Source organism: Trichomycterus rosablanca, chromosome 2 (assembly GCF_030014385.1).
Source record: "Trichomycterus rosablanca isolate fTriRos1 chromosome 2, fTriRos1.hap1, whole genome shotgun sequence".
Classification (NCBI taxonomy): domain Eukaryota; kingdom Metazoa; phylum Chordata; class Actinopteri; order Siluriformes; family Trichomycteridae; genus Trichomycterus; species Trichomycterus rosablanca.
The window spans coordinates 47315381-47459559 of NC_085989.1; the positions used below are offsets into that span (position 1 = coordinate 47315381).

The 144179-nt window shown below is 41.8% G+C and overlaps 6 protein-coding genes across 6 annotated transcripts in view; all 6 read right to left on the minus strand.

The window, feature by feature from the left end:
• Window positions 1–17346: 17346 nt before the first annotated feature.
• cbx2 (chromobox homolog 2 (Drosophila Pc class)) lies at window positions 17347–41187 on the minus strand. Its single transcript, XM_063016728.1, has 5 exons — window positions 41116–41187; window positions 40976–41019; window positions 28422–28487; window positions 21708–21777; window positions 17347–18821 (listed from the first exon to the last, which is right to left on the minus strand). The coding sequence occupies exons 1-5, from the start codon at window positions 41185–41187 to the stop codon at window positions 17469–17471; spliced, it is 1605 nt and encodes a 534-aa protein (XP_062872798.1). The 3' UTR covers window positions 17347–17468.
• Window positions 41188–49317: 8130 nt separating this feature from the next.
• On the minus strand, window positions 49318–59584 carry LOC134301852 (serine/threonine-protein kinase pim-1-like). Its single transcript, XM_062986755.1, has 13 exons — window positions 59536–59584; window positions 59115–59195; window positions 58721–58815; window positions 57577–57697; window positions 57393–57443; window positions 56972–57052; window positions 56578–56672; window positions 55896–55946; window positions 55428–55803; window positions 55156–55332; window positions 54284–54396; window positions 50586–50860; window positions 49318–49484 (listed from the first exon to the last, which is right to left on the minus strand). Exons 1-12 carry the CDS (start codon window positions 59582–59584, stop codon window positions 50789–50791), a joined length of 1362 nt encoding a protein of 453 aa, XP_062842825.1. The 3' UTR covers window positions 49318–49484; window positions 50586–50788.
• Window positions 59585–60687: 1103 nt separating this feature from the next.
• LOC134301861 (arf-GAP with coiled-coil, ANK repeat and PH domain-containing protein 2-like) lies at window positions 60688–65500 on the minus strand. Its single transcript, XM_062986767.1, has 9 exons — window positions 65316–65500; window positions 64726–64777; window positions 63623–63723; window positions 62662–62758; window positions 61949–62069; window positions 61761–61814; window positions 61345–61425; window positions 60851–60945; window positions 60688–60759 (listed from the first exon to the last, which is right to left on the minus strand). Exons 1-9 carry the CDS (start codon window positions 65498–65500, stop codon window positions 60688–60690), a joined length of 858 nt encoding a protein of 285 aa, XP_062842837.1.
• Window positions 65501–71019: 5519 nt separating this feature from the next.
• Window positions 71020–83867, minus strand: LOC134301869 (ectonucleotide pyrophosphatase/phosphodiesterase family member 7-like). Its single transcript, XM_062986780.1, has 7 exons — window positions 83749–83867; window positions 81330–81457; window positions 77571–77716; window positions 76193–76825; window positions 75835–76069; window positions 72827–72947; window positions 71020–71068 (listed from the first exon to the last, which is right to left on the minus strand). The coding sequence occupies exons 1-7, from the start codon at window positions 83865–83867 to the stop codon at window positions 71020–71022; spliced, it is 1431 nt and encodes a 476-aa protein (XP_062842850.1).
• A 13195-nt stretch (window positions 83868–97062) lies between these two features.
• LOC134334444 (NACHT, LRR and PYD domains-containing protein 3-like) lies at window positions 97063–105588 on the minus strand. Its single transcript, XM_063016759.1, has 5 exons — window positions 105537–105588; window positions 104473–104772; window positions 104068–104337; window positions 103891–103974; window positions 97063–97495 (listed from the first exon to the last, which is right to left on the minus strand). The coding sequence occupies exons 2-5, from the start codon at window positions 104757–104759 to the stop codon at window positions 97429–97431; spliced, it is 708 nt and encodes a 235-aa protein (XP_062872829.1). The 5' UTR covers window positions 104760–104772; window positions 105537–105588; the 3' UTR covers window positions 97063–97428.
• Window positions 105589–133939: 28351 nt separating this feature from the next.
• LOC134301876 (nucleotide-binding oligomerization domain-containing protein 2-like) overlaps window positions 133940–144179 on the minus strand; it is a 14174-nt gene continuing 3934 nt past the window's right edge. The window contains exon 3 of the mRNA XM_062986793.1: window positions 133940–134366. Within this exon, the coding sequence (XP_062842863.1) occupies window positions 133940–134366 (427 nt within the window). The remainder of the gene's footprint in view (window positions 134367–144179) is intronic.

The window sequence follows — 144179 nt, forward strand, 5'->3', positions numbered from 1 at the left end:
TCTGTGTAGACTCCCGGCCAGCCGATAGTACAGAGATTTGAACCCTGATATGCTGGATCTGACCAGGGTTACTGCTCACACATCCATCCATATAAACTCAATAAAAAGCATCATAATAACTTTAGGGTAAAGGTATCAGTCCTGACCCAGGACAGTGGGTTTATGTAGACAGTTGTATCAGTAGTGACCCGGAAACCTGACCTGGAAACACTGGACGCAGGTCTGTACGGAGCACCGGTCCACTGTAGGGCACACTTTCAGTCAGTCACTCGCTCACGCTTAATGGCAAATCTGTGTGTTAGGGCAGTTGTAGCCTAGCGGTTAAAGTAGTAAGCATAAGATTGCTGGTTCAAACCCCACTACTGCCAGGTTGTCCTTGTTGGGCCCTGATTCTCCTCTTTGTGCTTGCTGTACCATACGTTTTTAATAGAAGGCAGATCTGGACTGCAGGCAGGCCAGTTAAGCACACACACCCTGCGTCTATAAAACACCCTAAGTCTTGTTTTCGTAGCTTGCACAGTACGAGGCTCGGCAACGTCTTGCTGAATTCATCATGGACTCCAGCTCAATGGGAAATACACACATCCACATCAGAGGTATCTACACCCATGCCGTGGGCACTGATACATTTGTATACCAAGACAGTTGTTGGGAATTGCTCAGTTTACTGATAAAAGTCCTTTTCGTCTTTGGCACAGAGATCTCGATGTCTGTTGCTGTCAAATACAAGCTTAATCATGGACTTATCTGACTATCGGTTTATCTGAGATGAGCTTCGGCCTATCTGAGATAAGCTCAGAGTTTAAGTTTGTATTTTTTGATGCAGCGGCAGACTGTTTTCATTGACAACAGTTTTCTGAAGTACTCCTGAGCCCATGTGGATATATTTATCGCAGTATCATGATGTTTTCTCAAAGGTCACACAGATTTAACAGTGGTTTACAATCTTGCCCTGCTTGGACTGAGATTTATCTAGATTCTATAAATCTTTTCACAATATTATGTACGGTAGATGGTGAAATATCCAAATTATTTGCAATCTTGCTTTTTAGAACTAATTGGCTATTCTCTCTAAGTTTGGAACACAGTGGTGAGCCATGACCCATCATTGCTTGTACTGACTGATCCTTTGCCTGGAATATCTTGGGAACACTGGGTCCAGGGCAGAAATACACCAGCTATTACAAATCAACCCACTCACATTGATTCGCTTATCTAATTACTCACTTAATCTCACCTTAGGTGCAATTTATAGCAGCCAATCCATCTTCTGCATGATTTAGAAGGTGAAAGACAGTTGGAATACCCGTAGGAAACTCACAAAGACATGGGGAGAAAGTAGACCAAAGACTGAAGATGATCAAACCCAGACCCGGCTTTAATTCTCACCTTTGGTTTGCTTCTACCTTCCAAAAACATGCAGTAGGTGCATTGACAGCTTCTTATTGCCTAAATGTGTGAATAACTGATGGTATGTGATGGACTGCATTCTGTCCAGGCTGTGCTTATGCCTTGTGCCCGTTGTGTTCAGCTGGTACTGGAAGCTGACCAGGATGAAGTGGTTAGCAGAAAGAAATAATAGCATAAATGAATGAATGCTTAAGTAGGGCTCTGAACCGGGTTGCCTAATGATTGCCTGCGTTGAATTGCACTCTGGGAATGTGAAGTAAAACAGTAGCTCTGTCGTAGGTCAGTACGTCATGTCGGAGTCGGAGCTGATAAAGCACAGCAGTGTGTATTTAGTCTCCCTGCTGGCTCAGTATCAAATCTCTGATCTACAAACTCAGTCCTTTAGTCTCACTGTGTGTGAGTGTGTGTGTGTGCATGTGTGTGTGCGCGTGTGTGTATGCATATGTGAGAGTGTGTCTCTGTGTGCCTGTAAATGTGTAAATGCGTATGTGTTTAATTATGTGCATGTGTGTAAAAGTGTTGTGCAAGTGTGTGTATGTGTATGTGCAAGTGTGTAGGTGTATATGTATGCATGTGTGTGTGTGTATGTCTGTATAGATATGTGTGTGTGTGTGTGTGTGTGTGTGTAGGTGTGTAGGTGTATATATGTCTGTGTGCATGTGTGTGTGCAAGTGTGTGTAGATGTACAGTATGTGTATGTATGTATATGTAATTCTGTGCATGTGTGTATGCATGTGTATGTGTGTAAGTGTTTATATGTGTGTATGTCTGTGTAGGTTGTATAAGTGTATGTGTGTGTGTGTGTGTGTGTGTGTGTGCGCAAGTGTGTGTAGGTGTATAGAAGTGTCTGTGTGAATGTCTGTATAGATATATGTGTGTGTGTGTACTCGTGTGTAAGTGTATATGTGTGTGTGCGAGTCTGTGTAGGTGTATAGATATGAGGATGAATGTCTGTATAGATGTGTGTGTGTGTGTGTGTGTACATGTGTGTGTGTACATGTGTGTAGGTGTGTATGTGTGTGCATATGTGTGTGTGTATATGTGGTGTGCCAGTTTGTGCAGGTGTATGTGTGTGTGTGTATGTGTGTGTAATCTGTGCATATTTGTGTATGTACTGTATGTGTTGTGCAAGACTGTATATGTGTGTGTGTGTATGTATAATTCTATGCACATGTGTATATGTGTGTATGCGTTGTGCAAGACTGCATAAGTGTATATACGTATGTGTGTGTGTGAGTGTGTATGTGTAATTCTTTGAATGCATGTATGTGTGTGTGAGTGTGTATGTGATGTGCAAGTTGGTGTATGTGTAATTATATGCATATGTGTATATGAATGTGTATGTGTTGTACAAGTATGTGTTGTGCAGACTATAAGTGTATATATATGTGTGAGTGTGTATGTGTAATTCTGTGTATATGTGTGTGTGTGTGTAGGTGTATATGTGTGTATGTGTTGTACAAGTGTGTGTAGGTGTACATGTATGTGTGTAAGGGTTGTGCAAGTTGTATAAGTGTATATATACAGTATCTCACAAAAGTGAGTACACCGCTCACATTGTTGCAAATATTTTATTATATCTTTTCATGGGACATGAAACTGAAATATAACTTAGTCAGTGTACAACTTGTATAGCAGTGTAGATTTACTGTCTTCTGAAAATAACTCAACACACAGCCATTAATGTCTAAATGGCTGGCAACATAAGTGAGTACACCCCACAGTGAACATGTCCAAATTGTGCCCAAATGTGTCATTATTTTGTGTGACCACCATTATTATCCAGCACTGCCTTAACCCTCCTGGGCATGGAATTCACCAGAGCTGCACAGTTTGCTACTGGAATCCTCTTCTACTCCTCCATGATGACATCACGGAGCTGGTGGATGTTAGACACCTTGAACTCCTCCACCTTTCACTTGAGGATGCGCCACAGGTGCTCAATTGGTTTTCGTCCATCACCTTTACCTTCAGCTTCCTCAGCAAGGCAGTTGTCATCTCGGAGGTTGTGTTTGGGCTTGGTAACCTGTTGGAAAACTGCCTTGCGGCCCAGTTTCTGAATGGAGGGGATCATGCTCTGTTTCAGAATGTCACAGTACATGTTGGAATTCATGTTTCCCTCAACGAACCGCAGCTCCCCAGTGCCAGCAACACTCATGCAGCCCCAGACCATGATGCTACCACCACCATGCTTGACTGTAGGCAAGAGACAGTTGTCTTGGTACTCCTCACCAGGGCGCCGCCACACATGCTGGACACCATCTGAGCCAACAAGTTTATCTTGGTCTCGTCAGACCACAGGGCATTCCAGTAATCCATGTTCTTGGACTGCTTGTCTTCAGCAAACTGTTTGCTGGCTTTCTTGTGCGTCAACTTCCTTCTGGGATGACGACCATGCAGACCGAGTTGATGCAGTGTGCGGCGTATGGTCTGAGCACTGACAGGCCCACTGACCTCCCACTTCTTTAACCTCTGCAGCAATGCTGGCAGCACTCATGTGTCTATTTTTTAAAGCCAACCTCTGGATATGACGCCGAACACGTGGACTCAACTTCTTTGGTCGACCCTGGCCACCATGCTGTAGCTCAGTTTCAGGGTGTTGGCAATCTTCTAATAGCCTAGGCCATCTTTGTGGAGAGCAACAATTCTATTTCTCACATCCTCAGAGAGTTCTTTGCCATGAGGTGCCATGTTGAATATCCAGTGCCCAGTTTGAGAGAACTGTACCCAAAACACCAAATTTAACAGCCCTGCTCCCCATTTACACCTGGGACCTTGACACATGACACCAGGGAGGGACAACGACACATTTGGGCACAATTTGGACATGTTCACTGTGGGGTGTACTCACTTGTGTTGCCAGCTATTCAGACATTAATGGTTGTGTGTTGAGTTGTTTTCAGAAGACAGTAAATCTACACTGCTATACAAGCTGTACACTGACTACTCTAAGTTATATCCAAGTTTCATGTCTATAGTGTTGTCCCATGAAAAGATATAATCAAATATTTGCAGAAATGTGAGGGGTGTACTCACTTGTATGTGTGAGTGTGTATGTGTAATTCTATGCATATGTGTGTGTAGGTGTATTTGTATGTATGTGTTATACAAGTGTGTGTAGGTGTACATGTATGTGTGTATGTGTTGTGCAAGGCTGCATAAGTGTATATACAGTACCAGTCAAAAGTTTGGACACACCAGTCAAAAGTTTGGACACACCTTCTCTTCAATGTTTTTTCTTGATTATTTTTATTTTCTACATTGTATATAATACTGAAGACATCTAAACTATGAATAATTATGTAGTGAACCAAAAAGTGTTAAAGAAACCAGAATATGTTTTATATTTTACCAACTCTACCTCTGCACAACCCAACTGATGGTCTCAAACACATTAAAAAAGCAACAAATTCCAGAAATTCACTCTAGACAAGGCACAAACATTCATTGAAAACCATTCCAGGTGGAAACCTAATAAAGCTGGTTGAGAAAATTTCAAAGAGTGTGCAAATCTGTCATTAAAGCAAAATATGCTACTTTGAAGAATCTAAAATATAAAACATATTCTGGTTTGTTTAACACTTTTTTGTTTACTACATAATTCCATATGTGTTCCTTCATAGTTTGGATGTCTTTAGTATTAATCTACAATGTAGAAAATTAAAAAAAAAAAAAAAAACACAGGAATGAGAAAGTGTGTCCAAACTTTTGACTGGTACTGTATATATATATATATAGTGTGTGTGTGAGTGTATGTACAGTATTTGCATGTAATCCTGTAATCCTAGGTTTGTGTATGTGCACATATCTGCATGTGTCAGTAAATGTGTGTGTGTGTGTGTGTTTGTGTGTGTAAGTATATGACAACTTATTTGAATGTTTTAGTGTTGGTGAATGTATGTGTGTTTGTGCACATACGTGCTGGGTGAGTGTGTATGTGTGTAAACGTACAGTATATACATACGTTCAAGTATGTCTAAGTGTGTGTGTGTGTAATGTATGCTATCAAAGTACCAGTGTAATTATGACATCACTAGCAATGCAAACTGGCTCCTTGTGGAATTTCTCTCTTTCTCTCAGTCTTTGTCTCTTGCCCCTGTCTCTATATCTGTCTCTGTATCTGTCTCTCTGTCTGTGTGTGTGTGTGTGTGTGGGTGTGTGTGTGCGTGTGAGTGTGTGTTATCAGTCATGGCTGTGTTTGGCAGGGCAGCAGGTCAGATGCTACACTCAGGTCACTTACAAAGAGGAGCATGCAGACACTCTCCAAAACAGACACACTTTCTTTTATCCAGTCGAACAGACCAGCCCATGATAAACACATCCGTCTCACTGGTGACTGGAACGAGGACAACACACGCCGGACAGGGACACACGCCCACTCCCATCTCCACTCTAGGGACAATTTAGAATAGTCAATCTAACTCCTGCATGGTGGAATAGGAAGAACTTCTCAATGTCCTTAAATACACTGATTACAAGACCCATGATGCTGTCTGGCACCCACTAGGTCTGAAATGACCTGGTGCCGTGTCCGATGCTGACTCCCAAGACTTCTGGGATAATATTCTGTCGACTGATGAGTCAAAGTCTGATAACCAGCTAATCCAGAGTCAAGTACCTCCTGCTTGGTGGTGGTAGTGTGATGGTCTGGGGCTGCTTTGCCTCCACAGGATCTAGACGACTCATCTTAATGGATGGAACCATGAATACTGCTCTCTACCAGAAAATTCTGAGGGAGAACGTCCACCCGTCAGTTTGTGAGCTAAAGCTCAAGCGCAGTTGGGTTGTGCAGCAGGACGATGATCTGAGGCGCACAAGCAAGTCAATCACTGAATGGCTCAAAAGAAACAAAATGAAGGTTCTGGAGTGACCGTCCTGACCTGGTCCTGACTTGAAGCACATTGAGATGCTGCAGTAAGACCTTTAACAGGCTGTTCATGCTAAAGAACCCTCCAATGTAGCCGCAAAGAAGAACGGAACAAAAATCATCCACGGTGATGTAAAAGACTCTGGCTAAGCCTTGCAATAGATTGGCATGAATTCCTGCCAGGCTTCCAGTGATTCCTGATGGAACCTGGACCATGACCAGGATAAAGCAGCTGATAAAAATGAAATAAAATGAGAAATGTATGCTCACCTTTAGGGTCAGTATGCACTCATTTTAATAGAATACAAGAGAACAAAACGCTATAGAATAACATTACAATAGAACAGTAAAGAATATAATAAATACTATAGACATAGTAGTATTTCCCCTGAATCACTGGGTGAAACGCAGTAACAGGACAGGACGCCACTCCATCACAGGGGCCTCGACCATAAACACATGAAATGCAATGTGTAACACATTTACAAATACATAAAATAGAATAAAAAACCTAAACATTATATTATTATAACAGAGTAGAAGGCGAAAGCTGCAGTTTGTTTGCTATTGACAGAACCCATGCTTATATCTCAGCCCAGTTTTAGTACAACAGCACCATCTTCTGGTAGCTCTGTGTACGTGCAGGAAAAAGAGCAAGAGTACGTTTCAATTATACTTGATCGTTTAAGTTGAACCTGTTTTTGTTGTTTTAAGTAGAGCAACCAATAATAATAATAATAATAATAATAATAATATTAATAAAATTAATAATAATAGTAATAGTAGTAGTAGTATAATGTAATAATAATAATAATAGTAGTAGTATAATGTAATAGTAATAAAAATAATAACAATAATAATAGTAGTATAATGTAATAATAATAATAATAACAATAATAGTATAATGTAATAATAATAAAAAGAATAACAATAATAATAGTAGTATAATGTAATAATAATAAAAATAGTAATAATAATAATAATAATATAATGTAATAGTAATAATAATAATAATAATAAAAGTAGTAGTAGCAGTATAATGTAATAATAATAATAATAATAATATTAATAATAATAGTATAATGTAATAATAATAATAATAATAATAATAATAATAAAAGTAGTAGTAGCAGTATAATGTAATAATAATAATATAATGTAATAATAATAAAAATAATAATAATAACAATAATAATAGTAGTATAATGTAATAATAATAACAATAATAAAAATAATAATAGTAGCAGTATAATGTAATAATAATAATAGTAGTAGTATAATGTAATAATAATAATAGTAGTAGTAGTATAATGTAATAACAATAATAATAGTATAATGTAATAATAATAATAATAATAGTAGTAGTAGTATAATGTAATAATAATAATAATAATAATAGTATAATATAATAATAATAATAATAATAATAGTAGTAGTAGTATAATGTAACAATAATAATAGTAGTAGTATAATGTAATAATAATAATAATAATAGTAGTAGTAGTATAATGTAATATTAATAATAATAATAGTAGTAGTAGTAGTATAATGTAATAATAATAATAGTAGTAGTATAATGTAATAATAATAATAATAATAATAATAGTAGTAGTAGTAGTAGTATAATGTAATAATAATAATAGTAGTAGTATAATGTAATAATAATAATAATAATAGTATAATGTAATAATAATAACAATAGTAGTAGTAGTATAATGTAATAATAATAATAATAATAATAATAATATTATACAACAGGTAGTTCCGACCTTACAATCTGATTGGTTGAGAAGCGTTCTAATAATACCCACTCTGTAATGGTCCTGGGAGAGTCCTGACCATTGAAGAATAGCATGAAAGGGGGCTAACAAAGCATGGAGAGAAACAGATGGACTACAGTCAGTAATTGTAGAACTACAAAGTGCTTCTATATGGTAAGTGGAACTGATAACATGGACAATGTGTGTAAAAACAAGGAGGTGGTTTTAATGTTATGGCTGATCGGTGTACAAACATGATTGGTTGGATGGATGAATGGACGGATGAACGGACAAACGGATGGAAGGATGGATGACTAGATGGATGGATGGACATACAAACATATGATTGGATGGATGAATGGATGATTGCGTAAATGGATGGATGGATAAATGGATGGATGGATAAATGGATGGATGGATAAATGGATGGATGGATGGACACACTGACCATTGATTGGTTTGGATGGATGGATGATTGCTTAGATGGATGGAATATGCTGAAATAGGCTATAAAAACTGATCAGAACATAAACTGACAGTAAGATTACTAGACATTCAAACCAGATGCATTAACATGAATTTCGACAGTCCACATTGATTTGTGATTATAATGAGGCTTCTTCTACAGGTTCTGTTAAACATCCATCATCTGACACAAGTCTATCCAGCAAACTCATTTTCTCAATGTATCGAGTCTCAGAAATAATGTGCTAAAGGTATTTGGAGGACCTCAGGCATTTTATCTGCCAGCCTTATCTTCATGATACTTTGGTTAACAGCCCTCGCTTATCAGAGCACATGCTGAACCTCGGCTGTCAGAACTTTCTCAGAACAAAGTGCATTCCAGGAAAAAATGGTCACAGATGATGGTATACAAGACATCCTGCAGACGTAGCCTCAGTTTATGATGTTCATGTCATGCCTGGTATCTTAAAAATGTTAATAAAATATAAAACGTTTAGGCAAGTTCTACATAATTCAGGTGGTTGTTGGTGCAATACTCGAGAAAAACAATCTTCCAGTTCTTCGGGGTTCTGTGCTTCAGAGCTTTGTACACCGATAAGGCATAACATTATGACCACCTTCCTAATATTGTGTTGGTCCCCCTTTTGCTGCCAAAACAGCCCTGATCCGTCAAGACATGGACTCCACTAGATGCCTAAAGGTGTGCTGTGGTATCTGGCACCAAGATGTCAGCAGCAGATCCTTTAACTCCTGTAAGTTGTGAGGTGGGGCCTCCAAGGAGGACTTGTTTGTCCAGCACATCCCACAGATGCTCGATTGGATCGAGATCTGGGGAATTTGGAGGCCAAGTCAACACCTCAAACTTGTTGTTGTGCTCCTCACAGCCCATCAGTGAGCCTTGGCTGCCCATGACCCTGTCGCCGGTTTACCACTGTTCCCTCCTTGGACCACTTTGATAGATACTGACCACTGCAGACCAGGAACACCCCACAAGAGCTGCAGTTTTGGAAATGCTCTGACCCAGTCGTCTAGCCGTCACAATTTGGCCCTCGTCAGACCCACCCAGATCCTCACGCTTGTTCATTTTTCCTGCTTCTAACATCAAATTTGAGGATAAAATGTTCACTTGCTGCCTAATATAGGCATAACATTATGACCACCTCCTTGTTTCTACACTCACTGTCCATTTTATCAGCTCCACTTACCATATAGAAGAACTTTGTAGTTCTACAATAACTGACTGTAGTCCATCTGTTTCTCTACATACTGTTTTAGCCTGGTTTCACCCTGTTCTTCAATGGTCAGGACCCCCACAGGACCATGACAGAGCAGGTATTATTTGGGTGGTGGATCATTCTCAGAACTGCAGTGACACTGACATGGTGGTGGTGTGTTAGTGTGTGTTGTGCTGATATGAGTGGATCAGACACAGCAGCGCTGATGGAGTTTTGAAACACCGCACTGTCACTGCTGGACTGAGAATAATCCACTAACCAAAAATATCCAGCCAACAGTGCCCCATGGGAAGCGTCCTGTGATCACTGATGAAGGTCTAGAAGATGACCGACTCAAACAGCAGCAATAGATGAGCGATCGTCTCTGACTTTACATCTACAAGGTGGACCAACTAGGTAGGAGTGTCTAATAGAGTGGACAGTGAGTGGACACGATATTTAAAAACTCCAGCAGCGCTGCTGTGTCTGATCCACACATACCAGCACAACACACACTAACACACCACCACCATGTCAGTGTCACTGCAGTGCTGAGAATCATCCAGCACCTAAATAATACCTGCTCTGTAGTGGTCCTGACCAAAGTATGTAGAGAAACATATGGACTACAGTCAGTAATTGTAGAACTACAAAGTGCTTCTATATGGTAAGTGGAGCTGATAAAATGGACAATGAGTGTAAAACCACAGAGGTGGTTTTAATGTTATGGCTGATCGGTGTATATCCCACCCACTAACAGGTGCCATGATGAGATAATCAGTGTTATTCACTTCACCTGTCAGTGCTCATAATGTTATGCCTGGTCAGTGTATTAGTTGTTATATTTGTTATATGACCATCCAGAACAGTTGGGCCTAATGATTTGCATTAGATACTGCATGTACTGTGTTTATCACATGTCCGAGTACTTTTGGCCATAGTGTATCTAACACAAACGTTTTTACTGTTTGACTGTAAAGTGACCATACAGTAAATCACAATGAGTATCACAGCTGCATGTGATTTTTGGTATTGTGGTTGTAAAGTCATCATAAAATGCCCTGATCATGCAACCCACGTTAGCATGTACAGCCTGTGGAGTTCATCTCATTCATTTCACAGTGAGATATAATATATGGCCAAAAGTATGTGGACAATCCTCCTAATTATTGAGTTCGAGTGTTTCAGCCACACCCATTGCTTAGAAGAGTAAGATAAATTACATACTTCTACATTCTTGGCAACAGTTTGTTACAGCAAGTAAGGCCCTTAATGACATGCCTCAAGACTAGAAGAGTCCAGCGCCTGCACGGAGCACACTAGCTCATGATGAAGTGTCCACACGTAGTAGATTTAGTAAGTATTCAGACCTCTTGACATTTTGCACTCTTTATAGTGTTGAGAATTTGATTTTGAATGGATGTTATTGCAATTTATATCCATCACTGATACTCTTTATTCAATACTGTTGTTGATGACCCTTTGGAAGCAATTACAGCTGCAAGTCTTCTTGGAATTGTATTTACAACATTTATATTTTTGGCATTTAGCAGATGCTTGCTCAAGAGCCCAGCAGTGGCAACCTGGCAGTCGTGGGGTTTGAACCAGCGACCTTCTGCTTACTAGTCTAGTCCCTTAACCGCTAGGCCACAGTACAGCTGCCCTACATACTTTCTTAGCATTCTTAATAGCAGGTCCTGGCAAACAGTGTCAGATTGTATGACAAGTGCCTGTGAGCTGCCATCTTCAGGTCTCTCCACAGATGTTCAATAGGGTTTTAGTCAAGCCTTCATCTTGGCCATTGAATAACATTCAGAGACTTGCTCACAAGCCACTTTTGTATTGTTTTGCCTGTTGCATGATGCTGCCACCGCCATGTTTCACATAAGAGATGGTATTAGTCAGGTTTGTTTGTTTATTAGGATTTTAACATCATATTTTACACTGTGGTTACATTTATGACAGGAACGGTAGTTACTCATTACACAAGATTCATCATCTGTTGATGCATGCTCAATAATCCAGGTACACAAGTACACAATGTCCAGATGAACTGATTCAACTTTGTGGACAAGATTCATCAGTTCACAAGGTTATATCAAACACAGTCATGGACAATTTAGTGTCTTCAATTCACCTCACTTGCATTTAAATTTTTTTACATTTAGCAGATGCCTTTATCCAAAGCGACTTACATTACAGTTACAGTCTACAGTCTGAGCAACTGAGGGTTAAGAGCCGTGCTCAAGGGCCCAACAGCAGCAGCAACCTAGCAGTGGTGGGGCTTGAACCAGCAACCTTTGGATTACTAGTCCTATGCCTTAACCACTAGGCTATGGCTTGCCTGTTTTTGGACTGTGGGAGGAAACCGGAGCACCTGGAGGAAACCCACGTGGACACGGGGAGAACATGCCGGACCCCCGGACTGCCCCACCTGGGGATTAAACCCAGGACCTTCTTGCTGTGAGGCGACAGTGCTACCCACTTAGCCACCATGCCACCCTGAAATTGTATTTACAAGCATTGCACACTGGGATTTGGGCAGTTTGTAACATTCTTAATAGCAGGTCCTGGCAAACAGTGTCAGATTGTATGACAAGTGCCTGTGAGCTGCCATCTTCAGGTCTCTACACAGATGTTCAATAGGGTTTTAGTCTAGGCTTCATCTGGGCCATTGAATAACATTCAGAGACTTGCTCACAAGCCACTCGTGTTGCTTTGCCTGTTGCGTGATTCTGCCACCGCCATGTTTCACAAAAGAGATACAGCAGTGGTCCCCAACCACTGGGCCGTGGACTGGTACCAATCTGTAGGTAATTTATTACCGGTCTGCACAGCAATGAAAACACTACTTTTTTCACCCCTAGGTGGGAGCAGAGTCTTGTTGCAGCAAAAAAAGCTCCTTTGTGAGTAGTATAGTTATTCTATTTTAAATCCCCCCGCCTCTGCCAGTCCATGAAATTATGTCTTATATGAAACCGGTCCGTGGTGCAAAAAAGATTGGGGAGTTTAAGGGTACAAATTTCTTGACACGGGGATTAAGCCGGATATGGGTCTCTCTCATAACTAATGCAACTACGACCTCTGCTGGCTGATTGCTGGCACCTGCACAGAGATGGTAAAAGAGTGCTCTCAGGTGTGTCTCTCCATACACAGTGCTGAGCTGCACCGCACTCGTCAAAGTGTAGGTGACGAGATGCATTCGGCTGCTGCCAAAGTTTCGGAGGGGGCGCGGGTTAGCTTCGCTCTCCTCAATCAGAGCAGGGATCGCATTGGTGGAGAGGAAGCATAACGCAATGACAATTGGACGCGCTAAAAAAGACTTTGCGTTTAGGGGACGTTGAGTTACAAGGTACTGTATCTCTGTACTGTAATGAAGTTGTGTTGTGTAAATCATTTTCCCTAAATAGATTTGTTTAGGCTTGAAATTGTATAATTTTTGTTTATATTTCCCCCACACACACACACCATATATAGTAGGTGTCGCAAAGACGCCAGTTAACGTTCACTTCACATATCACAGGATCCTGGACGACTCCCACACTGGTTCTGATAAACACTGGATATGAATTTAAGGTCAAGAAAGACAAAAACACAAAGGCTACAAAAGTGTTTGTTACAAAACAGAGTGTTTATTTGTTGCATATAATCAGAAATAAAAAAATACAGTAGGAAACAATAAATAAAGATTAAAATATTGGATTCTATCAGACAGAAGGCCACGTTATGCTAAAATAAGACAATACTAAACTGTAGCTCGTAGTCCTATTAGGTTCACAGCTCTAAAACTAGCCTTGTTAAATAAACCAGACCTGTTCAACATAAAACTAACAAAATCAGCTTTGAATCGGAGCTTTGCTTTTCTGTAAACAACACTGTTTGAGAACTGTACAACTTCAATGTACTTCAATGTCCACTGTTTGGATTTAAATGTTTTCAACACTTTCACATATCAAGCCAAATAAAATCAGCTCTGATTTCAAATAAAATAAACATGTAGAAACAGTTTGACTTCTTAGTTTTGATTCTAAAACCCGGGAAAAGTACAAAACCCGTTTACGGACAAGTTGGGACATTTTGTAAAATGCTATAAGAACAGAATTGTAGTCAAAGGGACAAAGAAAAGATTCTCCATTGTTTTCACTGATCAGCTTCATTGTATTTTGTAAATATAAACTAATTTGATGTCTGCAACACACAAATAAGTTGGGACAAGGCAAAATAAAAGTTTTCCAGTATTGCAGTGATTAAAACGTTCCACAATAAGCAGGTGAACTGGTAACAGGTCAGGGAATCTTGATTGGGTATAAAAGGAGGATCCACCCAAGTGGCTCACCACTTTGAGGCAAACACTGTGAGAGAATTGTAGCAACTACTTTAGGTCTTTCACCATCTACCATACATAATATTGTGAAAAGATTCAGGCAGAAAAAAGATCCATGTAGAGCAAGGATAGAAACCACCGTATGAGTACACAGTCCACCACTGCACCAATTGAACCTCTGTTATGCAAAGAGAAAGCTACTTGTTTCTAAAATTCTATAAAGAAGTTGTTGTGTCCTCCAAATGGTTACCCAACCATTTAAATGTGTCAGCAGGAACTGAAGGAACACCGCGATAATAATGGCTCTGTCCCAACTTTTTTGGAGTGCGTTTGTTTGTTTGTTTATTAGGATTCTAACGTCATGATTTACACCCTTCGGTTACATCCATGACAAGATTCATCAGTTCACAAGTTTATATCGAACACAGTCATGGATAATTTAGTGTCTGTAATTCACCTCACTTGTACGTCTTTGGACTGTGGGAGGAAACCGGAGCACCCGGAGTAAATCCGTGCAAATTCCACACAGATAGGACCCGGACCACCCCACCTGGGGATCGAAACAAGGACCTTCTTGCTATGAGTGCTACCCACTGAGCCACCGTGCCACCAAGGTGGATTGGTAACAGGTCAGGAAATCTTGATTGGGTATAAGAGGAGGATCCACCAAGGTGGCTCACCACAACGTTGTGAGAGAATTGTCAATCAGTTCAAAAAGAAAATTTCTCAACAAGATAGCAACAAAAGTCTTTTGCCATCTACCTTACATAATATTGTGAAAAGATCCATGCAGGGCAAGGATAGAAACCACTGCTGAATTAGTATGAGTACATTAGTACAATGTCACGTAACAGTCCACAGTGCAACTCTGTAACGCAAAGAGAAAGCTACTTGTCAATTCTATAAAGGAACACAGATAAGTTGTTGTTTTTGTCCTCCAAATGGTTACCCAACCATGTAAATATGTCAGCAGGAACTGAAGGAACACAGTGGTAATAATGGCTCTGTCCCGACTTTTTTGGAGTGTGTTGCAGGCATCACATTTGAAATTGATAGTTGATCAGTAAAAAACATTAGAAATCTGTTCTTTTTACTTTTATCAGTTAAATGAACATTTTAAAAGAATAAACAATAGGCCGCTCGGGTGGCGCAGCGGTAAAACACGCTAGCACACCAGAGCTGACATTTCAAACTCGTTGGTTCGAAACTCAGCTCTGCCATCCGGCTGGACTTGGCGGCTATATGAAAACTATTGGCTTGTTGTTCGTACAGGGTGGAAGCCAGAGACAAATCTATCATAACTGATGCAATTATGACCTCTGCTGGCCGATCGATGGTTCTGATCAGGGTGCGTCTCTCCGTACACAAAGCTGATCCACATATGAACTCGCCTCGTTCAGGTGAGAAGATGCAGTCGGCTACTGCACACGTGTCGGAGGGGGCGTGTGTCAGTTCGCTGTCCTCAGTCTTGGTGAGGGTCAGCACCAGTACAGAGGAAACGTAATGCAATTGGGTAAAAACTGGACGAGCTAAAGATTGTGAGAAAAAGAGGAAAACGCATTTAAAAAGTCACTTCTGTTTATTGCATTTTATAAAAGGTCCCAATTTTGTGGAAATGCGGTCTGTAAAAAAAGGAGAAGATACCGGACCAACTCTGTACTTACTAAAACGCAGTGTTAAAGGGTAACAAAACCCCACACGATACTGTAATTGACACTAAGCACCATTTCCCTGACAATAAACTACGGAAATCCTGATCCGATTTAAAATATTGGGATTAGGGCCAATCCCTGATCATTCTATTGACTAATATTGGTTATATATACCTGATTTATATATAAAGCTTATAGTGTTTAACCCTGTGTTACAGACATGAATTTTCTCCGGTGGCATAGTACAGACAGGGGCTTATGCTGGTGAAGTAAGACAAGGTTCTGATTACACAGATATTGTCGCACGGATGGCTTTTATATATTTTTTTGCATTGTTCCTAATTTTCCTCCCAATCTAGTCATATCCAATTACCTGATTGCATCTCCGCCCTGGTTAAATAGACCCGAGACTGACACACGCCCCCTCCGACACGAGCAGTAGCCGACTGCATCTTTTCACCTGCACAAGGAGAGTTGATATGTGGATCAGCTTTGTGTACAGAGAGACACAGAGTCCACATTATCTCTCGATCTGTGCAGGCGCCATCAGCCAGCAGAGGTCGTAAATGCATCAGGCAGCTGTAGCCTAGTGGTTAAGGTACCGGACTAGTAATCAGAGGGTTGCCAGTTCAAGCCTCACCTCTGCCAGGCTGCAACTGTTGGGACCTTGAGCAAGGCCCTTAACCCTCAATTGCTTAGACTGTATACTGTCACAACTGTAAGTCGCTTTGGATAAAAGCGTCCGCTAAATGCTGAAAAATGTAAATGCATCGGTCCCGGACTGTGGGAGGAAACCGAAGGAAACCCACGCGGACACGGGGAGAACATGCAAACTCCACACAGAAAGGACCCATACCGCCCCACCTGGGGATTGAATCCAGGACCTTCTTGCTGTGAGGCGACAGTGCTACCCACTCTATATAAACAGCAGCCAATCGTCGTTCGTGTGGGAGCCGAGTTTCGAACCGACTAGTTTGAAATGTCAGCTCTGGTGTGCTAGTGTGTCTTACCGCTGCGCCGCCTGAACGCCTGTAGCCTGGATGTCTGATTACTCTGGTAGTGTATTACAGACACCCGTTACATAATAACATAGATGTACAGCCCTGATGTATCACAAACACCCGTTTCTGCTTGGAACGTAGATCAGAAATCTGTTTAAGCTGGTGACGCACTGGTACGCTGGTTACATATTAGACAGACAGACATGACGAACACCTGATCAGCCGGTGACATGGTAGAAACATGTTTATGATGCTGATGTACTAAAAATGCCTAGTGACGACGTACATGACAGTAACACAATACAGACATCTACTCATGTCTGTGATAGAGCGGACATCTGTTTATGCTGGTGATGTATCGAGTACGTCCAATTACAGACGCCTGTTTATGCTGGTGAACGAATATGGACATTCATTTGTTTTCTGGCGTGCAATATGAACTTCTGTTCTTATAGTACAGCCTACTGTTTGCACCAGTGATGTACTACAGACATCCATTTCTTCATGAGATGTACAGATCATGCATTCCTAAAATCAATTTCCAGTCAAAGATCAGAAAAAATAAACATTTTCAATCTGAATAAAGAACTAAATATTTCTGAAGCACCATATTGTCCTGCTACACCCATCGGTCCTTCAAGGAATCTTTGCTTATTCATGGGTACTGGAGAAGACACCACGGTTGGTAGATAAAGATGATCTACATTGTGTTTGCAGACATAGCTGCGATACCTGACATGATAGTGTAAACAAAAATCCTTCTCAGACTCTTTCCTCAGTAATTTCGGAGGCTGAAGAAGCCCACGCTGGTGGGAGACTCCTTCACAGTTACGGTGACCAGGTTGGCAGTGACGTCTGTGACGAAAACGTGTTCGATCAGGCTTCGCGGTGGCCTCCAGTCCTTGCACTCTGCCTGCACTTCCATCGTCAGTTCCTGACCTTCGTTGGTAAACGGTGACTCCTGCTCCGACTCCGAGCTGCTCCCTTCCTCCCCGGTACTCATCTCGCTTAGTGTTTTTGTCGATTTGGTGCCATCTCTGGGAGCGGGGAAGCTCAGGGCTTTACGTTGCCTTGCCTGATTCGGTTTCGCCGTTCTTTCCGCTGTATCACTCGGCCCTTCCAATTTCACCTTCTCTGATGCAACCGGAGCGCTGATTTCACGACATCCTGGACGACCCATAATACCCCCAAGTGGTGGCTTTGGCGTAGTGTTTTTTTCTTGCGTTGGACCTTTTTTTACTGTGCTACCAGGTCCTCGAACGTTGGTGCTCGCGAGACTGGCGTCCTTTATAGACGCGTCACCGCCCTGTTGTGTTTTGCTCATACTGGATGGGCCAGAGATCTGACCGCTTGGACTTTTCATAGCAGAAAGCTGGGAATGAGATGATTTGGCGTTTGGTGTTCGCTGCAGATGACTCGGAGATGAGGTTTCCTGTTTTTTAGTCCAGTTCGGAGCTGCCCCTGCTGCCTGTCCATTGGTATTGCTAGCTACCTTGGAATCGTGTAAACTGAGCGATGCCACTCCAGGAGACTTAGAAGTCGAGGTTTTTAAATCCAGCCCTCCCGTTCCGCTTGTCGCACTGCTCAGGTCGGAGACGGAAAGTTTAAAATCCACTGAGGTTTTGCCGTGAGGCTGACCGGAGCCCAGAGAGCTCTTCGAGGATTCACTGTGGGTAAAAGATCCTCGATTCTGCACCGCCACGGGCTCCCGGTTGGCAGCTCGATTCATGCCTGTGTAGGTAAAACTGGCAGGCATCAGAGGTTTCTTGATGTTGCTTCGCAGGTCTGAGAAGGAGTCTTTCAGTGCTGGCTTCAGAATTTTGCGTGCCGTTTTGGCCTGATTCTGCCTCATGGCCCTCACCTCGGGAGTCAGGGGCTTCCTGCCTCGCTTTTTCTTCTTCTGAGGCTCGGGTTTGGCCAACACAATCTGAGCCTTCTTCTGAGGGACGGGGTGCAACTCGCGCACCACCCTAGGGCTCGGCTTAAGCTTACTCTCGTCATCATCGTTGTCGTCGTCATCGTCATCAGAGGAGGAAGATGAAGATGAGGAGGAAGAAGACGAGGAGTCAGATGAAGACGAAGATGATGAAGAGGAGCTGCTTGATTTTGAGACTTGTGGAACAGGTTCCTGCCAAGATGACATGAACAAAAAGCACACTGGTCAACCTATTTGTAGACAACCTTGAAGTCTCGAGTGTGACAACCTGTTGTTCATCTGTTTACTTTCCAGAATGGCCTTTTACACCGATCAGGGATAACATTATGACCACCTCCTTGTTTCTACACACATTGTCTATTTTATCAGCTTCACTGTCCATATAGAAGCGCTTTGTAGTTCTACAATTACTGACTGTAGTCCATCTGTTTCTCTACATACTTTGTCAGGACCCCCACAGGACCACCACAGGGCAGGTATTATTTAGGTGGTGGGTCATTCTCAGCACTGCAGTGACACTGACATGGTGGTGGTGTGTTAGTGTGTGTTGTGCTGGTATGAGTGGATCAGACACAGCGGCGCTGCTGGAGTTTTTAAACACCTCACTGTCACTGCTGGACTGAGAATAGTCCACCAACCAAAAATATATCCAGCCAACAGCGCCCCGTGGGCAGCGTCCTGTGACCACTGATGAAGGTCTAGAAGACGACCGACTCAAACAGCAGCAATAGATGAGCGATCGTCTCTGACTTCACATCTACAAGGTGGACCAACTAGGTAGGAGTGTCTAATAGAGTGGAGAGTGAGTGGACACGGTATTTAAAAACTCCAGCAGCCTTGCTGTGTCTGATCCACTCATAACAGCCACAACACACACTAACACACCACCACCATGTCAGTGTCACTGCAGTGCTGAGAATGATCCACCACCTAAATAATACCTGCTCTGTGGTGGTCCTGAGCATTGAAGAACAGGGTGAAAGCAGGTTAAAAAAGTATGTAGAGAAACAGTAATAGTAGAACTACAAAGTGCTTCTATATGGTAAGCGGAGCTGATAAAATGGACAGTGAGTGTAGAAACAAGGAGATGGTCATAATGTTATGGCTGATCAGCGTAAAACTGTATCAACATGTGCATTCATTTCATATATTTATTAGCAATGCTCAGATTGTCACTCCAAACCCACGTCTGACTTTGTTATGAAATCTTTGTATGATGTTTGTTCAGTGTTTATTCATCCAATACATGCAGATCTAATGCCAAGAAACCTGTTCTGCAGTCTCCAGTACATTCACAACAAGAAGGTACAGTGTATCACAAAAGTGAGTACACCCCTCACATTTCTGCAGATATTTAAGTATATCTATTCATGGGACAACACTGACAAAATGACACTTTGACACAATGAAAAGTAGTCTGTGTGCAGCTTATATAACAGTGTAAATTTATTCTTCCCTCAAAATAACTCAATATACAGCCATTAATGTCTAAACCACCGGCAACAAAAGTGAGTACACCCCTAAGAGACTACACCCCTAAATGTCCAAATTGAGCACTGCTTGTCATTTTCCCTCCAAAATGTCATGTGATTTGTTAGTGTTACTAGGTCTCAGGTGTGCATAGGGAGCAGGTGTGTTTAATTTAGTAGTACAGCTCTCACACTCTCTCATACTGGTCACTGAAAGTTCCAACATGGCACCTCATGGCAAAGAACTCTCTGAGGATCTTAAAAGACGAATTGTTGCGCTACATGAAGATGGCCAAGGCTACAAGAAGATTGCCAACACCCTGAAACTGAGCTGCAGCACAGTGGCCAAGATCATCCAGCGTTTTAAAAGAGCAGGGTCCACTCAGAACAGACCTCGCGTTGGTCGTCCAAAGAAGCTGAGTGCACGTGCTCAGCGTCACATCCAACTGCTGTCTTTGAAAGATAGGCGCAGGAGTGCTGTCAGCATTGCTGCAGAGATTGAAAAGGTGGGGGGTCAGCCTGTCAGTGCTCAGACCATACGCCGCACACTACATCAAATTGGTCTGCATGGCTGTCACCCCAGAAGGAAGCCTCTTCTGAAATCTCTACACAAGAAAGCCCGCTAACAGTTTGCTGAAGACATGTCAACAAAGGACATGGATTACTGCAACCATGTCCTATGGTCTGATGAGACCAAGATTAATTTGTTTGGTTCAGATGGTCTCAAGCATGTGTGGCGGCAATCAGGTGAGGAGTACAAAGATAAGTGTGTCATGCCTACAGTCAAGCATGGTGGTGGGAATGCCATGGTCTGGGGCTGCATGAGTGCAGCAGGTGTTGGGGAGTTACATTTCATTGAGGGACACATGAACTCCAATATGTACTGTGAAATACTGAAGCAGAGCATGATCCCCTCCCTCCAGAAACTTGGTCGCAGGGCAGTGTTCCAGCATGATAATGACCCCAAACACACCTCTAAGATGACCACTGCTTTATTGAAGAGGCTGAGGGTAAAGGTGATGGACTGGCCAAGCATGTCTCCAGACCTAAACCCAATAGAACATCTTTGGGGCATCCTCAAGCGGAAGGTGGAGGAGCGCAAAGTCTCGAATATCCGCCAGCTCCGTGATGTCGTCATGGAGGAGTGGAAAAGCATTCCAGTGGCAACCTGTGAAGCTCTGGTAAACTCCATGCCCAGGAGAGTTAAGGCAGTTCTGGGAAATAATGGTGGCCACACAAAATATTGACACTTCAGGAACTTTCACTAAGGGGTGTACTCACTTTTGTTGCCGGTGGTTTAGACATTAATGGCTGTATATTGAGTTATTTTGAGGAATGAATAAATTTACACTGTTATATAAGCTGCACACAGACTACTTTTCATTGTGTCAAAGTGTCATTTTGTCAGTGTTGTCCCATGAAAAGATATACTTAAATATCTGCAGAAATGTGAGGGGTGTACTCACTTTTGTGATACACTGTATAATCAGAACTTTTTTCCTAATAAACAAGCTCTAATTAATTTAACAGCCAAGTTGTTTATTTCTTGCTGTTGGAAGTTAGTTGGAAGAAAAATGTTTCAATATATCTAATATAATGAGGTTCTTACCACAATCTTTCGAGGTCTTCCACGGGGCCGCTTTCCTCGCTTCCGGATCAACAGTTCTCGTTCTTGTTCCCTGAACACACCGAAAAACACAGATTTTGAAATTACTACTGATATGAACCCACCAGTCGACGCCACTAATAAGCAAATAACTACAGTCAAGTCAGAAAGTCTACACACCCCTATCACCTGCTGCACGTTTTATTACATTACAGACTCATTCTATAGTAGACTGAGTTCATGTTTTGTCACAAAATTCTACACAAACCAGCCCACAATGATAAAGTGAAAGCAGGTTTTTAGACGTGTGCTAATTTATTACAAATTAAAATTTAAAATATCATATGTACACAAGTGTGCATTTTGTTTTCACTGATACTGCTTGAGATGTTTCTACAATTTAATTGGAGTCCACCTGTGGTAAATTCATTTGATTGGACATGATTGGGGTTTGCCAACACCTGCCTATATAGGGTCCCACAGTGGACAGTGCATATCAGAGCAAACTCCAGAAGATCAGAAGATCAACCATCCAGGCAGCACTCCACAAACCAGGCCTTTATGGTACATTGTTTAACATTATCTGGGTTAAAAACACACGGTACTGCATTTTAATTAGAGAATAAAGAAAATGTAATTTAATAAAGAATAGTTTTCGAATAAAAACATTACAAAAAAAAAGTAATAAAACATCAATAAATTGTCATAGTTCGTTTCTTTTCATTGTTCTGGTCAACTTGTGGTGAATCTGGTTTTCCCAGAACTACTGGCCACAATGCAGTTTGTTTGTTTATTTTTTTGGCTTAACACCATAATAACAAATTGGTTACATTACTGGCAGGATCACAGATATATATATTTTTTTAATAGATCAAGTCCAAAGCTGCGCCCGAAATCGCATACTTCCATACTCAATAGTACACGAAATGAGTACGCGAGAACGGTTAGTATGTCCGAATACACAGTATACACAAAGAGGTACGCGAGAAGTACCCAGATGACCTACTTCTTGGGCAGCCATGTTTGAGTATGCAAGCGATGCACACTTGTGGTCTGCTAATGTATCCCATAATGCAACTGGAGCTGCGTAGGCGTTCGAAGCGGAATAAGAAACAAGAAAGATAGCGGAAAACGGAGAGTCCTCTGTTTACAAGTGTAAGTAAATTTAAATTTTTTTTTAAGACGAATAAATAACAAAAAGACGATACATTTTGGCGAGTGGGGTTTGTAATGAGTCTGTAACTATGGTGATATTACGTCGTCACATCCTCACTTGACGTTGGTAAGATGGCGGATGTAGTACGTAGCGGTGTTGTGTGCATACTGCACACTTCTCTACTGAAAGTATGTACCTCCAATCTAGTACGTACTCTGTAAGTATGCGATTTCGGACGCAGATATAGTCTTTCGTTTTGTCTATCTTTATATGTGAGTCCTCAATTTTATATTCGTGAATGATTGTGTGTAGACATGCCGTTAAACCCCGCAATCAACCAATCATGGCCGAGAGGTGTTTTGGTAAACTTTTGATGTATTCTGTTTGAAATTTTATTATTTTTTATAGTGTTTAGGGTTAAAAGTAGGGGTGTGCTATATTGTATCGTTCACGATAATACCGGTATAATTTTTAAAACGATAAAAAAATCCCATATCGTGATAATAGCGGTATTCTGAGTTCTTTACGTGATGACGTCACGCAGCTATGCATATGGCATACGTGGGTCATTTGGGCACAGCAACAAGTATGGCAGAAAGCGGCTCTGCTGTGGAGGAGCTCGAGCCAAAAAGAGGAGCGAGTTTAGTAGTGTGGAGGTGGTTTGGTTACAAAATATCAGATGCACAACAAACCACGGTAATATGTAAAGTATGTAAAAAGCATGTAACGACAAAAGGGGGAAAAACAAGTAATCTGTTTCACCACCTCCGGCAGACGCACGCAGTTCAGTACGACCAATGTGAGTAACGCTAACCCAAGCAGACAGCCTACGCTGACTCAGCACAGCATCGCCGCGTCTTTGGAAAGCTGCACTCCGTATGAATGGCAATTCAAACTGTTGAGAAGCAAGGCTTTATCCAGCTTATTAAAAAGCTAGACCGGAGATACATAATAATAATAGGCAATAATAGGCAGTCTAGTTTGTGTTAGTTTTTCTGTTTACTGTGAATCTTTTGGAGTATTTTTGTATAATTGTTACTGTTAAAATGTAAAAACATGCACTAAATTTTCAGCACTTTGTTTTTTGAAGGATTTTTTGATACATTATTTTTATTGGAAAGACAAAATACAGAAAAGTGTGCGTAATTCTTACATACTTCTTACATTTTTCTACGAAGTGTTTGAAACTTATATTAATTCTAAATAAAACTTGAACATTATTTTTTTGCAATAGTGTTTTCTTGAAATGAATAAAAATATCGTTATCGCAAAAATACCCTGAAATATTGGGATATTATATTAGGGCCATATCACCCACCCCTAGCTAAAAAGTAGGGATGCATCGATACCATATTTTCCCAACCGACATGTATTTTTGTACTCGCCGATACCGATACCTATTTAGAATGATGCAATCTGGAGCATTATGGAATAGTGTAGTTTTTAGTGTAAAATAGTGCAGTGGAACAGTTGCTTGGGTTGCCATCACTAATTGTAAAAAAAAAAAAAACACCGCACAGACATCATTGAGAAAGCTTCTGACAAGCTAACGTTAACGTTCATTAATAAACGCACGTAATTACCGTTGTGCACATCATACATGCGATGCGATTCTGCTGATATATTTACTACTGAAATATTTACTTTAAAAGGATAATACAGTCCGATCCCATCTGAGTCGATTCTATCAGCACATACATTCGTGGTTCACCTCGGTAAATCGTAAACGACTCTGAGTCGGCTCCCGCTCTGCTATAAAGCCTGAGCTTTATAATGTAAGCGAGTCACACAAAATGTTCTGTAGTATTTGGTGTTTATTTACAACCGCAACATTTATTATAACAGTAAACACGGAGAGATGACTGAGAAAAGAAGCTTAAAATGAGTCGACTCCTGAATCACTTGTATCGACACTGTGAACAGAGTATTGAACACACACACGTCCTATAACGGCGGTCGCTGCTTTTGTAACCGGTTATCTTCGCTGTTAGCTCTATTTTGAAGGTTTTTTTTTTTTTTTTCAAACGGAACTAAATAACATTAAACGTGTGTGAGCGTGGTCAGTGAGAATAATTCAATCTGTCTGTGGGTGAAAAATGAATTGCTTTAGTTTTAGAAGTAAAAAAAATCTCGTAATGCCACGCCCCCCGGTCAGGCACTCGCGCCCCTCCCCCCCCCAGACAAGCACTGCCGCCCCACAGGTTGAAAATCCCTGCGTTAACGCAGCAACGTGCACTAGGCACAAGGTATCGGATATTTAGTATCGGAGCCTCGTTTGCGAGTACGAGTTAATGAGCGCGGTATCGGGCTAATACCCGATACTAGTATCGGTACTCACGCATCTCTACTAAAAAGCTTCTATTATATTACTTGGGATTCCTAATTGATTCCTTTTTGTATTGTATTGTATTGGTGAAATTCAATAATGATGTGTTTTATTGTCATGATGGTATGGCATATTTCACATGTTGGTGGGGGTCCCCCTCTCAATAGGCGTGAATGAGTCAGTTGGGTGTGTCCGATGCGGCATCTAGTCCATATAGATTGCTCCATTCTGTTAGTTGGCATAGATTTGTGGTGTGTGCTGATATTGGGGTATATTTTATGTGGTTAATTATTGTGTTGTGATTCCCATTCAAGTTGCCATTTGTTTCTAATGTTTTTCCGCAAACCTTTGTGAGACCTCGACCATAGAACACCGTCAACTCAGGTCTGTATGCAGATGCCGACCAGCTGATAGCACCACTGGGAATTCAAACCCTGGATCCCAGTGGTAGTGGACTACCATAATTTTATAATGCAGCACCACCCGAAAGCTGTTATTAATTGTATTTAAATCTTTGACCAAGCAGATGTCCATGTGTCCTGGCACTTTTTACTGCCGTAACTTTACTGCCGTCCTTATTACAAAAAAAAAGTTCATGTACCCATGTGACATTTTAACGAAGTGATGTTAGGTGGTGCTCATGCATAAACTGTTTTTTTTAGTTTAGGATTTTGCAAAATTGGGGAACACAAAGAAAGTGCCCAGTTTCACTGTGCCACAAATGAAAAACAATGCAGTGACAAGCAGTTCCGGTTGTGAAACCAAGTTCCTTTTTTCTTCTCTATGTTTGTTTAAGTTAAAAATGTCGCCTTCACACTTCCTGCCATTACTACATTTTTAGAGAATGGCTTTTTTCTCCTTCTATTTCCTTCAAACCAAACCTGAGGTGGCAGCATACGTACATTTACGGGACTATCCAGAGCGACTTACAGAAGAGCTTTCATAATAGTCGCTTTGGATAAGAGCATCCGCTAAATGATGAATGATGATGAAGCTTAAGTTCTTAGTAAAAAGGTGATGAGGGTTTTTAATCGTCTTTTGAAGACAGCCAGAGACTTCGGAAAGACGAGAGAAGTTCGTCCCACCACTTGGGTGCAAGTACAGAAAACAGCATTGATGCTCGTCTCCCATGAGTTCTGGGTGGAGGATCAAGTCGATCAAGACTAGTAGCACAGAGGTTGCACGGAACAGAGTGGGGTTTGAGTAGACCATGGAGGTACAGGGGTTGGGGCAAAATAACTGAAACACCTGTCATTTTAGTGTGGGAGGTTTCATGGCTAAATTGGACCAGTCTGGTGGCCAATCTTCATTAATTGCACATTGCACCAGTAAGAGCAGAGTGTGAAGGTTCAATTAGCAGGGTAAGAGCACAGTTTTGCTCAAAATATTGCAATGCACACAACATTATGGGTGACATACCAGAGTTCAAAAGAGGACAAATTGTTGGTGCACGTCTTGCTGGCGCATCTGTGACCAAGACAGCAAGTCTTTGTGATGTATCAAGAGCCACGGTATCCAGGGTAATGTCAGCATACCACCAAGAAGGACAAACCACATCCAACAGGATTAACTGTGGACGCAAGAGGAAGCTGTCTGAAAGGGATGTTCGGGTGCTAACCCGGATTGTATTCAAAAAACATAAAACCACGGCTGCCCAAATCACGGCAGAATTAAATGTGCACCTCAACTCTCCTGTTTCCACCAGAACTGTCAGTCGGGAGCTCCACAGGGTCAATATACACGGCCGGGCTGCTATAGCCAAACCTTTGGTCACTCGTGCCAATGCCAAACGTCGGTTTCAATGGTGCAAGGAGCGCAAATCTTGAGCTGTGGACAATGTGAAACATGTATTGTTCTCTGATGAGTCCAGCTTTACTGTTTTCCCCACATCCGGGAGAGTTACGGTGTGGAGAAGCGTACCACCCAGACTGTTGCATGCCCAGAGTGAAGCATGGGGGTGGATCAGTGATGGTTTGGGCTGCCATATCATGGCATTCCCTTGGCCCAATACTTGTGCTAGATGGGCGTGTCACTGCCAAGGACTACCGAACCATTCTGGAGGACCATGTGCATCCAATGGCGGTGCCGTGTATCAGGATGACAATGCACCAATACACACAGCAAGACTGGTGAAAGATTGGTTTGATGAACATGAAAGTGAAGTTGAACATCTCCCATGGCCTGCACAGTCGCCAGATCTAAATATTATTGAGCCACTTTGGGGTGTTTTGGAGAAGCGAGTCAGGAAACGTTTTCCTCCACCAGCATCACGTAGTGATCTGGCCACTATCCTGCAAGAAGAATGGCTTAAAATCCCTCTGACCACTGTGCAGGACTTGTATATGTCATTTCCAAGACGAATTGACGCTGTATTGGCCGCAAAAGGAGGCCCTACACCATACTAATAAATTATTGTGGTCTAAAACCAGGTGTTTCAGTTATTTTGTAGCTCGGGGCTGATCCATTTTTGGCTTTGTAGGCGAGCATCAGTGTTTTAAACTGGATGTGTGCAGCTACAGGAAGCCAGTGAAGAGAATGCAGCAGTGGGGTGATGTGGCAGTGTTTAGGTTGGTTAAAAATCAGACGGGCAGCTGCATTTTGAATGAGCTGCAAGGGTTTAATATTGGACATTGAAGCACCTGCCAGCAGGGAGTCCAGCCATGAGATTACAAAGTGACTGGACAAGAATCTGAGTAGCTTTCATGGAGAGACATGACTGAATCTTTCTGATGTTGTAGAGGAGGAACCAGCACGATCTAGTCATGTTGGCTACCATTTGCACTAAAATGTACTATTTTCATAATCTATCAGTCATTAATGAGCTGGAAAGTAATCACTGTAAATAAGAAAATCTATAATGCGATATTAGTGCCAAAAATATAGTACATGAAAAGGGGAAAAGTAAATGCACACTCGATGAATAATCTGTTCATCCTTGTGACCAGTATTTTTATTAGGCACTATATAATCCTATTGGCTCTGGGCTTTGCTCCTCACACCTCTGTCATTGATCTAAATCTTGTTTTGTTTTTAAGTGGGGGGAAGCTACCAGACTGGGAGCTGAGCTATTTATTTGACCGAGCCTGATGGCGGCTCTAAAAGCCATATATGCATGTCCATCGAGGTGAAAGGCAACGAATGGTGCTCCACTGATGCCCGGCTAAGCGTTTCAGTCCCTATTATTTGCATTCAGACGAGCAGAAACGTTTCCTCTGGAGTCCCGACCCCCCCTCACCTCTTGTTAAATGCGGCCAGCAGTCTCGGGTCGAGGAGGTTCTCCTGTGGCTCCCAGCTATTGTGCCTGCAAACACAAAAAACACACATTAGTGCTTTGAGCCAAGCCCATCTGCACATGCAAAACCCTGAATGACCTGGGGATCAGCATTTGGACAGGATTTCTGGGCTTTTGTATATACAGTAACAAAACAAGTACCAATAGAGGAGCTAAACCAGAGTTTGGCATGTTATGCACCATACAATTCCAATATCATTATACCCCTAATAAATATTAATGCATAATACATTTATTCATTAATAAATTACTATCCTTTTAAAAACCACATTTAATTTTGTATTATCACACATATTAGATTTATACAACAATAACTAACAAATTACTATATTCCTTTTTCAAATACTGAATTAAAGCAAGTATCATTCCAACCAGGCACCATGAGGTGGATAAAGTGCTGAGCAGCATGGCAAGTTGAATTGTACATGTACTGGCACTGGTCTAGAGAGATGTTTACCCCATGTCCGCCACCTTTGAAAATCTAGCAACGATAAACTGGATGCTCGAAATTGCCCTAGTTGTAAATGTGACAGTGAGTAGGTGAAGTGGCTAAACAAAAGTATTGAACGATGAAGATCCCATTAGGATTAGACTAACGATTATATTAGTATTGGTACATTTTTGGTAAATGTGCTGCATTTTTAATATGAACAATAAAAAAAATGTTTTAATGTGTTTATACCATTTAAATCATGAACAACTGAATCATTAGTATTAAAATACGTAACAGTTTGGAAGCAGAAAGGGTTTTCAGATGGTAATGTCTGCTCATATTTACATTTTTGGCATTTAGCAGACGCTTTTATCCAGAGAGACTTACAGTACTGCAACAGTGACCTGTCTAAGCAGTTGAGGATTAAGGGCCTCGCTCAAGGGCCCAACAGTAACAACCTGGCAGCGGTGGGGCTTGAATCAGCTACCTTTTTATTACTAGTCTTTCAACACTAGGCTACAACTGCGTGAATGTGTGTGCTATGTTATTGTTATAATGTTTTTAAATAATATACGGATGTTTTTAGTCATGTTAATGTATAATGGTAGAAATCTGTTAATTATCTAATAACAACCATGGCAATGAATGAATGTCTATTCATTATGATTAGCAGGTTAGCTCGTCTTTGTATAAACTACGTACTGGATGCAGAATGCAGAACTGGTTCCGCTCATGATGTTTATGTTCATCTTCGTTCTAATTTGCTGCCATGTTTACCACACTGTTTTATTCAGTAAAGAATACAAACTTGTAGCCACGAAGCTCCGTGATCTGTTAAATATTTAATTGGGACGCTATTAGCTTGTCGCTTATCGGTTAAACAAAATTGGCAAAATGTTCCACCCTTAACTTCTCCACATTGTCTGCTTTTAAGTCATGATTTAATAACAGCAAAATTTAATCCAAATTGTTCCCGATACTCAGAGAATCGAACAGTAAACATATCATTTTACTGTTAATGTAACAATGTAAACACATCAAACACAAAACAACCACCGTCTGTGCTCAGCAATTAAGGTACTGTTGGGCCCCTGAGCAAGACCCTTAACCCTCAGTTCCTTAAATTCTATCTAGGCAAGTAGCAGCTCAGTGGTTTAGGTACTAGTATAGTGATTAGAAGGTTGCTGGTTTAAGCCCCACCACCACCAGGTTGCCACTGCTGTAACTAAATGTAACTAGGTGGAAAAAAAGAAAATAGGAGAAACTTTCCAGTATGTTCATTCAACCCAGTGTGTAACAAACCACAGAGAGAGAAAGAGAGAGAGAAAAAAATAAGTTAATCTCAAAGGCCTCCAGAGGAATTCAGACGTTTTACATTACACCCTTCAAATAGACTGGGTATGTCCCATGTGAACATAGACAGAGATAGATAAACACATACTTTACTGATCCCGAAGGACGTTTAGGCTACCAGTAGCTTAAAAATGATGATGATCTTTACAGTGTGCACCAACAGTACAAAAACAAAAGTAAAAGTACCTGTACTATACTGTTAATCTAGTATCACAAAATGTCCAGTGTGATAAAGAATGCACAAAGACGTACAACGGCAGTAGATAATAAGTGGTCACAAAAAAAGTGACCCGGGCTAATATGTTTGGCCCATACAGCAATATGGCTTTTTGCTGCCAAAACAGCCCTGCAACTGTGACACACTGTATTTTCCGACACCTTTCTATCAGAACCAGCATGAACTTCTTCAGCAGTTTGAGCTACAGTAGCTCGTGTGTTGGATCGGACCACACGGACCAGCCTTCGCTCCCCACGTGCATCAATAAGCCTTAGCCATGACCCTGTCGCTGGTTTACCACTGTTCCTTCCTTGGACCACTTTTGATAGATACTGACCACTGCAGACCGGGAACACCCCACAAGAGCTGCAGTTTTGGAGATGCTCTGACCCAGTCGTCTAGCCATCACAATTTGGTCCTCGTCAAACTCGCTCTAATCCTCACGCTTGTTCACTTGCTGCCTAATTTATCCCACCCACTAACAGGTGCCGAGATAAAGAGATAATCAGTGTTATTCACTTCACCTGTCACTGGTTATAATGTTATGCCTGGTCAGTGTACATTGTGTAAAGAAATACTATTCCTATTTACATGTTCCATTTATTATTTAACTTATTACAGGCATTGCTTGCTGTTTGAAAGTGTCTTTAGTCACTTCACAGTTTGATAATACTATTACTAGTATAGTAAACAGTTCCATACAACTCCTTTACTTAAGAGGCGAATCATTTGTAAATCACACGTTACTGGTTTCCACACAAGTGCAGATGTAGAAATGTACAGGGTTTAAATAATGTCAATTTTGCTGCCTTAATTCAATCTGAAGAGACTCGATTATCTCTGCTGTTTACAAAAGCACTGAAATAAGATCATTACTGTGAGGAAGATAAAAACAGCTGATTAAAATAATCAATAGCTACTGAGTGCCTGGTACCAGATGGAGGGGTAGGAATGGATGGGGGGGGGTGATTGACATGAGTAGGATTAACACTCACAATGCTGCAGAAGAGAGAGGAAAAACTAGGAAAAAGATTTTTAATTAAAAGAGAGACAGGGTTTTATTTAAAAAACAGAGTCTTCTCAGTCCTTCTCAGAAATAAATACTAATAAATACAGGGGAAAAAATGAGAAGGGTGTGATAAATTAGTGAAAATAAAATATATTAAAAAGAAACAGATTCTTAAATGGAATATCCATTTTCTTCTAAATTGGAAATCTCATTTTGCCCCGTGTTTTAAAAGATGGCTATCAGAAATGACTCATATGGCCCTGATAGAGTGATTGAAATGTTGAAAAATAAAGCTCAGGGGCCTTTTCATGGGATGTGGGGCAGGTTTTTGAACAGATTAGAGGGACCTTAACTAAATGTTTTTTTTATTTACTTTATTTATGTATTATTATTTTTTTCTCTTCTTCTGAATTTGCTCATTTTATCATTTTCGTTATTATCATTGCTGTGTTGAATTGTCTGTGGGTGGGGAGTAAATAGGGTTGTGTGTTTTTTTCACATTTGTTTTATTGCTCTGTTCCATGTTTAAATCTGATAAAACTATAAATAAAATATATATTAAAAAAGGAACAGTATCAAAAAAAAATAAAGGAAAACTTAAAAAAAAAAAAAAAAAAACAACAATGTAAATAGACAAGACATAAAAAAAATACAAATGACTGCAGAGATGTTGGAAAAAATTGTAATGCTAACTTTGTATAAGGAGAAAAGGAAACTTTTTTTATAAAAAAGAATAAAAAACAAAGATACAGAGACAGAATTGAGGCAATATAATAGAAACAAATCGCTTTACAAAGTATAAGATACATTTAGAGAAAAGAATATAAATATATAAAAGACACCAAAAGGCTTTTCTTTTCTTAACCCTTAAAAAGGGAAAGGAGAAAAGAAGCAGAAGAGAGGGATTATTGAGTATTTGGGAGGGGGTGGGGTGGCTGATTTCAAGAGGGGCAGCTGCAGTTCATTCTGAAAGACGGCACACAGCCAAAAACGGTTGAAAGAAAAACAAACCAAGTAAAAAAAAAAAAAAAAAAGAGGAAAATCTTGATGAGGTAAAATAACCGACATTGGTGTTTACATATAACGGTGGATTTACAACAGAGTTATAGTCAGTACGTGACTTTACATTCACACTTTCTGCAAAGCACTTTAGATTCTAAGAATACATGGAAACGTAAATCATCCAGGTTCAACAGTTACACTCAGCTCCAGGAATAGTGGCACCCTTGGTCAAATGTAATCAAAAATACAGGCTTTTAACTACCGGGACCTTAAGAAATCTAGTTTCCACTTTTCAGTTTATTTTAGTGAACACACAAATGAAGTGAGAAAATTGAGTTGATTTTCATCTCAAATCTACACACAATTTGTTTTAACTTCATGATGTTGTAAACTGATGTTTGTTTATCAGGATTTTAACGTCATGTTTTACACTATGGTTACATTCACGATAGTTACTCATTACACAAGATTCATCAGTTCACAAGGTTATATCAAACACAGTCATGGACAATTTAGTCTCCAATTCACCTCACTTGCATTTGGACTCGCTTGTCTTTGGACTGTGGGAGGAAAACGGAGCACCCGGAGGAAACCCACGTGGACACGGGGAGAACATGCAAACTCCACACAGAGAGGATCCGGACTGACCCTACCTGGGGCTCGAACCCAGGACCTTCTTGCTGTGAGGCGACAGTGCTACCCACTGAGCCACCGTGCCAGCCTGTGAACTGATGAACCTTGTGTAACGAGTAAATACCAATCCTGTCATGAATGTAGCCAAAGAAATGACGTCAAAGTCCTAATAAACAAACTAACTTCTTGATGCAAATATTCGAGGGATCTTCAAAAAGTTTCCACACTTTTATATTTTGGAACATGTAGCTTTGTCTCAGAAGTGTCTTTTTGTTATTACATTATGGGATGAAAAAATATCGAGATATATATCATATATCGCAGTTCAGCTAAAAATATCGAGATATTATTTTTGATCCATATCGCCCAGCCCTACTATAGACTATTTTTATCGATTAGTCGATAAATCTAACGATTAGTTTTCCTTCAAAAAATTTTATTCAGAAGCTCATTTACGCTTCTTTTATTTTATAAACAAACTGTACGGCATAATAATATGTAAACAGGGTTTATGTCCACATTATTAAATTCTCCAGAGCTCCATACTAAACAAAGTGCAACACGTGTTTATGGCATTCCGTACACAAAGCAAAGCGCTTAAACTTTTAGCAGAAATAAAATAGTTCGAGGTGAGTACGTCTCATTAAGTCCAACTTACAGTAACGACAGAATGAGTCCAGATTCTAACCTACACGTTCACTCAAAACTTACTTCACATTCTAAGCCATGTAAACACAGTGGTAAGCCTTAAGACGCAGTCATATGAGCTTTTTGCGCTTTGATCGCCACGGCAATCGCAAAAATCGCGAACCCAACGGAGCAAGTGTGTGGCGCGTGTGAATGCTCCCTAACTGATCTCGCTAAGAAATACGGTATTCCAAGATCTCCGCGATTAAGACGCTTAATGAATATAGAGTAAAATATCAATATAGAAGTAAAAATGCGCCCTAACTGAACTTCTTAATCACGGCGATCCTAGAATACCGTATTCCATAGCGAGTTCAATGAAACAATATGGACGTGCAACATGGCGCTAGTGCTGCTGTGGTACCATCAAAGCAGTGTACAAACCACCTTTTTGTTTTGTGTCAGTTTTAAGTATTCCCAAACTTTTGATGATTTGGGTCTTGGAAAACTTTTAGCTTTTCTTTGAAAGCTCTCTACAATCGGCTTCTGACTGCTACAGACGGCATTTTTTAAGACGGCGCTAAATGCAGGCAACCAGTGACTGGACCAAATACAACTTAGGTCATGCACGCAGCAAGTAGCGCTGACGGAATCATATGAATGGTTATAAGAATGGAAAATGATCTATTATAAACATAGTTTTGAAAATGATGCATCGACTTAAAATATTGACGTTGACGCATTTTTAGCGACCAATCACGACAGCTCTAATGATAACCACAGCAAACCACACTCCAGCTAGTCGAATTATTTACAAGAAGAAAGTTCATGGAACTACAAATCATCTCCAAAAACATGAAACACAAAAAATTGCAGTGTGCTCTCTGACTAATCTTCATCAGTCACTTTGAAAAAGTGACAGGAGGACATGAAAGCAGCAAGAACAACAGTTAAGCAAACTCCTTTGCCCTAAGAAGGGTCACAAAAACACCAAACCCATCGTTATGTGTGAACGTAGGAGCGTCATGATATGAAGTATCATGCAAAAAGCATCGTACATTATTGAAGAAAAAAAACAAACAAACAGAGTGGCAGTTGCAGCCCAGTGGTTAAGGTACTATACTAGTAATCGAAAGGTCGCTGGTTCAAGCCCCACCACACAACAGGTTATTAAAAATAAATAATAATCTGTTGAATTTATATAGCGCCTTTCATAGTCCCAAAAACGCTTTACATACATGAAGAGCGGAAAGAGAAAAAAAAACCTTTAAGAAGAGTAATGTGAACTGAACAAAAACGTTTTTAGTTGAGTTTTGATGAAAGAAAGTGATAGTGGGAGAAAATTCCAGAGTTTAAGGGGCAGCAGCACTGAATGATCTGCCGCCCACAGATGACGGTTTAAATTTTAGTTTAGACAGAAGTCCAATGCCAGATGATAAGAGGGTGCGGGAGGGACGGTACAAACAAAGCAGCTCACTGAGGTAAAAAGGAGCAAGCTTTAAACCTTAGAAGAAGGATTTTATATTTAATCCGGCAGATAACTGGTAACCAATGAAGGTTGCCACTGTTGGGCCTTTGAACAAGGCCCTTAACCCTCAATTGCTCTTTGTTTCTACACTCACTGTCCATTTTATTAGCTCTGCTTACCATATAGAAGCACTTTGTAGTCCATCTGTTCCTCTACATACCTTTTTTACCCTGCTTTCACACTGTTCTTCAATAGTCAGGACCACGTATAATTTAGGTGGTGGATCATTCTCAGCACTGCAGTGACATTGACATGGTGGTGGTGTGTTAGTGTGTGTTGTGCTGGTATGAGTGGATCAGACACAGCAGCGCTGCTGGAGTTTTTATTATACCGTGTCCACTCACTGTCCACTCTATTAGACACTCCTACCTAGTTGGTCCACCTTGTAGATGTAAAGTCAGAGACGATCGCTCATCTATTGCTGCTGTTTGAGTTGGTCATCTTCTAGACCTTCATCAGTGGTCAAAAAACGCTGCCCACGGGGCGCTGTTGGCTGGATGTTTTTGGTTGGTGGACTATTCTCAGTCCAGCAGTGACAGTGAGGTGTTTCAAAACTCCAGCAGCATTGCTGTGTCTGATCCACTCATACCAGCACAACACACACTAACACACCACCACCATGTCAGTGTCACTGCAGTGCTGAGAATGATCCACCACCTAAATAATACCTGCTCTGTGGTGGTCCTGACCACTGAAGAACAGGGTGAAAGCATATTAAAACAGTATGTAGAGCAACAGATGGACTACAGTCAGTAATTGTAGAACTACAAAGTGCTTCTATATGGTAAGTGGAGCTGATAAAATGAACAGTGAGTGTAGAAACAAGGAGGTGGTTTTAATGTTATGGCTAATAGGTGTATACTGAAAGTATATTAAATAACAAAAATGAGAGACTGAATACTCTGAATATTCAGTTCCACTTCACAGTGGTTGCATTTTGGTGGCAGGAACTTTCCAAATGAACAGCTGTCACCACCTCCATACCAACAATCTCACAACAAACAAAGGCACCTGTAGTTCGATAGACTTTAATCACAATCATGATCAACTGAACCCAAAACAGACCATTACAGCAACACCGACTGATTACCATACTTAACAGTAATTCTTTTCTGTATAACTGTTCTTCTTTTTACACCAAATCTGTAAAGAATGTGTGTTGTTTTGGACTTATGGTCCTGGGAACCTTGTTAGGACATTCAACTTTGTGAACCACTAGTATTGAAACAGCCTGCCAGCCTCTGACCTTGGAGACAACTGTTCCCAGCTCAGAAGTTTACACAACTCTACACAAAGAAGTCACCAGCTGCTGCCAATCCTAACAACTAACAAGGAACTACGAGGCCATGGGACAAATTAAATGACTATATGGTAGTTCTAAAGTATTAGATTTTCAATTAAGCAGATTAAACACAACACAATAGACAAAAAAATAGACTAAAACTAAAACTAGTTAAAGAATGTGTCCCAAAAACTAAAATACCTACAAATGACTGTGTGTAATTTGCTAATATCAGCTATTAAACTTACAGAAACTGTTCATTATCCAAGTGATTGGCGGCACGGTGGCTAAGTGGGCAGCACGGTCGCCTCGCAGCAAGAAGGTCCTGGGTTCGATCCCCAGGTGGAGCGGCACAACTGATTGACTCGCAAATGACTCCTCATTACAGATTCACAACTGAGTTACAGACAGCACTATAATTTCAGGTGAAATACCTTAAAATGTGCAGATTTTTGGAAAATTATCAAAATGGATTTGTGGTTTTTATTCAATTTTATACCTTAAGGCAGCAGTTCCCAACCTTTTTTGCACCACAGACCGGTTTTATGTAAGACATAATTTCACGGACCGACGGGGGTATTAAAAATAGAAAAGTACGAGATGGAAAATCAGTGTGAATCCTAAACTTTTCACTGCAACGAGACACTGCTCCCACCTAGTAGTGATTGGGGACAATAACACCCGAAGAGTATCCGAAATTTAATTGCTCTTGTAGCGATCTCTAATTATTTATTCTTTCTGTGCGGCCAAGTAATAAATGACCCATTCATTTTGTTGTTTGTTTTGTTAATAAAATGAGGATAAATTGTATCGTGAACTAGGGATGCACCGATCCGATATTAAGATCGAATATCGGTCCCGATATTACCAAAATGAGATGGATCAGATATCGGATAATTAAACCGATCCATGGGGCCGATATACGTGCACTTTAATTCGTTTGCGACGCGTGCTAAGCCCATACAGGACGTGCTGCTGACGTATGGCGTATAACACAAACAAAAACAGCAACATGAAGCGAGCCAAAGAGTCAGCTGCATGGAGGTATTTCACGCTTGCTATGCTAACAAGTTCGATGGCAACATGTTTATTACTCATGTTTAGCTGCTATATTTTATTTTGAATTACTGTTTGCACTAAATATTTACGGATAAGTTTTGGGTGTGTTCGAAAACCTAGTGAGCTGCCTTGCTGTCTACATAAGCGGCTGCCTCAGTAGAGAGGATTCTAATAAGTCATCAACTCATAAGTCAGGTTATTCGAACGCGCTACTTACACAGCGATTCCATCGGGTTTAGCATTTAGCATCTTGCCATTAAAAACAATGAACAGAGGTAGCACAGCGCTAACGCTAACGTCAATATAACATTTCCCTTCATGTACCGATAACGGTTACATTTCCTGACAAGCTCGAACTTGCAAATAAAAACACTCGGTATAAGTTTATACAAGTTAAAAATCAGTAATATTTTATTTACATTTGATAATAACTCCATTCGTTTTTCCGCCCCTTTCAGCTATGTTTATTTTTCTGCAATGAATGCTGGGATTGATTTGGTCACCAAGGCAGCTTCGGATGCTTACTCGTTGAGTGAAAATAACACTGAAATATTAAGATGCCTGTTTATTATTTTATTGACAAATAAATAGCAGTTCAGTACATTTATATCTGTGTTAATTATATATTGTTTTGCAAACTTAGTAATGTTTAAGTCAATCCTGATGCCTTAAGTCTTTCCCACATAATAAAGTATACGGTTTATTAATTCAACAATGGTATCGGATCGGTATCGGCCGATATGCAAAGTATATGTATCGGATCGGTATCGGAACTGAAAAAGTTGGATCGGTGCATCCCTATCGTGAACCCAGTATCGTAAATCGTATCGCATCGTGGGTGGTACTTGATGCATCATGCTACCATCTATCTATCTATCTATCCATCCATCCATCCATCCATCCAAAGCAGTTACTGTGACATTGGTACCAAGTTTTCAATCACTAGAGGGTAAAAGTAGATGTAGAAAGAGGTGTATGCAAATGTTATACATCCCTGGTCAAATTCCACATTCATTTGGTGTTTTAGATATAACTAAGTTTACATACCACCCAGAGGTAACAAGTCTAAATATGATCTGCCTGTTTTATTGTGCAAAATGAATAAGATGTGATTCAGACTCTGCATTGCTGAGATAATGGGGGGGGGTTCTGCCGGGGAGTGGGTACTCGGCACAACACAGGCACTGACAAGAATCTACCAATCTAAACAAACAAGCTGCTCTAGCAAATAAAGTAGTTAAAAGGAACCGCTTATGTAAGCATGCTGAAGGTGTGTCACTATACCGTAAACACTACATGTACAGGTGGGTAGTGTGTATTTGATGTATCATGCTTCTATCTATCTATCTATCTATCTATCTATCTTTCTATCTTTCTATCTATCTTTCTATCTATCTATCTATCTATCTATCTATCTATCTATCTATCTATCTATCTATCTATCTATCTATCGCAGTTACTGTGACATTGTTACCAAGTTTTCAATCACTAGAGGGTAAAAGTAGATGTAGAAAGAGGTGTATGCAAATGCTTTACACCCCTGGTCAAATTCCACATTCATTTGACGTTTTAGATTAAACTAAGTTTACATACCACCCAGAGGAATCAAGTCTAAATATGATTTGCCTGTTTTATTGTGCAAAGCTTATGTGTTTGCTGATTCATGTTTCTCATATTATGATTAATTATTTATTGTTGTCCACCTATGATTAAAAAAAAAACAATATCTATGAAATGCCTATATCCACGACAACACAGCAAGAGCAAACAGAATTCCACACCATGCAGGTGTTGTGCCGAATTCCCACTCCCCGGCAATGGCCAAACAGACATTCACTGCTTTTGTAGTTAAGACAAATCTAGAAATGAGGGTACACTGTACTTCATAAAGAAAGCTGGCTTTAATTAAACATGGTACTAACAACAATTGTAGTAATGATAGTTATAATTATTATATATAATTAAAACTATCAGATTAATATGGGTGAATGGGTATTTTAAACCTGTCAAAATTACACCCCTCTCAGCTCTAGGGTGCAACTAACTACAGTAGACCCTCGAGTTACGAACGGTTTACCATACGAGTTACGAACGATCTTTTTCAACTTGACGTATGAACAAATTTTGGATTACGAACCGAAATTTGCGAAACGTGACGTCATGAACAAGTTGACTCAGACCGTCTCTCTCTCTCTCTCCATCTATCTATATTGCTATATAAATATATATATATTTTTTCCGGTATTTTCTTTATATTTTGTGAAATTCTATATTAAAATGACTAAAAAAAGCTTCAGAGAAAGCGTTGCTGTGTTGTATAATTACTCCTGCCAGTAGGTGTTACGGTGTATCAGACAGAGGGGACAGAGAGAGAAGAAGGAAGTCGCTGAGTAAAGTATTCTTTCTTTCATTACACCTACAAAATACAACACTATTGAAATAAAGAAGGAAATAATAGAGAAATGTGAGTTATTGTTGTTTCTGGTAGATACATTTTCTATAAAAAAAAGAAGGAAATGTATTATGGTATGGTATGGTACAGCACACGTACTATACTGAAATGTGATGTGTTTTATGTTCAGTACAGTACTACTGTGTATTGTTGTTTATTATTATTATTTACAGTAATGTCCGTTTTATAATTTAGGATTTACGGGAAAATATACTTGTATTTATAACAAAAAAGAGCATTTAAGACATTAGAAAGGTTAGGTAAGAGGGTGGTTTGGGAGGTCTGGCACAGGTATTCGGCACAGACAAGAATCTACCTATCTAAACAAACAAGCTGCTCTAGCAAATAAAGTAGTTAAAAGGAAACACTTATGTAAGCATGCTGAATGTGTCACTAGACCAATGTGTGAACACTACATGTGATATAGGTGAAAATAAGTTTATAAATCATCCACAAATCTGAGTATAATATTTGTGAGAGTTTTAGGACACAATTCTCATGAAGTAGGTGCATTAAACTAAGCACACACAATACATGTGCTATAACTTTTGTGTTCAATTTGGTGCACAAACAGTAACAGTATTTAGACAGAAATTTGTATGTGCATTTATCGTTTGATTTAAGCTGTCCAAACTTTTACATGAGCTTGTAAATAAGGCCAAACTAACACGCTGCGTGGATTCAGCTCAGCGCCAAAACTTCCCAGACAAAAGAACAGGAGAGAAATAAAACACAAACGCACAAGAAAGAACTGAAAGCAAAGCACAATATAGGTGCAGTATGGATTAATAATAGTAGATAATAATGGATGTGATTGTTTACTGTGAATCGCTTGAATGTTGCGCACTGAAGCAACAAGCGACACGTTGTTGCCGCTGCTGTTGTTTTCATTGTTCACTTACTTGGACGACCATCCTCTCCACTTCACCAGGTACTCCAACTTTCCCTGTCCAAAACCAAACACAGACACGTGAAAACCCGCACACACCTCGAGCACAACCAGATCAGTCCCAAACACACACATCCAGCCGGACAAACTCACCTTCCGCAGCCTTTTATTCAGAATACATTCAGCATCGAAGACCTGCTCTCCTACCGCGCTCAACTCCTCCATGACTGAGTGCAAACAACGCCAGCTTTCCCCCTCCTACCAGCAGCACACTCCTCCTCCTTCCACTCCTCCAGTCCCGAACCAACAGTGCACCAGTCCGGCTTCTCCTGTACCAACCCAGTACCACACCAGTCCGGCTTCTCCTCTACCAACACGACACACCAGCCCTTCTCCAAGTCATCCAGTATAAACTAGAGCTGGGCGGTTCCTGAATCACCCGGGGTAATGATTCGAATCTTTGTACTGAATCAGGAATCAACGAGTCCGAAATATCAATTAACCCGGATCCCATGAGTCCTCTGACTGGCTGCTGTTAATGCGAAGTTCACACTACACGACTTTCTGATTTGTCGGGTCGCTGTACAGTTCACACTACACGACTGAATCTCCTGCACTCAGGAGTCTTTTAGTCGGTGTGTATTTCACACTACACGACTGATCGGCGATCAGGGGTTTCACACTACACGATCCATCACCAACTGGAATCTCAGACGAGCTTCTCTGGTCTCCCTTTTTAAAAAAAAGAAATGATACCACGTCCAAAAATGCACGTCAACAAGTAGCGAGAGATCAAAGTGTTTGTGCGCCGATGTGCTGCGTGAAATCAAGGGGGGAAATATATGAATGAATCTGAGTGGATCTGGCAACACGAACACCCAGATAGCAAAATTATTCTGGCCCAGATCTGGCCCACTTGCCACATGGATGGACGGCGATTGGGCGGACCGCTCCCGGTTGCGAGATTTGGGCCACATGTGCACCAGATTAGGGCCACACGTCAGCCCAAAGTGAAGCACACAACTGGGCCAAATCTGGACCAGAAGCTGACCACAAGATGTGGGCCATATCTGGAACGGATCTGCACCAGACTCATTTCAGACAGTAAAATGATTCTGGCCCAGATCTGGCCCACATTCCCCGTTTTCATCCGGCTCACTTGCCGCATGGATTGACGGCACTTGGGCGGACCGCTCCCGGCCGCAGACTTGGTCATATAGACACCATTTCATAGCACTTTTTACACTCTTAAGACATGTACTTATTTTTACAGCATGTTAAGTCTACTTAAATACATGTATGCCAAACATCTAAAATATGAAATTCTTGCATAATGATAAACTCACTAGTGTTGCTAAATAAATGAGTCCTGAACACATTTTTCTGCAATGAGCTGTTGGGAAAAACCATGCAGTGTTTTAGCAATTAATAAGCAGTATATTCTGCAATTTCACTTTTGTTGCAGTCTTTACAGGCCTTCACACAGGGTACTGGAATGAAAGATTTTTTGAACTCAGGATACTTAACCTTGATTTCTATCCAAGACACAGGTGAAATTGCATCATATATAGCATATATACGTACTATATACCATCTCAATGCCATCTGAAAGCAAAAAATGGATGCAAACACTGGAATAGTGCAAAACAATTTAATTTATCTAACATTCAAACTACTGTCCTGCTTTCTGTTTCCATTGCCCTGTCCAGTATACATTTAAAATAAACACTGAAATCATAGTGCACACAATACTTGTATTTCTTTAAAACCAAAAATAACTGAAGTTACAAAAAAAGAGGATGCTGCCGTAACTTCCTCTCTTCTACTCTGTCCAATACAACGGTCAGAATGAAACTCAGGAACAAGTGAATATTTGCAAACAGCACCAACATCTTTAACAATCAAATAGTCCAAAGTTAACAAAGAGAAATTCTCTCCTTCTGTCCGTTGCATAGACAGCATCCAAGTAGGACCAGAGAGCTACAAATGATAAGAAGAGGGGGGGACCTTACAAGACAGACCGTCTCTCCTGCCATAACCTCCTCCCTCCTTCTCTGTCTATTGCTAAATGTAGCCATCTTTTTATGTAGAACTCAATTTATTGATTTGTTGCCAGTCTGGTGAGCCGATTTCTTCTAACAGCTCCTTTATGGAAAAAACAAACAAACAACAACAACAACAACAAAAAAACAGAGGTTATAATGCTTAGTAAAGCAAGTGTGATTATAGAATTTTATCAATACATTTCAAATGAAATTGGAAATGTGACTCATAAATGCACTACTGAGCTCAAAATTTTAATTTAAATCCATCTGCCGTTTTAACAAAATGTTTAAAATAGCTGTTGCCTTTTATCCTTTTTAAAATGAAAAATGTTAACCATGCGAAATTAACCTTTTCACACTCATGCTGAATTTAACACTTCCTTTATCACAGCTGACATTTTCTTTTAATCTCATTCTGATTTACTGACAACTTCTCATAACTTTTCAAATGGGTCAACATCTTAACAAATCCACATCATTTTACCTCACACACCAAACAATGCATTTCGATATAAAATCTACTCTTTCGCTTAAACCCTTAATTTCTATTTTTTCATTCCTTAAGTTGTAGTGGAACAAAAGTGGGCAAGAAGTACACTATTTGTATCACACAGAAACATTGTGGCTTTAAAGCATTAAGTCAATTTCAAAGAAATCAGAGTTTATGGTAACCAAACAAGTCAGTAGTACAATACAGCACTTACCAGCAATCACATCTTTTAGTAACAAGCTGTTGAATGCCGTTTTCCCATTTATGCCCCGCCAGTTCAACTTCTTGGCCAGACAGTTAGCCACAGTTCGCTTCATAATTCGCCACACGGTATCCTTCAGGTCCACCCCTCCATTAAGCCCCAAAGCATTGATCTGCAAACAATTATGCACTAACTGTGTGTCCAAGATACAGACCTTTCATCAAGAAAAGTCAGAAAGACGTTTTTGCTCTTTTTGATAGGGAGGTCATCATCACTTTCACTGTCAAGAAGTCTTCTGTTGGGTCTTGTGAGGGGAATACATAGAAAACTAAATTATTTTAAATGACAAGAATTACAATATAGGAAAATAACTTTTAACTAATTTACATTTTTTTTCTCTTGGATTTTTTTGCCATTGTGTCATCTTGATCTTCTTCCGCTGTGTGGATGTCGGTCATGGCTTCTGCCTCAGGGAGTTTCAAACGTGCACTGTTATAGTTGTCTGAAGTGAAACAAAGGAAAAAAGGGCAAATTTTGTTAAATGAGTTGCAAGTACAGTTTGAACTCCTTGTAGACAGAAGAAACCATTTCCACAACGCAAAAAACTTTCTACAATGTACATTAATTTGAAGGTACGTCTCCACAAGTATTAACCAGAGTTAAACTCCATCAATCTGCAAATAAATCCTTTATGTACATACCAGTTGTATATAAAATCTTTATACTGAATGACTCCCAATGGTCTCCAGGCTGCTCTAGATTCCGTGTAGTTCTCATGATGTCACTCATTTTATATGTCAGCGGCCACTGACATATACAGTGGGGGAAATAAGTATTTGATCCCCTGCTGATTTTGTAAGTTTACCCCCTTACAAAGACTTGAACAGTCTATAATTTTTATGGAAGGTTTATTTTAACAGAGAGAGACAGAATATCAACAAAACATCCAGAAAAAAAAACATTAAATAAAAGTTATAAATTAATTTGTATTTAATTAAGGGAAATAAGTATTTGATCCCCTACCAACCAGCAAGAATTCTGACCCCCACAGACCGGTTATGTGCCCATGAGTCACACAAATTAGTCCTGTCCCTGTATAAAAGACTCCTGTCACAGAATCAGTTTCTTCCGTTCAAATCTCTCGACCACCATGGACAAGACCAAAGAGCTATCAAAGGACGTCAGGGACAAGATTGTAGACCTGCACAAGGCTGGAATGGGCTACAAGACCATCAGCAAGAAGCTTGGTGAGAAAGAGACCACTGTTGGTGCGATCATTCGAAAATGGAGGAAATACAAGATCACAGTCAATCACCCTCGCTCTGGAGCTCCATGCAAGATCTCACCTGGTGGGGTAAGAATGATTCTGAGAAAGGTGAGGTCAGTCCAGAATTACACGGGAGGAGCTTGTCAATGATCTCAAGGGAGCTGGGAGCAGAGAAATGCTGGATATGACCCCAAGAACACCATCCCCACCGGGCATTTCTTTGCCTCCAAACACGGCGAGTGGAGTTGATGCCAAAGAGCTCAATTTTGGTCTCATCTGACCATATCACATTCTCCCAAGCTTTCTCTGAATCATTCAGGTGTTCATTGGCAAACTTCAGACGGGCCTGTACATGAGCCTTCTTGAGCAGAGGGACTTTGCGGGCACTGCAGGATCTCAATCCATTACGGCGAAGTGTGTTACTAATGTTTTTTTTACCGAGGGTACGGATTACTAAACCGAGGGTATGGATTACTAAACCGAGGGTACGGATTACTAAACCGAGGGTACGGATTACTAAGCGGAGGGTACGGATTACTAAACCGAGGGTACGGATTACTAAACCGTGCGTACGGTTTACTAAACCGAGGGTACGGATTACGCTCTTCATATATATTTTTTTCCTTAGTGACCCCTAAGGGGCTCCGTAACAGCTAGCTAGGTGAACCATAAAATTATTCTTATAAAACGGATAGTTCCGGTCCTAAAATCTGATTGGCTGAGCCGCATTCGAAGCCGTTGTAAAATCCCCGATAAACGCACACCTAGGACCACCTCACATCATTCCATATTAATACGCCACTGAATAGAGAAAGTTAATGTTATTTTCGCCCTCATGTTGCTTAGCAACACTGTTAATCGAACTATTTTGCGTCGCGGAAGAATGCTTTATTGTAAGTTTATACACAATAAATACATTTATGAATTAAACATTGTTGTATTTATTATATTTTATGTTGACCGCCGTTTTATAAAAGCAATAAGCCACTCGAGACCGTGTATTACTGTTATGATTTTAGCACGGGGAAAGAAGTTTTACTGCAAAAACGTCATCCCTGTGCTAAAATCACAGTAATGCACGGCCTCTCGTGGCTTATTGCTTTAACTTACCAGTTTGGGCGTCAGAAGTTGCTGCTCTGCTCCTCAATCAACGTTGCCTTGTGCTGCGCATGCGCGTTCGGTTCAACCGCTGTGTTCCCAATAAGTGCGTTATTTTACAATCATAGAGCTGCATGATATGCTAAAGTAAAACATTCTAAATAATATTTGATGCAGAATTATTTACTTCTTTTACAGCATTGTCTTGTTTTACCTCTTCAGATCATATTGTCAGGCTGAAGCAGCCTCTCACTTTGTGGCTGAATACCTTCCAACTCCTGTAGTGCACTACAAGCCCATCGATCCTAGTGTATTTTATAGAACACTGTGTAGGAAGGGGGTGCTGTTTGAGATTCAGCCCATGTAGTGTTAATAAATTCCACTGCTGGTTCTTGTGATTAAACTCAGATGCTTGTTAATGTGATCTGAATGTGATGTAAATGTAAACAGGCTATATATGTACGGTGTGTGGTTGAAACATACCCTCACCTTACTAGCTTGGAAGTTTTTGTTCCACCTTTAATCTTGCAGCAGCAATATATATATATATATATATATATATAAAGCATGTTTTATATGTTTATATGTTGGTGCGGATTATTTGAGAACAATTTCTTTTGAAGCTTGACTTAAATGCACACTCCTTCATTTTCGTTGAATGATTTTATTTTGATTTATGTTGGTTTACATGGTTTGTACATCTGTTTTGGAACTTGTGGGCTATATGAGTTTTTTTTATATGTGGGCCACTTATGGCACACATGTAGGTAACACTGCCACATCTCTACCAGAAGTGGACCACATATGTTTTGGAACTTGTGGGCCATATGAGTTTTTTTATATGTGGGCCACTTATGGCACACATGTAGGTAACACTGCCACATCTCTACCAGAAGTGGACCACATATGTTTTGGAACTTGTGGGCCATATGAGTTTTTTTATATGTGGGCCACTTACGGAACACGTGTAGGTAACACTGTCATATCTTTGCCAGAAGTGGACCAGATGTGTTTTGGGACATGTGGGCCAATTGTGTGTTTTCAATATGAGGGCCACCTTTGGCTCACATGCAGTTTGCCAGTCCCGACAGTGGGCCAGCAATGCCATATCTCCAGGAGTGGCCCACATCCGTATGCTATCTGGGTATGGATTGTGCAAGTTAATTAATACTTTTGCAATGCAGCGTGGGTGTTATGTTTTGTAGAGGACGATCAAATCAGAAATACTGTAAAACTTGTGTGTGCCGGTGTATTCTGATATAAACTATATTAATTAAGCCCCTGTCCCAGTGTTTACACTTCTCTCCTGCGTTTCCCCTCACACCGTATCTTGTGTTCTCATTGGCTGTTCGACATGTCACTCATTCCCAGTCGTACAACTCGGATCAGATATCTGGCTTGCTAGAAAATTGAATCCAGTCGCCGAGCGGTACCAGCCCTTCTCAAAGTCCTCCAGTATAAACCAAACCGCCAGCACTACCAGCTCAAACAGAAACAGCTTTCCTCCTCCTCCCAGCAGAACACTCCTCCTCCTTCCACTCCTCCAAGTCCTGTACCAATAGTGCACCAGTCTGGCACACTGAAACACCAGAGCTGGGATCTCGAATACATTGTGTCGAATCTCAGCTCTGCCTGCCGGTTGGGCTGAGCAGCCACATGAACAACGATTGGCCTGTTGTTCATATAGGGGTGGGATATTAAAAAAGCAGGATGGGGACTCTCTCATAACTAATGCAATTATGACCTCTGCTGACTGATTGATGGCGCCTGCACACAGACAGGAAAAGAGTGCTGTCAGGATGAGTGTAGGTGACAAAAATGCATACGGCTGCTGGCCACATGTCGGAGGGGGCATGGGTTAGCTTTGTTCTTCTCAATCAGAGCGGGGATCGGCATTGGTGGAGAGGAAGCGTGACACAATCGGGCAATTGGACGCGCTAAAAAGGGAGAAAAAGGGGAGAAAATGCATAAAGAAAATATATTTTTAAAAATATATATCTTTCTGCTCACTGTACTGGCTGTTAGTGGACGTCGTTGGCGAATATGTATATAAACAATCTGTCTATATACAGGGTCTGTCTGAAAACCTAGTGATCTCTCTACATAGACACATTTTACATCATCCTACACTCCTGAGAAGAGGGCATGTCTAAATTCCTAGATTCCTTAAAATGCTCCTACTGAGGTGCCTTAATTCTGAGTGATAATCTGACTGAATGTATTTGGACTTTTGGGAGGAAACCCATGCAGACACAGGGAGAACACACAAACTCCACACAGAAATGACCCTGGCCTCCAGCCCTGGAATCAAACCCAGTCCTTTCTTGCTGTGAGGCAGCAGCGTTGCCCAGATTTAGATTGTTATGGAATGTTGAATTCAAGACGTCATTATGATTGACTAATGTCACGACTCCAGTCTCTATGTTCTCCTGGAAGCTGGAACTCAGGTACCCCTGCCACGCCCCTCTCTCTGGGAGCACTCTCAGTCTCCTGCCAGGCCCCCTTCGTTGTGATTGGTTGTTGCGATTAGCAAAAGACATATAAGGAGGCTGCTTTGAAGGACTGATTGGAGACTATTTTGCTTCTGAACTTTAAATTTGGATTTTGCCTGATTCTGTCCGTTTGCTTGTTTTTATTTGGTTTTGGTTTGTTTGATTTCCTTTGATTAACTTTGTAGTGACTTTGATCTGGTTTGCTCCTTGCTCATGTTATTTTGATTTTGATTTTGATTGAATTTTGAATTTGCCTTTAACTTTGTCCTGTTGGTTCAGTTTGCTTTTGGATTTTGCCTTTTCACTATTTTGACTTTTACTCTGTCTGCCCACCTGCTTTTTTCTTTGCATTTGCCTTGTTTTTGGTTTGTTGTTTAGTTTCTGTTAGTTAGCTCCTGTCCGTTTGTCAATGTCTGTTTGCTGCTGTTCATGCTTTGTTTAGTCTTGTTTCTGTGTTAGTCTAGTTGTTCTTTAGATTAGGGTTTAGGTTTGCCTTTGTTCTTGCATGTGTAGATTAGTATTTAGCTTAGTTTAGTATTTAGCTTAGTTTTGCATTTAGCTCAGTTTAAAATTAGCATTGTGTTTAGATTAGTTAATTAGCATTTAGCATAGGTTGTGTGTTTAGTTTTGTGTACCCTTGTCTTGTCTTTTGTTACTATTAAATATCTTTATTTTGTACGTGTGTGTGTGGGTGTGTCTGCCCCCTCTTGTCTCGTCATAGCCCATAAAGCATTTTACCTAAAGTAATAACACACACACAATTACATAGTTCATGTCTTTATTATACAATGTAATTATTTACAGTCGAGCTTTTTACTGGTAAAACTAACATATATAACATATATCCTAAAGCTGCTGATAACAAGTTGCATAATGGTAAGAAGGTCTCCTCAGTCTCCTCAGCTTTCAAAGAGAGATGCTTGTTTACCTGCAAATAATAGTAAAAAAAAAACAAGAAATACCATTATACACAATCCAGCCCAGTAAGTGTGGAAAATATTCATTTAAAGAAAATTTACTGTTACGGTATTTTTTCATGTCCAGGAGATCCTGTGAATATTGATTTCAAAATATAAAGAAGCATTAAATGAATTACACCAGGCTGTGTTTTTATTTATGTTTGTTTTTTATACATCACCTGACTTAATGCTTCTACATATGAGTACAGTGGAGTGTACAGTGATCGGTGAGCTGGATCCGATTCATCAAACCCATCGTACACCTGCTAACATCATACACACTACAACAAGATCTAGCTGGTATTACTCATCATTTTAAGTAGTCAAAGATCTATGTAGTACGACGGTGTATTAGAGCCACTTTAAAGAAAGTTTCGATTTCGAGATTAAAGTCGAAATGATTTCGAGATTAAAGTCGTATGTTTCCTACGTATAGCAACCTCCTTGTGTTAAAATGAGGGATGTTCATGAAGTTATACTTTTGTATCGGTTTCACAAATAAAGAAATCCTAAATCTCCTGTAATATCAGCACCAGTCTGTTATTAGTATAAGGACGCTGAAACGGCTTTGCAATAAACTGTGTTTATTTAGAAGAATGTGCACAATGCGTCGTCGCCAGTACCTCAACCGAGCCTTATGGACTCGTACGATAAACTAAACCCGTATGGCATTGCTATAAATGCTGGATAACTACAGTAACGAGCATTGAAGGCTGCCCTTAGCGCTTGCATGCCGATCCAGGTACTGAGACCCGTGCTTTTCTGAACTGACAAAGCTTTTCTGAACTGCTTTTCCACTTAATTCTCATAATATTTTGACTTTATTCTCATAATATTTTGACTTTATTCTCATAATATTTTGACTTTTATCTCGAAATCAAAACTTATACGACTTTGATCTCGAAATCAAAACTTAAAAATATTTTTTGGTGTCCCTAATACACCATCGTAATGTAGTATATGTATAATTTAAGTAGATTTAGTCTTTACCCCTAAATCCAGCACTCATGTTTATCTGATTCTGTATAACAGGATCATATTGAACTGGTTCTTCTTAAACGCCTACTTACCTACTGCCAGTGTTCTTGAATCACATTCTGCGGTTAGATCTTCTTTTTCCTGGTAAACTAGTAAAAGCTTTATTAGTTTCATTGTTTTTACTGTTACCTGCAACCTTAGGAAACCTGTACAATTATAAATCCTGTACAATTATAAATCCTGTACAATTACAAATCCGGTACAATTACAAATCCTGTACAAATAGAAGACAGTTTTATGAGACGTGGTGATTGTTATGACTGTTACTGCTCTGCTCACTCATCTGCGTCTCAGGATCTACGTCTGTCTGTAAAATAAAGAAGACAAGAAGATAAAAAATATCAACACAGAGGGTTATATACAGAAGCGTATTACTGCCACACAAATAAATAAAAAAAAGCCGTCAATATGTTGTTATAACAAGAAAAGGATCTCGTTAAAATGAGAAAAGTGCAGACATTTAAGATACTGTAGCTTGTAACCATGAAGATTCTCCATTAGGAATAGTGCAATGTCTAAGATATCTGACCGGTTTTCACGTCTATATAAAGACTGAGATTTAAGAATCCATTGCAGTGTTCGAATACTAATAAAAATACCATCTCAGTGACACCAAAATTTCACTGTGGCTTAAGCCAAGCATGAAGTAAAATTTGATTAATTCAGTCAACTGCACCATTTAAGGTGAATCATATACACAAAAGACCATAGACGTATTTCCTGTGATTGTGATATACAGTGGACCCTTGACTTACGAATTTAATTGGTTCTGAAGGGCTGTTCTTAAGTCAAAATGTTCATTAGTTAAACCTATTTTTCCCATAAGCAATAATGTAAATAGAATTAATCCGTGCCAGACCTCCCAAACAACCCCCTTATCTAACCTGTCTGATGTCTTAAATGGTCTTTTTTGTTATAAATACAGTAACGTATATTTCCCTTAAATCTTAAATTATAGAATAGATAATACTGTAATAAACAATAATAAACCACAATACACAGTAGTACTTTAAATAAAACACATCACATCACATTTCAGTACGTGTGCTGTATCATACACCATAATACATTTTCTTCTTTTATAAAATGTTTCTACCAGAAACAACAATAACTCTCATATTTCTCTATTATTTCCTTCTTTATTTCAATAGTGTTGTATTTTGTAAGTGTAATTGCACGAAAGAAAGAATACTTTACTCAGCGATTTCCTTCTTCTCTCTCACTCACTGTCCCCGCTGTCTGATACACAGTGACAGCTACTGGCAGGAGTAATTATACAACAACAAATGTAATAGATTTGTTCATTTTCTCACCACTGCACTTCCTCTGCACCTTCTTTGAGGCCATTTTAATATTGAATTTTACAAAAGATAAAGAAAACACCAAAAAAAAAAAAAAAACAGTCCGCTGTCCGCTGACTGTATATATATATATATATATATATATATATATATATATATATATATATATATATATATATATATATACAGGTATATATATATATACAGTATATATATATATATATATATATACAGTGTATCACAAAAGTGAGTACACCCCTCACATTTCTGCAGATATTTAAGTATATCTTTTCATGGGACAACACTGACAAAATGACACTTTGACACAATGAAAAGTAGTCTGTGTGCAGCTTATATAACAGTGTAAATTTATTCTTCCCTCAAAATAACTCAATATACAGCCATTAATGTCTAAACCACCGGCAACAAAAGTGAGTACACCCCTTAGTGAAAGTTCCTGAAGTGTTAATATTTTGTGTGGCCACCATTATTTCCCAGAACTGCCTTAACTCTCCTGGGCATGGAGTTTACCAGAGCTTCACAGGTTGCCACTGGAATGCTTTTCCACTCCTCCATGACGACATCACGGAGCTGGCGGATATTCGAGACTTTGCGCTCCTCCACCTTCCGCTTGAGGATGCCCCAAAGATGTTCTATTGGGTTTAGGTCTGGAGACATGCTTGGCCAGTCCATCACCTTTAGCCTCAGCCTCTTCAATAAAGCAGTGGTCGTCTTAAAGGTGTGTTTGGGGTCATTATCATGCTGGAACACTGCCCTGCGACCCAGTTTCCGGAGGGAGGGAATCATGCTCTGCTTCAGTATTTCACAGTACATATTGGAGTTCATGTGTCCCTCAATGAAATGTAACTCCCCAACACCTGCTGCACTCATGCAGCCCCAGACCATGGCATTCCCACCACCATGCTTGACTGTAGGCATGACACACTTATCTTTGTACTCCTCACCTGATTGCCGCCACACATGCTTGAGACCATCTGAACCAAACAAATTAATCTTGGTCTCATCAGACAATAGGACATGGTTCCAGTAATCCATGTCCTTTGTTGACATGTTTTCAGCAAACTGTTTGCGGGCTTTCTTGTGTAGAGGCTTCCTTCTGTGGTGACAGCCATGCAGACCAATTTGATGTAGTGTGCGGCGTATGGTCTGAGCACTGACAGGCTGACCCCCCACCTTTTCAATCTCTGCAGCAATGCTGACAGCACTCCTGCACCTATCTTTCAAAGACAGCAGTTGGATGTGACGCTGAGCACGTGCACTCAGCTTCTTCGGACGACCAACGCGAGGTCTGTTCTGAGTGGACCCTGCTCTTTTAAAACGCTGGATGATCTTGGCCACTGTGCTGCAGCTCAGTTTCAGGGTGTTGGCAATCTTCTTGTAGCCTTGGCCATCTTCATGTAGCGCAACAATTCGTCTTTTAAGATCCTCAGAGAGTTCTTTGCCATGAGGTGCCATGTTGGAACTTTCAGTGACCAGTATGAGAGAGTGTGAGAGCTGTACTACTAAATTAAACACACCTGCTTCCTATGCACACCTGAGACCTAGTAACACTAACAAGTCACATGACATTTTGGAGGGAAAATGACAAGCAGTGCTCAATTTGGACATTTAGGGGTGTAGTCTCTTAGGGGTGTACTCACTTTTGTTGCCGGTGGTTTAGACATTAATGGCTGTATATTGAGTTATTTTGAGGGAAGAATAAATTTACACTGTTATATAAGCTGCACACAGACTACTTTTCATTGTGTCAAAGTGTCATTTTGTCAGTGTTGTCCCATGAAAAGATATACTTAAATATCTGCAGAAATGTGAGGGGTGTACTCACTTTTGTGATACACTGTATATATATAGAGAGAGAGAGAGAGAGAGAGAGTAAGTAAGTAAGTAAGTAATTTATTTATAAAGCACATTTACAACCAAAGTGCTGTACATGTTGAAACATAAAACACACATATAAAAAAAATAAAAAAAATAAAAAATAAAAGAGAGAGAGAGAGAGAGAGAGAGAGAGAGAGAGAGAGAGAGATGGTCGGAGTCAACTGTTCGTGACATCACGTGTTTTGCGAATTTCGGTTAGTAATACAAAATTTGTTTGTACGTTAAGTTGAAACAGATCGTTCGTAACCCGAAATGTTCGTATGGTAAACTGTTCGTAACTCAAGGTTCTACTGTACGTTGTTTTAACAGATCCTTTTCTCAATTATAACAACATACTGACGTTTTTTTTTTCATCTGTGTGGCAGCAATACTGTACTTATACAGTAGAATGAAACGAATGCTTGATAAGTTTACATTTTAACATTGGAACCTGTACTTTTGTAATATTGTAATATAATCCGTGAGATCTAGGCAACATTACTGTAACGTCTCTTAGCTAATGATCTCTGTTTTATTTTATTTGGACTAACCTGGACTTGATATTCACGTTCCTTTTCAAACCACTCGTCCTGAAGGATCTCTTCCAGGCTTGGACGCTTACTGGGATTTTTCTGAAGGCATTTTTCAATCAGACTACTGCAGGCTGTGAGTGCAATAATAATTCAATTTGTTACTTTAACCAAGAAAATAATGTTCAAAAATTATTTCTTTGCATTTCTTAGTTTCTTGGGACTAAACCAACAACAAACAATGAATATTTTTACTAGTGCGCACAGTATTTTTAATAAGCCTCGACCAAACAGTTAAGATGATCACGAATATGATTTTTTTCATGGATGATTTGTGTAAGTTAACATATAGGTTTGAAAGTCGATACGGCTCAAACAAGATTTTTTAAATACAGCTAATTTGTACACAAGTATTTAGACTCAAATGGTTGAGCAGACAAATCAGGGGTTAATACATTTTCTGACATAGTATTGACTTTTGGGCGGCGCAGTGGCTCGGTGGGTAGCACTGTCATCTCACAGCAAGAAGGTCCTGGGTCCTTTCTGTGCAGTGAGTTTGCATGTTCTCCCCGTGTCTGTGTGGGTTTCCTCCGGGAGCTCCGGTTTCCTCCCACAGTCCAAAAACATGCAGTCAGGTTCATTGGAGACATTGGAGACATTACCCTATAGGTGAATGTGTGTATGTGTGTGTGTGTGTGTGTGTGTGTGCCCTGCGATGGACTGGCACCCCATCCAGGGTGGTACTGTGTACCTTGCACCCATTGTCCAATTGGATAAGCAGTTAAGAAAGTGAGTGAGTGAGTATTGACTTATTGACATACTGAAAATTCAAAATATAGTTTGTGTGAATGTAAGAATATTGTTATGTGAAAATTTTGTAAATATTTTCTTACCCTTAGACACACCATGTTTAAAAAACAAACGCCCATCAACAATCTGCTTATTAGTCCGAAAAGGCAAGCGTCCACAAACCAACAGAAACAGCAATACACCTAGACTCCAGACAGCTGCAGGGCAGCCATGATATTCTTCAATTGTAATCCACTCAGGTGGAGCATATAGCCTCGTTCCTACATGAACAGAGAAGAAACACTTATAAATAAGTTTCTTCCCCTAAAACCGGTTTATCCTGTGCTGTAAACGTTCACCCCTAATGTGTACTTACCTGCAAATGTTTTGTAGGGAGTTTCCTTGAGAAGGTCACCGCAGCCGAAGTCTATCAGCTTGACCTCTAGAGTATCTGTGTTTATAAGGACGTTCTGAAGCTTGATGTCCCTATGTAAGACCCCACGATCATGGCAGTGACGTGTAGCCAGAACCACCTGCCACATGATGTGTCGAGCGAGCTCCATACTCAGTTTGTCTTTACTGGTTACTAAGTGTAAGAGGTCTATGCAGGGAACGGGTCGCTCCAGAATCAGGATGTGTTGCTGAGGCGTGTCAAACCACTCCAGAAGCTTTAGCACGTGTGGACTGCAAGGCGGCCTGGACACCATCTGCATAAATGCCACCTCTACAGGAAGCGAGTCCGTCTCCTCGGGCTAATAGTATAAGAGACGAGGCGAGTAAGAGTTTTAGAGTCGATAGATTTAACCTTAGATAAGCAGGCAGGTAAACTGAAAATGTCACTTACAATAGTGGTAAATCGTTGGTAGTGAGTCTTCGACACATATTTGATGGCAACCTATACACACAAGTAAAATATTAGTAGATTTTTAATACAAGTGTTATTGTAACATACTCGTCCTCACCAAACAAATCAAATCATGTCTTTTTTTTCTTTATGCACTTTTCTCCCTTTTTTCTCCCTTTTTAGCGCGTCCAATTGCCCGATTGCATCATGCTTCCTCTCCACCAATGCCGATGCCTGGCTCTGATTGAGGAGAACGAAGCTAACCCACGCCCCCTCTGACACATGGGCAGCATGCCGTATGCATCTTATCACCTACACTTTGACAAGTGCAGTGCAGCTCAGCGGTGTGTACGGAGAGCGTAAACAACTCCATGAATCAGTGCTCATGTGTTCCAAAGTGCAGTCGTGGGTCAGTCCTGTATAAACCAATCAGAGCTTCCGAATTCAGATTTTGGGCAGAATTTCAGTTGTTCTTCTAATCCAAAGCAATAAATAAAAAAAAAACTCTCTCTTGATTGGTTGTAGAGGTATAAGTGACAGTTTAGTGAACGAATTACCAGTTTTAGCTTTTTACCACAAAAGCCGAATAACCTTTATTATGTAAATGCACATATACTGTCAGAAGATTGAAGAAGTTTGAAGATTGTATTGACATGATAAAAACAGTACAGCTGATACTCACCTGCTTCCCATCTGCCTTACAAACTCCTTCATAGACCGAACCACAGCCTCCTTTTCCCAGCAGCTTTCCAGTGCTATACTGGCTATCAAAACTCTCTGTGAATGATTTATTTGATAGAAGTTATGTTTAGTAAATAATATCATTTATATCAGGCAAAGATTCAGCTCTATATTACTAAAGCCTGTCAGCAATATATAACGTGTTAATATGTTAATATGACCAAAAGTCATGTTGGAACAAGATAGGGCTAAATAGTGTTAAAACATATGAATCATATTAGAGAATTGATAGCAATGATGTGCATGAAACACTAAACAAACTCAATTATGAAACCTCACCAGTTTACCCACATGAAAGAAAATATGTAACAGGGATTAGTGGAGATGTGGCTGACCTTTGTGGTTCAGGTTGTTTAGGTTTGTGTTGGTGGTCATTTCCTCTTGGCGTCCTTCGTTGTCGATTTTTCCTTCAGCATCTTTAACACACACACCTTTTCTATTAGTATCAGCAATCATGTATTATATATACCAATTACAAGTCATTGTCTAAGGGTTAAGCATGCAGTCAGTATTTCACTGCTAATATAACATATACACACCTACGCTTTGTAGGTCTCAAAAATATATTATGCCAGTTAAAGACACTAAAGTCATCCTGGCTTATTGACTACATTTGTGTAAATGTAGAATTATTATTTAAAAAATGTGAGAGTTTAAATAAAGAAAAAACATTAACCCAAGCCCATAGAGAGCTGGGTATGTGAAAAACACCGGCATAATAGGTGATGCTGGTAGCATGGATCTTGCTATACTTACCATTGTTCTCAACAGCAGCATCACAGATAACTTCTCTAAGACTGGCCATAGCTACATCGGTCAAAGATTGAAAGGATGCAGGGTTAAAAGAAAGAAAAGCCAAAAAGTTAGATTTCTGATGGAGGAAAATTAGTTCTTAATAGTCTGCTCAGATTGTTGGACTGAAATGTGGTTTTGAAGGTACCTGGAGGTTTAGATGATGCTTGTGGTTGGTGGGAGTCTTCCAAGACCTCCAACTTCATTTCTCCATTCGATACGATTTGAATGGAACTTGACTCAGAACGATTTTTGCACCCTTCTGATTTCTGTCAAACACATTAAACTAGTGTTAAATACTCACTCACTCACTCACTCACTCACTTTACTTACTTACTTCACTCACTTATTACTTACTTAATATTTCTTCTGTACCTTGAGCTTATTTAATTAATAATTTTGAACTGAGTCTTTTATTTACTTAACACCTTTTTTTTCTATTGTACCTTGAGCTGTTGTAATACTTGACTTTCCCTCTGGGATTAATAAAGTGATCTACGTATCTATCTCTCACTTAACCGTTTATCCAATTAGGGTCACGGGGGGGGGGGGGGGATTTTGGGCAGAATTTCAGTTGTTCTTCTAATCCAAAGCAATAAATAAAATAAAAACTCTCTCTTGATTGGTTGTAGAGGTATAAGTGACAGTTTAGTGAACGAATTACCAGTTTTAGCTTTTTACCACGAAAGCCGAGAGAATAAATGATCCCACTAAAACGGTTTTAATTAGTTACATGGACAAACACATGCGAATGTGGATTTATATATTCTGGAAATGTTCTGGAAATATTCTTGAAACATACAATATGGCCTCCAAGAAGAAACACAAGTGGATTATATCCCTAATTGAACAACACACGGATATAGATTTGGGTTTAATTTGAAGAAGAGAAGCTCAGGTAAGCAGCGGCTATGATTTTATGCTGCTGTGCTGTTGATCGGGGTGGCGGTGCTGCTGTTTAGCATGCACTTTCATTTTGCAATGATAGTAAAGTATTAACAAATATTAAACTATTTCTGGAATTTTTAAAACTTAATAATATGAAGTTAAACAAACAGCATAAATTTGAACAGACAGTCGCACACACTTCCAGTTTAAGGTAAAAGTCAAGTTTAAAGGTACAAATATCTCAACGAAGGGCGTCGAGTGTCAAAGATTTAGAGTTTAGGGGACATCGAGTTACAAGGTACTGCTGGATAACCTTTATTATGTAAATGCACATATACTGTCAGAAGCTTGAAGAAGTTTGAAGATTGTATTGACATGATAAAAACAGTACAGCTGATACTCACCTGCTTCCCATCTGCCTTACAAACTCCTTCATAGACCGAACCACAGCCTCCTTTTCCCGGCAGCTTTCCAGTGCTATACTGGCTATCAAAACTCTCTGTGAATGATTTATTTGATAGAAGTTATGTTTAGTAAATAATATCATTTATATCAGGCAAAGATTCAGCTCTATATTACTAAAGCCTGTCAGCAATATATAACGTGTTAATATGTTAATATGACCAAAAGTCATGTTGGAACAAGATAGGGCTAAACAGGGTTAAAACATATGAATCATATTAGAGAATTGATAGCAATGATGTGCATGAAACACTAAACACACTTAATTATGAAACCTCACCAGTTTACCCACATGAAAGAAAATATGTAACAGGGATTAGTGGAGATGTGGCTAACCTTTGTGGTTCAGGTTGTTTATGTTTGTGTTGGTGGTCATTTCCTCTTGGCGTCCTTCATTGTTAATTTTTCCTTCAGCATCTTTAACACACACACCTTTTCTATTAGTATCAGCAATCATGTATTATATATACCAATTACAAGTCATTGTCTAAGGGTTAAGCATGCAGTCAGTATTTCACTGCTAATATAACATATACACACCTACGCTTTGTAGGTCTCAAAAATATATTATGCCAGTTAAAGACACTAAAGTTGTCCTGGCTTATTGACTACATTTGTGTAAATGTAGAATTATTATTTAAAAAATGTGAGAGTTTAAATAAAGAAAAAACATCAACCCAAGCCCATAGAGAGCTGGGTATGTGAAAAACACCGGCATAATAGGTGATGCTGGTAGCATGGATCTTGCTATACTTACCATTGTTCTCAACAGCAGCATCACAGATAACTTCTCTAAGACTGGCCATAGCTACATCGGTCAAAGTTTGAAAGGATGCAGGGTTAAAAGAAAGAAAAGCCAAAAAGTTAGATTTCTGATGGAGGAAAATTAGTTCTTAATAGTCTGCTCAGATTGTTGGACTGAAATGTGGTTTTGAAGGTACCTGGAGGTTTAGATGATGCTTGTGGTTGGTGGGAGTCTTCCAAGACCTCCAACTTCATTTCTCCATTCGATACGATTTGAATGGAATTTGACTCAGAACGATTTTTGCACCCTTCTGATTTCTGTCAAACACATTAAACTAGTGTTAAATACTCACTCACTCACTCACTCACTCACTTTACTTACTTACTTCACTCACTTATTACTTACTTAATATTTCTTCTGTACCTTGAGCTTATTTAATTAATCATTTTGAACTGAGTCTTTTATTTACTTAACACCTTTTTTTCTATTGTACCTTGAGCTGTTGTAATACTTGACTTTCCTTCTGGGATTAATAAAGTGCTCTATCTATCTCTCACTTAACCGTTTATCCAATTAGGGTCACGGGGGGGATTTTGGGCAGAATTTCAGTTGTTCTTCCAATCCAAAGCAATACATTTTTAAAAAACTCTCTCTTGATTGGTTGTAGAGGTATAAGTGACAGTTTAGTGAACGAATTACCAGTTTTAGCTTTTTACCACGAAACCCGAGAGAATAAATGATCCCACTAAAACGGTTTTAATTAGTTACATGGACAAACACATGTGAATGTGGATTTATATATTCTGGAAATGTTCTGGAAATATTCTTGAAACATACAATATGGCCTCCAAGAAGAAACACAAGTGGATTATATCCCTAATTGAACAACACATGGATATAGATTTGGGTTTAATTTGAAGAAGAGAAGCTCAGGTAAGCAGCGGCTATGATTTTATGCTGCTGTGCTGTTGATCGGGGTGGCGGTGCTGCTGTTTAGCATGCACTTTCATTTTGCAATGATAGTAAAGTATTAACAAATATTAAACTATTTCTGGAATTTTTAAAACTTAATAATATGAAGTTAAACAAACAGCATAAATTTGAACAGACAGTCGCACACACTTCCAGTTTAAGGTAAAAGTCAAGTTTAAAGGTACAAATATCTCAATGAAGGGCGTCGAGTGTCAAAGATTTCGAGTTTAGAGGACTTCGAGTTACAAGGTACTGCTGGATAACCTTTATTATGTAAATGCACATATACTGTCAGAAGCTTGAAGAAGTTTGAAGATTGTATTGACATGATAAAAACAGTACAGCTGATACTCACCTGCTTCCCATCTGCCTTACAAACTCCTTCATAGACCGAACCACAGCCTCCTTTTCCCAGCAGCTTTCCAGTGCTATACTGGCTATCAAAACTCTCTGTGAATGATTTATTTGATAGAAGTTATGTTTAGTAAATAATATCATTTATATCAGGCAAAGATTCAGCTCTATATTACTAAAGCCTGTCAGCAATATATAACGTGTTTATAGATGATGAAAGGTGTGGGGTTGGTTCTTCAGACATGCCAGCTGTACGACAAAAGTATAAAAAAATTTATAGAGAATGGATTGAATGCACTATATGACCAAAAGTCATGTTGGAACAAGATAGGGCTAAATAGGGTTAAAACATATGAATCATATTAGAGAATTGATAGCAATGATGTGCATGAAACACTAAACACACTTAATTATGAATTATGAATTATGATTACCTCACCAGTTTACCCACATGAAAGAAAACATGTAACAGGGATTAGTGGAGATTTGGCTGACCTTTGTGGTTCAGGTTGTTTAGGTTTGTGTTGGTGGTCATTTCCTCTTGGCGTCCTTCATTGTCGATTTTTCCTTCAGCATCTTTAACACACACACCTTTTCTATTAGTATCAGCAATCATGTATTATAAATACCAATTATACCATTACCTAAAGGATAATGGATAAAAGCATGCAGTCAGTATTTCACTGCTAATATAACATATACACATTGGCTTTGTAGGTCTCAAAGACACTAAAGTCATCCTGGCTTATCGACTACATTTGTGTAAATGTGAAATCTTTGTTTAATAAAATGTGAGAGAGGAGTTTAAATAAAGAAAAAAAAAACATGAACCCAAGCCCATAGAGAGCTGGGTATGTGAAAAACACCGGCATAATAGGTGATGCTGGTAGCATGGATCTTGCTGTACTTACCATTGTTCTCTACAGCAACATCACAAATAACTTCTCCAACTTCTCTGGCCATAGCTACATCGGTCAAAGAGTGAAAGGATGCAGGGTAAAAAGAAAGAAAAACCAAAAAGTTAGATTTCTGATGGAGTAAAAATTAGTTCTTAAGAGTCTGCTCAGATTGTTGGACTGAAATGTGGTTTTGAAGGTACCTGGAGGTTTAGATGATGCTTGTGGTTGGTGGGAGTCTTCCAAGACCTCCAACTTCATTTCTCCATTCGATACGATTTGAATGGAATTTGACTCCGAACGAACTTCGCACCCTTCTGATTTCTGTCAAACACATTAAACTAGTGTTAAATACTCACTCACTCAATCACTTACTTAACCGTTTATCCAATTTGGGTCACGGAGGGTGCTGGAGCCTTTACTAGCTTTTCAATGGGCGCAATGCACACAGTAACACTGCCAGTCCATCGCAGGGCAGACACACACACACACACACACACACACACACACACATACACAAACCCAATTCAGTGTCTACAATTAATCTGACTGCATGTTTTTGGACTGTGGGAGGAAACCAGAGCTCCCAGAGGAAACCCACATTGACACAGGGAGAACATGCAAATTCGGCACAGAAAGGACCAGGACCGCCCCACCTGGGGATCGAACCCAGGACCTTCTCTCTGTGAGGCGACAGTGCTACAGATAACAACAGTGGCAAGAATAATATTCCCTTGCATGGAGCAAGACTTAAACTCAGACCCATCCTTCTTAGAGGCGTCTTTCTGGACATCTTTCTGGACATCTTTCTGGACATTATGTTGTGTCATTTTTGATTCTTATATAATTATAATTATTTACCATATTTGTGTAAATCTAAAGTTGTGTGTATGTTGAATTGAAAAAAAAAATGTACCTCAGTCTCTTCTGTTCTTTCAATATGAGCCACATTACAAATGGCTTCAATCCAAGCCTGTCTGCTCGCCTCTGAATCGGCCTGAAACGTACGACTCCTGGACACACGTAGTGATATAAGCGTATCATCTAGAATGCAAACTTACATATTAACACTAACAGATAACACATACTGTACCTGAGATACCTCTAACGGTTACGTCATGTTTAGATAAGTGGGATAGCTCAAATGCTGCATAAATGCATCTGCATATTACACAAAAACGCAGCAGACTAGACGGGTGGGTGGAAAGGGTGTTGGACAGTTTAAGCAGAGCCCCGGTGTTGCTACTGTGGTGCTATATGGCAGCTCCATGACATTACATTAGTTCAAAAGTTCAGGGCAAACACAGTCATGGACAATTTTGTATCTCCAATTCACCTCACTACACGTCTTTGGACTGTGGGAGGAGACCGGAGCTCCCGGAGGAAATCCATGCAGCCACGGGGAGAACATGCAAACTCCCTACAGAAAGGACCCGGACCGCTCCACCTGAGGATCGAACCCAGGAGCTACCAGAAGCTACCTTCTCGCTGTAAGTGACTAGCTTGAGCTAGCTTAAAAGGTCAGTTAAGGTACTGGACTATTAATCAAAAGTTAGCTGGTTTAAGCCCCATCACTGCCAGGTTGCTACTGTTGGGCCCTTGAGCAAGGCCTCTAACTTTCAATTGCTTAGACAATATACTGTCACAGTACTGTAAGTCACTTTAAATAAAAGCGTCTGCTAAATGCAGATAACGTAAACGTGAAACGCTTTGTTTGATTTACTTGGTCTGGGTTGGTTTAGCTGCTCTCACAGCCACCCTGACAAGCTTAAACCGGCTTTTTTGACTTACTATATTTTCCTTAGCTAGGGAAAGCTGATTTATAAATAACAGAATATAATAAAGTTTAATTATGATTATTTTAAAACTGGACTTACTTTGTTGGTGAAACCACCTGAAAACAGAAGCGGCGCCTGACGTCCTCACAGCATTGGACTGAACACAGCTGCAGATCTTCCATCAGAACTGTGAGGTTACGCTGGGAAAAAACACATCAGATTAGAAGTCAAGCCAGTAAAATCAAGTACAGGTGAAACAAGCAGCAAAAATGTTTGTTTGTTTATTAGGATTTTAACGTCATGTTTACAATTCACCTCACTTGTCTTTGTACTCTAGGGGAAACCGGAGCTCCCAGAGGAAACCCACGCAAACACGGGGAGAACATACAAACTCCACACAGAAAGGACCCGGACCACCCCACCTGGGGATCGAACCCAGGACATTTTTGCTGTGAGGCATCAGTGCTACCCACTGAGCCACCGTGCCGCCCCCAGCAAAAATGTTCTCTGCACATCCGGCATGATCAGTGTGTGTTGTGTAGGTGCTTTTCAGTCGCCTTTTACCATTTTGACCAGCACACCAATGTGATTTTCTGGTTGCATCCCAAATTAGAAAAATGTAATACATGTAGTAATAGCATGTGGTTTGGGACACAGCCCAGCCCTGAATTTAGTTCCTGTTGTAATGTACACTCACTCATTATGAGGATTTGTGCTTTAAAACGTCTCCCAATTTTAATAAGCTCTCTCCTAATCACATCCCCACCCTAACCCTCCACCCTGTCATGAATGACATATGACTGCAGTGCATTATGGGTAGTTCACAAAGCCCCTCAGAGGCGGCGCGGTGGCTTGGTGGGTAGCACTGTCGCCTCACGGCATTTGATCCCCAGGTGTGGCGGTCCGGGTCCTTTGGAGTAGAGTATTTTCTCTCCGTGTCTATGTGGGTTTCCTCCGGGAGCTCCGGTTTCCTCCCACAGTCCAAAGACGTGTAGTGAGGTGAACTGAAGATCCAAAATTGTCCATGACTGTGTTGGATATTAAACTTGTGAACTGATGAATCTTGTGTAACCACTAACTACCGTTCCTGTCATTAATGTTTCCAAAGTGTGTAAAACATGATGTTATAATCCTAATAAATAAATAAATAAATAAAGCCGCTCAGAGAGCTGATCTCAGTGTAGAACTGCCATGTGACTAACCTTAAACCTTTTCTCGTACAACAGCTGATTATTCTGGATAATGAAGAACCGCCTGCAGAGAAAAACACAGAAATGAAACATTTTTATTATTATTTTATTGTTTTGAGTGCATTTGTGACGTTGTTATTGTGTATTTAAATAACCAGGTTTGTTTAACGCTTTAAATAGATGTGATCAGTTCTAATCCATGCCTGTATGAGATGATTAAAGAGAAATTAAACAGTCTTTATACACCGATCAGGAATAACATTATGACCACCTTCCTAATATTGTATTGACCCCCCTTTTGCTGCCAAAACAGCCCTGACTCGTTGAAGGTGTGCTGAAGGTGTGCTGTCGTCTAGCCATCACGGTCTGGCCCTTGTCAAACTGGCTCAAATCCTTGAGCTTGTCCATTTTTCCTGCTTCTAACATCAACTTTGAGGATAAAATGTTCACTTGCTGCCTAATATATCCCACCTACTAACAGATGCCATGATAAAGAGATAATCAGTGTTATTCACTTCACCTGTCAGTGGTCATAATGTTATGCCTAGTCAGTGTATATACGAAATATTACAGCCCAGCACATGATTTAGCTCTCCACAAACCTCTTCCATGTTTTAAACACACTGCTGCTCTTCTTATACAGAAATCCCTCCATGAGGATCCTGTTCTCCACACCCAGGTCGTCCTCCTGTCTCCCCTCATCGTTCGAATCGTCCTGAGAAAAAGTTTGAGGAGGAGCACCGCAAAATATCAAACACAAGAACCTCTGCATCACAGGAGAAGCCATCGTGAGTGAGGAGTGGAGACAGTGAAGCTTCACTAAATACAGAATGCTCTTCCACTGGAGCTCACATCCACTGTGATGTCAGAGTGATGTCACAATGCCGGAACATTGCAGAGCGCCTTTCACTGCAGGCTTGAGTTTAGCATTACTATATATGGAAACTACTCCACACATGTACCTGCATTCAATAACAACCCCAAATCAGAAAGAGTTGGGACAGCATGGAAAATTCAAATAATAAAAAACACAGAGTTTCTTACATTTACTTTGACTTTTATATAACTGCAGATTGTATGAACCATAATATTTCATGTTTTGTCGGGTCAACTTCATTTCACTTGTTAATATATATCCATTCCTGCATTTCTGGCTTTTCTTATTCCAAAAAAAGTTGGGACAGTAAAGCATTTACCACTTTGTAATGTCGCCATTCCTTTTCACCACACTTAAATAAATGACTACTAATAAAAATTAATTATTTATTAAAAAATAATAAAATAATAAGATAATAAAATCTGTAATTTCAGTCGCAGTAGCTTTAGGCACCACTTGTTGTTTTGGAGATATTTCAACCCAGCTATCTGGACATAACGACTCAGTCTTATCAAAGTCACTCAGCCTTTTATGCTGATCATATCTGCTGCATTCAACCCAACATTTAAAATTGTCCTTGTTCCTCAAGTGCACCATTGTCTTCAAATAGGCATTGCAATGTAGTAATATTTTGGCTGATCAGTGTATATATGTAGGAACACACAGTAATGTAACTTTTAAAATGTTAATAAAATGTTATGTTATAAAATGATATCAAAACGAGTATATCAGTATGCTTTTTTTTATTAAACAACAAACTGTTCAAACTTCTACTGAAACCACATTTATTTATTTATTTATTTATTCACTTATTTATTTTTCGTTAAATAAATAAATTAATATGTTTTATAAAAAATAAAGTTAAAATGTGTAAAGATTAAGTATATATGTTTATTTTTATATATTTATTTATTATCTAGATGGCAACGCCGAGTTTCAAACCGAAGAGTTCAGAATCTCAGCGCCGGTGTGCTAGCAGAATATCCCACTGCGCCACCTGGGTGCCTAAGATATTTAATGACCAAAACAAAAGATTAGGTCAGTTAAAGGCATGTATTTGTTTTTATTTAAACAAATGCACTGTTGCTTTTGGTGATTGTCTTGCTGTTTTATATTCAAAATATATTAATATATGGCCAGTGATAGCTCAGTGGTTAAGGTACTGGACTAGTAAACAGAAGGTTGCCGGTTCAAGCCCCACCATCACCAAGTTGCCACTGTTGGGTCCCTGAGCAAGGCCCTTAACCCTCAATTGCTCATCGTGTAAGTCGCTTTGGTCTGCTAAATGCTGAAAATGTAAATGTAAATATACTGTATGTGTGTTATATATATAAAACACTGGAACACCAGAGCTGGGATCTCGAATACATCGTGTCGAATTTCAGCTCTGCCTGCTGGCTGGGCTGAGCAGCCACATAAACGATTGGCCTGTTGTTCATATATTGTTCACACCAGTGTCGGGATTCTGAACTCTTCGGTTCGAAACACACTGTTGCCACCGGCCGGCTGGGCATCATCTAGCAGGCATAATTGGCAGTGCCTGCAGCAGACATGGTTCTGCTAGGGCAGGATACCGGACTATGTGGGTGGGGTCTTCAAGCACTGTATAAGGACCCTGGTGGGCAGACAGAGAGGTGCCTGTGTGGAGTGCAAAGGTGAAAAAGGGTTCCGCTAAGGGCTGCACTTGGGTCAGAGGACGCGTGAGCAGCAATATACCGACCTCGACTGCAATCAGGGATCCACCAGCAGTGGAAGACAGATTGACTACGATAAATTGGAAGAAAAATGCATAAATAAAATAGAAAAAAAGGATCTTGCATACTGGGTTCATTCCTAAATTCTTGCGAGGTTACACCTGATGACCCATGGCGAGACCCAACCCATCCATTACCTGGATGATTTTTGGATTTACACTTACTACTTCAAAGCTAAGCCTTAATGTATGAGTTTACTATCACTGGGCCAAAAGCATTTTCTGGGGTTTCTTACCATATTATTTATACAGACATAATAATTAATTATTATTTCTTCCTTGCAAAGTTTATAGGAATTGGTCTGGCCTAGGCAATGTGGGTGTATTTTCACATGTTGTTTACATGCTGTAATGGCAGACTGAACTGAGCTCCATGATACATTCAGCACATATGAGATCATTTCCAGATCATTTGGTTTTTATATTTTTATAATATATTAGTGCAAATATTCTATTCAATGTACACATTTAATGCTCTATAATTTTTTAATGCATTTTTCTCTTTTCTCCTGATCTTTAGCGCATCCAATTTTTACCCAATTGCGTTATGCTTCCTCTCTACTGGTGCTGACCCCAACCAAGATTGAGGAGAGCGAACTGACACATGCACTCTCCGGCATGTGAGCAGTAGTCGACTGCATCTTTTTACCTGCAGGAGGCGAGTTCATATCGTCGCTGTCCGATGAAAAACACGTATCTTTAAAAACTTCTCAGTAAAGAGCAAAAGGTTTTTCACCTGGCTGTAATGATGCAAACAAACCACAGATGGCGACATTTACATACAATTCAGCACAGAAATACAAATGTAATTGTATCAGGTCGTCAGTCCGTCGGTTTCATGTGTAAAATTGACTTACTTGTACAAATATAAATCACGTTTACAACCATATAATTAAATAACCTGCATAAACTATAGATCAAACATTAAGCATTTCTTAAACATTCCCTGGTGAGGAAGAGGAGATACACAGTTTTGATGGACAGGTCTAGCAAACAATGGAGATACTTGTTAAAGAGACAGATTCATACCCACAATCGACACATGTAAAAAAGTGAAAACAGCTAAAAGTGGAGATACGTGTTTTTCATCGGACAGCGACGACATGCAGATCAGCCTTGTGTATGGAGAGCCTGATCAGCATTATTCCTCAACTCTGTGCAGACGCCATCAACCAGCCAGCAGAGGTCATAACTGCATCAGTTATGAGGTCCCTATCCGGCTCCCACCCTGTATGAACAACAAGCCAACAGTCATTCATATAGCCGCCCAGACCGGCCGGATGGCAGAGCTGAGTTTCGAACAGACAAGTTTGAAATGTCAGCTCTGGTGTGCTAGCGTATTGTACTGCTGCGCCACCTAAGTGGCATGAATGCTCTGTAATTTTGACTAGAAGCAGAAATATATATTTAGATGCTACAAATCAATAACACAAAAACGTTTTAGACAATTGTAGCAGTTTACTTTCTTCTTAAAACTAGCCTTGAGTCATTTTGGCTTTATGTTTGAGGTTGAACAAGAGGAGTGTACTATATTTGATGTCAGAACATGAAATATAAAAACTATTTAGAAAACTTAATAATTTATCAGTCAACAAGACACAATTAACAGTATCATTTTATTTTAAAACTGCAAATGACATCAGCATAAATATACAATATAGATATAGAGTGCCATGAAATAGTATTCAGCCCTGTCCTGTCTTTATTTTTGCATTTTATTTTTACTGAAATGTTTTAACTGTGACCAAATGTGATTTTCAAACTATATGTAATGTAATACGATACCACTAAGCTGAGCAAACACAAAGTACAGTTCTTATATACATCGTTAAAAGCTGACCCTGTGTGATAATAAAACCAACCACACCCAAACTTGATTACTGCAGCCCTGTTTAATCTAAACTTTAATCTTTAATCTAAAAGTCAGTTCTAACATTTTGGGAATCCAGGGAACCACAGTGAGAGCTATTATTTTTTAAAACTAGAATCTTTATGATTCAGCAAGGAGGTCATTCAAATACTCAGATGAACATCTAAGTAACTGCAAGCCTTGCTTATGTCAGATAAAGCCAGCAGTCCAGTATGGTGGTGGTTGTGTGACGGTGTGAGGAAGCTTTGCTACTTCAGGGCCTGGGCAGTTTACCATGATTGATGGGAGAATAAATTCTGCTCTTGACCAGAGATTTTTAAAGGAGAATGGAATTTGAGAGAGCTATATATCTGTAATATTATGCTCAGGCCAAATAGGTTTTGCAACAAACAGCCATTCAAGGCACAAGATTAAGCCTAAATGAGCTAAATTAAATTAAATAAATGAAAATTAAAAGGGTTTAAAACCATTCTACAAGGAAAAAATGGGGGAATACTTTTCATATGGTACTTTACATATAAATAAGCTTTTACTCTTAGGAATAAAAGAAACAATTATGCTTATACACACTGACCAAGCACTGCATTAGGAATACATATAATACGTATGCACATTCATTAATTATTGTATGAACTACACCTACCATACATATAAACTTTGTGGGTATACAGTTACTGACTGCAGCCCATTTGTTGCTGTATACATTATGTCAACCACCTGTACCCCATTTATTAATCGTAAGAGATCCACATAGGACCTCCACTTACAAGGTGTTATTTGATCATTGGACCAACACCTCAAAATCAATACTGAGAGGCAATCACAATTCACTATTTAAAACTTATATTACTTACTTGAAATTTACTTGTAACTTATATGATTTTCCACCCTTTGTAGATACTTGATGTTTAAATTTGGTCTGGGTGGCCCTAATTCTTTAGTTGCTAATTTATCCTGATTACATGATGGAGTTGCTCCAAACTGAGGTAACGGTAGTCATGGTGACGAGATCGCTACACCAGGTTACGTGTGACGCAAGCACGTAAGTGCGAGCCCTCCTGGAACCCATTCAGATTGTATTGCAGTGCCTACAGTTCGAAAAAAAGTGCCTTAACATGAGAGTCTATCAGAGCAATCCGGGCCATTTTCAGTCAGATTGAAATCGCCCAAAAGGGGCGGTACTGTACGGAACACAACTCGACGCTGATTCAACGCTCGACTCCAGAACAGTCACAGATAGTTTAACACTGGTTGAATGTGATAGAAAAATTTCTTCCCTTTCGCCCTTTGGTGGTGCGTCGCTAAGGAACGAGGTCTCTGGTCTCCAATGAACCTGACTGCATGTTTTTGGACTGTGGGAGGAACATAACAGGAGCTACCAAAGGAAACCCACGCAGACACGGGGAGAACATGCAAACTCCGCACAGAAAGGACCCGGATTGCGCCACCTGGGGATCGAATCCAGGACCTTCTTGCTGTGTGGCGACAGTGCTACCCACCGAGCCACCGTACCGCCCGTGTACAGACCTACAGTTAGTTATTGTATATCCACACAGTATATGGTAGGTGTAGATTTTAAAATAATCAATAAATGTACATACAGGATAGGTGTTCCTAATAAAGTGCTTGGTAAGTGTATATATCCACAAATACACATTCAGAAACAATACAGTACACATCATTAATGTTATAGAGAATCTTTTTTCTTTTTGGAAAGGACTCGTTCAAAGAATAGCTCTAAAGCGCCAATGTTGTTGCCAGGGTACGCGATTTCTTTCCTCAGATGTGAACAAATGCAACGCCAGACTACAATGATGTTTGTTTTGCGTCTTCAGATTTCTCAGATTCAGCAACTCTAGAGGCAAAAAAGATCATCAGTAATGGTATTGTGGAAAAAGTTGATTGTTATTTAAATACAGTTATGGGATCAGTTTTGATCTATCAAATTATACAGTATACAGGAAACAGTATGTACAAGAATGTGTTTACCCACAGGCATTGCTAAGAGGCCTATAAAACTTATTGCTTACAGGTGTATAAAATCAAAGACATAAAATAAATTACACATTATAAAGTTTGGAAAAGACTATTTCCTGAGTCGGCATGACTTTGCCCTTGTGAACAAATCTAGGCCCATAAACACATGGTTTGATTGGTTTTGTGAGAAGGAACTGCAGGGACCTGCACAAGCCCTGAGCTTAACCCCCCCCCTCCGGAATAAACTGGAATAGCAATTGTGAGCCAGGCCGTCTCATCCACATACACCGATCAGCCATAACATTAAAACCACCTCCTTGTTTCTACACCCACTGTTCATTTTATCAGCTCCACTTACCATATAGAAGCACTTTGTAGTTCTACAATTACTGACTGTAGTTCATCTGTTTCTCTACATGCTTTGTTAGCCCCCTTTCATGCTGTTCTTTAATGGTCAGGACTCTCCCAGGACCACCACAGAGCAGGTATTATTTAGGTGGTGGATCATTCTCAGCACTGCAGTGACACTGACATGGTGGTGGTGTGTTAGTGTGTGTTGTGCTGGTATGAGTGGATCAGACACAGCAGCGCTGATGGAGTTCACCTCACTGAGAATAGTCCACCAACCAAAAACATCCAGCCAACAGCGCCCCGTGGGCAGCGTCCTGTGACCACTGATGAAGGTCCAGCAGATGACCAACTCAAACAGCAGCAATAGATGAGCGATCGTCTCTGACTTTACATCTACAAGGTGGACCAACTAGGTAGGAGTGTCTAATAGAGTGGACAGTGAGTGAACACTGTATTTAAAAACTCCAGCAGCGCTGCTGTGTCTGATCCACTCATACCAGCACAACACACTAACAGTCACTGCAGTGCTGAGAATGATCCACTACCTAAATAATACCTGCTCTGTGGTGGCCTGTGGGGGTCCTGACCATTGAAGAACAGCATGAAAGGGGGCTAAACAGATGGACTACAGTCAGTAATTGTAGAACTACAAAGTGCTTCTATATGGTAAGTGGGGCTGATAAAATGGAGTTGTTTTTTAGCTAATCAGTGTATTCCCAAACCTATAATAAAAATAAAAGCCTTTCCTTGAAAGTGTAGACAGTTGTAGCCACTGGGGGAGGGGGTACTTATTATAATGCCTGTGGTTGATATGTGGTTTGATATGGACGGTCCAACAAGCTCATGGTAAAATGTCCACTTATTTCTGGCCATATTACACATGTGCTTTAGCTCTTTCGCTGCATCCAGCTTTTGTTAGACATTAGCAACCACTCTAATAGACATAACTGGTTTAATTTTGCTAATTAACTGTAAATTAAAGATTTAGTAACCTTCCTGTAATGCATCAGTTTCAGTGGAAGTGAAATAGCTTTACAGTAGGTTGGGTTTCATCATCATCTTCATCATTATCTGATCACAAAACTCTCATTTTTCTTTGTTCATGGTTGGATTCTTACTTATAAGGCAGCATCTAAGTTGAAGGCAATGTGAAGCTTACTTGACTGTTATGACACCTGACCTGATTGTCAGCAGCTTTCGATTTTAACAATGGAATTAGTAATTTCTTTATAGATTAAAATGTGTTGCTTCCCACTTTTATATATCCCATTCCTTTTTTGCATACCTCTGTTCTTTCCTCCTGCGCTTAAGGATGCCTCTGGTCACAACGACAGTGAACACGATGACCAGAAAACCAGCCACAGCACCCAGGCCGATAAATACGTTAGACAAAACAGATGGTTTATCTGCAATAAATAGAGATAGACAAACAGAAAAAAAAGCATTTTAAGTATATGATTGTCTGAAGTGGTAGCTTAGCTGTTAAGGTTCACCTAAGGTCCACCAGAAGGTTGTGAGTTCAAATTTGCAGTTGGGTCCTTGTGTAAAGCTCCTGAAGTCTCACTTTTCTCACACCTCGGATTTCAGATACAACTCTGGCACATGCCATCTGCAGAAATTCTCTGATGACACGGCCATCGTGGGGTGTATCAGGAATGGGCAGGAGGCTGAACACAGGAAGCTGGTTTCAGACTTTGTTGACTGGTGTACACTGAACAAACTGCAGCTCAACATCAGTAAGACAAAGGAGATGGTGGTGGACTTCAGGAAACTCAGACCTCCCCTGGCACCAGTCACTATCAATGGACCGGAAGTGGAGGTGGTTGACACTTACAAGTACCTGGGTGTGCACTTGGACAACAAACTGGACTGGAGTTTTAACACCTGTGCAGTGTTCAAGAAAGGACAGAGTCGTTTGTACTTTCTGAGGAAACTGAGGTCCTTTGGAGTGTGCACTAAACTCCTATGGACATTCTACCAGTCTGTTGTTGCTAGTGCCTTATTTTATGCTGTTGTGTGCTGGGGCAACAGCATTAACAAAGGTGCAATGAACAAAATAAACAAACTAATTAAGAAGGCTGGCTCGGTTGTTGGAGTCAAATTGTTGATCAAACAGTGTTGATTAATTTTTTGCAGTGCAATATCTTTTTATCTCTTTTAGTGCAATATACTTTTGTAAAATAATATATTTATATATTTTTCTCTTAGTGCAATAATATGTATGCTGCTGTTTTTTGATAATGTCCTGTTTTTTTGCCTATGCCCTGTTATGTTTAATTGTGTTGTTCTTCCCTTGTGTAATTTGTACTGTAATTTGTAAATTGTAACTTGTAACTGTGTAATTTGTAAAGTACTGTGACACTGCAATTTCCTTCGGGATCAATAAAGTGTTATCTTATCTTATCTTATCTTTAATGTTGTGCACCCTAATTGTTATGAGTTTAAAACAGGGCACTGGTTCAGAAAAGGCCAAACATTTAAGCATTGAGCAACTGACTGAGAGGTTCCCTGCTCCAGAACTGACTCTGCCAAACTGTAATTTTTGGTCCCTGAGAAAGATGCTTACCTGCCTATTACTTAGATTTTTTATTTTATGTCTATTGTAAGTCACTTTGGCTGAAACCATTTGTTGCATATAAGTGGTTAGTAGCTCTAGCCATGGTGGAAACTGTGCACTAGATTAGTACCTGTCCTAGAGTAATGGGGACACTGGTGGCTCAGCAGTTGAGGTAGAGGACTGCTGATTAGAGGTTAATCTGCCCAATTGGATCTTTGAGCAGTGCCAATAACACTACAGTACATAGGATACAACCTGTCTTAGTTATTAGTCACTTTGGATAGCAGCATTTTCCAAATGCTAGCTACGGTGCAAAATGCAACACAGGTTAGTACCTGCCCTTTAGTTATGGGAGAAATTGTGTCTTCCAGTTAAGGTACTGAACTATTGATCTAAACCTGGCACCAACAAGCTGCCACTGTAGGGTCCTTCAACAAGCCCTTAACCGTTAGTTGTTTGTATTATGTCCGGTCTTAGTTGCCCCTCATGTTAAGAGTGTGTGAATGCAAATAGAATTAAAGAACCTGTGATTTGTTAATTCTGTTGGAACCACGTCCTTGTTTCTACACTCACTGTCCATTTTATCAGCTCCACTTACCATATAGAAGCACTTTGTAGTTCTACAATTACTGACTGTAGTCGATCTGCTTCTTTGCATGCTTTGTTAGCCCCCTTTCATGCTGTACTTCAATGGTCAGGGCAGGTATTATTTAGGTGGTGGATCATTCTCAGCACTGCAGTGACACTGACACGGTGGTGGTGTGTTAGTGCGTGTTGTGCTGGTATGAGTATGGAGTTTTTAAACACCTCACTGTCACTGCTGGACTGAGAATAGTCCACCAACTAAAAATATATACAGCCAACAGTGCCCCGTGGGCAGCTTCCTGTGACCACTGATGAAGGTCTAGAAGATGACCAACTCAAACAGCAGCAATAGGTGAGCGATCGTCTCTGACTTTACATCTACAAGGTGGACCAACTAGGTAGGAGTGTCTAATAGAGTGTACAGTGAGTGGACAATGTATTTAAAAACTCCAGCAGCGCTGCTGTGTCTGATCCACTCCTACCAGCACAACACACACTAACACACTACCACCATGTCAGTGTCACTGCAGTGCTGAGAATGATCCACCAGCTAAATAATACCTGCTCTGTGGTGGTCCTGTGGGGGTCCTGACCATTGAAGAACAGGGTGAAAGCAGGTTAAAAAAGTATGTAGAGAAACAGATGGACTACAGTCAGTAATTGTAGAACTATAAAGTGCTTCTATATGGTAAAATTAACAGTAAGTGTAGAAACAAGGAGGTGGTTTTAATGTTATGGCTGATATGTGTGAATTTGTCTAATTTTATGTTGTTTTCTAAGATTAGGTACACTTAAACTTAGGTATTTTGGCAGCTTGAAGAAAATAAGATCTGGACAGTGTGTTGTTCAAGTGGTTCCTTGGCTTGAGACTGGTGATACTCCCTACCTGCCTGCACCTTCTTATTACCTGCCCCTGGGAGAGTGGTAGCCTAGTTGGTAGAGCTTTGAGCTATCAACTGGAAGATTGTAGATTTGAACCCTGGTTCTGCCATACAGCCCCTGTTGGGCCCTTAACGCTGTTTGGTTATTTTGAAGGTTTCTTCATAATAATATTGATAGAGGTTCCCTCACTCTCTTCCTAGACTTGCTCTTTCTGGGTTTGGACCTGAATTTCTATGAAGCTACTTTCTTATACAAATAAATAAGCGTACCCTGCTTTTGCTCGGACGAAAGCAGCATGCCACGAGTGACCTCCAGGTTCCCATCGTTGGGTTCTGGTGTGATGCCCAGCAGGTGGCACATCAGTGAGTAGATGTGCACTGTCTCAAATGGCTCCACCACAACATTCTTTCGAAAAGAGGGTCCCACTGCCCGAAAGAATGGCTTCATATCCAAATCGTCATTGTCGAAGCCGTGCTCTCCCTTGTTGGTTTGCACAGGGAAGTACTGAAAATGATAGTGAAGAGATAAATTAGCTGGTCAGCCGTCCAATTTCACACACAAGTGCTGACTATAAACAAAGCAGTGAGTTTACAGACATTGTACTTCCTGTATGGCATTTAAACTCACCCCATTAATGACATATCCCAAATCAGCCCAGATTATTATGGGCAATATGCGGTCATTCCGGGCAAAGTGCAGCCTTTCGGGCATTTCCTCTTTCTTGTAGACATGGAGATGTGGATGAGCACCCTTCAGAGCATTATACACTTTGTCCAGCATACCCTCTTTAGGAAGGAGCATGCCAGCTGGTCCATAGTCCACCAGGTGAAAATCCAGATCTTTGAAGGAGAATCCCAGGATCTTGTACAAGACAATCTCGTTCACTAAGCCACCACGGAACACAGTGGTCATGCCATGGTCAGCAGTGATGATGATGTTAAGGCGCTGGGTGAGGCCATTGGTCTCGGCAGAGTCTCGCAGGTAGCCCACCGCTCTGTCGACCTGTTTCACCATATCCCTGCGCTGCTGAGAGTCTGGACCATACTTGTGGCCTGTGCTGTCCGGTTCACCAAAGTACAAGGACACAAAGTCCAGGTCTTTCTCTTTGAACCATTCGCCCATTACCTTGTCAATGTTCTTGTGCCATAAGGTCTCATTGCTGTAATTATAGAAGGCTGGCTCCACCTCATGCACCTCAATGCGCTTACCTTGGTAGGTTGATGCTGTTCCAGGAAAGTGGAGTGAACCCGCCCGCAGACCCTAAGTGTGAAAAGAAAGAGGCAAAAGCATGTTTGAGCTGCCATAAGCCACAATTTAGCTAGAAAGCACCTCAGTTGTGCAAATCTCTGGACATGCACTGTATTATCGGAACAACGTGGACCTCAATTGGTGTTTTGATGAAGATGAACTGACTACCACACTTTTTTAATTTTTTATTTATGCATTTTCTCCCCTTCTTGCCCGATTGCATCACGCTTCCTCTCCACCAATGCCGATCTCTGCTCTAATTGAGGAGAACAAAGCTAACCCTGGCCCCCTCCGACATGTGGGCAGCATTCCGTAATTATCTTATCACCTATACTTTGACGAGTGCAGTGCAGCTCAGCACTGTGTACAGAGAGACACACCCTGATCAGCACTCTTTTCTCATGCATCAATCAGCCAGCAGAGGTCGTAATTGCATCAGTCATGAGAGAGAGAGAGAGAGAGAGAGAGAGACCCCATCCGGCTTAGTCCCGCCCACCTGAACAACAGGCCAATCATTGTTCACGTGGCCGCTCAGCCTCAGTCGGTAGGCAGAGCTGAGATTCGTTACGATGTATTCGAGATCCCAGCTCTGGTTGCAGCGTGTGTTTTTACCGCTGCGCCACCTGAGCGGCCCTGACTACCACACTTAAAATAACCAAAGCAACTTTTTAGTGTATTTAGGGCATATAGAAGGTAAAGGACATATTAAAATGGCAATAAGAAAAGGCAGGAAAGTACCAGGTTCTTGTGTATCTACCTGTCTTTGAGCAGTGATCCAGATTGGCAGGGTGCCGTTGTCCCACCAATCATTCACAAACTGTGTTTGGTAATATGACTTCTTCTCAGAGGTGCTGGTGTTGAACCACATGTTGTGGATCACGCCATGGTTCTCTATGTATTTACCTGCAGGAAGAAAGAAGCCAGTGCTTGTGTTAGACATGGGCACGGGTAGGGAAAGAGATTTTTACACACACCTTGTAAAACAATAAATACACTTCCAGCACAGAACCTTAATACAGTATACGCTTGAGTTACGAACAATGTATCATACGAACATTTTGGGTTACAACGATCTTTTTCAACTTAACGTATAAACAAATTTCGGATTACGGACCGAAATTCGCAAAACATGTGACGTCACAAACAAGTTGACTCTGACCGTCTCTCTCTATATATACAGTGAGCTGAGAGCGGACAGTGTTTTTTTTTTTGGTGTTTTCTTTATATTTTGTAAAATTCCATATTAATATGGCCTCAAAGAATGTGCAGAGAAAGCGTAGTGATACTACTTGTTGTTGTATAATTACTCCTGCCAGTAGCTGTCACTGTGTATCAGACAGAGGGGACAGTGAGTGAGAGAGAAGAAGGAATTCGCTAAGTAAGGTATTCTTTCTTTCGTGCAATTACACCTACAAAATACAACACTATTGAAATAAAGAAGGAAATAATAGAGAAATATGAGAGTTATTGTTGTTTCCGGTAGATACATTTTATAAAAAAGAAGGAAATGTATTATGGTGTATGATACAGCACATGTACTGTACTGAAATGTGGTGTGTTTTATGTACAGTACAGTAATACTGTGTATTGTTGTTTATTATTTTTTATTACAGTAATGTCTATTCTATAATTTAAGATTCAAGGAAAAAATTCTTGTATTTATAACAAAAAAGGGCATTTAAACATTAGAAAGGTAAGGGGATGGTTTGCACAGATTAATTCTATTTACATTATTTATTATAGGAAAAATAAATTTAACATACAAATATTTTGACTTAAGAACAACCCTTCAGAACCAATTAAATTCGTAAGTCAAGGGTCTACTGTATTGGAAAGCTTTTGATAGTCATATAAAAAAAACCTATTAAATATTTGTTCCATGTTAGCACTTTTTAATCAGTAAAGGTCAGAGTGGGTTCTTGTTTCGCATAACATTAGCTAAGCTATACGTACAGTATTGCATAAACTGGCTATATAAAAGTCAAGGTTTTAGAGTTTGTACATGGTTTGAGTGACTGAACAGTAGTTAATGCAGCACGTTGGGTAATCACGTCTTGATGCAGATTAAGATGTGAGCATAATGTTTGATAAGAAAGTTCATTCAAGATAAAAAGCGTTCGGGTGAAGAGTAATATCGGTGATAAGTAACTGATAATGACGATACATAACCTGCTGCAATGGATCTCCAAAAGATTTACACTGTTTTACTATTCTTTTAGATAGCTGGCGTAATATACTGCTGCACCACCCAAGCACCATAATTTAGAATATATATAAAACTAGATTACACAAGAAATTTCCCCCTGGGTTGTTTAGTCAGCCAGTTCAACAAGACTTGATTTTAGATGCACTGTAGGGCATAAATCTTTCTCACCTTAAACCTCCTGCATTTATCCTGCAGTTTCTACAGAACCTTGTGACTATGCCACAGTTTCAGGTGTATTGTTGTATTTAAAGCAGGGGTGTCAAACTCATTTTCACTGAGGGCCACAACTGCATTATGGTGGCTTTCAAAGGGCCAGTTGTAACATATCCTGCTGTGATTGCAGTCTGCCTTTTAAGTCTTGGACAATTTGTTGTTTTTCTTGAATGCTAAATTCTGTGTTTGGTGTAAAAATGCTAAATTTATACTGTATATTTATAATGTATATCTACATTTATATTGTTCTCCTTTACCACAGATGTTTTTTGTCTCACATTTTGGGATTATTTGTAAATATTTCTCAACATCACTTGTTGCAAAAACGCCTTAGTTTAACGTATTAGTAAAAAAAGCATCAATGTCAGAATATGGACAAAATGCTGGTTTTGAGGGAGGAATTCTCTTAAGACATGCATGTTCAAAGTCTGGCCCGTGGGCCAGTCATGGCCCGAGGTCAGATTTTATATGGTCCACGTCTTCTGTCTTAAATTGCATTACTTGTGGCCCGCCAGCAGTCAAACAGAAGTATAAATTATACTAATTCAAGATGCAATTTCCCTTTTTACCAATTGGTGGCAGCAACACTGTAAGTATGCATTCATGAGAAGCGGCAAAACCGTGAATGAGACGTACTCATTGATATGAAGTGTTAAAGCGACACAGGCTGTACAAACAACGATTAACGGAAACAAAATTTAACATGACATGTTGTACTAAAACAATGACCTAAGAATTTGAGTGGTGGAGAGAATTTATGCCCAGTAATAATTTAGACAAACTCAGAGTTCCTGTGTCGTTCTTTTAGTACATAAAGCCACGTAACGCTTTATTTTTGTAAAGGCGCCCTGTCTTTTATTTCACAGAGTTTGGGAAAGTTCTTTTATAAATTCAGATAGCTTGTTCTGTATGTTCTGATTTGTTTACCTGAATGCTTACATTTGGTTGTTGTTTGCTGTGTGAAAATGAAAAAATGATTAAATAACAGCGTATTTATATAATGTCATCAGGGACTGTTGGCCCCAGGGCACTTTCACATTATCAAATCTGGCCCTCCTAGAGAAAAAGTTTGGAGGCCACTGTCTTAAGGGGAATGTAAGGGGATCTGTTCACAAGCTGAAGCTTAAGCATTATAGGCTTATGCAGCAGAAAAACTGTAGGGTTATTAACTCTTAATTGCTTGGATTGTATGTTGATTTGGGTTTGCTAAATGTACTCAAGTGTCGGATAATGAAGCTGTTATCCTTTAATGAAATGAAGCTAGCTCAGATATGGCATGTAAAACATTCTAATTATATATGGAAATACACTATATGGCAAACAGTATGTGTTAACAGACTTAGAAAATCAGATTTAGAAAATCAAACATATTAATATATTGCATTCTTTTAACCTTCTAACCTTCACCAGAATGACTGTGCCCCTTTGCACATATCAAGGTTTATGAATACGAGAAAGGTTTAAAAACTGTAAGGCAGTTGTAGTCTAGTGGGTAAGGTACTGGCTTAGTAATTGAAAGGTCGCTGGTTTAAGCCCCATCACTGCCAGGTTGCCACTGTTGGGCCCTTGAGCAAGGCCCTTAACCATCAATTGCTTATACAAGATACTGTCACAGGACTGTAAGTTGTTTTGGATAAAAAGCGTCTGCTAAATGCTGAAAATGTAAATGTTAATAACTTTGGTGTTAATTACTCAAGCGGCCTGCACAGAGCCCCACTCACACCTTTGGGGCAGATGGAACATGGGTGACACAGCTGTCTATTACCATTGGCCACCATTGCTGAGATCCGGGTTCAAATCTCAGCTCTGCTATTGGCCAGCCAAGGCGTCTACACAAATATGGGGGTGCAGAGGGAGGTGGCCAAAGCCCAGCAATGGATTGGCCCCTTGCTCCCAGTGCTTGATATAAATAATTAAAATTATGCCAAATAATTAAAATTAACTCCAAACTTGTGAAAAGCCGTCTACGACCTCCTAAAGTGGAAGCAGTACAGCTCCATGTTAATGCAAATGGTTCTGAAATGTAATGCCCAACACGCTCATAATTAGGTGTCTACATCATGGTGTATTTTTAGCTCAATAAAGACTCTTTGATACCTGTAAGCAGTGTAAAATGAGTCGGACTGGTAATGGTGAGGAAGGGAGGGGTCACATAGGGGGCCTTCACCCCGTCTTCTGCCATTTTGTCCAGGTTAGGTGTGTCCACATCTCTGTCGTAGTCCCACCTGAAATAGCGGTGGATTTTAAACACGCCCGTTCTGAGCACCGTATAGCAGTTTCAAAGACTTGAGCTGATACTGTTTAGTGTTATCCTAGTATAGAGATAACATAGTTTTAAAACACTTTCTGTATCTTATCTGCTTCTTCCAAGGTCAAGGAAATGAAAAGAAATGTAATGATTTAATATGTCAAAGTGGAACCGCCATGATTGGCTTTTATTTAATATTTTAATTAATACACCTGTGTAATACCAGAGCTTTAACAAACTGCTTTAGTTTTCCTCAACACCGTTTCTGAGAAAGACGCCTGAAAAACAGGACCAATGACATCACTGTGTCTGTATGAAACAGTACAGTACATTCCTTGGTTACTGGGCAGCACATTGGCAGAGCTGGTACAGTGGGGCAGCATAGGAGCATAGTACTGAGGACATGAGTTTAATCATCGCTACTGGTCACTGTCTGTAAGGAGTTTTGTATGTTCTAATGTTGGTTTCCTCTGGGTACACTCACTCACTTTCTTAACCGCTTATCCAATTAGGATCGCTGGGTTGTTGTGCTGGAGCCTATCCCATCTTTTCAATGGGTGCAAGGCATTCTGGATGGGGCGCCAGTCCATCGCAGGGCAGACACACACACACACACACACATTTACCTATAGGGCAATTCAGTGTCCCCAATTAACCTGACTGCATGTTTTGGACTGTGGGAGGAAACCCACGCAGACACGGGGAGAACGTGCAAACTCTGCACAGAAAGGACCCGGACCGCCCCGCCTGGGGATCGAACCCAGGAACTTCTTGCTGTGAGGTGACAGTGCTACCCACGAGCCACAGTGAATTGGCTGTGAGTGAGTAAAGGTAAATTCCTACATGGTCTGGGACAAAAATTATGTCACTGGTCCAGTGTCCAGGTTTTGAGGATAAATGATGCTATTTCTTCAAAGCTCTGGCATTACAAAGACGTTTCACCAGACGCGACTGATCCACATTAACGTTTGTGTCATTCATTCCTCTTTAGCAACTGCTTGTTATGATTAGGGTCACAGTGGGTCCTCAGCCTATGAAAAAACTACAGGGGCATAGAATTAACACAGGGTGCCAATATACTGTGTATAACGTAAAACAATCATGGGCGCTTTGGTGGCACGGTGGTAAATTATTCTAGCCCCTTACCACTGTGATCCAGGGTTTAAATCCCCAGTGGTTCTAGGTTGGGGTGGCCAAGGCTCCGGAATAGACTGGCGTCCTCTTCAGGGTGTGTTACTGCATTAAGCCCAGTGATTCCATGGAATCCGGACCTACCGCAGATCTGACCAGGTTAAAGCGATGGTGAAAGAACGCCAGTGGCCTGCACAGAGTCCTGACCTCAGCCCCACTGAACAGCTTTGGGACAGATTGGAACTGGGTGGTGCAGGGGTCTATTACAACAGGCCCTCATCGCTGAGATCCAGGTTCAAATCTCCAAATCTCAAAAAAAGTCCATAAAATCTGGATCTACTGCAAATCTGATCAGGTTAAAGGGCCGGTGAACCTTAAAAATAAAATGAAAAAGGGCCACGTTTGAGCGGCCAGTTCATCACCATCTAAACAAGGCAGGTGTGGTTCCAGAGCCACACAGAAACACTGGGCACAGGAACACACTCTGAACATGGCGTCAATCCATTACAGAGCAAAACACACTCAATTCTTGGTAAATTAGATCAGCTAATCCATCTTCTGCATGGTTTAAAAAGTAAACTGGATTACCTCTATAAGAACCCACATGTAGATGGAAAAAAACATGCCAACACCTTCCAAACCAAGAATATTGAATCTGTATGGCTACAACAAATCTGCTGTGCCATTGTAGAGTGGTTGTCACACATCATCATGGGTCTTGTGGACCTGGGTTCAATCTTTGCTTCAAGTCATGGTTTTTGCACAAAATGGACTGGCAGCAGAAGGTGAATCGGCATCTCTAAACTGATGCCAAGTGATCCTGGACCCACTGTGAATCTGACCAGGGTAAAGCAGTCAGTGAAAATGAATGAATAAATGGACCCAAAATGAGCACATATATAAATAAATGCCAGATTTTTTGCACCATTAAAGCTGTGTTTGGAATGGTGGTAAAGTGTACACCAGTCACAGGGAGTTTGACATGTTCTTTTTCTCACCCCTGTTTTAATGTAATACTAATATAGTAACTGAGTAGATGTGTGTGTGTGTGTGTGTGTGTGTATGATGCTCTGCAATACATGAATGAAAATAAATGAATGAATGAAAATATCTGTGTGTGGGACTGTAATGTCTCACCTGAAGCCATCAAAGGAAATCAGCAGGACTTTACTTCGGGCCGAGCTGCGTTGTCCACCAATGGGCATTGCCAGAGAGTGTACACAGACACACAGCAACACACAGACCGTCCCCCACATTGTTGTATTGTGCATATTGTGTAGTCAGCCTTCTTCAACTCACAAATATGCTCTGCTCTCGACTTCCACAGATCTCAGTGATGACTCTGACGTCCCTGCTGAAGACGTTCCTCTCCGCTTACCTTCAGGAAATGTTAATATCACAGTGAGCTCTCTCTGCTTTGATCTGTCTGTCTCGCTGCTCTTTTTTTACTATGTCTGATGGGCAAAGTTTGCCCTGGTTATCTTATCGGATGGTATCTTCTCGATTATGAAGCTGTTGTATCAGCAGATTGGCAACAATGCTAGAACATAATAATGGATAAGTGCCAGACATTCAGAGCATAATGGTTGCAGCTCTGGTCTGGTCCAACACTTTTCTCACAACGCAGAACCAAGGCAAATATAGAATGAAAAAAAGCACAACAGTTCTGTTTGTAAGTGACTGGACCTGTTGTCATCAAGCCCTTCCTTATGTCTGTCAATGATTTACGAAAGGTTAATATTACACGCTAATGCTGCAACATTCACTGCCTTCAACTTGCTTTTTTTTTAACAGCGTAAAAGGTCCAGAAAAACATGGTTAAATGAGTCTGATGTGCACTGCACAGAGCCCCGACCTTAATCCCAATAACTACCTTTGGGATGTTAATTGCAAGTCTGGCTTTCTCATCCAACATCATTGGATTCTTTATGTTATTGTTTAAATAGACAAATATACCCACAGACTCACTCCAAAATATTGTTTAAATCCCTTCCAGAAGAGTTGAGGCTATTATAGACATGTGTCACACCAAGCCTCTGTGTGCACATGAACTAATTGGCTCCAGCTGCCCTGTATTTAAGAGGTGCACTGGAGCACACACACTGGGAACTGTTTTGTTATTATGTTGCTTTGTTGAACTGCTCTGGGGTCTTGTTTTGAACTGCTCTGGGGTCTTGTTTTGAACTGCTCTGGGGTTACCTTGGTTTGGACATTTGGTCAGGACTCTGGTAAGCTCTGTAAGCTCTGTAAGCTCAGCTCTCGTTACTAGCTATGTTACTAGCTCTTGTGTTTAGCTCTCGTTACCAGCTATGTTACTAGCTCTTGTGTTTAGCTTGTGTTACTAGCTATGTTCCTAGCCCTTGTGATTAGCTTTTGTTACTAATAAATTCTTAGTATTTGCATCTCTGCGTGTGTGTCCGCCCCATTGTCTTGCCTTAGCCCCCCGCTCGTGACATAACAGTTCCCCTTCTAAAGGACACAGCAATATGTTTTTTGTTCATAGTTTCCCTGAATTTGGCTCAATGAGGTTTCCTCAAACCTTACCGTTAAGTAGGCCAGCTCCCTATGATGGAAGCGACCCTTGGGTCGAGGGCTTCCTTCTTCAGAGCCAGCTCTACCTGCAGAACCTTCTCGACCCTCAGCCTACTGAAACACAGAAAGTGTTGTTCATGATGTCTCGGCTGAGGGGTGCTGCTCGAGAATGGGCTAGGCAGCTCTGGTCTGAGAAGGGAGTTGAGCTGAATTCGGTTAAGGTATTCGAGGGCCTCATGAGAGCCAAATTTACAGGAGGGAACCCCTATGATTTTAGTATAGGGAAGGTCGCAAAACCTCCTGATGCTACACGCAGCAAAGTGCCCACTGCAGCTTATACCCAGCATCCAGTGCCTACTGGGGATGTTACATTTTCCCCAGTGCCCACTGCTGATGTGGTCCGGGTGCCAGTGCCCGCTACTAATGCTCGTAACCGTCCCACATGCATGTTAGGATCCAGTCAGGATCGTTTATTTAGTCCTGCTCCTTGTAATGACCCCAAAGGCTCCAGGGGTCCTTCTGTTTGTTTGCCGGCTCCAGTTCCAGGTACTCAAGTTCGGGTGAGTCCTCTGCCGGTTCCGTCTGTTTCCTTGAATCATAATCAGTCTAAGTTTTTGTCTAGGAAAGTTTATGACAGTATCCTGCCAGTTAGGTCAGGTTCGTTAGTTCAAACTCGTCCAGCCACTGTGCTTAGTCCAGTTAAATCTGTTAGTCCGTCTGTCCAGATCCATCCTATTGCGTTGTCGGATTCCATTAGTTCAAGTTTGTCTAATTCAGACAACCAGCCGGTCAGGTCTTGTCCGTCTGTCCAAGTCTGTCATGTCTCCAAGTCAGGTTCCATGAGTTCTAGTTTGTCTAGTGCTGTTCCATGTTCATCTGTCTCTGTTGGTTCTAGGTGTCAGTCAGCAGGTCAGGGTTTAAAATATGATCTTTTTGTACGTTCGGGCCCTCCTGCCACCCAGACAGTCGAACAGTTTCAAGTCCTCTCCAGTTCTGTTTCCTGTCAAAGTTCCAAGCATTATGTTCCAGTCTGCAGGTTCCAAGCAACTGATTCAAGATGAATCTCCAGGTCCCAAGCAGCTGATTCAAGACGAATCTTCAGGTCCCAAGCAGCTGATTCAAGATGAATCTTCAGGTTCCAAGCAACTGATTCAAGACGAATCTTCAGGTCCCAAGCAATTGATTCAAGACGAATCTTCAGGTTCCAAGCAACTGATTCAAGACGAATCTTCAGGTCCCAAGCAATTGATTCAAGACGAATCTTCAGGTTCCAAGCAAATGATTCAAGACGAATCTTCAGGTCCCAAGCAACTAGACGCAGGTCCTCGCAGCTGAGCGATGTTTCTCCAGTGTTTTCGCAGCTGACTTCGGACGCCTCTCCAGGGTCCTCGCAGCTGACTCAAGGAGTTTCTCAAGGGTTTTTGCAGCTGATTCCGGACGCCTCTCCAGGGTCCTCACAGCTGAATCAAGGAGATTCTCAAGGATTTGTGCAGCTGATTAATGACGTTTCTCCAGTGTTTTCGCAAGTGACTTCGGACACCTCTCTAGGGTCCTCGCAGCTGTCTCAAGGAGTTTCTCAAGGGTTTTTGCAGCTGATTAATGACGTTTCTCCAGTGTTTTCGCAGCTTATTTCAGATGCCTCTTCGCCAGGCTCCACGCAGCTGACACCCGAAGCCTCTTCGCCAGGCTCCATGCAGCTGACACCCGAAGCCTCTTCGCCAGGCTCCACGCAGCTGACACCCGAAGCCTCTTCGCCAGGCTCCACGCAGCTGACACCCGAAGCCTCTTCGCCAGGCTCCACGCAGCTGACACCCGAAGCCTCTTCGCCAGGCTCCACGCAGCTGACACCCGAAGCCTCTTCGCCAGGCTCCACGCAGCTGACACCCGAAGCCTCTTCGCCAGGCTCCACGCAGCTGACACCCGAAGCCTCTTCGCCAGGCTCCACTCAGCTGACACCCGAAGCCTCTTCGCCAGGCTCCACGCAGCTGACACCCGAAGCCTCTTCGCCAGGCTCCACGCAGCTGACACCCGAAGCCTCTTCGCCAGGCTCCACGCAGCTGACACCCGAAGCCTCTTCGCCATTCTCCACGCAGCTGACACCCGAAGCCTCTTCACCAGGCTCCACGCAGCTGGTTTTTGTTCCCGAGTTGGCGCCCCCCGATGGCGCTTCTGTTTCCATGTTAGCGCCCCCTGATGGCGCTCTTGTTAAGTCGGCACCCCCAGAGGGTGCTTCAGAACTCTTGTTGGCTGGTTTTCCGTCGGCAGCCGGCGTTACAGCACTTATGTCATGCCTGCCTCAAGATGAACTTAATGACTTTAAATTTGCCCCGCAAGGCCCAGGACCTCCTTGTGGTTTGTGTTTGTTAGGCACTCCAGGAGGAGTGCCTTTAGGGGGGGTTATGTGTGCTCTGGTGCTTTGATGTGCCACGCCCCTCTCTCCATGAGCACACTAGGTCTCCTGCCACGCCCCAGCACATGATTGGTTCATTTGAACTAATTGGCTCCAGCTGCCCCGTATTTAAGAGGTGCACTGGAGCACACACACTGGGAACTGTTTTGTTATTATGTTGCTTTGTTGGACTGCTCTGGTGGCTTGTTTTGAACTGGTCTGGTGGCTTGTTTTGAACTGGTCTGGTGGCTTGTTTTGAACTGCTCTGGTGTTACCTTGGTTTGGACATTTGGTCAGGACACGGTTATGCTCTGTTAGCTCTGTAAGCTATGTTACTAGCTCTTGTGTTTAGCTCTCGTTACTAGCTATGTTACTAGCTCTTGTGTTTAGCTCGCGTTACCAGCTATGTTACTAGCTCTTGTGTTTAGCTTGCGTTACCAGCTATGTTACTAGCTCTTGTGTTTAGCTCGCGTTACCAGCTATGTTACTAGCTCTTGTGTTTAGCTCGCGTTACCAGCTATGTTACTAGCTCTTGTGTTTAGCTCGCGTTACTAGCTATGTTATTAGCTCTTGTGTTTAGCTCGCGTTACCAGCTATGTTACTAGCTCTTGTGTTTAGCTCTCGTTACCAGCTATGTTACTAGCCCTTGTGATTAGCTTTTGTTCCTAATAAATTCTTAGTGTTTGCATCTCTGCGTGTGTGTCCGCCCCATTGTTTTGCCTTAGCCCCCCGCTCGTGACATGTTAGTCCACTCCATATTAATGTTTTTAAATGCGATGTCCAGCAAGCTAATAGTTAAATGTCCACATAAGTTTTGTATTTTTAACTGGTTTTGATTTATTCGCAGTGGTTTAGAATGTTGGGTTGCCATTGTCTTGCCTCACACATGTCTCCTGTTTGTGGAATTCATGCTCATATTTTGCTTTTATAAAATAATAATACAATTTATAATAAATTATTTAACTAACTAACTTTCTTAACCGCAAGGCACACAGTAACACCCTGAACAGTCCCTCGCAGGGCAGATAATTAAAATAAATAAAATATATTGCTTAGGTTTTAATAAATTGGTCTGAAAATTAATTTTTTAATCATTTAATTTGTTATCATTTAACATTAACTTATCTTATTTTAATTATGAATAATGAGAGATTAAGTAAGATTGATAGTAGGTTTCCTAGGAGCTTTACACTTTTTTGTCAACATTTATTGACTGTTTGTAAAAAAACAAAAACATTTTTACTATAACCAGATAATTTAAAAAATTTATTTACTGTATTAATATATTTTAAATGTAAAATGAAATTTTTTTTTTGCCTTTTTTAATTGTAGAACACTGTAATGGCATAATGACAAATAATACTATTAATATTTAATTATTAATATTTAATTACAAATAATAATAAAAAAATACTTCTTTATACATAAGTAGATTTCTTTTAGATTTTGTTACCTAAATTACTTGTTTTGGAACTATTAATGTTGATATATTCTGATTAGGACCTTAGATGTTTTCAGAACATTTGGGTTACACGATTATGTGTGGTGTGGATATGTGGTGTTCCAGTAGCGCCCTCTGCTATAACATATCTGTAACTGCTGCAGAGTAAAAAAAAACAGTTTACCTGCAGGAAATATAGAATTAAATGAAGCATCAACAATAAGCGTTAAATTAAGCGTTAAGCGTGTATTAATCAGTTAGGGCTAAGCAATTACATTAAATTACTGTAGATTTGATTAATTTGAGGACATTGCACACTTCTGAAACAAAATAACATTAGACTAAGTCTAGTGTAAGTGTAAAGTCTAGTGTAAAGCTTCTGTAGCCCAGTGACATCACGACACTTCCTCTCAGTGGAAGCTCGTGACCTTTTGTTAAGTTCTGTTTTATATAAATAACAGTGATGACGTATTCTGAAGATTTCTAAGTGACATACTCATAACACACAACACTACAAAGTAATATAACCATGTTGCTGATGTCTTCCCCACACACAAATATAATATATAATATACCTGCCCCTCTATCAGTAATGGATTTTCCACAGATGTGACCTGTAGGGTAATATATTAATATAACATACAGTGTATCACAAAAGTGAGTACACCCCTCACATTTCTGCAAATATTTCATTATATCTTTTCATGGGACAACACTATAGACATGAAACTTGGATATAACTTAGAGTAGTCAGTGTACAGCTTGTATAGCAGAGTAGATTTACTGTCTTCTGAAAATAACTCAACACACAGCCATTAATGTCTAAATAGCTGGCAACATAAGTGAGTACACCCCATAGTGAACATGTCCAAATTGTGCCCAAATGTGTCGTTGTCCCTCCCTGGTGTCATGTGTCAAGGTCCCAGGTGTAAATGGGGAGCAGGGCTGTTAAATTTGGTGTTTTGGGTACAATTCTCTCATACTGGCCACTGGATATTCAACATGGCACCTCATGGCAAATAACTCTCTGAGGATGTGAGAAATAGAATTGTTGCTCTCCACAAAGATGGCCTGGGCTATAAGAAGATTGCTAACACCCTGAAACTGAGCTACAGCATGGTGGCCAAGGTCATATAGCGGTTTTCCAGGACAGGTTCCACTCGGAACAGGCTTCGCCAGGGTCGACCAAAGAAGTTGAGTCCACGTGTTCTGCGTCATATCCAGAGGTTGGCTTTAAAAAATAGACACATGAGTGCTGCCAGCATTGCTGCAGAGGTTGAAGACGTGGGAGGTCAGCCTGTCAGTGCTCAGACCATACACCGCACACTGCATCAACTCGGTCTGCATGGTCGTCATCCCAGAAGGAAGCTGACGCACAAGAAAGCCCGCAAACAGTTTGCTGAAAACAAGCAGTCCAAGAACATGGATTACTGGAATGCCCTGTGGTCTGACGAGACCAAGATAAACTTGTTTGGCTCAGATGGTGTCCAGCATGTGTGGCGGCGCCCTGGTGGAAGAGGATTCCAGTAGCAACCTGTGCAGCTCTGGTGAATTCCATGCCCAGGAGGGTTAAGGCAGTGCTGGATAATAATGGTGGTCACACAAAATATTGACACTTTGGGCACAATTTGGACATGTTCACTGTGGGGTGTACTCACTTATGTTGCCAGCCATTTAGACATTAATGGCTGTGTGTTGAGTTATTTTCAGAAGACAGTAAATCTACACTGCTATACAAGTTGTACACTGACTACTCTAAGTTATATCCAAGTTTTATTTCTATAGTGTTGTCCCATGAAAAGATATAATAAAATATTTGCAGAAATGTGAGGGGTGTACTCACTTTTGTGATACACTGTACATGTATCCTCTGTATATATGTAGATCTAGCTTTATAACATATATGAAATATCCATAATAAAATGTGTGTATGTACATCTATTAAATATATCTACAGAAATCATTTTATATGGTATTATATGTATCCAGATACACTGATCAGCCATAACATTATGACCACCTCCTTGTTTCTACACTCACTGTCCATTTTATCAGCTCCACTTACCATATAGAAGCACTTTGTAGTTCTACAATTACCGACTGTAGTCCATATGTTTCTCTACATGCTTTGTTAGCCCCCTTTCATGCTGTTCTTCAATGGTCAGGACCCCCAGGATCACTACAGGTAGCAGGTATAATTTAGGTGGTGGATCATCATCAGCACTGCAGTGACACTGACATGGTGGTGGTGTGTTAGTTGTGCTGGTATGAGTGGATCAGACACAATTTGTGGGTGGAAGCTGAGATGCTCGCTTGCGTCCGTGCTTCTCTGAAGTGACAGACATCCGACGGCTGCGCACCCTTCGGGCATAATATTTCGACTTTCGTCTCAAAATTTCGATTTTAATCTCAAAGTAATTTTGACTAATCTAAAAAAAATTTTAGACTTTAGTCAAGTCAACTTTATTTATATAGCGCTTTTTACAATATACATTGTCTCAAAGCAACTTTACAAAATCCAGGACCAACAGATACAAAAACCCCTGTCTCAAAGTAATTTTGACTTTAGTCTCAAAGTAATTTTGACTTTAGTCTCAAAGTAATTTTGACTTTAGTCTCAAAGTAATTTCTCAAAATAATGTATTTTAACTATTCTGTTCTTGAAACATCTCATAGATCACGAACCAGACATTAAGCCCAACAGTCTTGTTAAATGTACGCCTGAAGCGGCGAAGTCTCTGACACATGGTTTCTGTCCTCTTACAATCTTATGGTGACACAGTTTGACCAGTGGCACATTTTTCATGCACACTTACTCCTGTTGCTGCAGGACTTTCTGTTTGTCTTTGTGCAGAAGCAGCTGCTGAAAAAGCTGTGGTTGCTTCACAATCTTTACTCAATTTTTTTATACAAATGCCTATTGTATATTATAAATAACACAGGAAGGGGCCTAAAAGTTCCAAACCCCTGATAAACCTTTTGACCACATACAGATGGACTTTTGAACTGACATCCAGTAAAGGGCAGAAATATTGTTTGGTTATTGCTGATATGTTCTTAAAGTGGGTTAAAACATACCCAATGGCCAAAGCACTTTGAATTGCCACTGTGTATGAAAGGTGCTATACAAATAAACTTGCCTTGCCTTGCCTTGCCTTGCCTTGCCTATACGACTCGGGCGCAGTAGCAAAAGCACTGCTTAAGGTTGTTATTCCCAGTTGGGGGATACCAGCCAAAATTTCCAGTGACAATGGCACACAGTTCATAGTCACAGTGTTAAAAGACAAGTGAATCTTTGAGATTTAATTCAAGACGACACACAGCTAGTTGATGAGCTGTGGAAAGGAAAAATGGCACCTTAAAAACAAATTGGCTAAGTGCTGAAACTAGCATGCAATGGTCCAAGACCCTCCCAATAAGTCTCCTGTATATAAGAATGAGGAAAAGATCAAAACATGACCTCAGTCGCTTGTTGGCTCAGTCCTATGGAGAAGCTACAGGAGAGCCATTTCACAAAAGATGAGGCCCTTAAGCTGAAAAGGAAACAGGTGGAAAAGATCTTCCACAGCTCAATGTCAAGTCATAAAACTGAATAAATCATTTTAATAAATAAGCACTTTATGAACAAGCTTTTAGAAAGAATCATTTATATAAAATTAACTTTTATTAAAAAAAAACACCAAGCATTTATGAACTAAACTTTATGGGTAATAAGTTAAAAATATGATCAAATAATTAGGAACAGGGAACGCCAAATTTTCTTAGCTGGGGACTTCAAGCAGGTGATTAGTGCAAATTAACTTTTTCTTTATAAAAATGTCATTCTAAAGCCATGGCTCTGTTTATGAAATGAGCTTTTTAAATGACTTACCTGCCCTTAAGCAAAGTGCTCAAATGAGCTAAAAATTATTGAATGTAGTTGCTTATTTTTAACTGTTGAACTAACTGTTTAGTTCTGCCATTAAAGGTTTTAATTGTGCAGCAGTTACAGATATGTTACCGCAGAGGCGCTACTGGAACAGCACATGTTAATCGTGTAACCCAAACCTTCTCAAAACATTTAAGAAGTTCCTAACCAGAATAAATCAACATTAATAGTTCAGAAACAATACTTTTCTGAGTGGTGTCTCAGGTATAATTCAATAATCTATGAAATTGTTTCCCTTTGTACTTTAATATTAATGTTATCGATACCAATGATAATAATTAATAATAATAATAATAATTATTAATAATAATAATAATAATAATAATAGAGCTATGTGCGCTATTATTACAACACAATTTAACCTGAATCCAAACTAGCAGTTAGTTGAGTGAGATCAGCGCACTAAACTTGATCAGGTTTACTATGATAGTTCTGGTAAAATTGTAAATCTCCCAACCTGGAAAGTTTCCAAGCTCTGTGTCTGAACTTAATGTGATGCTTTTCTTGCCCCACCACGAAAATGAACCATTTATAATCACTACATGATGCTACAGGATCAGTTATGACATGAGGATCCTGAGTTTTTGTTGGAAAAATTTTTTTCTATCTACTTTTTGCCACTTAAATAAAGATAAAGAGAATTAACAATGTAATGTTATTTAAAAGTGTACCATGACATCATTATTATAGTATGTTATTGTTATTACAGCCCTTTATTCCTATATAAATAGGGATATGAAAGCCGGGGTATTAAGCAAAGTTTGGGAAACAAAAAAATTTCAATGAAATTCAGGAATCCCCACTTACAGTGGGGCCAAAAAGTATTTAGTCAGCCACTGATTGTGCAAGTTCTCCTACTTAGAAAGATGAGAGAGGTCTGTAATTTTCATCATAGGTACACTTCAACTATGAGAGACAAAATGAGAAAAAAAATCCAGGAAATCACATTGTAGGATTTTTAAAGAATTTATTTGTAAATTATGGTGGAAAATAAGTATTTGGTCAATAACAAACAAGCAAGATTTCTGGCTCTCACAGACCTGTAACTTCTTCTTTAAGAAGCTCTTCTGTCCTCCACTCGTTACCTGTATTAATGGCACCTGTTTGACCTCGTTATCTGTATAAAAGACACCTGTCCACAGCCTCAAACAGTCAGACTCCAAACTCAACCATGGCCAAGACCAAAGAGCTGTCGAAGGACACCAGGAAGAAAATTGTAGACCTGCACCAGGCTGGGAAGAGTGAATCTACAATAGGCAAGCAGGTTGGTGTGAATAAATCAACTGTGGGAGCAATTGTAAGAAAATGGAAGACATACAAGACCATTGATAATCTCCCTCAATCTGGGGCCCCACGTAAGATCTCATCCCGTGTGGTCAAAATGATCATGAGAACGGTGAGCAAACATCCCAGAACTACACGGAGGGCCCTGATGAATGACCTGCAGAGAGCTGGGACCAAAGTAACAAAGGCTACCATCAGTAACACAGTACGCCGAGAGGGACTTAAATCCTGCGGTGCCAGGCGTGTCCCCCTGCTTAAGCCAGTACATGTCCAGGCCCATCTGAAGTTTGCCAGAGAGCATATGGATGATCCAGAAGAGGATTGGGAGAATATCATGTGGTCAGATGAAACCAAAATGGAACTTTTTGGTAAAAACTCAACTCGTCGTGTTTGGAGGAAGAAGAATGCTGAGTTGCATCCCAAGAACACCATACCTACTGTGAAGCATGGGGGTGGAAACATCATGCTTTGGGGCTGTTTTTCTGCAAAGGGGACAGGATGACTGATCCGTGTTAAGGGAAGAATGAACGGGGCCATGTATCGTGACATTTTAAGCCAAAACCTCCTTCCATCAGTGAGAGCATTGAAGATGGAACGTGGCTGGGTCTTCCAGCATGACAATGATCCCAAACACACCGCTCGGGCAACGAAGGAGTGGCTCCATAAAAAGCATTTCAAGGTCCTGGAGTGGCCTAGAGGGAGTTGAAAGTCCGTGTTGCCCAGCGACAGCCCCAAAACATCACTGCTCTAGAGGAGATCTGCATGGAGGAATGGGCCAAAATACCAGCTACAGTGTGTGCAAACCTGGTGAAGACTTACAGGAAACGTTTGACCTCTGTCATTGCCAACAAAGGTTATATTACAAAGTATTGAGTTGAACTTTTGTTTTTGACCAAATACTTATTTTCCACCATCATTTACAAATAAATTCTTTAAAAATCTTAAAAATACTTTAAAAATGTGATTTCCTGGATTTTTTTTCTCATTTTGTCTCTCATAGTTGAAGTGTACCTATGATGAAAATTACAGACCTCTCTCATCTTTCTAAGTAGGAGAACTTGCACAATCAGTGGCTGACTAAATACTTTTTGGCCCCACTGAATTTAAATGGATAGAAATTGTGAATTAAAAGCTCCTGAATCAAACAGCAAAGCTCACATTTAAAATAACTTTACATGGTCGTGAGTTTAATGCAATGGTTCACAACATTCAATCTGATGGCCACAAATATTGTTGAAAGCCAGTGTTGTGCATTAATGTAACAGTAAAAGTACTATAGTATTACAATGTCACAGGCTGAAACTGGCTTACTGGCCCCTGGCATCTTTGGTTTAAAGAAAAGCAACAACTCCAACTCCATTAGCATCTTAGTTTTGACTTCATCTGTATCACTGCACAACCCATACACTAGACTTACATAGTAATCCATAAGCACTGTATGTAAACTTATCAACAAGATTCGGAGTAGTTAAGCTATAGGGCACAAAACACATCATAATCAAACTCCAGTATACATATCTACTCACAGGTTCATGACCCTAATCAAGCGTTCAGAGATAGAACACTTCATCCACGTTCAGACAATATGCACTTTTATAACTACTGTACATTTACAGCATTTAGCAGATGCTTTTATCCAAAGCGACTTACATTATACAGTCTAAGCAACTGAGGGTTAAGGGCCTTGCTCAAGGGCCAAACAGTGGCAACCTGGCAATGGTGGGGTTTGAACCAGCAACCTTCTTTTTACTAGTCCAGTACCTTAACCGCTAGGCTAACTATAGGCAACTGCCCTATACTGTAACATGGAGGCCATTTAGAAAAGCAAAATGATGAACAGATTGTAAGCACAGTGATATTGTGAGTGATTAGAAATAGGTTAGCAGTGCAGGAAATGAAGATTGAAAGCCAAGTTCTCTCTTCTAATTTGGTATATGGATGGATCCCAGGGAGTGAGAGGAAATGAAGACAATCCCAGAGTTTTATCCCAGAGGAGCAGAAGAAAACAGTGTATCTGGTATGAATCCTCTGATGCATCACCTTCAGACAGTATGAACCCTAAAATATGTTTGCTCAACCTAATTTTATTTGTTAATACACATTCATTCTTGCATTTCAGGCCTTCAACACATTCCAAGAAAAGATGGGATAGAGCAATTTAAAGGCACTAATGAGGTAAAAAAAAAAAAAAAGAGTAAATAATGATGTGATTTCAAACAAGTGATGTTAACAGGTGACTGTAATCATAATTTGGTAAAAAAAAACAAAAAAAACATTGTCCATGAAAAATACAAAAAACAGTGAGAATAGAGAGCGCATATTGCCCGATTCCCTTACCGGCTGAGTTTGCTCAGTGATTTAGAGCTGGACTGATCTTACCTTAAATAGCCCACAAATGAGATGCAGCACATTAGCACTCATTCACGCTACAGCTACTATGGTTTATAGTCTGAGATGGAGCAAACAATGGTATCTAGGTTTCAATATGCAAATTATAACAAATTTCAAGATTAAAAAATCTGCCCCACCAACTGATTATTAAAATAAAATGTACAATTTAAGCTCTGAAAGGTAAACAATTTGACAGTGTGTACACCAAAAGCTAAAGCAAATAATTTTTTTTACATTTCATGTTTAGGGGCAGTGCAGTGGCTCAGTGGGTAGCGCTGTCACCTCACAGCAAGAAGGTCCTGGGTTCAATTCGCATGTGGAGTGGTTCTGGTCTTTTCTGTGTGGAGTTTGCATGTTCTTCCTGTGTCTGTGTGGGTCTCTGGGAGCTCTGGTTTCCTCCCACAGTCCAAAGACATGTAAATTTGGTAAATTATAGATACATTTGACATTAAACTTGAACTGATGTATCATGTGTAACCTGTAACTACTTGTCATGTCATGAATGGAACCAAAGTGTAAAACATGATGTTTAAATCTTAATAATTAAATAAATAAACAAAAAAAAGCATTACATTTTCATATTTGATCATCACAGCACTGTTACTGTTACAAGCTGTTACAACAAGTTACTGCTGAGCCACCCAAGCACATACACAAATCAACTATCTCGAAAATGTGGAACTAAACAAGCAGATAAGAGTTACCACATAACAGTCATTCCATTTACTCACAAACGTGTATACTAATATTAGAGTATATATGCTATTACTGTCACTTGTTATTTACTCATGTATACACAGTTCTTCATGTCTTCTATTCAGATGATTAAAAAGAGAGAATGGTCCACAGTCATCACCAGATCTCAAAGCGCTTGTCTTGTTGGAAGATCTTTTTATCAGTAATTCTGTTGTTGAAGAGTCTGCAGACACATAAAAAACCTCAAACTTTACAATATCTGAATACATCTTCATGTGTGTAAAAACACTATAGTCACTGATAGATTGAATATAAAGGTGTTCAAAAACTTTTGGCATTTGTCCTTCTCCTCTGGCCTCTGTGTTGCAATGTGAGTTACACATCCCAGTAATAGTTAACCACAGCACCTGTTTAAATAGGTTTTATGTCCTCTCCAATCCCAGCTCCCTAACCATTAACTTTGTTAGGATCCGCCAGCACTTACCTTTTATTTTCAGGGTTTCCCAGCGTTTTGTTTTATCCCGGGGTGTATTTAGTTTTTCTCAGTTTTCTTTAGTTTCCCCCGATCGCTTTTGTTCTTGGTGTTGTTTTGCGTTTGTTTTCCCGTTTTGCTCCCTGCTCCCCCTAGCGGCCTGGAGCGGTACTGTTTTCGGAGGTTGCTGCGGTAACCAGCCAATAGATCGCTGGAGGGCGGACTCCACACACACCTGCGCCTCATTCCTCATCTCATCAACTCCTGCATTTATACGCCGGCTTTTCCTGCATTCCTCGCCAGATTGTCTGCTCACCATACGGTACACAGACGGCTGTTCGTCGTGCCTTTAGAAACGTGAGTTCACTGCTATTACCTTTTTCTCCTAACGCATTTTGTTTTTCATCGCTTCCTAGACCTTCCCCCCCGCTCCTGGTTCCGCCGCTCCTGGTTCTCCTGCGTTCCTACGGCTTCCTGTTTTCTGGTCCCACCGTTCCTGGTCTTCCTGCGTTCCTGCATCCGTTCTCCACCTACATCCTGCACTCCGGTTCCTCTACTCATCGTTCGTTCCCTGCATCCCGGTTCATCGCTCCTGGTCACCTGTCCGCCCTGCAGTTCCCCGGCGCTACCAGTACCGCTCCTGCCGCCCCCCCTCTCGTTTTGGTTTTCCTTTTGGTTGTTTGTTTTGGTCCTCATTTATATTGTTTAATAAAGTCCTTGTGTTATTACTTCTGGGTTTTGGTTGTTTGTGCACTCGCCTTTTGGGTTCTTTTCCCCCCCGGTTCTTGGTGGGTTACGACCCCACCATAACAGTACAATCTGGCCAACCTGGAACCCACGGGTGCACAAACGGGTGAGGACCTGACCGTTGAGATGGTCCTGACCCGCCATAACCAGATGCTGGGGACACTCAGCCAGCAGCTCGCTGACTTGACCCAACAAGTAGCACGTCTAATACCTCCTAACACTGTACCTCTTGCTCCTTCCCAGGCTCCGGTCGTACCTCCGACGGGTCCCGTGGTTCCGGGGTCCTCCGTGGAAACACCTGTCCCCAACCCCGAGCCTTTCAGTGGAGACCTGGAGAGGTGCAGAGGGTTTTTGTTCCAATGCGAATCCATTTTCCGTCAGCGTCCCACTACCTTTGCCACCGAGGCCAGTAAGGTGGCCTTTATTATTGGTCACCTGAGAGGCAGGGCCCTGACCTGGGCTGAAGCGGTACAGTCACAGACGGACCCTCGAGAGGGCTCGTTTGTTGACTTCCTCGCCCGGTTCAGAACAGTGTTTGACCACCCGGATTATTCGGGGAGTGCTTCTTCCCGACTATTTTCCCTGCGTCAAGGTTCCCGGTCCGTGGCGGAATACTCTATTGAGTTCTGGACCTTGGCCGCCGACTCCGGGTGGAACGACGAGGCCCTCCGGGAGGCCTTCCAGCGGGGCCTCATTGACTCCCTTAGGGATGAGTTGGCGGTAAGGGACGAGAGTCCCGACCTCCACTCCCTGGTAGCTCTGACCATCCGCCTGGATAACCGCCTCCGCGGCCGCCGCCATGAAAGGGTGGCCAGACCCGGTTCCGGGCTACCTTCCCTTTTGACCTGTTCGAGCCCCTCAGAGCCCTCAGGTGCCTCCAGTTTTGTCCCTAGACCCTTGGTACCCATGCCTGAACCCATGCAGTTGGGGCGTGCCCGGTTAACCTCCCAGGAGCGGGCTAACCGCTTCAGGGCCGGGCAATGCCTTTATTGTGGTCAGGCAGGCCATATGCTGCGGGCATGCCCGGTCCGGCCAAAAGAGGGCGCCCGTCAGTAGCCGTGGGGGTACTGGCGGGCGACTCTCAACTATCCCCTCTCCCCCACCTATCCCATTCCTCCCGGCAACGCAACCTCCGCATGCAGGCAACCCTCTGCTGCCATGGCTGCTCGATCCCTCTCCAGGTCTTAGTGGACTCGGGTGCGGAGGACAACCTGTTAGACGAAGGGCTGGCTAGTCAGCTGGGGGGGACCCTGGAGCCCCTGGACCCTCCTATCACTGCGCGAGCCCTGGATGGACGGATCATTGCCCGGGTGACCCACCGTACCGCACCTTTGTCCCTGATCCTCTCAGGGAACCACCGGGAGACCCTCTCCTTTGTAGTTATCAAGGCTCCTCAGACCCCCCTAGTCCTGGGCTACCCCTGGTTGGCACGTCACAACCCCCACATCGACTGGGCTCGTGGACGAGTTGTGGCTTGGAGCGACTTTTGCCACGCCAACTGTCTGGTCTCCGCCATCCCTCAGCCGGGGAACGGGACAAGCACCACCCCCTCTGCAGCATCCTCTGACCTGTCCAAGGTGCCCCGGGAGTACCACTTCCTCCGCGAGGTGTTCAGCAAAGACCGGGCCCAGTCTCTACCCCCTCACCGACCCTACGATTGTGCCATCGACTTGCTGCCTGGTGCTCCACTGCCTACCAGTCGGCTCTATAACCTCTCTCGTGCCGAGAGGAGCACGATGGAGAGCTACATCTCTGAGTCTCTGGCCGCCGGGATCATCCGCCCCTCATCATCTCCCTTAGGAGCTGGTTTCTTCTTTGTCGAAAAGAAGGATAAGACCCTGCGGCCATGCATCGACTACCGGGGCCTCAACCAGATCACGGTCAAGAACCGGTATCCCCTGCCTTTGATATCATCGGCCTTTGAACCCCTGCACGGTGCTACCATCTTCACAAAGTTGGACCTGCGTAACGCGTATCACCTGGTGCGGATCCGAGAAGGCGACGAGTGGAAGACGGCGTTCAACACCCCGCTCGGCCACTTCGAGTACCTCGTGATGCCCTTCGGGCTTTGTAACGCCCCAGCAGTCTTCCAAGCCTTGGTCAACGATGTGCTCAGAGACTTCCTCAACCGGTTCGTGTTCGTCTACCTTGATGACATCTTGATTTTTTCCAAGTCCCGGGAGGAACACGGAGCGCATGTCCGGAAGGTCCTCTCTCGGTTATTAGAGAACAGATTGTTCGTCAAGGTCGAGAAGTGCGAGTTCCACGTCGGCTCTGTGGAATTCCTCGGGGTCATTCTGGAGAGCGGCCAGGTTAGAGCCGACCCCCACAAGATCCGAGCGGTCACAGAGTGGCCTACCCCTACCACTCGGAAGGAGCTCCAACGCTTCCTGGGTTTCGCAAACTTCTACCGACGATTCATCCGAAACTACAGCCACGTTGCAGCACCTCTCACTCGCCTCACCTCTACTAAGATTTCCTTCACCTGGCCCCGGGAGGCAGAGGAGGCTTTTCTCCGACTCAAGACCTTATTCACTTCCGCCCGCATCCTCATCCAGGCCGACCCCGACAAGCAGTTCGTGGTGGAGGTAGATGCATCCGATACGGGGGTAGGGGCTGTGCTCTCCCAGCGGGCGAGTCCCGAGAACCCTCTGCACCCTTGTGCTTTTTTTTCACGTCGCCTTTCTTCTGCTGAGGCCAATTACGATGTCGGGGACCGTGAGCTACTGGCGGTGAAACTGGCCTTGGAGGAGTGGAGGCACTGGCTGGAGGGGGCCGCTCAGCCCTTTGTCGTCTGGACGGATCACAAGAATTTGTCTTACGTCCAGACAGCAAAGAGGCTGAACGCCAGGCAAGCCAGATGGGCACTGTTCTTCGCCCGTTTTGATTTTACTTTGACCTACCGGCCTGGATCCCGGAACATCAAACCGGACGCCCTCTCTCGCCAGTTTGCCCCGAAGGAAGCCCTCACCTCTTCCGAGACGATCCTCCCGCCGAGTCGACTTATTGGGCTCCTCACTTGGGACGTTCGCCGTCTAGTCACCGAAGCCCAGGCCCAGGAACCAGACCCCAGGACAGGAACCCAAACCCGTCTCTTCGTCCCGGCCACAGCTCGCTCGCCGGTCCTTCAATGGGCCCATGAGTCCCGCATCGCCTGCCATCCCGGGACGAGTCGTACCTTATCCCTCCTAAGGAGGCATTTCTGGTGGCCATCCTTGGAGAAGGATGTTAGGGAATTTGTGGCGGCCTGTACCACCTGTGCACGCAGCAAAGCATCCCATCAGTCTCCTGCGGGGCTACTCCAGCCTCTTCCTATCCCGGGTCGCCCATGGTCCCATATTGCTTTGGACTTCGTCACGGGCCTTCCGGACTCCAACGGGAACACAGTCATCCTCACCATTGTGGACCGGTTTTCCAAGGCCGTGCACTTTGCCGCTCTGCCGAAGCTTCCCACAGCCTTCCAAACAGCAGAACTTTTAGTAAATTTAGTTTTCCGCGTGCACGGTATTCCGTTGGACATTGTGTCGGACCGAGGGCCCCAATTCACCTCCCAGGTTTGGAAGGCCTTCTGCAGGGCACTGGGCGCCACAGTCAGCCTTTCCTCCGGCTTCCACCCACAGTCCAACGGTCAGGCGGAGAGGACCAACCAGGGCCTGGAGTCGGCCTTACGGTGCATGGCTGCTCGCAACCCCAAGGCCTGGAGCTCCCACCTGGCCTGGGTCGAGTACGCCCACAACTCTCTAGTGTCATCTGCCACAGGACTGTCCCCCTTCGAGGCCTCCCTAGGCTACCAGCCACCTCTGTTCCCCGAACAAGAAGCCGATGTGGCAGTCCCCTCAGTTAGGCACCACCTTCACAGGTGCAGAAGACTCTGGCGCGCAACCAGGACCACCCTCCTGCGCACTCGGGACGCCAACCGGCAGTCGGCCGATCTTCATAGAAGACCGGCCCCCCCCTATACTCCTGGTCAAGCTGTCTGGTTGTCCACCCTTCACATCCCCCTGCGTGCTGGATCTAGGAAACTTTCCCCCCGCTACATCGGCCCCTACACTGTCGAGAAGATCATCAACCCCACGTCAGTGCGACTGAAACTCCCCCGCCACATGCGGATCCATCCCACATTCCACGTCTCCCAACTCAAACCCGTGGTTTCCTCTCCCTTGAACCCTCCGGCCGAACCCCCACCACCCCCCCGGCTTGTCGATGGGCATCCGGCGTACACGGTTCGCCGGTTGCTGGATGTCCGTAGGCGTGGTCGGGGCCTCCAATACCTGGTGGATTGGGAGGGTTATGGGCCTGAGGAGCGGTCGTGGGTTCCCCGGGTTGCCATCCTTGACTCCAACCTGGTCCGTGAGTTCCACCGTCTACATCCCGATAGACCCGGTAGGCCACCTAGAGGTGGCCGTTGAGGGGGGGGTACTGTTAGGATCCGCCAGCACTTACCTTTTATTTTCAGGGTTTCCCAGCGTTTTGTTTTATCCCGGGGTGTATTTAGTTTTTCTCGGTTTTCTTTAGTTTCCCCCGATCGCTTTTGTTCTTGGTGTTGTTTTGCGTTTGTTTTCCCGTTTTGCTCCCTGCTCCCCCTAGCGGCCTGGAGCGGTACTGTTTTCGGAGGTTGCTGCGGTAACCAGCCAATAGATCGCTGGAGGGCGGACTCCACACACACCTGCGCCTCATTCCTTATCTCATCAACTCCTGCATTTATACGCCGGCTTTTCCTGCATTCCTCGCCAGATTGTCTGCTCACCATACGGTACACAGACGGCTGTTCGTCGTGCCTTTAGAAACGTGAGTTCACTGCTATTACCTTTTTCTCCTAATGCATTTTGTTTTTCATCGCTTCCTAGACCTTCCCCCCCGCTCCTGGTTCCGCCGCTCCTGGTTCTCCTGCGTTCCTACGGCTTCCTGTTTTCTGGTCCCACCGTTCCTGGTCTTCCTGCGTTCCTGCATCCGTTCTCCACCTACATCCTGCACTCCGGTTCCTCTACTCATCGTTCGTTCCCTGCATCCCGGTTCATCGCTCCTGGTCACCTGTCCGCCCTGCAGTTCCCCGGCGCTACCAGTACCGCTCCTGCCGCCCCCCCTCTCGTTTTGGTTTTCCTTTTGGTTGTTTGTTTTGGTCCTCATTTATATTGTTTAATAAAGTCCTTGTGTTATTACTTCTGGGTTTTGGTTGTTTGTGCACTCGCCTTTTGGGTTCTTTTCCCCCCCGGTTCTTGGTGGGTTACGACCCCACCATAACAAACTTGGCTTTGGTCTGTGTGTGGTGATTCTTCCCAGTGCTCACTTAAGATATTCAGGACTGCTTTTCTCACATTCAGTAAATGACACTGGAGTAGAAGATCTGAGCAGCAAGTTTTTCTTTACAAAGAACTGGATGTTTTAACAGTTACACCTACCGAACTGTCTGTATGTTGCAGCTGGTGGAAACTTCTTTGTAGATTCTTTTTGCTAAGCGGTCATCTATTTTATTATGGCTCAGACTGAAAAAGGGAATAAAAAGCAGGATTCAAATAAAATCAATGTAAGTTAAGACACCACATACACACACACACACACACACACATCAGACTTACTCCAGTATGGCTGTTTTATGCAGGTGTGTAAGCAGTGGCTCCAGACTGTCATCAGTAAGTTGGCAGTGGCTGAGGTCCAGTTCTGAAAGCCCTTCAGAAAATTCCAGTAAGAGTGCCAGTGATTTACAAGCCTGAAGGTCTAGCCGGGTCTCACTGAGGTCCACCTGTCTATCTAATGCTCTGGTAAGATCAAGAGCACGTTTGCAACACTTCAACTGATTCTCTATAGATACAAGAGACAGGAACTGGAGCAGAACTGCTTTACTGCACCTGGAGGTCGAGGTGAATTCATTGCATTTAAAAAGAAATATTAGAAGATTTGAAGTTGTCAATGAGATTAAAAAATGTGTACAAATAAGATCATTTACTATTTGATGTCACTATTTTGTCTTTTATGTGTCTTACCGTAGTCTCACATTATGCAGGATGGAGAAGAGCACGTTCACTCCAGTGTCCTCAATTCTACAATCCTCTAGTATGAGCTCTGTGAGCTTGTTAGTGTTCTGGATGGCCGAGATGATGTCTTCACAGTAGCTGGTGGTCAGATACAGAAGTTTATCTTGTACTGCTTCAGTCAGATCCAGACCTATGTGGGAAGAAAAGTCCAGCTTGTTCTGCAGAGCAGTAAGAAGTGCTGCTGCCTCCTGCTGGAGCTCATTTGTCCTGCAGAAGTGGATCAGCCTTACCAACATGAGCCTGTCAACACTGAGAACAAAGATAAAGGTTTTAAATTTATGTATAATTATTAGGGCTGTCGAAGTTAACGCGATAATAACGCATTAACGCAATCTCAATTTAACGCGATTAAGATAAATAGTGCCATTAACGCAAATTCTAGTTCATGTTGAGACTTGACTGGTAAAACAAACGTTTTAATGTCGGACATGTCACCGTTTTTCATTTGCGGTTTGTTAACATAATGTAAAAGAGCGTCGTAGCATCTGCACTTGCATAATAAAGAAATAAATACACGCTATATTCACAAGTTGTCGGGAGCAGAACACTTTATTAACTTATTCTGTTACGGTAAAGAATACCGGACAGCTGAGTCAAGCACGTTGTCCATGAACTATGGAAGCCCCAAAGGGTCAAAACACACTCACTTCGTGTAGAAACATCCATCAAACCATTGGATAGTATTACTGCCTAGTATGTGAGTGAATAAAACTCCCTTACAGTTTTCTCTTGTCCCAGCAGTTTTTAACATAAGTACATTTAGCATAAAATGTGTTCAGCATTGTAATTGTAACATTTCACTTAAAAATCCTTGTTTTATATAACATTTACACAGATTTTTTTTAATGCGATTAATCGCGATTAACTATATGAAATTCTGAGGTTAATCGCGATTAAAATTTTTAATCGTTTGACAGCCCTAATAATTATCTAAACAAAACATGTTAACCTTAAATAATTGTTTATTTTTTATTTTCTTCTCCACTATTTTGTTTCTTTTAACACAGACCAACCTGAGCTGAGAAACTCTGATGAGCAGAGGCAGAATCTTCTCAAGTTCCTCATCTGGTATGAAGGTCCACAGCAGGCTGAGAGATACAGCTGTACAGTTTTGGAGGGTGAAGCGCAGGGCAGCACAGTGGTGATGATCCAGCTCTCTGTTGTTCAGGTTGATACAGTTCTCTGTTGATCTCATCAGGCTGGTTACACAGTAAGCAAAACCACTTTCATAGATCTCTCTGATGATGGACAGCACAACAGTGGAGTTGAACCTGTAGAGAACACAAACATTCATCTGTCATCTTTAATTTAACAGTTATTTTGATATGTTCTCCCTATGTCCATGTGGGATTCCTCTGGTTACTCAGATTTGCTTCTGCCTTCTTGTAGTCTTATATTTGTAAAACTTTACCACTTTATACCACATTTTTTTTGCTGTTTTCATTGCAACATTTTGCACTTATTATAGCCTTTCTGTGCACACTGCTGCTTCACTTTCTCCTGGTATTCTCCCTGCATCATCTCCTATGTAAAGCTAAACTCACAAAACTAACAAGATTCATTATATTTAAGCCAATCCTTTTAATTTTAAACTGGTGAAAGTTAAGCCTGTTCCTGAGCGAGCGTCATGTGTTTCAGTGTGAGATCATAAATTAATGACGTTTAATAAATCCAGTAGTTTCACTGTGTTGTTTATTATTGCTTCTGCATATTAACATTAAAAGCAGCTGCTGAAGTTGATTTGCTTGATCATCATCATTCTCCCTTTATCTACTGTACAGTATGTGGTTATAATCAAGTGATAACAAATGACAGAAATAAATAAAAAAAAATAGCAATAATAACAACACTAAGTGATATGAGAGGACATTTACAAATTACATACAAACATGATGGCTGTACTGTTTATATACCCGTCATCTCGTTTTTCTCTTAACAGATGTAAGATCTATTACACATGATGACTGCACCGTCGTACCTTTTAAAATGAACTTTAGATATTAAAGGAAGAAGCTGTCTGATCTGCTCATCTGTGATTTTGCTGTTTCTCATGTTTATAGTAATGTGGAAAACTCGATGCTGAAGTAAATAGATAAGCTCCTTCCATCCAAAACAACAGGAAGTCAGGTCTCCTCCCACCTTCTCCAGAAAGAAATTGACTAATTCCTTATCCTGTACCTGGTACACCAAATCAGCAAACTGCTGGAGAGACTCTTTAGATAATCTACACACAAGAATACACATTACACACAATTTAAGATGTAAAACCTTTAAGTGTATTTATTAAATCACATTTTTGTGCAAACAGACCTGATAGTTTTCAGCCTGGGATGACACATGAGGCCAGTGAGAGTCTGAGCCTTCATCTTGTACTCAGTCAGGTTCAAACAGTGAACAGTCCAGACATTCAGGAGGGAAGTCAAGCTGCTCATTATCCTGGAAAGCTTCTTTAGTGACTCCAAGCTATTAAAGACCAGGCTCAGTTCCTCAATGACCAGCAGATCACCAGATTTTACACCTCCAAATGCTTGAGCCATTCTTCCTATCACTGAGTCATTCAGCCTGGTATTATTCATAAAAGAGAATTTAGTGTTTAGTCCAAAACTGTTTTTAACTGGTTAATGACAGTTCATAAGGTTTGATTGGTAATTTGGTGGTTATTTTTTGGATTTGATGAGTTACACATACCTGAGTTTAGGAAGGTGTTTAGTGTATCTGAACAGAAGTCTGACCCCTTTGAGAGAGATTGCTTTAGGGTTCAGAGTAAGATTAAGTCTAGAAGCTGAGACACTTAGCACTCTTCCCAAAGCCCTGCACTGGTGACTGGGTAAAACCCCATCTACTGTGAGGGTGAAGTCCATGATTTCAAGCAAAGACATGACAAACTCTGTCTCTGCTGCATATTTAACCACTAGTTTAGTTAAATGTGGAATGAGCTTTTCTGCACATCTAAAAAAGAAAGGGTGGAAATGGATATTATAAATATTGTAACAGTTTTTGTGAATTAATTGAAGGTAAATGTTCTGCTGCAGGTTCTACATTATTTTATAGATCTTACCTCAGGTGTGAGATGTGGGGTAAACACTGAATGAAACTCCTCACTTCACTCTCTTCATCTGACCATTCTATCAGCTCCACTGGTTTCTTCTCTGGTTGGAGTTTCAGCACTTCTAGGAGGACTGAGGCTTTTCTCTCTGAGAGGTCTATGTACCAGACTGCAGGAACTGACTGGTAAACTGGCAGCAGTGCTTGAAGGATTTTTCTACCTGTTTTATTCTCATACTGCTTCATATGCGAGTACAGATCCAGCAGTAAATCACTTTGCCTTTGTTTCCAGTTATGATACTCCTCATCAACAGGAAATGTTTTGTAGCTGCACACTGAAGACAGCAGCTCAGTGAAATTCTCTCCTTCAGCTGATTGACAGTCTGATGCTGCGATACTCAGATTCACCAAAAACTGTATAAATGTCGTCGTGTTTCTGTTCCAGCTGTTTTGTAAAATAATGAATAAGAAAATATATAGAAATCACCCATAAATAAAACATGATGTATTAAACAGTGCAGTGCATCCGGAAAATACAGCCTTTGCCACATACAGCCTTTGCCATGACACTCAAAATTGAGTTCAGGTGCATCCTGTTTCCACTGATCATCCTTCAGATATTTCTACAACTTGATTAGAGTCCATCTGTGGTAAATTCGGTTAATTGGACATGATTCGGAAAGGCGCACACCTGTTTATATAAGGTCCCATAGTAGACAGTGCATATCAGAGCCCAAACTTGAGTCTGTAGACCTCAGAGACAGGATTGTAGTTTGAAACCACCAGGACTCTTCTTGGAGCTGAGCAATCATGGTAGAAGGGCCTTAGTCAGGGAGGTGACCAAGAACCCGAAGGTCACTCTGACAGAGCTCCAGCGTTGCTCTGTGGAGAGAGGAGAACCTTCCAGAAGTACAACCATTTCTGCAGCACTCCACCAATCAGGCCTGTATGGTAGAGTGGCCACATGGAAGCCACTTCTCAGTAAAAGGTACACGACAGCCTCCTTGGAGGTTGCCAAAAGGCATCTGAAGGCCTCTCAAACCATAAGAAACAACATTTTCTGGTCTGATGAAACAAAGATTGAACTTTTTGGCCTGAATGCCATGTGTCATGTCTGGAGGAAACCAGGCACCGCTCATCACCTAGCCAATACCATTCCTATAGTAAAGCATGGTGGTGGTAGCATCATGATGTGGGGATGTTTTTTGGCAGCAGGAACTGGGAGACTAGTCCGGGTTGAAGGAAAGATGAATGCAGCAATGTACAGAGACATCCTTGATGATAACCTGCTCCAGAACGCTTTGGACCTCAAACTGGGGTGAAGGTTCATTTTCCAACAGGACAACGACCCAAAGCACACAGCCAAGATAACAAAGGAGTGGCTTCGGGACAACTCTGTAAATATCCTTAAGTGGCCCAGCCAGAGCCCAGACTTGAACCTGATTGAACATCTCTGGAGAGATCTGAAAATGACTGTGTACCGACGCTCCCCATCCAACCTGATGGAGCTTGAAAGGTTCTGCAAAGAAGAATGACAGAAACTGCCCAAAAATAGGTGTGCCAAGCTTGTAGCATCAAACTCAAAAATTAAAATTAGGTTGTAATTACTGCCAAAAGTGCTTCAACATGCAAGTATTGAGCAAAGGCTGTAAATACTTCTGTACATGTTATATTTTTGTCTTTTATTTTTAATACATTATAAACATTTCAAACAAACTTTTTTTCACTCTGTCATCATGTGGCATTAGGTGTGCATGTGTGTGTGTAGAAGTTTGAGAGGAAAAAATAATGAAATCCATTTTGGAATAAGGCTGTAACATAAAATGTAGAAAAAGTGAAGCACTGTGAATACTTTCTGGATGCACTGTATGTTAATATTTGGTTGTAATATTTTGCATCAGTAAATATGAGCTTTTACTACAGAATATCAGGCTGCAGGTTTATTAACAACGTATAAACATTAAATCATGAGTACATTTTTATCTACAAACACAAAACTTACTCAGGAATCATCAGTTGTGAGATGTAGGGCAAACACTGAAGGAAACTCCTCACTTCACTCTCTTCATCTGACCATCCTTTCAGCTCCACTGGTTTCTTCTCTGGTTGGAGTTTCAGCACTTCTAGGAGGACTGAGGCTTTTCTCTCTGAGAGGTTTATGTACCAGACTGCAGGAACTGACTGGTAAACTGGCAGCAGTGCTTGAAGAATTTTTCTACCTGTTTTGTTCTCATACTGCTTCATATGCGAGTACAGATCCAGCAGGAAATCACTCTGCTTTTGTTTCCAGTTATGATACTCCTCATTAAATGGAAATGTTTTGTAGCTGCACACTGAAGACAGAAGCTCAGTGAAATTCTCTCCTTCAGCTGATTGACAGTCTAATTCTGCGATACTCAGATTCACCAAAAACTGTATAAATGTTGTCATGTTTCTTTTCCAGCTGTTTTGAAAAGTAATGAATAAGAAAAAATATATTGAAAAATCACCCATAAATAAAACATGATATATTGCAGTTTTTGTCAATCGCTAAAACACTAAACCCCATTTCTTGGAACACATCTGTCAACTGCCAAAACTTGTCTATTGAATGAATCACTCTTTTTACAAAACCTTAAACCATTTTCTTCTAGTTGGACACAGTTTAATTTCTGATTCAACCTTTTTACAAAACTCTAAACACACATCAAAATACTGTATTCTGTGTTAAGCAGCACATGTATACAACGACATGAGGTCTGTCATGATGTGTTCCATTTAAACTAAAACCCATGGAGACGCCCCATGAATGTTTAGATTTGGACAAAGCTGGATTCAGTCTCACAAAAAGGTGGAGAAGAGGTCTCAACATAACTGGTCAACATGCAATTATAGAAATTCCTGTCCATCGTGTAGGCAATGTGACCGTGTAGCCTAGCGGTTAAGGTACTGGACTAGTAAGCAGAAGGTTGCAGGTTTAAACCCTACCACTGCCAGGTTGCCACTGTTGGGCCCTTGTTACATCACCACTGCCAGTTTGCCACTATTTGGCCCTTGTTACATCATATGAAAAGTGTGTCAAACTAGGAGAAAATGGTTTAAGGTTTTGTGAAAGAGTGATTCATTCAATTTGAGCAAGGCCCTTAACCCTCAGTTGCTTAGACTGTATACTGTAAGTTGCTTTGGATGAAAGCATTTGCTAAATGCTAAAAATGTAAATGTATGTGTGGCCATCAACAGCAGTGGGGTTCTGCATCGCCATGTTACATTAGGGTCTAACAACACAGAACATCTAACATTTCTGGATGGTCTACAAGACGCTTTGCATGGACTTGAGCAGGGGGATCCTGAGCTGAGAGAGCATCCTGTGTACGTTGTTGTTTGGGACAATGTGAGCTTTCATCGTTGTCAAAACATATGTGAGGGTTTATCAATAACCTCTGTTTCATAAATCTAAGCTTCCACCATATACTCTCTCTTTCTAAACCCATTTGAGGAATTATTTTCAGCGTACCCATTGTATCAATGGATGCAGCATGTGATGACATTAGAGTGGATTATTTTCAAGCCTGGATACGGCATGCAAAAGGATTTTTTCCCTGCTGTCTAGTGAGGGACAATATTCCCTGTGATTTCCTGTGATGTACAGAAGAATTCCTCAAATGGGTTTAGAAAGAGAGAGTATGGTGAAAGGCTTAGATTTATAAAACAGAGGTTATAAATAAACCTCTCACATATGTTTTGACAATGGTGAAAGCTCACATTGTCCCAAACAACAACATATACAGGATGCTCTCTCAGCTCAGAATCCCCCACTCAAGTCCAAGAAAAGCGTCTTGAAAACCATCCAGAAATGTTAGATGTTCTGTGTTGCAGGGCCCCAATGTAATATGGCGATGCAGAACCACACTGCTGTTGATGGCCGCACATACATTTACGTTGCTTTTATGTTTACGTTGCTTTTGTCTAAAGCAACTTACAGTATACAGTCTAAGCAACTGAGGGTTAAGGGCCTTGCTCAAGGGCCCAACAGTGGCAACCTGGCAGTGGTGGGGTTTAAACCTGCAACCTTTTGGTTATTGGTCCAGTACTTTAACGGCTAGGCTACATGGTCACATTGCCCACACGATGGACAGGCATTTCTATAATTGCATGTTGATCAGTTATGTTGAGACCTCTTCTCCACCTCTTTGTGAGACTAAATCCAGCTTTGTCCAGATATAAACATTCATGGGGCGTCTCCATGGGTTTTAGTTTAAATGTGACACATCATGACAGACCTCATGTCGTTGTATACATGTGCTGCTTTACACACAATACAGTATTTGATACGACTGCTCTTGTTCTTGGTCCTCCTCATCTTTGTCTTCAGCACCACCTCCAACACGCTCTCCTCTTCTTCTATTGTTATCCTTCATTGCTAAAGTCTCAATACAGCTCAGAAATGCCACATGCATTTGAACTGACTTTTATCCTGTTTACCTACTAATTTTAACCCTATTTACTGATATGACACGTGTGCACAGTTTTTACCTGTAGTGTGTTAAAGATGACAATAGTGTGTTTAATGTGTTTAATCTGCCACGCCTCATAACCAAGCGGCTGTTCCTAATGCCAAGTTCACACTACACGACTTTCCAAGTCGTCAGGTCGCTGTACAGTTCACACTATACGACTGAAGCTCCTGCACTCGGGAGTCCTTCAGTCGGTGTATATTTCACACTACACGACTGATCGGCGATAGGGGGTTTCACACTACACGTTCCATCACCAACTGGAATCGCAGGCGAGCTTCTCTGGTTTCCCTTTTTTTCTTTCTTTCTTTCTTTTTTTTTTTTACAAAAACACACGTGAGAAGTGATGAGAAGTTTAATGATACCACGTCCAAAAAAATGAACGTCAACAAGTAGCGAGAGATCAAAGGGTTTGTGCGTGGATATTATGTTTTGTAGAGGATGATCAAATCAGAAATACTGTAAAAAACGTGTGTCGGTGTATCCTGATATAAACTATATTAATTAAGCCCCTGTCCCCTGTCCTCTCCTGCATTTCCCCTCACGCTGTATCCTGTGTTCTCACTGTTCGACATGTCACTCATTCCCAGTTGCCCGTCTGAGATCAGATATCTGGCATGCTAGCAAACTCAATCCAGTCGCCAAGCGGTCGACGAGCCGGTCGGGTCGAGTTGTTGGATAGTTCACACTTAGCGACTGAGAGCCGAGTTTTGATCGCCGAGCAAATGCTGAGTTGCTCCCGACCCGGAAAATCAATCGCAGACCAGTCGCCGAGCGAAAATCAGGGCAAAAATCATGTAGTGTGAACTAGGCATAACAGAGCTTCAAGCGTAGATCTGCCTACAAACTCCAGAGAGTTTCCGGACTACATCTCCCAGGATACAACAGCGGATCATGTGACCACGCCAACCAATCAACCCTTGCTAAACAGATCACGTTCACCAGAGTTCTAATTACATTCACCTGAAGACTCTAATATATAAACCCGGTTCAAACTAACTTTTGTTGCAAAGTATTGCCACCGACTTGTTGAGAAGCATACAGAGCATTTTCAGTGTATTTTTAATATCCTGGTACGGACTCTCTTTGTTTATCGAATTTACTCTCTTTGTCTTTGCCCTATGGTTTTGGTTGCCGATCGGATTGATTTCTGTTGCCGACTTTCGCCTGTTTACCGGATTCGCATTAGCCTAGCCCTGTGTACCTCTGCCTGTTCTGTGGTTTGTTGGAGTTCATGCTCATTCTTTGTTAATAAACCATGCTTTAACCTTTTAATCCGCGAGCATCTCGTCTGTTTGTACACTAATGTGTGTTAGTCAGTGAGAATTTAGTGTTTTGCAAAACGGTTTAATCAGATATGAAACTGTGTCAAACTAGGATAAAATGGTTTAAGGTTTTGTGAAAAGTGTGATTCATTCAATAGACAAGTTTCAGCATTTGACAGATGTGTTCCAAGAAATGGGTTTAGTGTTTTAGTGATTGAGAAAAACTGCAATATTTGGTTGTAATATTTTGCATCAGTAAATATGAGCTTTTAATACAGAATATCAGGCTGGATGCTCATATAACAACAAATTAACTTTAAATTATGACTAAATTTGTATCTACAAACACATCAAACTTACTCAGAAATCCTCATGTGTGAGATGTAAAGCAAACACTGAATGAAACTCCTCACTTCACTCTCTTCATCTGACCATCCTCTCAGCTCCACTGGTGTCTTCTCTGGTTGGAGTTTCAGCACTTCTAGGAGGACTGAGGCTTTTCTCTCTGAGAGGTTTATGTACCAGACTGCAGGAGCTGACTGGTAAACTGGCAGCAGTGCTTGTAGGATTTTTCTACCTGTTTTCCTCTCATACTGCTTCATGTGTGAGTACAGATCCAGCAGTAAATCACTTTGCTTTTGTTTCCAGTTATGATACTCCTCATCAAAAGGAAATGTTTTGTAGCTGCACACTGAAGACAGCAGCTCAGTGAAATTCTCTCCTTCAGCTGATGCTGCGACACTCAGATTCAACAAAAACTGTATAAATGTTGTTGTGTTTCTGTTCCTGCTGTTTTGTAAAATAATGAATAAGAAAAAATATTGTATTAAACATGTACAGTGCATCTGGAAAGTATTTACAGCGCTTCACTTTTTTAAAACATTTTTTTCTACAAACAGCCTTTGCCACGACACTCAAAATTGAGTTCAGGTGCATCCTGTTTCCACTGATCATCCTTCAGATGTTTCTACAACTTGATTGGAGTCCATCTGTGGTAAATTTAGTTTGGCGCACACCTGTTTATATAAGGTCGCATAGTAGACAGTGCATATCAGAGCACAAACCAAGCCATGGAGTCCAAGGAATTGTCTGTAGACCTCCGAGACAGGATTGTATCGAGGCACAGATCTGGGGAAGTGTACAGAAACATTTCTGCAGCATTGAAGGTCCCAGTGAGCGCAGTGGCCACCATCATCCGTAAATGAAAAAAGTTTGGAACCACCAGGACTCTTCCTAGAGCTGAGCGATCATGGTAGAAGGGCCTTAGTCAGGGAGGTGACCAGGAACCCGAGGGTCACTCTGACAAAGCTCCAGCGTTGCTCTGTGGAGAGAGGAGAAAGACAACCATTTCTGCAGCACTTCACCAATCAAGCCTGTATGGTTGAGTAGCCAGCTGGAAGCCACTCCTCAGTAAAAGACACATGACAGCCCGCTTGGAGTTTGCCAAAAGGCATCTGAAGGACTCTCAGACCATGGAAAACAAGATTCTCTGGTCTGATGAAACAAAGATTGAACTTTTTGGCCTGAATGCCAAGTGTCATGTCTGGAGGAAACCAGCCACCACTTATCACCTAGCCAATACCATTCCTACAGTAAAGCATGGTGGTGGTGGCATCATGATGTGTTTTTTGGCAGCAGGAACTTGGAGACTAGTCAGGGTTGAGGGAAAGATGAATGCAGCAATGTACAGAAACATCCTTGATGATAACCTGCTCCAGAGCGCTCTGGACCTCAAACTGGGGTGAAGGTTCATCTTCCAACATGGGAAAACTCTGTGAATGTCCTTGAGTGGCCCAGCCAGAGCCCAGACTTGAACCTGATTGAACATCTCTGGAGAGAACTGATCCCCATCCAACCTGATGGAGCTTGAGAGGTTCTACAAAGAAGAATGACAGAAACTGCCCAAAAATAGGTGTGCCAAGCTTGTAGCATCATACTCAAAAAGAATTGTGGCTGTAATTGCTGCAAAGGTGCTTCAACAAAGTATTGAGCAAAGGCTGTGAATACTTACGTTATATTTTTGTGTTTTATTTGTAATAAATTTGTTTGTGTGTGTGTGTAGAATTTTGAGGGGAAAAAATAATGAAATCCATTTTGGAATAAGGCTGTAACATAACAAAATGTAGAAAAAGTGAAGTGCTGTGAATAATTTCTGGATGCACTGTATGTTAATATTTGGTTGTAATATTATGCATCAGTAAATATGAGCTTTTAATACAGAATATCAGGCTGCAGGTTTATAAACAACGTATAAACATTAAATTATGAGTGAATTTGTATCTACAAACACAAAACTTACCCAGGAATCCTCAGGTGTGAGATGTAGGGCAAACACTGAATAAAACTCTTCACTTCACTCTCTTCATCTGACCATCCTTTCAGCTCCACTGGTTTCTTCTCTGGTTGGAGTTTCAGCACTTCTAGGAGGACTGAGGCTTTTCTCTCTGAGAGGTTTATGTACCAGACTGCAGGAGCTGACTGGTAAACTGGCAGCAGTGCTTGAAAGATTTTACTGTCTATTTTATTATCATACTGCTTCATATGTGAGTACAGATCCAGCAGGAAATCACTCTGTTTAAATTCACAGTCGTCATCCTCATCATTAAAAGGAAATGTTTTGTAGCTGCACACTGAAGACAGCAGCTCAGTGAAATTCTCTCCTTTAACTGATTGACAGTCTGATGCTGCGACACTCAGATTCACCAAAAACTGAATAAATGTATCCATGTCTTCATACAAGCTGTTTATAAAGGAATTTTAATGAATAGTAAATAAAAAAAAATAAAAAAAAATCATATAGAAATAAAAAAACAAATACATAATGGATTAACACGCATATTAACAAAATATATACAACCCCAAATCAGAAAAAGTTGGGACAGAATAGAAAAAGCAAATAATAATAAAAAACATAGAGTTTCTTACATTTACTTTGACTTTTATTTGATTGCAGACAGGATGAACCTGAGATATTTCATGTTTTATCTGCTCAACTTCATTTCATTTATTAATAAACATCCATTCCTGCATTTCAGGTCTGCAACACATTCCAAAAAAAAGTTGGGACAGTAAAGCATTTACCACTTTGTAATGTTGCCGTTCCTTTTCATCACACTTAAAAGATGTTTTGGCACCGAGGAGACCAAGTGATTTAGTGTTTCAGCTTTTATTTTGTCTCGTTCTTCCTGCAAACACATCTTAAGCTGTGCAACAGTACAGGGTCGTTGTTGTTGCATTTTTAATTTTTTGTTCTCTATTGGGGACAGGTCAGTACCTGTGCCCTCTTCTTTTGTAGCCACGCCTTTGTAATGTGTGCAGCATGTAGTTTTGCATCATCTTGTTGAAAAAAACTGGACATCCCTGGAAAAAGACGACGTTTTAAAGGTAGCATATGTTGCTCTAAGATCTCAATGTACTTTTCTGCATTAATGCTGCCATCACAGAAGTGTAAATGACCTTTGCCAAGGAGAATGAAACACCCTCATACCAGACCCCATGACAGACCCTGGCTTTTGGACTTGTTGCTGATAACAGTCTGGATGGTCCTTTTTGTCTTTGGTTTGGAGCACACAACGTCCATTTTTTCCTAAAAAGACCTGGAATGCTGATTCATCTGACCACAATACATGTTTCCCCTGTGTGATGGTCCATCCTAGATGCCTTCAAGCTCAGAGAAGTTGACGCCACTTATGGACATGGTTAACATAAGGCTTATTTTTTGCACAGTAAAGTTTTAAGTATCATTTGTGGATGTAACTGTATTGAACTACTCTGGTAAACCTTTGTCAGGCTCTACTTCAACCATGTGGTTATATCAGCTATTGTTGAGTGGCGGTTCTTGATGCAGTGCCGTCTGAGGAATCAAAGATCACGGGCGTTCAGCTTAAGCTTGCGCCCTTGGCCTTTACGCATTGAAATTCCTCCCGATTCCTTAAATAGTTTAATGATATGATGCACTGTAGAGGGAGAAATATGCAAATCCATTCCAATCTTTCTTTAAGGTTCATTGTTTTTAAACATTTCAATCATTTTCTCACATAGGCCTGAATTGCAGGAATGGAGGTTTGTTAACAAATAAAATGAAGTTGAGCAGATAAAACATGAAATATGAAAAAGTTCAAACTGTCAAAGTAAATAAAAGTCAAAGTAAATGTAAGGAACACTGCATTTTTATTTTATTTGCATTTTCCATACTGTCCCAACTTTTTCTAATTTGGGGTTTGTATTTTGCAGCAGTGAACATTGTTTCAATACAAAACATCAGGCTGCATGTTTATATAATATTATATGAACATCTAATTAATAGTAAATTTGTATCTACAAACACAAAACTTACCTATAAATCCTCAAGTGTGAGATGTAGGGCAAACACTGAATGAAACTCCTCACTTCACTCTCTTCATCTGAATATCCTCTCAGCTCCACTGGTTTCTTCTCTGGTTGGAGTTTCAGCACTTCTAGGAGGACTGAGGCTTTTCTCTCTGAGAGGTTTATGTACCAGACTGCAGGAACTGACTGGTAAACTGGCAGCAGTGCTTGAAGGATTTTTCTGCCTTTTTTACTCTCACACTGCCTCATACGTGAGTACAGATCCAGCAGGAAATCACTCTGCTTTTGTTTCCAGTTACCAGTCTCTTTATTAAAAGGAAATGTTTTGTAGCTGCACACTGAAGACAGCAGCTCAGTGAAATTCTCTCCTTCAACTGATGCTGCGACACTCAGATTCACCAAAAACTGAATAAATGCAGTCGTGTTTTCATAAATGCTGTTTATAAAGAAATTTTAATGAGCACAAAACTTATAAAACATATATAATATATAATACACACACACATACACACACACATACAGTAGTGTTAAAAAAAAATAGCAGTGATTTTAAAAAAGTGAATAAAGCACAAAATCATTCTAATAACTTTTATTTCCATGAATGCAAATGCACTGAAAATACTACACTTTCAATTCTAAATCAAAACATTAACAAAATTAGCCAGTTTGTGTTAATCCTTTACAGAAAATTAAGAAAAGTGAATATTAGGCTGTTCAAAAAAATAGCAGTGCCAGCATTTTTCTCAAAAAAATTTATCTATAAACTAAAAATGTTTGAGGTTTCACTTTACTTTAAATTACTGAACTAATATTTAGTGGCATAACAATTGTTTCCGAGATTGTTGCATGGAGTCTACCAACTTCTGGCACCTCTGAACAGGTATTCCAGTCCAGGATGATTAGACTACATACCACAGTTCTTCTGCAATTTTGGGTTTTGCCTCAAAAGAACGCATTTCAGATATCAGAACACAAGTTCTCTGTGGGATTGAAGTCAGGGGATTGGGCTGGTCACTTTATTACCTCACTTTTGTTTGTCTGTAACCAAGATGTTTTGGGTCATTGTCATGTTGAAACACCCATTTTAAGGACATTTTTTCTTCGACATAGGGCAACATAATCTCCTCAAGTATTCTGATATATTTAAACTGATCCATGATCCCTCGTATGTGATAACTAGGCGTAACACCATGGTATGAGAAACATCCCCATATCATTTTGTACCACCATGCTTTACTGTCTTCACAGTGTACTGTGGCTTGAATTCAGTGCTCAAGGGGCGTGAGACATACTGTCTACGTCCACTAGACCCAAAAAGAACAATTTTTCTTTCACCAGTCCACAAATGTTGAGACATTTATCTTTGGACCAGTTAATGTGTTCCTTGGCAAATTTGAACCCATTTAGGACACGTCTTTTTCTAAACAACGGGATTTTGCAAGGAGTTCTTGCTGGTAAATTGGCTTCACTTAATCATCTTCTGTACTCACTGGTAACTTCAGATGTTCCTGTTAGGGTGCCCGCGACGTCTGGTGAATGCATTGCCAACTCCCAGCGTCGCGGGCGTTACAGAACATCACAAACAAAGGCCTCAAATACCAGGCCACCTAATTAGGGCCGACGACCCGCAGCTGCGTTCGGCGTATTTAAGTAGACGCCGCGTAGCAGCAGGCGTCGCACCTTTGGTTTTGTTTGGTTACATACCAGTGTGTACACGTACCTTTTTAGGGCGAGTGGTATCCCCGGGTGCTATTTAGAGCAACCGAGTGTGTAGGCTGGAAAAGCTGAGGTAAACAGGAGTCTCTTTATTTCTCTTAATTAGGGAAAGTCCGGTGCGACCCCGTGCAGCCCTAGCGCTGCGTTTTCTTTCGGCGTTCCCTCTCTAGCCCCTGCTTGTGAGATTAGCAGGAGGCTATCAATTAGCATAGCCACCGCATCATCAGACGCGCTTGTAGCGTTAGCTGAGCAGCGTTTTCAGCGGCCGGTTAGTCTGGTGGGTTTAGCGCTCGCTTCAGCCACCCACCGCGCCGGTTCGAATCTGCTCTGTTTAATATTCTGATTTTTCTTTTTTTTTTCAGCAGATCGGCTCTGGAATTTTGGAAACCGTTCTTGCGCTGTCGGTTTCGCTTTTCCGTTTTTGTTTTTTTGTTTGTCACTCTGACTTTCGCGCTCCTTTTAGCGCGAGTGGTTAATGAGTACTCCAGCCACACAATGGCGTAGCGAGTAGCGCACAGGACTCGCACCCAGGCGATCCAGGTTCGCGCCTCGCGGCTTCATTTAATTGCCGCTTTCTTTTCTCTTTTTCATTTATCCTTTTTTTTGCCTGCGGCGTCAGCGGCTACAATCGGGACTTTCTCGATTTGTTTTTTGTTATCTCCTTTTGGATCTTTTGTGTGTTACATTTTATTGTTTGTTAATAAAAATTATTTATTATTCCCCGCATCTTTGGGTCCTGAGCCTCTCTTCATAACAGAAAGGTGCGACCAAAATATGGACCCAGCGGAGAGTCCCCCTGTGTCTGACGTTCTACGTCACCAGTGGATAGCCTTAGGTAGGCACGAGCTAGCTCTTAACGAGCTGGCCCAGCGTCTCACTGAGATCACCCAGCTTCTACCGACGCTGGGTGCCAGCTCGGGCAGCCCGACCCAGTCCCCTGCTCGTCCTGGGACTTCATCAGTGGTCGAGACCCCCATTCCGCCTCCTGAACGTTTTTCGGGAGAGGCGAAGAAATGCCGGGGTTTCCTCCTGCAATGTTCTTTAACGTTCGAGCTGCAGCCCTCCCGCTTCCCAATGGAACACTCAAAGGTAGCCTTCATCATCTCCCTTCTAATGGGAAAAGCCCTTGAGTGGGTCACAGCCCTTTGGGAACAGGATGCTCCTGAGTGTTCCTCAGAATCTGCCTTTAGAGAGGCCCTGAAGGACACATTTTTCCACCCGACAGGAGGGAGGGAAGCGGGACCTCGGCTGCTAGAGCTGTCCCAAGGAGGGCGCTCGGTTGCGGACTACGTAATTGAGTTTCGCACCTTAGCGGCCGAGTGTGGCTGGGACGAGGCGGCACTGATTGCGATATTCCACCGCAGGCTTGGGGAGAAGGTCAAGGATGAGCTGGCTACTCGAGAGCTCCCCACCACGCTCAAAGCCTTCTACCCCTTAGCTACGTCAATTGACACCAGGCTCCGACAAAGGGCTCGAGAGCGAGGGTTCCAACCACCGATGACTCGGCCTCACGGTACGCCTCGCCCCTTGTCACGGGACCAGGACCCCGAACCCATGCAGTTGGGATCGGCCCGGTCTGTTATTCCACCATCTCCCGACTCCGCCTCGAGAGCACGGCCTCGTTTAAACGAGTAGGCCGCTCTCAAGGTAGGGAGTCGAGGGTGGGCCAATCCAGTATCCCTGATCATGGGCTGTTTTTGTCCGCATTATTGCGGTGGGGTTCGAGGGAGACCGTCCTTAAAGTCTGTGTCGACTCTGGCGCGGTGGAAAATTTTATCGATCGCTACCTGGTACACAGGTTGGGGATTGAGCTCCAACCGCTACGGGCTCCCATTGCGGTTCACGCAGTGGATGACCGTGCGGTAGCCGGTAGTCCCATCACACACCAGACGCTTCCTCTAACTCTGCGTTTGGGGAACCACGAGGAGCGGATCACCTTCCTGGTGACCCAGGTCCCTCAGCTCCAAGTGGTCCTGGGACACTCCTGGCTAAGGAAGCACAACCCCCAAATTGACTGGGTAACCGGGTCAATCTTTGCCTGGGGAACACGGTGTCAGGATGCATGCTTGTTGCCAGCCAGTATGTCATCGACGCCGCAATCGCTTGGTGCGGTAGCCCCTGATTTGACCCAGGTTCCACCTGTGTACCACGACCTACACGAGGTCTTTAGCAAGTCCCGGGCGCGGGACTTGCCCCCCCACAGACCCTTTGATTGCTCAATTAATTTGCTCCCTGGCACTTCTCCTCCTAGGGGGCGCCTTTTATCCCTATCAGGACCAGAGAGGGTCGCCATGGAGGAATATGTCAAGGAGGCCCTCCAACAGGGGTTCATACGTCCCTCATCCTCCCCAGCTGGGGCAGGGTTCTTCTTTGTGGAGAAGAAGGATGGGACGCTGCTCCCCTGTATTGACTATCGGGGTCTGAACGCCATAACGATCAAGGATCGGTATCCACTGCCGCTGATGGCCACGGCTTTTGAAGCTCTTCAGCGAGCTTCCATTTTTACGAAGCTTGACCTTCGCAGTGCGTATAACCTGATCCGGATCAGGCAGGGGGATGAATGGAAGACTGCGTTCATTACGCCCACGGGACACTATGAATACCTAGTGATGCCCTTTGGGTTAATGAATGCCCCCGTGGTCTTCCAACGCTTTATCAATGAGGCTTTGAGAGAAGCCCTTGATAGATACGTCTATGTATATCTAGACGATATCTTAATTTTTAGCCGATCCATCGAAGAACACGTGAGGCACGTTCGGCGGGTTCTCCAGCTTTTGCTCGACCATCAGTTATTCGTCAAGCTGGAGAAGTCCATTTTCCATACCCCATCAGTTTCCTTTTTGGGGTTTATAATCTCGCAAGGTGCCCTACGAATGGATCCGGTTAAAATCAAATCTATGGAGGACTGGCCAACTCCTTGTTCCGTACGCCATGTGCAAAGATTTCTGGGCTTTGCAAACTTTTTTCAGGCGGTTCATTCGGAACTTCAGTACAGTCGCCGCTGCTTTGACGGCTCTTACAGGTAAGGGTCCGTTTAAATGGTCGGTGCAGGCCCAGCAAGCCTTCAATAGGCTTAAGTCTCTCTTAACAACTGCTCCTGTGTTGCAGTTGCCTGATCCAGAGGAACCATTCATAGTGGAAGTGGATGCCTCTGACGTCGGGGTTGAGGCGGTATTGTCCCAGAGAGTGGGTCCGGAAAAGAAGCTCCACCCATGTGCTTTCTTTTCGCACCGCCTAACTCCTGCCGAGCGTAACTACCCGGTAGGAGATAAGGAGCTTTTGGCCATCAAGCTGGCGCTTGATGAGTGGCGACATTGGCTCGAGGGGGCAAAACATCCCTTCCTTGTTTGGACAGACCACAAGAATCTGTCGTTTATCCAGCAAGCGAAGCGGATGAATGCCCGTCAGGCTCGGTGGTCACTCTTTTTCGGTCGGTTTCGTTTCACCCTGTCTTATAGACCAGGGTCGAAAAACACTAAGCCTGATGCTTTGTCCAGGCAGTGGGAACCGACCAGACCTGAGACTGAGCCTGAACCTATTATCCCCCTGAGCCAAATTGCTGCCCCAATAACGTGGGGCATATTTAAAACAGTTCGGGATGCTCATGCCGTTGAGTCCGACCCAGGTGGAGGTCCACCTGACCGGCTGTTTGTACCATCTTCAGTCCGCCGTCAGGTGTTTGAATGGGCTCACGCGTCCTCATTTGCGGCTCACCCAGGAGTCTCTAAGACCCTGGTGTTGTTGCGCCGAAGGTTTTGGTGGCCGGGGATGGAGAGACAGGTCAAAGACTTTGTTCGTACCTGCGCTGTCTGTGCGACTAACAAAAGCACAAGAGAGCGTCCTCGTGGACTTCTCCATCCATTGCCTGTACCCTCAAGACCGTGGTCCCATCTGGCACTGGACTTTGTCACGGGTTTGCCAAAATCCAGGGGGTTCACGGTGGTACTGGTTATTGTTGACCGGTTCACTAAATCTTGCCTTTTCGTTCCGATGCCCAAACTCCCGTCCGCCATGGCTACCGCACAGGCTGTCCTGCAACATGTGGTGAGAGCACATGGGGTCCCATCTGACATTGTGTCAGATCGGGGCCCGCAGTTCATTAGCCAGTGCTGGTGAGCCTTTTGCCAACTTCTTGGCGCAACGGCTAGTTTATCCTCGGGTTATCACCCCGAGTCCAACGGGCAATCGGAGCGGGTTATTCAAGACCTACGCAAGATGCTTCGGTGCCTGACTGCAGGTAATCCAGCCACTTGGGCGGATAAGTTACTGTGGGCTGAATTTGCCCACAATACCCTGCACCATGCCGCATTGGGTATGTCACCATTTGAGGCACAGTTCGGCTACCCTCCTCCACTGTTTCCTAATCAGGAACAAGAGGTTGCGGTGCCGACTGTGCAGCAACATATCCGTCGCTGCCGCGCCGCCTGGCGGAAAGCAAGACAGGCCCTTTTGGCCTCTCAGCGCACTATGAAGCGCAATGCTGACCGTAGGCGGCAGCCGGCTCTTACGTTCCGTCCGGGCCAACGTGTCCTCCTATCGACGAGGGATCTCCCTGTCAAAGGTACCACTCACAAGCTGGCACCGAGGTACATTGGCCCGTTCAAGGTAGTCAGGCGGATAAACCCGGTGACATATAGGTTGGAGCTGCCCCCCAAGATGAAGGCGCACCCAACCTTCCACGTCTCCCAACTTCGCCCATTCGCGTGCGAGGGAGCTTTACCCCCCCCCAGCCTCCCGCCCCTCGTATCATCCAGGGTGCCCCTGCATTCACGGTTCGCCGCCTCCTGGATAGCAGGAGAGTGCAGGGTAGCACCCAATACCTGGTGGATTGGGAAGGTTTCGGCCCCGAGGAACGTTCATGGGTACCGGCTCGTCATATCCTGGACCCTGAACTGATCCGCGAGTACCGACAGAATCGGGCTGCGGGTCTTGGGACCTCGGGAGCTGTCCCTAGAGGGGGGGGTACTGTTAGGGTGCCCGCGACGTCTGGTGAATGCATTGCCAACTCCCAGCGTCGCGGGCGTTACAGAACATCACAAACAAAGGCCTCAAATACCAGGCCACCTAATTAGGGCCGACGACCCGCAGCTGCGTTCGGCGTATTTAAGTAGACGCCGCGTAGCAGCAGGCGTCGCACCTTTGGTTTTGTTTGGTTACATATCAGTGTGTACACGTACCTTTTTAGGGCGAGTGGTATCCCCGGGTGCTATTTAGAGCAACCGAGTGTGTAGGCTGGAAAAGCTGAGGTAAACAGGAGTCTCTTTATTTCTCTTAATTAGGGAAAGTCCGGTGCGACCCCGTGCAGCCCTCGCGCTGCGTTTTCTTTCGGCGTTCCCTCTCTAGCCCCTGCTTGTGAGATTAGCAGGAGGCTATCAATTAGCATAGCCACCGCATCATCAGACGCGCTTGTAGCGTTAGCTGAGCAGCGTTTTCAGCGGCCGGTTAGTCTGGTGGGTTAAGCGCTTGCTTCAGCCACCCACCGCGCCGGTTCGAATCTGCTCTGTTTAATATTCTGATTTTTCTTTTTTTTTTCAGCAGATCGGCTCCTTCCCAGCAGCAGCTGCCTCAGACTGGTGACACAGCCGATCTGGAATTTTGGAAACCGTTCTTGCGCTGTCGGTTTCGCTTTTCCGTTTTTGTTTTTTTGTTTGTCACTCTGACTTTCGCGCTCCTTTTAGCGCGAGTGGTTAATGAGTACTCCAGCCACACAGTGGCGTAGCGAGTAGCGCACAGGACTCGCACCCAGGCGATCCAGGTTCGCGCCTCGCGGCTTCATTTAATTGCCGCTTTCTTTTCTCTTTTTCATTTATCCTTTTTTTTGCCTGCGGCGTCAGCGGCTACAATCGGGACTTTCCCGATTTGTTTTTTATCTCCTTTTGGATCTTTTGTGTGTTACATTTTATTGTTTGTTAATAAAAATTATTTATTATTCCCCGCATCTTTGGGTCCTGAGCCTCTCTTCATAACAGTTCCTTGATCTTTCTGGAGGTGATCATTGGCTGAACCTTTGCCATTTTGGCTATTCTTCGATCCAATCGAACCGTAGTTCCACGCTTCCTTCCGCGTCTTTCAGGTTTTGGTTGTCACTCCAAGACATTGGAGATCATTTTAGCTGAGCAGCCAATAATTTGCTGCACTTTTCTGTATGTTTTTTCCCTCTACTATCAACTTTTTAATCAAAGTACGCTGTTCATCAGATCAACGTCTGGAACAACCCATTTTACCCAGTATTTCAAAAGGAAATGTGCTATGACCAACCTGTGCAACATTTGCCCCCTCCTACCTTAAATAAGGGCCAAAATTGACACCCGTTCTTCTGCAGAATAAATGGCTTCACCAATTGACTCCTCACTGCTATTATTTTGAACAACCCCCTTTCAATCAATGCTTCGATTACTCAGAATGAGTGGGATGCATGTCCTAATTGTTGAGTTTGTTTTGTTTTCATTACTCTACTACACTTTCAAGTAAAATTTTTGCTATGTAGAAATAGCATTTCTACTAAAAACAGTGACTTATCAGGTCAATGGTGTTGGACTGCTATTTTTTTGAACACCACTGTACGTACATACACACACACACACACACAAACACACACACACACATCTCACAAACGTGAGTACACCCCTCACATTTCTGCAAATATTTCATTATATCTTTTCATGGGACAACACTATAGAAATGAAACTTGGATATAACTTAGAGTAGTCAGTGTACAGCTTGTATAGATTTACTGTCTTCTGAAAATAACTCAACACACAACCATTAATGTCTGAATAGCTGGCAACACAAGTAAGTACACCTCACAGTGAACATGTCCAAATTGTGCCCAAATGTGTCGTTGTCCCTCCCTGGTGTCATGTGTCAAGGTCCCAGGTGTAAATGGGGAGCAGGGCTGTTAAATTTGGTGTTTGGGGTACAATTATCTCATACTGGCCACTGGATATTCAACATGGCATTTCATGGCAAAGAACTCTCTGAGGATGTGAGAAATAGAATTGTTGCTCTCCACAAAGATGGCCTAGGCTATTAAAAGATTGCTAACACCCTGAAACTGAGCTACAGCATGGTGGCCAAGGTCATACAGCGGTTTTTCAGGATAGATGCCAGGGTCGACCAAAGAAGTTGAGTCTAAGTGTTCAGCATCATATCCAGATGTTGGCTTCAAAAAGTAGACGCATGAGTGCTGTCAGCATTGCTGCAGAGGTTGAAGATGTGGGAGGTCAGCCTGTCAGTGCTCAGACCATACGCCGCGCACTGCATCAACTCACATGGCCGTCATCCCAGAAGGAAGCCTCTTCTGAATCTGACCCACAAGAAAGCCAGCAAACAGTTTGCTGAAGATCAGCAGTCCAAGAACATAGATTAGAAGAACCATGTCCTGTGGTCTGACGAGACCAAGATAAACTTGTTTGGCTCAGATGGTATCCAGCATGTGTGGGGGCACCCTGGTGAGGAGTACCAAGACAAATGTCTCTTGCCTACAGTCAAGCATGGTGGTGGTAGCATCATGGTCTGGGGCTGCATGAGTGCTGCCGGCACTGGGGAGCTGCGGTTCACTGAGGGAAACATGAATTCTGAAGAAGAGCATGATCCCCTCCCTTCGGAAACTGGGCCGCATGGCAGTTTTCCAAAACGATAACAACCCCAAACACAACCTCCAAGATGACAACTGCCTTGCTGAGGAAGCTGAAGGTAAAGGTGATGGACTAAACCCAATTGAGCACCTGTGGGGCATCCTCAAGCAGAAGGTGGAGGAGTTCAAGGTGTCTAACATCCACCAGCTCCGTGATGTCATCATGGAGGAGTGGAAGAGGATTCCAGTAGCAACCTGTGCAGCTCTGGTGAATTCCATGCCCAGGAGGGTTAAGGCAGTGCTGGATAATAATGGTGGTCACACAAAATATTGACACTTTGGGCACAATTTGGACATGTTGACTTTTGTGAGATACTGAATATATACACATGTAAAACTTACTTATATATCTTCAGGTGTGAGATGTAAGGCAAACACTGAAGGAAACTCGTCACTTCACTCTCTTCATCTGAACATCCTATCAGCACCACTATTTTCTTCTCTGGTTGGAGTTTCAGCACTTCTAGGAGGACTGAGGCTTTTCTCTGTGAGAGGTTTATGTACCAGACTGCAGGAACTGACTGGTAAACTGGTAGCAGTGCTTGAAGAAGTTTTCTGCCTTTTTTACTTTTAAACTGCTTCATATGTGAGTACAGATCCAGCAGAAAATCACTCTGCTTTTGTTTCCAGTTACCAGTCTCTTTATTAAAAGGAAATGTTTTGTAGCTGCACACTGAAGACAGCAGCTCAGTGAAATTCTCTCCTTCAACTGATTGACAGTCTGATGCTGCGATACTCAGATTCACCAAAAACTGAATAAATGCAGTCATGTCCTTATAGTTGCTGTTTGTAAAGTAATGAATAAAAATAAACAAGTACTGTACATGTTTACAGAAATAAAACAGAAAACATTAAATAAACTAGCATGTTAATATTTTACAGCACTGGATATGTCTATAATCCAGAATGCAACTCTTCTGGGAAGGCTGAGAATTTTTGACCATTCTTCCAGAAGCGCAATTGTGAGGTCAGACACTGAAGTTGGACGAGAAGGCCTGGCTCACAGTCTCCGTTCTAATTCATCCCAATGGTGTTCTATCGGGTTGAGGTCAGGACTCTGTGCAGGCCAGTCAAGTTCTTCCACACCAAACTTGTTCATCCATGTCTTTATAAAGCTTGCTTTGTGCACTGGTGTGCAGTCATGTTGGAACAGGAAGGGGCCATCCTCAAACTCTTCCCACAAAGTTGGGAGCATGAAATTGTCCAATATCTCTTGGTATGCTGAAGCATTAAGAGTTCCTTTTATTGGAACTAAGGGGCCGAGCCCAACTCCTGAAAAACAACCACACACCATAATCCTCCCTCCACCAAACTTTACACTCGGCACAATGCAGTCAGACAAGTACCGTTCTGCTGGCAACCGCCAAACCCAGACTCGTCCATCGGCTTGCCAGACAGAGAAGCGTGATGGGTCACTCCAGAGAACACGTCTCCACTACTTTAGAGTCCAGTGGCGGCGTGCTTTATACCACTACATCCGACGCTTTGCATTGCGCTTGGTGATGTAAGGCTTGGATGCAGCTGCTCGGCCATGGAAACCCATTCCATGAAGCTCTCTACACACTGTTCTTGAGCTAATCTGAAGGCCACATGAAGTTTGGAGGTCTGTAGCAATCGACTCTGCAGAAAGTTAGAGACCTCTGCGCACTAAGCGCCTCAGCATCCGCTGACCCCGCTCTGTCATTTTACATGGCCGAACCACTTCATGGTCGTTCCCAGTCGCTTCCACTTTGTTATAATACCACTGACAGTCGACTGTCCTGAGCTCCTGAGAGCGACCCATTCTTTCACTAATGTTTGTAGAAACAGTCTGCATGTCTAGGTGTGATGTATTTTGTAAGAATTTACCTTTCTGTTATACCGTAGTTGTGGTAATGCACTGAATGCTGGGATATGTTGTTTGCTCCTCATCAGCAGTTGTAAACGGTAGAAATTGTGTGTGTGTATATATATATATGTGTGTGTGTGTGTGTGTGTGTGTATATATATATATGTGTGTATGTGTGTGTGTGTATATATATACAGTGTATCACAAAAGTGAGTACACCCCTCACATTTCTGCAGATATTTAAGTATATCTTTTCATGGGACAACACTGACAAAATGACACTTTGACACAATGAAAAGTAGTCTGTGTGCAGCTTATATAACAGTGTAAATTTATTCTTCCCTCAAAATAACTCAATATACAGCCATTAATGTCTAAACCACCAGCAACAAAAGTGAGTACACCCCTTAGTGAAAGTTCCTGAAGTGTCAATATTTTGTGTGGCCACCATTATTTCCCAGAACTGCCTTAACTCCCCTGGGCATGGAGTTTACCAGAGCTTCACAGGTTGCCACTGGAATGCTTTCCACTCCTCCATGACGACATCATGGAGCTGGCGGATATTCGAGACTTTGCGCTCCTCCACCTTCCGCTTGAGGATGCCCCAAAGATGTTCTATTGGGTTTAGGTCTGGAGACATGCTTGGCCAGTCCATCACCTTTACCCTCAGCCTCTTCAATAAAGCAGTGGTCGTCTTAGAGGTGTGTTTGGGGTCATTATCATGCTGGAACACTGCCCTGCGACCCAGTTTCCGGAGGGAGGGGATCATGCTCTGCTTCAGTATTTCACAGTACATATTGGAGTTCATGTGTCCCTCAATGAAATGTAACTCCCCAACACCTGCTGCACTCATGCAGCCCCAGACCATGGCATTCCCACCACCATGCTTGACTGTAGGCATGACACACTTATCTTTGTACTCCTCACCTGATTGCCGCCACACATGCTTGAGACCATCTGAACCAAACAAATTAATCTTGGTCTCATCAGACCATAGGACATGGTTCCAGTAATCCATGTCCTTTGTTGACATGTCTTCAGCAAACTGTTTGCGGGCTTTCTTGTGTAGAGACTTCAGAAGAGGCTTCCTTCTGGGGTGACAGCCATGCAGACCAATTTGATGTAGTGTGCGGCGTATGGTCTGAGCACTGACAGGCTGACCCCCCACCTTTTCAATCTCTGCAGCAATGCTGACAGCACTCCTGCACCTATCTTTCAAAGACAGCAGTTGGATGTGACGCTGAGCACGTGCACTCAGCTTCTTTGGACGACCAACGCGAGGTCTGTTCTGAGTGGACCCAGCTCTTTTAAAACGCTGGATGATCTTGGCCACTGTGCTGCAGCTCAGTTTCAGGGTGTTGGCAATCTTCTTGTAGCCTTGGCCATCTTCATGTAGCGCAACAATTCGTCTTTTAAGATCCTCAGAGAGTTCTTTGCCATGAGGTGCCATGTTGGAACTTTCAGTGACCAGTATGAGAGAGTGTGAGAGCTGTACTACTAAATTGAACACACCTGCTCCCTATGCACACCTGAGACCTAGTAACACTAACGAGTCACATGACATTTTGGAGGGAAAATGACAAGCAGTGCTCAATTTGGACATTTAGGGGTGTAGTCTCTTAGGGGTGTACTCACTTTTGTTGCTGGTGGTTTAGACATTAATGGCTGTATATTGAGTTATTTTGAGGGAAGAATAAATTTACACTGTCATATAAGCTGCACACAGACTACTTTTCATTGTGTCAAAGTGTCATTTTGTCAGTGTTGTCCCATGAAAAGATATACTTTAATATCTGCAGAAATGTGAGGGGTGTACTCACCTTTGTGATACACTGTATATATATATACAGTGTATCACAAAAGTGAGTACACCCCTCACATTTCTGCAAATATTTCATTATATCTTTTCATGGGACAACACTATAGACATGAAACTTGGATATAACTTAGAGTAGTCAGTGTACAGCTTGTATAGCAGTGTAGATTTACTGTCTACTGAAAATAACTCAACACACAGCCATTAATGTCTAAATAGCTGGCAACATAAGTGAGTACACCCCACAGTGAACATGTCCAAATTGTGCCCAAATGTGTCGTTGTCCCTCCCTGGTGTCATGTGTCAAGGTCCCAGGTGTAAATGGGGAGCAGGGCTGTTAAATTTGGTGTTTTGGGTACAATTATCTCATACTGGCCACTGGATATTCAACATGGCACCTCATGGCAAAGAACTCTCTGAGGATGTGAGAAATAGAATTGTTGCTCTCCACAAAGATGGCCTGGGCTATAAGAAGATTGCTAACACCCTGAAACTGAGCTACAGCATGGTGGCCAAGGTCATACAGCGGTTTTCCAGGACAGGTTCCACTCGGAACAGGCTTCGCCAGGGTCGACCAAAGAAGTCGAGTCCACGTGTTCGGCGTCATATCCAGAGGTTGGCTTTAAAAAATAGACACATGAGTGCTGCCAGCATTGCTGCAGAGGTTGAAGATGTGGGAGGTCAGCCTGTCAGTGCTCAGACCATACGCCGCACACTGCATCAACTAGGTCTGCATGGTCGTCATCCCAGAAGGAAGCTGACGCACAAGAAAGCCCACAAACAGTTTGCTGAAGACAAGCAGTCCAAGAACATGGATTACTGGAATGCCCTGTGGTCTGACGAGACCAAGATAAACTTGTTTGGCTCAGATGGTGTCCAGCATGTTTGGCGGCGCCCTGGTGAGAAGTACCAAGACAACTGTATCTTGCCTACAGTCAAGCATGGTGGTGGTAGCATCATGGTCTTGGGCTGCATGAGTGTTGCTGGCACTGGGGAGCTGCAGTTCATTGAGGGAAACATGAATTCCAACATGTACTGTGACATTCTGAAACAGAGCATGATCCCCTCCCTTCGAAAACTGGGCCTCATGGCAGTTTTCCAACAGGATAACGACCCCAAACACAACCTCCAAGATGACAACTGCCTTGCTGAGGAAGCTGAAGGTAAAGGTGATGGACTAAACCCAATTGAGCACCTGTGGCGCATCCTCAAGTGGAAGGTGGAGGAGTTCAAGGTGTCTAACATCCACCAGCTCCGTGATGTCATCATGGAGGAGTGGAAGAGGATTCCAGTAGCAACCTGTGCAGCATTGGTGAATTCCATGCCCAGGAGGGTTAAGGCAGTGCTGGATAATAATGGTGGTCACACAAAATATTGACACTTTGGGCACAATTTGGACATGTTCACTGTGGGGTGTACTCACTTATGTTGCCAGCCATTTAGACATTAATGGCTGTGTGTTGAGTTATTTTCAGAAGACAGTAAATCTACACTGCTATACAAGTTGTACACTGACTACTCTAAGTTATATCCAAGTTTTATTTCTATAGTGTTGTCCCATGAAAAGATATAATCAAATATTTGCAGAAATGTGAGGGGTGTACTCACTTTTGTGATACACTGTATATATATATACAGTGTATCACAAAAGTAAGTACACCCCTCACATTTCTGCAGATATTTCATTATATCTTTTCATGGGACAACACTATAGAAATAAAACTTGGATATAACTTAGAGTAGTCAGTGTACAGCTTGTATAACAGTGTAGATTTACTGTCTTCTGAAAATAACTCAACACACAGCCATTAATGTCTAAATAGCTGCAACATAAGTGAGTACACCCCACAGTGAACATGTCCAAATTGTGCCCAAAGTATCAATATTTTGTGTGACCACCATTATTATCCAGCACTGCCTTAACCCTCCTGGGCATGGAATTCACCAGAGCTGCACAGGTTGCTACTGGAATCCTCTTCCACTCCTCCATGATGACATCACGGAGCTGGTGGATGTTAGACACCTTGAACTCCTCCACCTTCCACTTGAGGATGCGCCACAGGTGCTCAATTGGGTTTAGTCCATCACCTTTACCTTCAGCTTCCTCAGCAAGGCAGTTGTCATCTTGGAGGTTGTGTTTGGGGTCGTTATCCTGTTGGAAAACTGCCATGAGGCCCAGTTTTCGAAGGGAGGGGATCATGCTCTGTTTCAGAATGTCACAGTACATGTTGGAATTCATGTTTCCCTCAATGAACCGCAGCTCCCCAGTGCCAGCAACACTCATGCAGCCCAAGACCATGATGCTACCACCACCATGCTTGACTGTAGGCAAGATACAGTTGTCTCGGTACTTCTCACCAGGGCGCCGCCACACATGCTGGACACCATCTGAGCCAAACGAGTTTATCTTGGTCTCGTCAGACTACAGGACATTCCAGTAATCCATGTTCTTGGACTGCTTGTCTTCAGCAAACTGTTTGCGGGCTTTCTTGTGCGTCAGCTTCCTTCTGGGATGACGACCATGCAGACCGAGTTGATGCAGTGTGTGGCGTATGGTCTGAGCACTGACAGGCTGACCTCCCACGTCTACAACCTCTGCAGCAATGCTGGCAGCACTCATGTGTCTATTTTTTAAAGCCAACCTCTGGATATGACGCCGAACACGTGGACTCGACTTCTTTGGTCGACCCTGGCGAAGCCTGTTCCGAGTGGAACCTGTCCTGGAAAACCACTGTATGACCTTGGCCACCATGCTGTAGCTCAGTTTCAGGGTGTTAGCAATCTTCTTATAGCCCAGGCCATCTTTGTGGAGAGCAACAATTCTATTTCTCACATCCTCAGAGAGTTCTTTGCCATGAGGTGCCATGTTGAATATCCAGTTGCCAGTATGAGAGAATTGTACCCAAAACACCAAATTTAACAGCCCTGCTCCCCATTTACACCTGGGACCTTGACACATGACACCAGGGAGGGACAACGACACATTTGGGCACAATTTGGACATGTTCACTGTGGGGTGTACTCACTTATGTTGCAGCTATTTAGACATTAATGGCTGTGTGTTGAGTTATTTTCAGAAGACAGTAAATCTACACTGCTATACAAGCTGTACACTGACTACTCTAAGTTATATCCAAGTTTCATGTCTATAGTGTTGTCCCATGAAAAGATATAATGAAATATTTGCAGAAATGTGAGGGGTGTACTCACTTTTGTGATACACTGTATATATACTGTATATACAGTATATATATATGTGTGTGTGTGTGTGTGTGTGTGTGTTAAAACTTACCTATATACCAAGTGTGAGATGTAGGGCAAACATTGAATGAAACTCCTCACTTCACTCTCTTCATCTGAACATCCTCTCAGCTCCACTGGTTTCTTCTCTGGTTGGAGTTTCAGCACTTCTAGGAGGACTGAGGCTTTTCTCTTTGAGAGGTTTATGTACCAGACTGCAGGTACTGACTGGTAAACTGTCAGCAGAGCTTGTAGGATTTTACTGCCTGTTTTAATCTCATACTGCTTTATATGTGAGTACAGATCCAACAGTAATTCACACTTTTTATTATTATCTAGATGTGGAAAGATTTTCTCCACTGTGGTCTGGATGGGTTCTGTTTGGTGTAGAGCTGCTTGCAGACACAAATCCAGTTTAAATGATCTACATCTCTTCTCACATTCATCAGAAGATTCTCCTGGCTTAGAGGTAAAACTGGAAACAAACAGAAATGTTGTAAAATTAAAAAAACAGAAACAAACACACACACACAAAAAACTTCTGTTATTCTGATTACACAACTGAATTATTTTTAGAATCTAATATGCTCAGTTGTTTTATTGACTACAAATTATGTTGAAGCTCTGAGATCTTTTTAACCTTTTGAAGGATTATTTGGCTTCTTTAAGATTACAGACCCACATTAGGGATTTGAATCTATCATTAAGTATTGATTTGAAAATAAAATATGCACCCACCCCCTTGTTAGTCCGGCCTATTTTTGTGCATTTTCCGCCTGAAAGACATACCTAGTTTCTAAGGCTTCTCATTCAGAAAGTTTATAAGATAACACAAAAATTATACTTCAGTGTTATAGAAAACCCTTTAAAGTATCAGAAAAACACAGCCAAATGCCATGATGTTATGTTACAATGATCAAATGATGACAAAAACACCCCAAAATGTAGGCGCTTTTTACATTTTTTTTAAAGCCAAAGTTTCAGTGAGTATAAGTAGGACTGCAGGTCTGCAGACCATCTACAGAACATATATAGAGTTGTAGCCAAAGGGGTTTTCTGTCACAGGCCCAAATTTTAGACCTCTAACTCATTCTGATTTTGAGTTATTGCACCTGGAGTGGCATCACACTTTACTGCTCTCTAAAGCTTTCCATAGCTTTCTAACTGACAATAAACAGATTATACTGCAGATAAAATGTGTAAAATGCATTATTTATACTTTATAAAGTCATTATTTATAACATTTGAGTGTTTTTTGGAGTGATGAACTCTCACAGGGAGCCAGTAAGCGCTCCCTTCCCCCAGCGCGCACACACATATAAAAACCGCTACTTTTGTAACAAGATACATGCAGCCGGTTGAACTTTTCACGAACTGAGTCGTTTAAATAGATTCACACTGTATTATCAGCCCTAAGAGAAAAGTTTGACTCACTCTACTGATTCAGAAGCACACATACCAGCGTGCGTAATGTGTATCCATGGTGACGGCTGGTGAAATACAGCTGTTTAGACTAATCCGAGAGGCTAAATGCAAAAAGCGGGGCGGGATATAAGCTGGTCCTCCAATCAAAAGCAAAATATGCTAATATTTTTGCATTTCTCCAATGAAAAACAAGTATTAGGTGGTGAGATGGATACTGTCTCTACATTGGCTGTAAAGGTATTGCGCAATCTCACAGCCAAACAGTGAACGCTATCTGTTAGAGGAAGGTTTTGTGATTACTGTGAGCGCTCTCTCATTATGATACGATCTGATATTCGCGTGTTATTGACTTATAAACTTATACAACATGCTTGCAACTATTCAAAATGGCCACCGGTGTTTGTAAACATTTACAAAAAGTGGATTTTATCTGGAATGGAAGGACTAATGAACATAAATTTGGACTCAGATTGAAGATAGAAGATCCAGGTATGTGCTGGTTTAGCTCTAATGCTTTTGTTTGATATACATTTGTCGCGGTGGTGTTGTTTACCGAGTGCTTGATGCATTGCATGCTATGCATTGATGGCAGAGGTTTATCAGATGTAAAACTTTTCTGTAATATTTTGGATGCTGATGTATTTGAAGTAAAACAAACAGCAGAAATGTGATGGTGAAGTTGTGCTGGCTTGTTTAGTATAAATGTTGTCGGTATGAAAGTAAGTACCGCAGTATAATATTACAAAATATAAAGGCTGTATTTCTGGCAGAAATTTTTCAGACCTACAATTCTTTTGTGTTTTTAAAAGAACTTATAAACAAAATAAGCTCAATGTTTACGTTGCTAAAAACTAGAGATTTTAAGCTATCAGAAGGTTCCTTGTTTACCAACAATGATATTTTGACGGTGTGACAGTATACAGAGAAACACAAACATAAAAATTCAAAGCCCGTTCACGGGCTAAAGACCACCATGGGGTTAATAGGAACACCTGTCTTGAATGTACATTCTTTGAAAGCTGCACCTACCCTGTAAATTTACTTTGTGGCTATAAATTTACTGACTGCAATGCATGCTTTGCTCCATATACCTTGTTAACCCTCTTTACACCATCTATTAATCAAATGAGACCCCTATAGGACACCAGCTGACCCCATATTATTAAAGTGGTGGATCATTCGAAGCACTGCACTGATACTAACGTAATAATGTGTTATTTTGGTATGAGTGTTGCTGGCACAGCAGTGTTGTTTGGTTTTATAAACACCTCATTGTCAATGCTGGGCAAAAAGCGATGCTATGACCTAAAATATAAAGCCAACAGCATCCTGTTATCAGAAAATTTAATAAAAAAGAGACTAGAGGAAGACTAGAAGGAACACATATTCTGCATAAAATAAGATAATAGCTCTACTGTCTTAACTGTATACCTACAACCAGCACTAACAGGTTGTGTGTTTCTAATATTTCTAAAAATCCAACAACACTGCTGCACCTGCTACACTCATACCAGAACAACACAGATTACCATGTAAGGGTCTGTGCAGTGCTTAGAATGATCCATCACCAAAACATCATCAGGTCAGTGGGGGTCCTATGGGAGTCCCTTTCTATCGATAAATATTGATAAATGATAGAGCGAGTTGACAAAGTCTTCAGAGCAACATATTATTACAATGGTTTAGTAATTGTATACCTAGTACATCTATATGGAAGATGTAGCTCAAAAATGGCCAGTAAATGTACATACATCACAGGTGTTCACCAAGGTGTTTGGTGAGTGTTTACATGTGAAATGAATCAGTAAAATCTGTTCTTTAAAAACACTAATTACTATTTGACACAGTAACTGACTCAGTGGTAATTAAATTGTTTATAAGTATAATACTTATAAAACAAGTATTATAAGTATAAGTATGGAGTTACTGTACATCTAATCATAAATACACCTGTACCTACATCCTTAGATTTACCTCAGATGTGAGATGTAAAGCAAACATTGACTGAAACTCCACACTTCACTCTCTTCATCTGACCATCCTCTCAGCTCCACTGGTTTCTTCTCTGGTTGGAGTTTCAGCACTTCTAGGAGGACTGAGGCTTTTCTCTCTGAGAGGTTTATGGACCAGATTGCAGGAGCTGACTGGTAAACTGGCAGCAGTGCATGAAGGATTCTACTTTTTTTTTCTGTATCATTCGGTGTCATATGTGAGTACAGATCCAGCAGGAATTCACAATTCTTATAATATTTTAAATCTGGAAAGATTTTCTCTACTGCGGTCTGAATGGGTTCTGTTTGGTGTAGAGCTGCTTGCAGACACAAATCCAGTTTAAATGATCTACATCTCTTCTCACATTCATTATAAGTTTCTCCTGGCTTAGGGACAAAACTAGAAACAAACAGAAATGTTGTAATATTAAATTAGAAAATCAGAAACACACACATACACACAAGGAAGCTGCACACATGTAGAATCTTTAATCCAGGTTTAAGAATTCTGATCACACACTGCTAAATAATGTATATAATACAATATCCAGGAGGCCCTGGCTATATGATTCATATGGCCATCCACATCCACGTCGGCAAGAAGGATGGGGGCCTTTGTCCCTGCATTGATACCGGGGTTTGAATAAAATCACAGTCAAGGACCCTTTGTCCCTCATGACCTCAGCCTTTGAGGCACTGCAACAGGCATCCGTCTTTACTAAGTAGGACCTGCGCAGTGCGTATCCGGGAGGGTGATGAGTGATAAACGGCTCATAAATGAGGTCCCGAGGGAGGCCCTTGACCGCTACATGTTTGTCTATCTCAATGACATCCTGATCTACAGCAGGACAATGGATAAACACGTAGCTCATGTTAGATGAGTTCTCCAACTGCTGATGGAGAATCACTTGTATGTAAAGCTGGAGAAGTTACAGTTTTACGTTTTACGTCTGTCTTTTTTTGGGGTTTCGTGGTTTCTCACAACCACTTGAGCATGGACCCGGCCAAGATTTGGACTGTGGTGGACTGGGCCCACCCAACATTGTTGAAATTAGTCCAACGCTTCCTGGGCTTTGCAAACTTTCTTAGAAGATTTGTGAAGAACTTAAGTTCGGTGGCCACACCTTTGACGGCCCTTACTCATAAAACCCCTGGGCAATTCCTGTGGACCATGGAGGCCCAGGGAGCATTTGAGGAGCTTAAGCGGCATCTGACCACAGCCTCCGTTCTCCAGCTTCCCCAAGCGAGTCTTCCGTTCGTGGTCGAGGTCAATGCATCCAAAGTTGGTGTGGGCGCAGAGCTGTCCCAGTGCTCAGGCCTGACCAAGAAGCTACACCCCTGCATCTTCATCTCGCATTGCCTCACTCCCACTGAACGGAATTGGGACGTGCATGATCGAGAACTGCTAGCTATCAAATTGGCACTTGAGGAGTGGAGACACTGGCTAGAGGGAGCTAACCAACCGTTCCTAGTCTGGACAGACCATAAAAACCTTACATACCTCCAGCAGGCGAAGCGCTTGAACCCCCGTCAGGCCAGGTGGGCGCTGTTCTTTGCCAGGTTTGATTTTGTCCTGTCTTACCAGTTGGGTACTAAGTATACTAAACCAGATTCTCTCTCTAGCCAGTGGGAACCCCCCTCACATATGCAGACACCCGAGGCTGTGATCCCCAAGGCCCGCCTATTTGCTGGGGCCTGGAGGAGGCCATACAGCAGGCCCAACAGACAGAGTCTGACTCTGGTGAGGGACCCCCGGGCAGACTGTATGTCCCCTCCACAGTCAGGAAGACAGTCTTTCAGTGGGAACACACCTCGTCTTTTGCAGCACACCCAGGGGTCACCCGCATGCTGAAATTTATACAGTGGCGGTTTTGGTGGCCCCACATGGATCGTGACACGCAGCCCTTGGTAACCGCATGTGCGATTTGTGCCCAGAACAAGGACCCCAGAACCAAGCCAGCAGGGCTCCTACACCCCTTGCCTATCCCATCACACCCATGGTCTCACGTCTCCCTTGACTTTATCACAGACCTGCCCCATCTAAGGGGAAGACCTGGATATTGGTGGTCATTGACCGCTTCTTTAAAGCGAGTCATTTTAAGCACACTATAAAAGCTACCATCGGCTAGGAAGACAATTTATACAGCGGTGTTGTAGGACCTGGAACAGAGCCAAAATAGCCCTCAGAAAAGCAGTAAGAATGCAAAAATGGGATGCAGCTCGAAAGCGCAGACCAGCACCCTCCTTCCGTTCGAGCCAGCGGGTATGGCTCTCAGCCAAAGACTTATCACTTCAGGTCACCTCTCATAAGCTGGCTTCACGTTTTATAGGCCCATTCAAAGTGCTCTATAAGGTGAACCCGGTTTCTTACCGTTTAGCCCTGCCACCCTCCATGCACGTCAACCCCACTTTCCATGTCTCCCGCCTCAAGCCCGTACTCTGCTCCACCAGTGCTCCTGCCTCACCAGCACCCCACACGGTCTGGCACCTCCTTGATGTCCGCCGTGTTCAGGGCAGTACCCAGTATCTGGTGAATTGGGAGGTTTATGGTCCAGAAGAGTGCTCGTGGGCCCCAGCTCGTCACATTCTGGAGACCGAGCTCATCCGGGCCTTCCTCTGGCGTGATCGTGCTGCAGGGTTGGGAACGTCAGGGACCATTCCTCGAGGGGGGTCCTGTAAGGGGTGGTCTTTGGGCTAGGCAGCAAGCCGGCAATCACTAACTATATATATATATATACAGTGTATCACAAAAGTGAGTACACCCCTCACATTTCTGCAGATATTTAAGTATATCTTTTCATGGGACAACACTGACAAAATGACACTTTGACACAATGAAAAGTAGTCTGTTTGCAGCTTATATAACAGTGTAAATTTATTCTTCCCTCAAAATAAATCAATATACAGCCATTAATGTCTAAACCACCGGCAACAAAAGTGAGTACACCCCTTAGTGAAAGTTCCTGAAGTGTCAATATTTTGTGTGGCCACCATTATTTCCCAGAACTGCCTTAACTCTCCTGGGCATGGAGTTTACTAGAGCTTCACAGGTTGCCACTGGAATGCTTTTCCACTCCTCCATGACGACATCACGGAGCTGGCGGATATTCGAGACTTTGCGCTCCTCCACCTTCCGCTTGAGGATGCCCCAAAGATGTTCTATTGGGTTTAGGTCTGGAGACATGCTTGGCCAGTCCATCACCTTTACCCTCAGCCTCTTCAATAAAGCAGTGGTCATCTTAGAGGTGTGTTTGGGGTCATTATCATGCTGGAACACTGCCCTGCGACCCAGTTTCCGGAGGGAGGGGATCATGCTCTGCTTCAGTATTTCACAGTACATATTGGAGTTCATGTGTCCCTCAATGAAATGTAACTCCCCAACACCTGCTGCACTCATGCAGCCCCAGACCATGGCATTCCCACCACCATGCTTGACTGTAGGCATGACACGCTTATCTTTGTACTCCTCACCTGATTGCCGCCACACATGCTTGAGACCATCTGAACCAAACAAATTAATCTTGGTCTCATCAGACCATAGGACATGGTTCCAGTAATCCATGTCCTTTGTTGACATGTCTTCAGCAAACTGTTTGTGGGCTTTCTTGTGTAGAGGCTTCAGAAGAGGCTTCCTTCTGGGGTGACAGCCATGCAGACCAATTTGATGTAGTGTGCGGCGTATGGTCTGAGCACTGACAGGCTGACCCCCCACCTTTTCAATCTCTGCAGCAATGCTGACAGCACTCCTGCGCCTATCTTTCAAAGACAGCAGTTGGATGTGACGCTGAGCACGTGCACTCAGCTTCTTTGGACGACCAACGCGAGGTCTGTTCTGAGTGGACCCTGCTCTTTTAAAACGCTGGATGATCTTGGCCACTGTGCTGCAGCTCAGTTTCAGGGTGTTGGCAATCTTCTTGTAGCCTTGGCCATCTTCATGTAGCGCAACAATTCATCTTTTAAGATCCTCAGAGAGTTCTTTGCCATGAGGTGCCATGTTGGAACTTTCAGTGACCAGTATGAGAGAATGTGAGAGCTGTACTACTAAATTGAACACACCTGCTCCCTATGCACACCTGAGACCTAGTAACACCAACGAGTCACATGACATTTTGGAGGGAAAATGACAAGCAGTGCTCAATTTGGACATTTAGGGGTGTAGTCTCTTAGGGGTGTACTCACTTTTGTTGCCGGTGGTTTAGACATTAATGGCTGTATATTGAGTTATTTTGAGGGAAGAATAAATTTACACTGTTATATAAGCTGCACACAGACTACTTTTCATTGTGTCAAAGTGTCATTTTGTCAGTTTTGTCCCATGAAAAGATATACTTAAATATCTGCAGAAATGTGAGGGGTGTACTCACTTTTGTGATACACTGTATATTACTTAGTAAATATTAAAATATTAGTTTCTTCATTCTTTCAGTTTATTTATTGTAGTTCTACTTTTCTGTTAGGGAAGTCTTTAGTTTTAATTTCTTCTATTTCTAGTAAATCTTAAGGTGGCCCGTGTTTTCCCTGGCAGTCCTTTGTTGTTAGTTTTTTTCCACTCAAACATTTTCCCAAAACAGGTGTTTTTAGTATTTTTCTTTTGTGACAGTTTGTAACAGCTTATTGGTTGTTTATCCCCTGAGTCAACTCAGTTTCTAGAGATCCTGCGTGGCTGAGTGGTAGAGCATTTGTGATGACCTGGGTTCGTATTCTGGGTCCCACTCAGAGAGTCTTTTGGCTTTTTAGTTAAATTGTCTAGTCTACTATCAGACTACTAAGGACTTGGATGCTATACCTAATTGGTCTGGTAGCTCACCCAGTTAAAGACACCTGTGTGGTATGCAGGGGTTTGGTGTTCGAATCCACCACTGGGCGAGCACCATTACAATTAATATAATAAAATGTATTTTGCAGCAGTGAATTTAATTTTAATACAGAACATCAGGCTGTATGTTCATATAAAAGCAGATCAGCATCTAATCACATATACATTTTGTATCTACAAACATATAAACCTTACCCAAAAATCATCAGGTGTGAGATGTAGGGCAAACACTGATGGAAACTCCTCACTTCACTCTGTTCATTGGAACAGCCTATCAGCAGCACTGGTTTCTTCTCTGGTTGGAGTTTCAGCACTTCTAGGAGGACTGAGGCTTTTCTCTCTGAGAGGTTTATGTGCCAGACTGCAGGAGCTGACTGGTAAACTGGCAGCAAAGCTTGAAGGATTTTTGTACCTGTTTTACTCTCATGCTGCTTCATATGTACATGTAGATCCAGCAGGAAATCACATTTCTCATAATGTTTTAAATGTGGAAAGATTTTCTCCACTGAGGTCTGGATGGGTTCTGTTTGGTATAGAGCTGCTTGCAGACATAAATCCAGCTTAAATGATCTACATCTCTTCTCACATTCATCAGAAGATTCTTCTGGCTTAGGGATAAAACTAAAAACAAACAGAAATGTTGTAAAATTAAATTAGAAAACCAGAAACACACACACACATGCAGAAACTTTAATCTAATCCAGTTTTTAGAATGCTTATTCTGATCACACACTGCTGAATTATGTGTACAATCTAACATGCTGAGTTACTTTAATGAACACAAATTATGCTAAAGCTTTAAGATCTTTTTAATCCTTTTCTGGGTTTTTTTAGCTTCTTCAAGATTACTGATCCACATTAGGGACTTAAATACATCATTTAGTAATGATAATACAATCACAGAGCTCTTCATTAGGAACATCTGTCTTAAACGTAAATTCATTGGCCATTTTCTAAGATACACATGCAAATTTTCTCTGTACAGCTTGAAAATGTTTTGTAGGCGCACACTGAGACTGACGCTGCGATTGTCAAATTCACCAAAAACTGAAAAGATGCAGTAATAAGTAAAGCTGTTTATCCTTGTCCTGTTAATGAGTAGGAAACTAACAATAAAAAAATATAGAAATAAAAAAATTAATAAATAATGGATTAATGAAGCATGTTAAAATAATATAATGTATTTTGCAGCTGTGAATTTGATTTTAATACAGAACATAATACAGGCTGCATGTTCATATAAAAGCAGATCAACATCTGATCACAAGTACATTGTATATACAAACATATAAACTAGGGCTGTCCACCAGTGCACCTTAATTTTTTTATCGCGATTAAAATTTTAACACGTTAATCGCATTAATTAATGCGATTAACGTGTTAAAATTTTAATCGCGATTAAAAAAATTAAGGTGCACTGGGGCCCATGGCGGGGGTTCCTCCACGACATGAACTCAACCACTCACCTCACTGCCCCCCCATTGGCTGCACTCGCCAGGTCGTTATTATTATATTACAATATTTTCGTTAAGTAAAATTCAAATAACTAAAACTGTGCATTAAAAATACCAGCGGCAGAAATTTGGACTTGAAGTGTAACTTCTGAGTGAGTACATTGAATTCATTCTGATCAGCTATCAGCATATGCAATTTGTTGAGCCCCCCATGAGCTCCTAGTTACGCCACTGGTGTTGCATCTACAAATAGTTCATATTATGAGTTTTCAGTGGCAGGGTTACGAACAGGAAAAGATCCTCACTTTTGCCAGATAATGTGATAATGTGACTCATTTTAAATAACTGGCTAAAAGACGGGTAGCTGTTAACAACTCTATATAGGCATTGGCAGACTTTGTTAAAAAAAAATAATTTAGATGTAATAATTTTATTATAATTTAATGAATGTTTTTATTGGTAAACATGTTCTTGCAATAAAAATTTATAAAAATACAAATTAAAATTTTGCTTAGTTATTAGTTTGCAATTAATTGCGATTAATTTGGTTCTTTAGTCGCGATTAATCTCAATAAAAAAATGTTAATCGCGTGACAGCCCTA

Coding starts and splice junctions, on each gene's coding strand:
- LOC134334444 (XM_063016759.1), bottom strand. CDS start 104,759: ATGTTGGTAAGGCTGATCCACTTCTGCAGGACAAATGAGCTCCAGCAG. Junction 104,338..104,472: donor CTGCATAATGTGAGACTACG/GTAAGACACATA, acceptor CTCGACCTCCAG/GTGCAGTAAAGCAGTTCTGC. Junction 103,975..104,067: donor CATAAAACAGCCATACTGGA/GTAAGTCTGATG, acceptor TCCCTTTTTCAG/TCTGAGCCATAATAAAATAG.
- cbx2 (XM_063016728.1), bottom strand. CDS start 41,187: ATGGAGGAGTTGAGCGCGGTAGGAGAGCAGGTCTTCGATGCTGAATGT. Junction 28,488..40,975: donor TGGAGAGGATGGTCGTCCAA/GTAAGTGAACAA, acceptor TTGTGTTTGCAG/GCACAATAGCTGGGAGCCAC. Junction 18,822..21,707: donor GAAGACCTCGAAAGATTGTG/GTAAGAACCTCA, acceptor TCATCTTGGCAG/GAACCTGTTCCACAAGTCTC.
- LOC134301852 (XM_062986755.1), bottom strand. CDS start 59,584: ATGGCCAGTCTTAGAGAAGTTATCTGTGATGCTGCTGTTGAGAACAAT. Junction 57,053..57,392: donor TGCTGCTGTTGAGAACAATG/GTAAGTATAGCA, acceptor TGTGTGTTAAAG/ATGCTGAAGGAAAAATCGAC. Junction 54,397..55,155: donor TAAACATGGTGTGTCTAAGG/GTAAGAAAATAT, acceptor TTGCACTCACAG/CCTGCAGTAGTCTGATTGAA.
- LOC134301869 (XM_062986780.1), bottom strand. CDS start 83,867: ATGTGGGGGACGGTCTGTGTGTTGCTGTGTGTCTGTGTACACTCTCTG. Junction 72,948..75,834: donor TTCGTCCGAGCAAAAGCAGG/GTACGCTTATTT, acceptor TATTTATTGCAG/ATAAACCATCTGTTTTGTCT. Junction 71,069..72,826: donor CGCAGGAGGAAAGAACAGAG/GTATGCAAAAAA, acceptor TTTTGCCTCTAG/AGTTGCTGAATCTGAGAAAT.
- LOC134301861 (XM_062986767.1), bottom strand. CDS start 65,500: ATGGCTTCTCCTGTGATGCAGAGGTTCTTGTGTTTGATATTTTGCGGT. Junction 64,778..65,315: donor GTGTTTAAAACATGGAAGAG/GTTTGTGGAGAG, acceptor TTTTCTCTGCAG/GCGGTTCTTCATTATCCAGA. Junction 60,760..60,850: donor GTAAGGCAGATGGGAAGCAG/GTGAGTATCAGC, acceptor TACATAATAAAG/GTTATCCAGCAGTACCTTGT.